The sequence below is a fragment of the Oncorhynchus nerka genome, linkage group LG7 (assembly GCF_034236695.1).
Source record: "Oncorhynchus nerka isolate Pitt River linkage group LG7, Oner_Uvic_2.0, whole genome shotgun sequence".
Taxonomy (NCBI): Eukaryota; Metazoa; Chordata; class Actinopteri; order Salmoniformes; family Salmonidae; genus Oncorhynchus; species Oncorhynchus nerka.
In genome coordinates, this window is record NC_088402.1 from 37,300,320 (window position 1) to 37,413,957 (window position 113,638).

At 42.9% G+C, this 113,638-nt stretch overlaps 6 protein-coding genes across 9 annotated transcripts; 2 read left to right on the forward strand and 4 right to left on the reverse strand.

Annotated features, from left to right (window-relative positions):
• Positions 1-3,113: 3,113 nt before the first annotated feature.
• LOC115131559 (vacuolar protein sorting-associated protein 45-like) lies at positions 3,114-23,592 on the reverse strand. Its single transcript, XM_029663360.2, has 15 exons — positions 23,310-23,592; positions 22,725-22,859; positions 22,111-22,171; positions 19,969-20,048; positions 19,628-19,696; positions 19,250-19,387; positions 19,065-19,175; positions 18,352-18,486; positions 14,363-14,476; positions 13,961-14,128; positions 11,585-11,743; positions 10,688-10,795; positions 10,446-10,567; positions 10,104-10,235; positions 3,114-3,842 (listed from the first exon to the last, which is right to left on the reverse strand). Exons 1-15 carry the CDS (start codon positions 23,400-23,402, stop codon positions 3,758-3,760), a joined length of 1,710 nt encoding a protein of 569 aa, XP_029519220.1. The 5' UTR covers positions 23,403-23,592; the 3' UTR covers positions 3,114-3,757.
• A 329-nt stretch (positions 23,593-23,921) lies between these two features.
• On the reverse strand, positions 23,922-32,087 carry zgc:153441 (retinol-DH_like_SDR_c domain-containing protein). Of its 4 annotated transcripts, XM_029663368.2 has the most exons (8): positions 31,350-31,923; positions 31,028-31,052; positions 30,208-30,342; positions 29,718-29,909; positions 29,156-29,317; positions 28,945-29,064; positions 25,240-25,444; positions 23,922-24,984 (listed from the first exon to the last, which is right to left on the reverse strand). In XM_029663368.2, exons 2-8 carry the CDS (start codon positions 31,038-31,040, stop codon positions 24,879-24,881), a joined length of 933 nt encoding a protein of 310 aa, XP_029519228.1. In that variant the 5' UTR covers positions 31,041-31,052; positions 31,350-31,923; the 3' UTR covers positions 23,922-24,878. The 4 variants fall into 4 exon arrangements, with proteins under 4 accessions (XP_029519228.1, XP_029519229.1, XP_029519226.1 ...); XM_029663369.2 differs by lacking the exons at positions 31,028-31,052; positions 31,350-31,923 and adding an exon at positions 31,966-32,087; XM_029663366.2 differs by lacking the exon at positions 31,028-31,052 and having other exon boundaries at positions 30,208-30,363; positions 31,350-31,925.
• Positions 32,088-57,588: 25,501 nt separating this feature from the next.
• LOC115131562 (proteasome subunit beta type-4-like) lies at positions 57,589-65,161 on the reverse strand. Its single transcript, XM_029663370.2, has 8 exons — positions 65,138-65,161; positions 62,065-62,225; positions 61,366-61,572; positions 59,026-59,172; positions 58,668-58,749; positions 58,180-58,296; positions 57,961-58,049; positions 57,589-57,739 (listed from the first exon to the last, which is right to left on the reverse strand). The coding sequence occupies exons 1-8, from the start codon at positions 65,144-65,146 to the stop codon at positions 57,727-57,729; spliced, it is 825 nt and encodes a 274-aa protein (XP_029519230.1). The 5' UTR covers positions 65,147-65,161; the 3' UTR covers positions 57,589-57,726.
• LOC115131560 (DNA-binding protein RFX5-like) lies at positions 63,230-75,551 on the forward strand. Its single transcript, XM_029663365.2, is given in 12 exon segments — positions 63,230-63,315; positions 65,008-65,099; positions 66,456-66,464; positions 66,466-66,605; positions 66,793-66,826; positions 66,925-67,007; positions 69,036-69,179; positions 69,363-69,479; positions 69,812-69,890; positions 70,009-70,207; positions 70,327-70,421; positions 70,550-75,551. Coding segments are annotated over 11 exon segments (1,896 nt in total). The 5' UTR covers positions 63,230-63,315; positions 65,008-65,024; the 3' UTR covers positions 71,471-75,551.
• A 1,214-nt stretch (positions 75,552-76,765) lies between these two features.
• LOC115131563 (phosphatidylinositol 4-kinase beta-like) lies at positions 76,766-102,368 on the forward strand. Its single transcript, XM_029663371.2, has 12 exons — positions 76,766-77,259; positions 87,709-88,979; positions 96,618-96,845; positions 97,104-97,337; positions 97,449-97,558; positions 97,656-97,760; positions 98,033-98,156; positions 98,264-98,377; positions 98,642-98,793; positions 99,066-99,198; positions 99,435-99,555; positions 99,693-102,368. The coding sequence occupies exons 2-12, from the start codon at positions 87,723-87,725 to the stop codon at positions 99,872-99,874; spliced, it is 2,760 nt and encodes a 919-aa protein (XP_029519231.1). The 5' UTR covers positions 76,766-77,259; positions 87,709-87,722; the 3' UTR covers positions 99,875-102,368.
• Positions 102,369-103,383: 1,015 nt separating this feature from the next.
• On the reverse strand, positions 103,384-112,272 carry LOC115131565 (ubiquitin carboxyl-terminal hydrolase MINDY-1-like). Its single transcript, XM_029663372.2, has 10 exons — positions 112,049-112,272; positions 110,133-111,749; positions 109,072-109,129; positions 108,645-108,709; positions 107,200-107,358; positions 106,992-107,094; positions 106,564-106,706; positions 106,187-106,384; positions 105,719-105,871; positions 103,384-105,017 (listed from the first exon to the last, which is right to left on the reverse strand). The coding sequence occupies exons 2-10, from the start codon at positions 110,847-110,849 to the stop codon at positions 104,937-104,939; spliced, it is 1,677 nt and encodes a 558-aa protein (XP_029519232.2). The 5' UTR covers positions 110,850-111,749; positions 112,049-112,272; the 3' UTR covers positions 103,384-104,936.
• Positions 112,273-113,638: the final 1,366 nt, after the last annotated feature.

The window sequence follows — 113,638 nt, forward strand, 5'->3', positions numbered from 1 at the left end:
TTTCGACAGCCAAGCTGTCTTCATCAGGGTATGATGAAGACAGCTTGGCTGTCGAAAAGTTGGATATTACATTTTTGCATCTGAGTTCCTAGAGTGTGCTGCTCTCCTTTATTTCCTAGAGTGTGCTGCTCTCCTTTATATTCAAGTTTTCTACTCCGCTAGCAAGAACCTCGCCTAAATAGGTGTGCGTTTCTTTTTCTTCTAGAGTATTTGGGGACCATCATAGAAATATAATCTATTCTTTCTATTCTATTTCTATGGTGAGTATTTGGGGACCAACATAGAAATATAATCTATTCTTTCTATTATATTTCTAGGAGACCACAAAGTTTTTATCTCATGTTGGAGATGTTTAAATGACTGTTACATGCACTCCAGACAGTAGGCTAGTGCAGTCGTGGCCAAAAGTTTTGAGAATGACACAAATATACATTTTATCAAAGCCTGTTGCCTCAGTTTGTATGATGGCAATTTTCATATACTCCAGAATGTTATGACGAGTGATCAGATGAATTGCAATTAATTGCAAAGTCCCTCTTTGCCATGCAAATGAACTGAATCCAAAAAAAAAACATTTCCACTCCATTTCAGCTGCCACAAAAGGACCAGCTGACATTATGTCAGTGATTCTCTCGTTAACACAGGTGTGAGTGTTGATGAGGACAAGGCTGGAGATCACTCTGTCATGCTGATTGAGTTCGAATAACAGACTGGAAGCTTCAAAAGGAGGATGGTGCTTGGAATCATTGTTCTTCCTCTGTCAATCATGGTTACCTGCAAGGAAACACGTGCCGTCATCATTGCTTTGCACAAAAAGGGCTTCACAGGCAAGGATATTGCTGCCAGTAAGATTGCACCTAAATCAACCATTTATCGGATCATCAAAAACTTCAAGGAGAGCGGTTTGATTGTTGTGAAGAAGGCTTCAGGGTGCCCAAGAAAGTCCAGCAAGCGCCAGGACCGTCTCCTAAAGTTGTTTCAGCTGTGGGATCGGGGCACCACCAGTACAGAGCTTGCTCAGGAATGGCAGCAGGCAGGTGTGAGTGCATCTGCATGCACAGTGAGGTGAAGACTTTTGGAGGATGGCCTGGTGTCAAGAAGGGCAGCAAAGAAGCCACTTCTCTCCAGGAATAACGTCAGGGACAGACTGATATTCTGCAAAAGGTACAGGGATTGGACTGCTGGGGACTGGGGTAAAGTCATTTTCTCTGATGAATCCCCTTTCCGATTGTTTGGGGCATCCGGAAAAAAGCTTGTCCAGAGAAGACAAGGGGAACACTACCATCAGTCCTGTGTCATGCCAACAGTAAAGCATCCTGAGACCATGTGTGGGGTTGCTTCTCAGCCAAGGGAGTGGGCTCACTCACAATTTTGCCTAAGAACACAGCAATGAATAAAGAATGGTACCAACACACCCTCAGAGAGCAACTTCTCCCAACCATCCAGGAACAGTTTGGTGACAAACAATGCCATTTCCAGCATGTTGGAACACCATGCCATAAGGCAAAAGTGATAACTAAGTGGCTCGGGGAACAAAATATCGATATTTTGAGTCCATGGCCAGGAAACTCCCCAGACCTTAATCCCATTGAGAACTTGTGTTCAATCCTCAAGAGGCGGGTGGACAAAACAAAAACCCACATATTCTGACTAAATCCAAACATTGACTATGCAAGAATGGGCTGCCATCAGTCCCAGAAGTTAATTGACAGCATGCCAGGGCGGATTGCTGAGGTCTTGAAAAAGAAGGGTCAACACTGCAAATATTGACTCTTAACATCAACTTCATGTAATTGTCAATAAAAGCCTTTGACACTTATGAAATGCTTGTAATTATACTTCAGTATTCCATAGTAACATCTGACAAAAAATATCTAGACACTGAAGCAGCAAACTTTGTGAAAATTGTGTCATTCTCAAAACTTTTGGCCACGACTGTAGTTGTCGTCTATTTCTTGACTATTTTCAGCTGTGCCTGTTCCCTCTCCCCTCCTCAATATACAGATACACAAATGAGAAGAGACAAATGCTGTACATATCCGAGTCAAACTGACTCCATCACATTCACCTTAGTCATTACAAACACAAATTGGGCAAATTATCCTGTCGTACGACTCATGTCTATTGGGTTCAGATGGAAGTTGTTAGCAAATTAGAGACGTCCTGGGGCGACTTTCCTAGTAGTCATATTCCCATCTACTTAGCCTCTAAATAAACTGAAACTGAACACTTTTTTTTAAACCTCAAATAAGAAAAAGCAGTGTTGTGTAAGTATTCTGAATTAAGCTGCTCAGAGCACACCCTCTGAGCCTTTTCCTGATCCCCAGATCTCTCCGAATACACAGTCAGAATCTCCAGGGGATGCACCCGGACTGTGCAGTTGCTACTGTGTTATGGTGAACAGGCTCTGGTTTATTTGGTATTAAAATGAATGAATGGATTCAAACAGGGAGAGTACAATAAGAAATGCACATTTCCGTTCCCCGTTGAAAACGCTCTCTGCTGTATTACTTATGAACATAACCCAAGCAATGCTGGTTGTTGTTGTGAAGGATTAGAGGATCTGATTTGGGGATGGTGATGGGGGGGGTTTGGAGAGGTTTTATAGTGAGGCAGGCTGAATATATGTGGCCCATGTGGCTGGCAGTGGAGGTAGGCACTTGGCAAAGAAACAACTGCCAAACATGTTTGGGTTGTTTGTTGTGTGGGGGGGGGGGGGGGGGGGGGTGTTGAACCAGAGCAATCATACTAACCCACAATCAAAGACCAAACACAGCCAACAGTAGATACAGTTTACAATCTGTACTTTCATGTCATAGCGGAAACACGGTGCAGGAAATACTGTAAAAATGAAAAGTACAACGAAAAAGTACAACAGAGGGGCATTTCTCATAAGATGTTCACAGAGCGTGGCTTAGCATAATGGAATTGGATGGGGGAACAGGATTATGTTATCATTATTGATCTAAGGGAGAAAGTTGTGCACAATAACACTACATATGAATGAAATCAAAACAGTCAGGGCTATTTCCATCAACTGCCACAAGAAATGGGTGATGGAAAGGAAAATCAATTACACCATTACAGGAAATTTGTACAATCCCAAAGATAAATGAGGGACACAACATTTCACTCTTTATTGGTATTTTCTTTAAAATATTCACACTCATTTCAAAATCAGTATATTTGAACAACATGTACATAGCATGTGGAAATGTACATAGGCAAAGAAGAAAAACATACACGGTACATATTGTAATCTTAGAGAGAAATGTTTGACATTTTTGGGCCCATATATATTCACTTTTAAGATAAAGACTCAAAGGTCGTGTTTTCAGTACTTAAATAAGGGTCTAATATAAGACTGGAGTTTTCTACTTCAATTTAAGATGGAAATGTGACATTGCAATAGGTTCAAATGTTAGACACTAACATTGAGAGTGTTCCGTTCAGTCACAAGTCAGCCACTCGGTAACCTAGTTAAGTGGGGGAACAGATCGTTTTAGTTCCCAGGGTTAGGTAACCTGACTGTCTAATTGAGTTACATGTTCATTTGGTTGGAGTTAATTGCCCCAGTTACAACAAGTTTTTAAGGGGTTGATAAAGAGTCCAGCAGTGTGGTGGTGACAGCTGAACACACTGGAATGTTTTTAGTGGGACACCTTCATGAACTAAAGCATGGGCTAGTGATACCAATAAGGAACGGACACAAGATATCGTGAGAGTGTGTGTGTGTGGGGGGGGTGACGACAAACATTCAGCGTCTGTTTGGATGACCACCCGCCCTCTGCAGCCTCTCGGCCTGGCCTGCACCCGCCGTCAATGTCACCTCCTCCAGGAAGCTGTGCGAGAGGGCAGAAAAGGAACATATCATTCCGTTAGTTCCTCACGAGCTGAGAGAAGCATGAGCAGTACATCAACATCTCTGTGACTCTCAAAATACATTTTCATCTAAAAACAGAAGCCAATATGACAGACACGATTACCTCAGTCCCAGCCCTGTGACACTGACAGATACACACACAGTGTCAGTGTGTGTCACTAGTGTTCCGGTCTGTAAAGAAAGGATATGGCTGAGACATGCCCCCCCCCCTCCAAAAAAAAAAAAAAAAAGACCCACTAGAAAAATGTCAAAATACCTATTTCTGTTAGCTGATCAAGCCAAGACATTTTAAGGTGTGATTGCAAACGACACAAGAGACATTTAGGCTTCTTCTCACCCTGAAAGGCAAGGCTCTAAAGAGCAGCCGTCTTGTCTCTCTTACAGTCCTCTGCCAATGAAAGACCGTCATTTTGACTTTTGACAGAGCAGTAATTTCAAAGTATTGCAGTGATATATCAGGGATACCAGCGTGACATTTGCCAATATTCATCTGTTCTCAGTGAGTTTCCATTAACACAGCCTGCTCTGGGCAACTAGCCTATATCAACGAGTGACTAAACACATGGTCTAGGTCTAGGACCTAGGTCAGAACCTACTATCCACCCATCTACACATTTAAGAAACATTTTTATCCTGAGGTTAAAGTTCAAATGGCACAAGAGTGCAACGTGGTATCATTCAATCAGCCATATTATAAGTCAATACCAGTCCTGGTTTCAAAAGGGAGATACTGACCCCTGCAGTGACGATGGTACTGGTCCTTTATTGGTAGGCATATATCTCCAGCTTTTGGCCCAGTGGGGCAGCACACAGCAGTACAGGGTGGCCTGGACAAATCCCCCAAATGTGTTTATTGTGTCTTTGTGTGGCTGGTTGCAGGGAGCATTATCATGAAACAGCTCGTGAGTACCTATGGGCAGCGAGTGACTCATGCAGTACAAAAGGGGGGAAGAAGCTTAAAAGATGCATTTAAGAGCCCCATTCATATTGGCTTACAGTGCCTCTGGGTGAAGGGGTAGATCATGGTTCAAATGTACCACACACTGCGGCTATGAGCTAAAAAAAGCATGGGACGTGCCATCACAGCCAACATTAAAGGGTTATTAAATAACGTGTATGTAGATGTCAGAAGAAGATTACTTGTGGCGCAGCGGTCAAAGGTACAGTATCTCAGTGCTTGAGGTGTCACTACAGACACCCTGGTTCGAATCCAGGCTGTATCACAGCCGGCCGTGATTGGGAGTCCCATAGGGCGGTGCACAAATTGGCCAAGCGTCGCCCGGGTTTGGCCGTCATTATACAGAATTTGTTCTTAACCGACTTGCCTAGTTAAATAAAAAATGAATAAAAGAAAAATGAATGTGCATTGCTATTTTCAGATCATGGACTTCAGATCATAGACTTTTTTTTTCTTTGCTTGAATCAAACCTCCCAAGCAACACACACAAACACACAGAAGAGTTAGAAGCCAGGGCCAGCCAGGCATGAGGGCAACAACTTGCCTTGACCCCCTCTGCAACCTATGGGTTAAGTGCCTTACTCAATGTCACATCGGCAGGAGACGGTATCTAGATGGCATCTATCTTGCATACCTAGAATCTGCCCTCAGAGCTAAACTATAAGACTGGCATAATTTTTTTAATCTCTAAAACGTAATGAAAATACAGCTAGCAGCATAGATGTGAAATATGAACACGTGACACTATGTCAACATCCGCTTATATAAACAAGCCTGCTTGTGACAGGCAAAACAGAGAATGTCACAACACTAAAATGTAAACAACTCATATACAGCGAGAATCAGCATTTCACTAGAATGGGACAGCAACGGCACGCTAAAAAAGAAACCTCACAACACAGGTGCACCCATGACCTTAACAGCACAACAGTGACTGCTGCAGTACAACACGAAACGCCTCAGGACCAGAGAAAGACAGTTGGAAGTTGAACTCCCAGAAGTGGAAAGTTTAAGACGGTGTTACATAAACCGGTGTGGGAGACACTTCACCTGAGGGGCATCAGCAAGCGCTCTGCGATAAAATGTGAAAAACGGGGCCAAGGAGCATCATCACTCAGCACATACAGTAGGTGCTGCTTAGCAACCCGGGTGATGTAATAGCACTGCAAACAGGGAGCGTTGGTCTCTCTTGGCTAAATCACTTCTCAGGTAACACCTGGTCAATCTCACCCTGCTCGAGTTGGAATTTCATCAACAGTTGACGAGGACCACTAAGTTGTCATATAACCGGGAGAAAAATGTATGGTTTGACATCTGTGTGTGTGTGTCTCCAGACCCCGTGATGAAAGAGAAGAGGGGCGATCCCACACAGGAGTGTCAGAAGGGGCATCACAAAAAGAGCACGGACGCATCTCCCGAGCACCACCGTGTTACGTAATCACACAATGTTCTATTCAGCTCAGCCTGAGAGAGAAAGATATATAGATGTATACAATTATTTATTCAGCCAACACAGCCAGTCAGACAGAGAGATAAAAAGAGAAAGATAGAGGGAGAGAGAATGGTTGCAGGAGAGGTGAAGGGAGAGGGGGAGAGGCTGAGAGAGGCTGTGTGTAGAGAAAACCTTCATTCAGCAAAAACAGTCAGAGAGAAATAGAGAGAGAGAGTCAAGAAAGAACTGCTTTTCAGAGAAAGGGCCTTGATTCTTCGCACAACACAAAGAACAACGAATGCAAGTTGAATTACTCTTCAGGCGACTCCATTGCAACCAAGGGATAACATGGACATAGTAAACCATACAGAACACAACTAATATCCTTAGTCGTCATCTAAAAAGTTTACCCCCATTTTTATTTTACCTTTATTTAACTAGGCAAGTCAGTTAAGAACAAATTCTTACAGATTTTTACCTTGTCAGCTCGGGGATTTGATCTTGCAATCTTTCGGTTACTAGTCCAACGCTCTAACCACTAGGCTACCTGCCGCCCCCATAAGTAGAAAAGTTTCAGAAAGGGACATTTTACTCAAAAAACAAAATTTTAATGAGTGAAATGGTTATCGAGTAAAATTCCCCTTTAACATTGAAGTTATTTCTGTAAATTTAACAAAAACCGAAATGCCGAAACTTTAACATTAGTGAAGTCATTACAAAAAATTACATTCAAATGTGGCCTACACTGTACGTACAGAACAGAACACTGACTACCAGAACACTGACTCCCAGGTGACCCCGAGTCGATATTCACGTCATAAGAAGGAATTCCCCTCAATCACAAATTGGGGAAAGCAAACATTATTTTCCAACTTCTTGTCGATTTTTTGTTATACAGAAATAAAAAAATATGTAAAAGAAAAAGATGCTGTGTTGTTCAATGTACATGTAACCAAGTCGGAAAATCCCGACCTACGGTTCGCAATGCTCCCACGTAGGGAAATAGCGCAAAAAATACGGTGAAAAACACTGTGGCTTCAAGCTATTCGGTGTGGGAGAGTAGGAAATGTGGGGACCTGGTGTCCAAGTAGGTTACATGTACAGTACCAGTCAAAAGTTTGGACAAACCTACTCATTCAAGGGTTTTTCTTTATTTTTACTATTTTCAACTATGTAGAATAATAGTGAAGACATCAAAACTCAAAACCAAAAAAGTGTTTAACAACTCAAAATATATTTTATATTTGAGATTCTTCAAAGTAGCCACCCTTTGCCTTGATGACAGCTTTGCACACTCTTGGTATTCTCTCAACCAGCTTCATGAAGGTAGTCATCTGGAATGCATTTCAATTAACAGGTGTGGCTTGTTAAAAGTTCATTTGTGGAATTTGCTTCCTTCTAAATGCATTTTAGCCAATCAGTTGTGTTGTGACAAGGTCGGGGTGGTATACAGATGACAGCTCTATTTGGTAAAAGACCAAGTCCATATTATGGCAAGAACAGCTCAAATAAGCAAAGAGAAACGACAGTCCATCACTCCTTTAAGACATGAAGGACTGTCTATCTGAAAAATTTCAAGAACTTTTAAAGTTTCTTCAAGTGCAGTCGCAAAAACCATCAAGTGCTATGATGAAACTGGCTCTCATGAGGACCGCCACAGAAAAGGAAGACCCAGAGTTACCTCTGCTGCAGAGGATAAGTTCATTAGGGTTACCAGCTTCAGAAATTTCAGCCCAAGTAAATGCCTCACAGTTCAAGAAACAGATATATCTCAACATCAACTGTTCAGAAGAGACTGAGAATCAAGCCTTCATGGTCGAATTGCTGCAAAGAAACCACTACTAAAGGACACCAATAATAAGAAGAGACTTGCTTGGGCCAAGAAACACAAGCAATGGACATTAGACCGGTGGAAATATGTCCGTTGGTCTGATGAGTCCAAATTTGAGACAATCATTTGTTTTTCAACATGACAATGGCCCAACACAACTCCAGGCTGTGTAATGGCCATTTGACCAAGAAGGAGAGTGATGGAACACTACATCAGAGTGAAGGAAAAGCAGCCAACAAGTGCTCAGTATATGTGGGAACTCCTTCAAGACTGTTGGAAAAGCATTCCTCATGAAGCTGGTTGAGAGAATGCCAAGAGTGTGCAAAGCTGTCATCAAAGCAAAGGGTGGCTACTTTGAAGAACCTAAATATATATTTTGATTTCTTCAACACCTTTTTGGTTACTACATGATTCTATATGGGTTATTTCATAGTTTTGATGTCTTAACTACTATTCTACAATGTAGAAAATAGTCCAACCCCCCCCCCCCCAAAAAAACTGGAATGAGTAGGTGTGTCCAAACATTTGACTGGCACTGTATATATATCTGATGAAACACTGAATTTGGCCTTAATGCCATTAGCCCACAGAAATGCATTGAATAACAGATTCATACATGGGAAAAATAAATATAGTAAAAAAATGTAATAAAAAGGAAGTTAATTTTAAATTCTCTGTCCTATATCTGAGTGCTGTTAGTAAGATCAGGGAATTATTATATATATTTTTACCCATATTTAACAAAAAAATTGGCACTAAACTACTTCCATATACACTGAGTGTACAAAACATTATGCACATACTTATTTAACCTGTTTCCTCCCCTTCATCTACACTGATTGAAGTGGATTTAAGTGACAATAAGGGATCGTCCATGACAGACTGACCAGGTGAAAGCTATGATCCCTTATTGATGTCACTTATTAAATCCACTTCAATCAGTGTAGATGAAGGGGAGGAAACAGGTTAAAATAACTATTTTGAAGTCCTGAGACAATTGAGAAATGTATTCTGTGTGTGTGCCATTCAGAGGGTGAATGGGCAAGACAAAATATTGAAGTGCCTTTGAATAGGGTATGGCAGTAGGTGCCAGGCGCACCGGTTTGTGTCAAGAACTGCAACGCTGCTGGGTTTTTCACGCTGAACAGATTCCCGTGTGTATCAAGAATGGTCCACCACCCAAAAAACATCCAGCAAACTTGACATTGTAGGAAGCACTGGAGTCAACACGGGCCAGCATCCCAGCGGAACACTTGACACCTTGAAGAGTCCATGCACTGATGAATTGAGGCTGTTCTGAGGGCAAAGAGGTGGTGCAACTCAATATTTTCTGTACACTCAGTTTATACTTCCATTAATATTTATCTGGTACCGGGCTACCTTCAGATTTGTCTTGTCGACGTCCTAGAACAAAGCAAAACCAAATGGACATTTATGAGAGTCTCCCCGTTCCATAGAGGGGTCATATTTGTGTGTAGCCCAAACTGTTCGGATGCTACAGACGTTAGCAGATTGGAGGTACCGACTTCAGACGAGTCCCGTGACGCTTGTGGGGACGTAGAGCAAAACGGAGAACACCATCGTATTCGGGAGAGTCTCATCTGTCCATAGAGTGGTCATATTAGTTAGGCCAAACCGTTCAGACGCTACAGAAGTATTCGTGAGAAGACGGATTTTCAGGATGTCTCATGGTCTGACAAACACCTCTGTAGCTCAGCCACCTTCCACCGCAGATGCGGAAGGCCACCATTGGCGGATGCAGTGGATTGCAACGCATCCATGCAAAATACAGATATCTCCATCTTACAAAGACATATTTTAACAGGGATGTTTTTATTATGCTAATTAGATTTCCGCAGGGCAGGAACATTGACTAAGGGGTTAAGCCATTTTTATCATATGTGTTGACCTGGTATCAAATAATGGATGCCTAATGGCTATGTCTAGATGTAATGTGACTGAGGCGAAACGGTCACGAGGTGTGGTTGATGATTCTGACCTCTTGGTGTTGTGGATGGTGGTGCCGCCCAGTACGATCCGAACCCCAGGCACGGTGCGGTTCAGGTTATAGATCGCCAGTGCCTCCTCATAGGTGGCCCCTCCGATGACAAAGACTATGATATCCTGTGGCCTGAAGAGGAAATACATGGTTACCCCTGATAGGCTATCATCTGGTTGGAGTAATCCAATAATGGTGATGAACCGTAAGCCTATCCGTGCTCATACACACAGAATATGTGTTTTTACATATCAGTAACACACGCATCAGTAACGGTGTGTGTGTTTGGCTATACAGGTGTAGGGTCTGAGGTTGTGTCTAAGTGTGTGTGTGTCACTCTACCTGTCTCTAAGGGAGCTGGGTCCTAAGTAGGGGAAATGACAGTCCTTCAGCCGCCCCTTAATCAGCTGGTCCAAGGTCTCCTGCAGTAACGGTGCATGCTGCGTGTACACATTCTCAACTCCCTGGAGACACGCAGGCACACACACAAAACAAAGGTGTTTTATTAGAAACTGGTTGAGGATGGATAGATGGACACACAACTCTAGCTAGTATCTGTCTAAATTGTGGAGAGAACGGTGTACTTTCAGCCCCTTGAAGAACTGTTTGGTGATGGCGACTGCATCTTGGGGGTTGACGAGGTCACTTCCTCTCACCCTCTTCCCTCCATACTCCACCATGGACGTTACCATCTGAGGTAAAAGATTAAACAGGATAAACAGGCATACATTGATTCTTCTAACCTGGTTTTCACCTAGATTGGTGAGACAGATACATTAAACATACTGTATTGTACATTGTTGAGTTGAACGTATATTTATTTATCCTCAGAGGCATTGACAAACCCAAAATAATAACATCCTCCACATAATATATAGACAGGTACAATAACAGTATACAGTCCTCATATTGCCAAGGGCCAGGTAGTATACAGTCCTCATATTGCCAAGGGCCAGATAGTATATAGTCCTCATATTGCCAAGGGCCAGGTAGTATACAGTCCTCATATTGACAAGGGCCAGGTAGTATACAGTCCTCATATTGACAAGGGCCAGGTAGTATACAGTCCTCATATTGCCAAGGGCCAGGTAGTATACAGTCCTCATATTGCCAAGGGCCAGGTAGTATACAGTCCTCATATTGCCAAGGGCCAGGTAGTATACAGTCCTCATATTGCCAAGGGCCAGGTAGTATACAGTCCTCATATTGCCAAGGGCCAGGTAGTATACAGTCCTCATATTGACAAGGACCAGGTAGTATACAGTCCTCATATTGCCAAGGGCCAGGTAGTATACAGTCCTCATATTGCCAAGGGCCAGGTAGTATACAGTCCTCATATTGCCAAGGGCCAGGTAGTATACAGTCCTCATATTGACAAGGGCCAGGTAGTATACAGTCCTCATATTGACAAGGGCCAGGTAGTATACAGTCCTCATATTGACAAGGGCCAGGTAGTGGTCCAGTATAGAATGTTCCCTTACCCTGCAATGCTTCTCTGACACGCCCTTCCTGTTGAGCTCCTCCATGAGACCCGGCAGGATGCTGCTACTGTGTCTCTCGTAGCGCAGTGCGTACAGCATCACCAGGCGAACCGCGTCCATCTCGCTCACCCGCGGGTTCTGCAGCAGCCGACGCACGTTCTGCAGAACAACAGGGACTATAATTTCCATAGCCTTTAATACAGACTTAAATGATTTATTTTCAATGACACTTCACTATGATTTCTATGTGCAGTGTTTTATTGGTTTCTGAAAGTCACTTATTATTACAAGTGGCCAAGTCAATATACAATACAGCAGTAGGCTGTATTCTTCTTCAACAAACAGGGAAAATGGTGTATTTTTTAATGCTTTTATGTGAACTGTGTGTGTTATGGTATAATAAAGCATTGAGCTGTAAGCCCCCTCCAGAAAAAAAACATGTGATGTCACATGTTCATTGTTGACAGTGATAGGACCCCTACATTTACATACTGGGCAGTTCGGTCTGGTGCCTGCTCTTTGTCTACCGGTCTACCACATGTCATGTCTATTTCAGGCCTGTGTCTGGTCAGTGTCTAGTCTCTGCCTGGTTCATATTTGACATGCGTTTCATCTACATACAGAATCTAGTAGTGTGATTCTAGTCAGTCTCTGGCACCAAGTCAGTGCAGAGCAGGGTTGTAGTGTTGATTCATTTTAACAGCCAATTCAGGAAACTCAATTGGTAATAACAGAAATGTTTCCTACAGGTAAATTGAAAAATAAAATACAGTGCATTCGGAAAGTATTCAGACCCCTTGACTTTTTCCACATTTTGTTACGTTATAGCCTTATTCTAAAATTGTTTAAATTATTGTTTTTCCTCATCTACACACAATACCCCATAATGACAAAGCAAAAACAGGTTTTTAGAAATGTTAGCAAATTTATTAAAAATGAAAAACAGAAATACCTTATTTACATAGGTATTCAGACCCATTGCTACGAGACTCGAAATTGAGCTCAGGTGCATCCTGTTTCCATTTATCATCCTTGAGATATTTCTACAACTTCATTGGAGTCCACCTGTGGTAAATTCAATTGATTGGACATGATTTGGAAAGGAACACACCTGTCTATATTAGGTCCCACAGTTGACAGTGCATGTCAGAGCAAAAACCCAGCCATGAGGTCGAAGGAATTGTCAATAAAGCTCCGAGACAGGATTGTGTCGATGCATAGATCTGGGGAAGGGTACCAAAACATTTCTACAACATTGAAGGTCCCCAAGAATACAGCTGCCTCATTCATTCTTAAATTGAATAAGTTTGGAATCACCAAGAATCTTCATTGAGCTGGCCGCCCAGCCAAACTGAACAATCGGGTGAGAAGGGCCTTGGTCAAGGAGGTCACTCTGACAGAGCTCACATGATAGCCCGCTTGGAGTTTGCCAAAAGGCACCTAAAGACTCTCAGACCAAGATTTAACTCTTTGGCCGGTCTGGAGGAAACCAGGCACAGGTTGGGGTGAAGGTTCACCTTACAAAAGGACATCAGCCGAGACAACGCGGGAGTGACTTTGGGATAAGTCTCTGAATGTCCTTGAGTGGCCCAGCCAGAGCCCGGACATGAATCCGATCTAACATCTCTGGAGACCTGAAAATAGCTGTGCAGTGACGCTCCCCATCCAACCTGACAGAGCTTGAGAGGATCTGCAGAGAAGAATGGAAAAAAACTCCCCAAATACAGGTGTGCCAAGCTTGTAGTGTCATACCCAAGAAGACTGTAATCGCTGCCAAAGGTGCTTCAACAAAGTCTGAATACATATGGAAATGTCATATCAATGTCATATCAATGTTGAATTTTTAATACATTTCTAAAAACCTGGTGTTGCTTTGTCATTACTGGGTATTGTGTGTAGATTGATGAGTAAAAAAAAACAATTTCATCCATTTTAAAATAAGGCTGTAACGTAACAAAGTCAAGGGATCTGAAAACTTTCCGAATGCACTGTCATTTGAAATAAAAAGCAAATGAACAATTCCTAAATGGTGATTAAAGTCAATACCTGAATCAAATGTAATTTTACTGTATGAATTGTGGAAATTGGGATACTTCAGGATTTTGTCAATGAGGCCCTTTATCCACTCAGAGTCAGATAAACTTGTGGATACCATTTTTGTCTCTGTGTCCATTATGAAGGAAGTTAGAGGTAGTTTCTCAAGCCAACGCTAACTAGCATTAGTGCAATGACTGGAAGTCTATGGGTATCTGCTAGCATGCAAACCTAACTCTAACTTCCTTCATACTGGACACAGAGAAATAACTGAGGAAGTAAATGAAGGACCTCATTGCCAAAATCCCAAAGTATCCTTTTAACTCCAGAGCAGAGTCTTACCTGTGATGCGCTTGAGTGGTCATTCTGGCAGGCCAGCTCCTGCTCCAGCTCTGACACCTCCATCAGGTGCCTCTCGCTCACCAGGCGAGACAGCTCGCCCACCACAGTCACGTGCTTCGACACTGTACCCGACATCTTTTTGAACTGGGGGTAGTTGTCTACAAACGCCTGCATAGAAAAACAGAGGGAATGATTAAAAAGAAGAAAACAGAAAGATTTCTTAAACTTGCAGCAATTATTATTTGTGGTTTGTATCATTATTGGAATTAAGACATAAATGATCTAATTCCGAGTGGTTATTAACCAATGTGGCTGAGACGTATTAGTGGTTCTAAATGAGCAACTGCTACAGGACATGCTGGGAAATTGAGTTCTTGTGGGACAACAGTGTCCAGGTCTCACCTTCATATCAGAGATGGACTCCAGCTTCTGTTGCTCCTTGGGCTTCTTCTTCTGAAAGTCCTCCATCAGGTTCTTGATGTTTGTGCCAATCTCTCCAAAGTTCAGGTACAGATTCTGAATAAGAGCATGTGAGAGTGAATTGGAAGTTGTTAGCCAACATCTGGCCCTGTCGGAATTCTTTAACCTTCCCCATTGACCGGCCGCTACACATTCTGCCTTTTTTTTCATTCAGAGTCTTCTTAAAGAGGTTTGCTGGCTAGCGTTCCTAACCTTTAGGCAAGGGATCATCAGCTAGATTAAGCCGGAGCAGACACTACTAACTTTAAACGCCGTGTCGCTAGCGTAGTGGGGCTCCCCTGTTCCATCTACTTCTGCCCCCTGGACACTATGATCACTTGGCTACATAGCTGATGCCTCCTGGACTGTCCATTAATCACGGTACTCCATTCTGTTTATTTATTTTTTATCTGTCGGCCCCAGCCGCGAACTCAGGCTCTGTGTGTAGTTAATCTGACCCTCTTTGCCTAGTCATCGCCATTTTACCTGCTGTTGTTGTGTTAGCTGATTAGCTGTTGTTGTCTCACCTGTTGTTTTAGCTAGCTCTCTCAATCAACACCTGTGATTACTTTATGCCTCGCTGTATGTCTCTCTCAAATGTCAATATGCCTTGTATACTGTTGTTCAGGTTAGTTATCATTGTTTTAGTTTACAATGGACCCCCTAGTTCCACTCTTCATACCTCTGATACCTCCTTTGTCCCATCTCCCACACATGCGGTGACCTCACCCATTACTACAACCAGCATGTCCAGAGATACAATCTCTCTTATCATCACCCAGTGCCTGGGCTTACCTCCGCTGTACCCGCACCCCACCATACCCCTGTCTGCGCATTATGCCCTGAATATATTCTACCACGCCCAGAAATCTGCTCCTTTTATTCTTTGTCCCCAACGCTCTAGGCGACCAGTTTTGATAGACTTTAGCCGCACCCCCACCCCCATTCTACTCCTCCTCTGTTCCGCAGGTGATGTAGAGGTAAACCCAGGCCCTGCATGTCCCCAGGCACCCTCATTTGTTGACTTCTGTGATCGAAAAAGCCTTGGTTTCATGCATGTCACCATCAGAAACCTCCTCCCTAAGTTTGTTTTACTCACTGCTTTAGCACACTCTGCCAACCCTGATGTCCTTGCTGTGTCTGAATCCTGGCTTAGGAAGGCCACCAAAAATTCTGAGATTTCCATACCCAACTATAACATTTTCTGTCAAGATAGAACTGCCAAAGGGGGAGGAGTTGCAGAGTAACATCTGCAAAGTAACATCATACTTTCCAGGTCCATACCCAAACAGTTCGAACTTCTCATTTTAAAATTGAATCTCTCCAGAAATAAGTCTCTCACTGTTGCCGCCTGCTACCGACCCCCCTCAGCTCCCAGCTGTGCCCTGGACACCATTTGTGATTTGATCGCCCCCCCATCTAGCTTCAGAGTTTGTTCTGTTAGGTGACTTAAACTGGGATATGTTTAACACCCCGGCAGTCCTACAATCTAAGCTAGATGCCCTCAAACTCACACAAATCATCAAGGAACCCACCAGGTACAACCCTAAATCTGTAAACAAGGGCACCCTCATAGACGTTATCCTGACCAACTGGCCCTCCAAATACACCTCCGCTGTCTTCAATCAGGATCTCAGCGATCACTGCCTCATTGCCTGTATCCGCTACGGGTCCGCAGTCAAACGACCACCCCTAATCACTGTCAAATGCTCCCTAAAACACTTCTGTGAGCAGGCCTTTCTATTCGACCTGGCCCGGGTATCCTGGAAGGATATTGACCTCATCCGGTCAGTTGAGGATGTCTGGTCATTCTTTAAAAGTAACTTCCTCACCATCTTAGATAAGCATGCTTCGTTCAAAAAATGCAGAACTAAGAACAGATATAGCCCCTGGTTCACTCTAGACCTGACTGACCTCGACCAGCGCAAAAACATTCTGTGGCGGACTGCAATAGCATCGAATAGTCCCCGCAATATGCAACTGTTCAGGGAAGTCAGGAACCAATACACGCAGTCAGTCGGGAAAGCAAAGGCCAGCTTTTTCAAGCAGAAATTTGCATCCTGTAGCTCTAACTCCTAAAAGTTCTGGGACACTGTAAAGTCCATGGAGAACAAGAGCACCTCCTCCCAGCTGCCCACTGCACCGAGGCTAGGTAACACGGTCAACACCGATAAATCCATGATAATCGAAAACTTCAACAAGCATTTCTCAACGGCTGGCCATGTCTTCCTCCTGGCTACTCCAACCTTGGCCAACAGCAACGACACTTTTCTCTGTATATATCAATGATGTTGCTCTTGCTGCGGGCGATTCCCTGATCCACCTCTACGCAGATGACACCATTCTGTATACTTCTGGCCCTTTCTTGGACACTGTGCTATCTAACCTCCAAACGAGCTTCAATGCCATACAACACTCCTTCTGTGGCCTCCAACTGCTCTTAAACGCTAGTAAAACCAAATGTATGCTTTTCAACCGTTCCCTGCCTGCACCCGCACGCCCGACTAGCATCACCACCCTGGATGGTTCCGACCTAGAATATGTGGACATCTATAAGTACCTATGTGTCTGGCTAGACTGTAAACTCTCCTTCCAGACTCATATCAAACATCTCCAATCCAAAATCAAATCTAGAATCGGCTTTCTATTTCGCAATAAAGCCTCCTTCACTCATGCCGCCAAACTTACCCTAGTAAAACTGACTATCTTACCAATCCTCGACTTCGGGGATGTCATCTACAAAATGGCTTCCAATACTCTACTCAGCAAACCGGATGCAGTTTATCACAGTGCCATCCGTTTTGTTACTAAAGCACCTTATACCACCCACCACTGCGACCTGTATGCTCTAGTCGGCTGGTCCTCGCTACATATTCGTCGCCAGACCCACTGGCTCCAGGTCATCTACAAGTTCATGCTAGGTAAAGCTCCGCCTTATCTCAGTTCACTGGTCACGATAGCAACACCCACCCGTAGCACGCGCTCCAACAGGTGTATCTCACTGATCATCCCTAAAGCCAACACCTCATTTGGCCGCCTTTCCTTCCAGTTCTCTGCTGCCTGTGACTGGAATGAATTGCAAAAATCGTTGAAGTTGGAGACTTTTATCTCCCTCACCAACTTTAAACATCTGCTATCTGAGCAGCTAACCGATCGCTGCAGCTGTACATAGTCCATCGGTAAATAGCCCACCCAATTTACCTACCTCATCCCCATACTGTTTTTATTTATTTACTTTTCTGCTCTTTTGCACGCCAGTATCTCAACCTGCACATCTGATCATTTATCACTCCAGTGTTAATCTGCTAAATTGTAATTATTCGCCTACCTCCTCATGCCTTTTGCACACAATGTATATAGACTTTTTTTTTTTATATTAAAAAATATATATATATATACTGTGTTATTGACTTGTTTATTGTTTACTCCATTTGTAACTGTGTTGCTGTCTGTTCACACTGCTATGCTTTATCTTGGCCAGGTCGCAGTTGTAAATGAGAACTTGTTCTCAACTAGCCTACCTGGTTAAATAAAGGTTAAATAAAAAATAAAAAGCCACAGACGATTTCTTCTTGAGTGGATGGTCAGGGGGCCGGAACATAATTACAAAAAATGTGTGGACTGCAAATTGACCTGCAAGAAGCCCAAATAGATATAACATTTGACGGAAACATAATAATTTCAAATCTTGCTAACATTTGTATATGATCACATATCTATCTAATATGCATGGGAATAGTTTGGAACAGATTTCAAAAATTAAAATTGCTTGGTGCTATAATACTGGTGTTTTTACAATAATTTATGTCCAACATTAACAAAATAAAATGTGTATAACCCTGCTCTAGGCTACCAGCCAGCCGGCCCAATGGGACCATTTCAATTCCAAAGGGCACATTTGTGCAGAATTGGAACCAGGCCTAGAGACTCACATTGGCATAGAACTCATCATTCTCTGCAGACAGCACCACCTCCTTCAGGTCCTTGCTGATCCCTGGGACTCTGGACAGGTCAATGCGGTTGTTGTTGAGGCCAAGCAGCTCGTGCACCATGGCCTGGTACGTCCACTAGATGGAGCAGGGAAACAAACAATGAAACCAAAACAATGAAACCTACAATTAAATAAAGTTAATGTCATCTCTAAATTCCTTCAGCGATGAAGAGTATATGTAGTTTCACCAATTGATTAGCTTGTCTAATGAGCTAAAGATTGGTTCATTAGCTGTGACACAAAGGGCCTTGAGTACATGACCTGTGACACAAAGGGCCTTGAGTACATGACCTAGTTTACAGTGCAGGTTGCAGGCTTGGTAAATGTAAGTACAAGACTCTGCTGCCCCCAAGTGATCAGAGGCTGCAGTACACATCAGAATGAATATACTGTCTGTACATAGTATGAATATAATGACGTGGTCATTGCCTATCTTTTGTAATAATGTAGCCTGGGTTCCCGACTGATAAAACGCTCAGTCTGGTCCCTGGCTAGAAAACATGTATACCAAACATATATTATCTAAGTAGATTATATTAGAAATGATTTTCTATTAGTTCCCCAAAAAATTCAGATAACACTTAGTTTCACTTAGTTTTGGAGCATTTACTTTTGTTGTGCATATTGAATACAACCCTGATTCTTAATTTTGACCTGGTTGAGTAGTGGGGTGATGGCGTCATCGCTGCGGTCCAAGATGAGCAGGAGAGGAGGCACCTCTGTCTTCCTGAAGTCAAACAGCTCATACTCCTTGGTGATTATTTGCTGGGGGAGGAGATGGGTAGTGAGATTGCGTGTGTGTATGTGCGTGTGATAGGTGTGCATGTGATATTAGTCACCTTCACGCTCTCTCCCAGTCGCTTGGCCATGTCTGAGGACAGCTGGTAGCGGATCATGGGACATTTTTTCAGGGCCAGCAGCACCGAGGTCAGACCCTGGGTGGTACGTGGCAGGAGAGTTGGCTCCCAGCTACGACCCTGCAACACACACACACACACACACACACACACACACACACACACACACACACACACACACACACACACACACACAATGAGATATGAATGCACTCTGTAAATAGATCAAAAATACAGAGGGAATATGACATACGCAGAGACAAATAGAAAACATTAATCTAAAATCAATGCAGATGAATAATGGTTCACTTTATAAACTGTCACATATCTAAAGCGTCATGGCCTATTTGCATGTCTTACCCTTGCCACACCACTGAGGTTGAGGGAGAAAAGGTGTGGGTTCACAGCAATGAAGTCACCATAGAACTCCTGCAGTCATATGAGAGAACTTATTAATTTCCAGTTTAAAAATGTCAAAGGATATCTCATACTCATTTCTACTATTACAAGACTATATGTATCGTAAAGGGGTTCTAACTAGAAATGATACAACATTTAGATTTAGGACAAGTAGGATAAACCTATGGAGCATCATTCTACCAAAAAAAAATACAAATAAAAGTCCAGAATAGTAAAAAAGAAAAGTTGGGTACCTAAAGCATGGTTCCTGTCCTACAGTACTGCCCTTAGTGTTAACTTACCTGCACTTCTGCGACCACCTCCTGTTCATCCGCCTCGGCCAGGGCTTTTATCTCACTCTTACTGATGACGTTGCTGAAGTCTAAAAAGGATTATGAGGAGGATGTCACCCATACGGAAAAAAAATATTAGAATATATTTCAATATATTTGGGAAATGTATTGATCAAATATATAAATAAATAAAATATATGTACATATATTTGAAAAAAATACACATTCACACCTCACAACCTTCTCTACCTCTTTTGCATGCAAAAGTTGGATCATTGAGTTGTAGTTGAAAATAAATTCTGAGGTATTTGAGTTATAGCCTACCTGCCACTTATGAAACATAGTAAAAAAGAATTGAGGTGTTTCGAAATGACACTTGAATGTTGAATGTATGTAAATCTATTTTCCCGAGCTGTCATTCACAATTTTTGTCAAAATTGCTCAGGCTCAGTAAATTTGGTTGGGGATCATTTATGGACATCTTCATGCATGGACATCTTCAAACGTATTAAATATAAAGAACATAAATACCTTATTTACATAAGTATTCAGACCCTTTGCTATGAGACTCGAAATTGAGCTCAGGTGCATCCTGTTTCCATTGATCATCCTTGAGATGTTTTGGATTTGGAAAGGCACACACACCTGTCTATATAAGGTCCCACAGTTGACAGTGCACGTCACAGCAAAAACCAAGCCTTGAGGTAGAAGGAATTGTCCGTAGAGCCTCGAGAGAGGATTGTATCGAGGCACAGATCTGGGGAAGGGTACCAAAAATGTCTGCAGCATTGAAGGTCCCCAAGAACACAGTGGCCCATTCCTAAGTGGAAGTTTGGAACCACCAAGACTTTTCCCAGAGCTGGCCGCCCAGCCAAACTGAGCAGTCGGAGGGGGAGAAGGGCCTTGGTCAGGAAGGTGACCAAGAACCCACATAACTCTAGAGTTCCTCAGTGGGGATGGAAGAACCTTACAGAAGGACAAGCATCTCTGCAGCACTCCACCAATCAGGCCTTTATGTTAGAGTGACCAGACAGAAGCCACTCCTCAGTAAAACGCACATGACAGCCCACTTGGAGTTTGTCAGAAGGCACCTAAAAGACTCTCAGACCATGAGAAACAAGATACTCTGATCTAATGAAACCAAGATTGAACTCTTTAGCCCCAATGCCAAGCGTCACGTCTGGAGGAAACCTAGCACCATACCTACGGTCAAGCATGGTGCTGGCAGCATCATACTGTGGGGATGGTTTTCAGCGGCAGGGATTGGGAAACTAGTCAGGATCAAAGCAAAAATGAACTGAGCAAAGTACAGAGAGATCCTTGATGAAAACCTGCTCCAGAGCTCTCAAGACCTCAGACTGGGGCGAAGGTTCACCTTCCAACAGGACAACAACCCTAAGCACACAGCCAAGGCAACGCAGGAGTGGCTTCAGAACAGATCTCTGAATGTCCTTGAGTGACCCAGCCAGAGCCCGGACTTGAAGCCAACCGAACATCTCTGGAGAGACCTGAAAATAGCTTTGCAGCAACGATCCCCATTCAACCTGACAGAGCTTGAGAGGATCTGCAGAGAAGAATGGGATAAAGTCCCCAAATACAGGTGTGCCGCGCTTGTAGCGTCATACCCAAGAAGACTAAAGGCTGTAATTGCTGCCAAAGGTGCTTCAAAGTACTGAGTAAAGAATCTGAATACTTATGTAAATGGTATATTTATTTTTTACCTTTTAAATTGTTTTTTTTTTTTTTTTTACAAATTTGCAAAAATGTATAAAGCCTGTATTTGTTTTGTCATTATGGTGTATTGTTTGTAGATTGATGAGGGGGGGAAATAAGGCTGTAACCTAACAAAATGTGGAAAAGGTCAAGGGGTCTGAATACTTTCCAAAACGGCACTGTACATGTGGTTAAAACACGTGTCAATATATTATTTTTTCTGTATGGGCAATTGCCGTCACCATGAAATTACTGAGTTGTCATAATTCGCTGTTGATGCATGGGCAATCAATGTTGAGTCTATAGTTCTAAACCATAGAAATGATCCTGAGACATAAGATCTTAGATCAAATACAGATAACAAGGACTATCTAAAAACATTCACAAGAATCAGAACATTGAACCATATGATTTGAACAACAGTGCAGAAATCCTTACAGATGAAGTAGACACTGTACTTGGGTCGCCGGAGCTCCTGTATCAGATTTTCCACATTCTCCTGTAAAAGAGGGCAGAGAGAAAGTCAGGGGTGTCATACAAATCCAAAATTGAGCACGACTAAAGTATTTTGCCTCCAAATAGTGCACAGTGTATGGATGCAATGCAATATGGAGTGTACATTCGGTATAGGTACAATGAAGCAGTTGAAATATGCATTCATACAGTTATGGATGGACACAATCCAGTAGATACAGAATGTGTAAGCTAAAGTCTTAAAGGCCTGGTGCAGTCAAAAACATGATTTTTCCCCCTGTGTTTAATATATATTTCCACACTATGAGGTTGGAATAATACTGTGAATTTGTGAAAAAGATTATCCCTTTTAGTGTAAGAGCTGTTTGAAAAGACCGCCCGAGTCTGTTTTGGCCTTCCATGGTGAAATTGCCAAGAAGCTATTTGTTTATTTTGTATTATTTTTTAAATGAAAACAATCATAGAATGTTACTTAGTTGTTTCTCAGATATGATTTGATATGGAGATAAAAACAGATTAATTGGACCTTTAATGCAGAGCAAAGGCTGGCTACAATGTGTATACAGTGACTGGGGCACCTTGGTTGGCCTGAGGAAGCAGATGGCTTTGAGGTGCTTCATGTTGTCTCGATTCTGTGAGTCGATTCTTTCGAACAGGTAGACCTCCTTCTGTAGTATCTCAGATTGAGTGTAGACCACACTGACGATGCTGGTCTGATGAGACAAACACAAACAAATAGGCATGTGGTGCAGTACATTCCTTTTTACCTGAGCCAGAGATTTTGCTGAGAGATTAATGAGATTCATTATTTTCCTTCTATCACTGGTTGTGACAGCTGAAATGTTACAGTCCTGAATATGGTCTTGAGTCCAAATGATGCAGGCCTATCCACATTTGTGTATCTACCTCTCTGATCTTTTTCCTAAGCAACTTCCAATGGGAATAGCTGCAGACATTATGACATTATCAAAAATCTTGGTTCTCCTATCTATATTATTAACATTTCCCAGGAATTGTTGAATAACTCAAGGTTCTGTCCCTTCAACGTGTCTGTCTCTGATAGACAATGGATATCAACAAAAGTAACCTGATACATTGTAACCACTGTAACGTTACATCGTTAGAACTACTACATTGTAACCATTCTAGCTACAATTACTTACCGTCTCTTTATCCATGAGCAGAACCTTCATCCCTGGTCCGCTGTTTTCTATCATTTTGGAGATATACTGCTTGACAGCAAGTGTCACATTCATTTTGACAATGTTCTAAAATGCTAATGATGGCAGCTTGAAAAATACACAAAGGCCGAATTATATTCGGTAAAGGTCATTTATACCAGCTAACGCTTCAATTCCTTTGGTCAAATTAAACTATTGTTGACAAATGTTCAGCTCAGCTGAGGTTGGTTACAGCTGTCTGCTTCGAAATGAACCTCGAGATACATTTCCGGGTGAAGAATTGGTTAACTGATCCAGGACCAGTTTGTAGAGCAAACGCACAGGCAAAAGCATTAACTGAGCATGCATTTCACTGATCCGAAGTCAGCATATGTTTGTTATATCCCACAATGCACCGCCAATTGTTTAAGACGAGGACGCCTTTTTGGTAAGGGCAAACCATTCAAATGAAAGAGATTTTGTTATTACTTCTGACAACATTGATAAATATGGAGATGTACAAATAGCATATAATTTATTACAGTCTTTAAAGTATGTAACCATTTTTAAAGGTAGTTTAACTAAACAAAATAACTGTGGTGTAAAAATTTAAAACATGAAAAATACTGAATTTTATTACATTCGTCAGTCTATTCAACAGCATGAAGACCATTGTAACAATAATAAACTGCAATGCAATTCAATACAGTAAAAAAATGTGATCAAAACATACAGTATTATAATAAAACATGATACAAGCATTGATGCATTTGTATTTTCCCACAATATAAACTCAGCAAAAAAAGAAAGTCCCTTTTTCAGGACCCAGTCTTTGAAAAATAATTCTGAAAAACCAAATAACTTATAAGACATCCTCATCCTGACATGACCCTCCAGCATGACAATGCCACCAGCTATACTGCTCGTTTTGTGCGTGATTTCCTGCAAGACAGGAATGTCAGTGTTCTGCCATGGCCAGCGAAGAGCCTGGATCTCAACCCCATTGAGCACACCTGGGACCTGTTAGATTGGAGGGTGAGGGCTAGGTCCATTCCCCCCAGAGATGTCCGGGAACTTGCAGGTGCCTTGGTGGAAGAGTGGGGTAACATCTCACAGCAAGAACTGGCAAATCTGGTGCAGTCCATGAGGAGGAGATGCACTGCAGTACTTAATGCAGCTGGTGGCCATACCAGATACTGACTGTTACTTTTGATTTTGACCCCCCCATTGTTCAGGGACACATTATTCAATTTCTGTTAGTCACATGTCTGGGGAACTTGTTCAGTTTATGTCTCAGTTGTTGAATCTTGTTATGTTCATACAAATATTTACACATGTTAAGTTTGCTGAAAATAAACGCAGTTGACAGTAATAGGATGTTTCTTTTTTTGCTGAGGTTATAGTACAGAAAATGTGTATTTTCCCACAATATATATAGATATAGAATACAGGATATCTTACAATTACCCTTCTGATATGAAAGTTAAGAGCCAACATGGAAAAAATATGGCAGTATCCGGGGGGGCCTGGCAGGTGGGGTTGGGAGTGTCACCTTGTTGCAAGGCGAGTTGTTCAGTTGTTCTTAATGAGTCCTACTAGCCCGGCGCTAACACCCCATAGTCTCAGTGCTGCAAGATCATCTCTTCCCTCAGGAGCTGGTTCCTTTACCTGACAGTCACTGAGAAACAAACACATGTTAACTTAAAGCTCACCTAAACGCCTAGTTATTTATATTGTCTACACTCAGAATATACACCACATTGTACAAACATACTCTTGATGGGATACTTAACCATCACATACACACACAAAATACACTCCTCTTGTAAATGTAAATCATCCAACTCCAATTAACACCCAAACACACAGACACAGAGAGACTGATTCAGGTTAATCCACTATACATACAGGGATGCTAAAGTCAAAGTGGTACCTGAAGTAGCAGCCACTCTTCTCCTCCAGCCCTTCATTGACGGCGCAGTAGATGGTGGTCTGGGCACCCTCCCTGGGGGTCTTCATCAGGAGCCAGGCGGGGGCTGACAGCATGGCACTCAACGTGGGGTACTTTGACTGCGAGTGGCGCCACAGCTCTGTCCGGATAACTCCGGGGTGCAGGGAATACGACGTCACTCCCGTACCTGATGGGGTGAGTGTAGGGATAGGGCCACTAACCTTAGAATGTTGACATTCAGAGACATCATGTGGCAGGGTAGCACTGCACTGTACACCAGTTATAACCTGATTTTGAAGCAACATTATTTGTTTGTATAATTTTTGTTGTGCATACTAAGACGGCTACTGACAGGGGGGAGGTTACCTTATCTTTAGCCATGCATTGCTAAACCATAATAGTATACAGTAAAATCCATCCATAACTATGGTAAAATACAACTAAATGTAGACCTGTGTGTTGGAGCATCTATTTTCTGACCCCGCACAAAATTATGGCCCATTGGTAATGTATTTCCATGTAAAGAGCTGGGGTCCACAACCCCTCTTTTACGCTGCTGCTACTCTCTCTTTATCATACATGCATAGTCACTTTAACTATACATGCATGTACAGTTGAAGTCAGACATTTACATACATTTAGGTTGGAGTCATTAAAACTCATTTTTCAACCACTCCACAGATTTCTTGTTAACAAACTATAGTTTTGGCAGGTCGGTTAGGACATCTACTGTGTGCATGACACAAGTAATTTTTCCAACAATTGTTTACAGACAGATTATTTCCCTTATAATTCACTGTATCACAATTCCAGTGGGTCAGAAGTTAACATACACTAGTTTGACTGTGTCTTTAAACAGTGTGGTGGATGAATCAGAATTAGTTGGGTAACATAAGTAATTAAGATGTCTTATCTGCATAATATGCTTATGTGATATACTTGTCTATTAGAATGTATTTCTTTGGACTCTAGTGTTGGCAGTTGCACTTCTTCCCTCAGCTGGGGCTCAGGCTTGTCTTTCACATATCCCTGGTGCTATGCAGAATATCAGAAAGGGAAGAGGACAGGATGGAACATTGTCTTCATATGTGAATGTGTCTTTACCTATTCTTAAACCATGTGAAGGGATGGCGTGATTAATGTGGAACCAATTACTTGTCTCCACAATGTCTGTGCACTAGTCACTCCCTCCTTTGTCATTGGGGGGAGGTGAATGGCAGTGTCTGGAACCATTGTATGTCCTCTCTGATGTTGCATTTATCCTGGGATAGTGTATGACCTAGAGGCTCACTCCCCTCAGTGAGCTTGTCCAGGAGTGGGGTCGAGAAGGGGCTTTACTTGAGTTAGGAGTATCAAGAGTTGACAATTGAGTTATGCCATTAGATGAGTTGGTGTTTTTGTGTTATACCGTACCAGGGTGAGATGGTTCCAGTTTGGAATAGGAGGACCAGACACTGGTCTATACAATGAAAACTGTTGACACAGCAGTGACTGTCTGCTATGTATTATAGATACCTTTCATACCAATCTTAACCTTGTGACCATTCTATGTATCTGTTGTTTGTCATGTAGGTTGAGAGGGGTGTATCATGGCTATAAAAGATATTTGTATTTTTGTGTTGTCACTTTCAATGGTTCATTAGAGATGGTGCATCATTGAAAGTCAGTGCTATTGGAAAGCTCTTATTATTAAAGATGTAGTTTAAGTATAACTCTGACTGGTGTGTGAAGTTTGTCTCTCCTCATTTAGTAATACAGAAATTAACCACCACAACAGCTTGGAAAATTCCAGAAAATTATGTCATGGCTTTAGAAGCTTCTTGACATCAATTGAGTCCATTGGAGGTGTACCTGTGGATGTATTTCAAGGCCTACCTTCAAACTCAGTGCCCATTTGCTTGAAATCATGAGAAAATCAAAAGAAATCAGCCAAGACCTCAGAGAAAAATTGGAGACTTCCACAAGTCTGGTTCATCCTTGGGAGCAATTTCCAAACACCTGAAGGTACCACGTTCATCTGTACAAACAATAGTACGCAAGTATAAACACCATGGGACAACATAGCTGGCATACCGCTCAGGAAGGAGACGCGTTCTGTCTCCTAGAGATGAACGTACTTTGGTGTTAAAAGTGCAAATCAATCCCAGAACAACAGCAAAGGACCTTGTGAAGATGCTGGAGGAAACAGGTACAAAAGTATCTTAATCCACTGTATAACGAGTCCTATATCAACATAACCTGAAAGGCCGCTCAGCAAGGAAGAGGCCACTGCTCTAAAACTGCCATAAAAAAGCCAGACTACGGTTTGCAACTGCACATGGGGACAAAGATCGTACTTTTAGGAGAAATATCATCTGGTCTGATAAAACAAAAATATAACTATTTGGCCATAATGACCATTGTTATGTTTGGAGGAAAAAGGGGGAGGCTTGCAAGCCAAAGAACGCCACCCCGCAGCATCATCTTGTGGGGGTGCTTTGCTGCAGGAGGGACTGGTGCTCTTCACAAAATAGAGGCTGGAAAATTATGTGGCTATATTGAAGCAACATCTCAAGACATCAGTCAGGAAGTTAAAGCTTGGTCACAAATGGGTCTTCCAAATGGACAATGACCCCAAGCATACTTCCAAAGTTGTGGCAAAATGGCTTAAGGACAACAAAGTGAAGGTATTGGAGTGGCCATCACAAAGCCCTGGCCTCAAGCAGAACTGAAAAATCGGTGTGAGCAAGGAGGCCTACAAACCTGCCTCAGTTACACCAGCTCTGTCAGGAGGAATGGGCCAAAATTCATCCAAATTATTGTGGGAAGCTTGTGGAAGGCTACCTGAAACATTTGATCCAAGTTAAACAATCTAAAGGCAATGCTACCAAATACTAATTGAGTGTATGTAAACTTCTGACCCACTGGGAATGTGATGAAAGAAATAAAAGCTGAATTAAATCATTCTCTCTACTATTTTTCTGACATTTCACATTCTTAAAATAATGTGGTTCCTAATCCTAACTGACCTAAAACAGGGAATTTTTACTAGGATTAAATGTCAGGAATTGTGAAAACTGAGTTTAAATGTATTTGGCTAAGGTGTATGTAAACTTCCAACTTCAACTGTACATACTACCTCAATTAGCCTGACTAACCTGTGCCCCCGCACATTGGCTACCCGGACTATCTGCATTGTGTCCCACCACCCGCCAACCCCTCTTTTACACTAGTGCTACTCTGTTTATCATATATGCATCGTCACTTTAACCATACCTACATGTTCATACTACCTCAATTAGCCCGACTAACCGGTGCCTGTATATAGCCTCGCTACTGCATATAGTCTCGCTACTGTTATTTTTCACTGGCTTTTTACTGTTGTTTTTAAAACTTTACTTATCTATTGTTCACCTAATACCTATTTTTTACTTAGAAGTTGTACTGTTGGTTAGGGCCTGTAAGTAAGCATTTCACTGTAAGGTCTACACACCTGTTGTATTTGGCGCACGTGACAAATAAACTTTGATTTGATTTGATTACTGTACATTTAGCCATTGAACATGATATGCAGTGGAAATGTAAAAATCCCCTAGATACATTAATACATTTCCTACACATAACTAGGTTAATTCATTTTTGAATTTGTCTAATTTCTAACTACATGTATATGAGTAGTAATAGAGCTGTAATAAGGCAACCCCTCACCTTTGGTCCTTCGTGCCAGCTCCCTAGAGAAGAGGAGGTTGGCCAGTTTACTCTGCTTATAGGCGATTACTGAGTTGTAACCTTTCTTATCAAAATTAAGGTCTTCAAAGTGGATTTTCCCTGAAAGAAGATGAGGTAGAGCCAGATAAAAATATAACTCAATTGATTATATTTATTTTATTACAAAAATATCTGAACAGGATGGGCTTACCGCCTTGATGAGCGATGCTAGACACATTGATGACGCGGCTGGGGGTGGAGGCTTTCAGCATGTCCAGGAGCAGATTGGTCAATAGGAAGTGACCTAGGTGATTGACGGCAAATTGACTCTCAAAACCTTCCACTGTGAGGCTTTTGGGACACAGCATTATACCTGTGAGGAGTAGAGGGAGAGTATTTAAAGGATGGTTCAAAAAGCTCAAGCCCACAACTTTGACAATAAAAAACATGCTCTATTTCAAAGCAAATCCAGAGTAAGAAGGATATTCAATGACAACACCAACACAATTCAGGCTCTCAAAGCATGTTGGGTAAAATCATTGTTTTTTTATATATATATTTTTAACCTTTATTTAACTAGGCAAATCAGTTAAGAACAAATTCTTATTTTCAATGACGGCCTAGGAACAGTGGGTTAACTGCCTTGTTCAGGAGCAGAACGACAGATTTATACCTTGTTAGCTCGGGGATTCAGTCTTGAAACCTTTCGGTTACTAGTCCAACGCTCTAACCACTAGGCAACCTGTCACCCCAGTCTGCTGCATCAGTCTCACCTGCGTTGTTGATAAGTATGTCCAGACGGGTCTCTGTGGCAATGAATTCCTGAGCAAACTGACGTACTGAACCGAGGGAGGCCAGGTCTAGTTGTTGCACCACCACGTTAGTATTTCCTGTGGAACTGCGGATCTCTGCTGCAGCTGCTTCTCCCCTGGTGAGATCTCGGCAAGCCATGATCACCCGAGCTCCTGAGAACATGCAGTACCGTCAGTCTGAGAACACCCTCATCACATTCCCCTCCAATAGAATATATAGGATCAGCCCTATCATCAGCTGAACAACATCCACAATCTATCACACCCCGTCACTAAGCCTCCTACACTCAGGCCTTCCATTGAAAAGCCCCCACAGTTGCCCTTAAATTCACATTTTCCTCAGATTGCATTGGAACTTGTTTGTGTACAAAAGGGACCCCATGAAAGGTAATGTAAATCACAACACAGTTAGAGTACAGTCCAATAGAGAAGTGCCATAGGCCTTCTGTACCTCTCATGGCCATATCCCAGGCTGTCTCCTTGCCGATGCCAGTGTTGGCACCAGTGATCACCACAGTCCTTCCATGCAGTTTGGCACGGCTGCGGCATATCCCACCGGCGATCCACTTTCGCAGTAAAACATAGCCTGGTTTGGAGACAAACGGCACTGAGCCAAAATATCACTCTTACTTCTTCTTATGTTGACCTATGAACCTTCCACTAGAGGCACCCTATCTGTTGATTGTGTAAGTACTGACAGGTTGGCCACCTCTCTCATGGGAATAGAAAGCATGTTCATTGGTCACATTGGCCCACAATACTTTTGTTACTCATCGCTTTTAATCCTGGGACTATATGTGTAACATGTGGAAGAGTAAACATCCTTATTTTGGAGCACCGATGTGATCAATCCATGGACAGGGAAAGACAGAGCAACTGAGGGCACAACCTTTATTACTGGTATTGTGTAAACGTCTATGGTTGATACAGGTACAGTGAACAGTTACAGTCCAATAGAGAAGTGCTGTTAAGACAACAGTTCAAAAGTCACTGGACTGGTTCCATATGGGAGGAATTTCACAAGCCCTAATCTACCACAATTAAAATCTCTCAACCAAACAAGATTTAATCCTGGCTTAACATTTTTCAAGTCTGCGTAAAAGATCCTTTCTTGTGGAAATAGTAATTGGTAACATAGCATATACTGTATGTGCAATTGTAAAGCCTTTACACACATAACAGTATATGTCGGGATCTTGGAGCTACAGGGAGTGAACACGTTACAAATCACAAACCTTAAATAGACACTACAATCAAGCATTACCACATACCACGGTCAGTCATGCTTCAGTGATTCTGTGGATTGTCATGTAAGTCAAGAAAAATTTACAATCTGAAGACTTTTACATCCTGTATGTTACAACACGGCACAACATACTTCATGCAGTCAGTTTTGATATACAATACACTTTGTTGGTGGTTTAGTAGTGTTAACTTTTGTTGAAATTAGGCTACTATTCCCCTAGCATATATTTCCATGTAGAAATGTTAGAACAATATTACCATTATAGAAAACTGTAAAAGTAATTGAAAGGAGATCTGAGACCCACAATACATCAAGATAACTTGCATAGCAGTAGAGCTGTGACTTACTGATGGTTGTCACTGTGGTCACAGCGCCGTACTTGACTAGCTGGTTTTTCTTCAACTCTTTCCACATCTTATCAACAGTTTGACTACCCCAAACCAGACAACTTAGCCTAGTAAATCCCGAGCTTAGCGAGTCTGGCTATTCTTCTTGAACTGTGTTGCTTTGAATGTTGTTACAGCACGAGCAGTGATACAGATCGAGTGGCTATGAATAGGTCTAAGTATCTTACATAGGAGGTTTAGTCTTATAGCCAGATTAAACCAGAACTACTTCCTTAAACAGTCAATGGTGCACCACAAGTATGGCACACTAGTATGGTTCTCCTCCTTGAAAATTCCTTAAAGTGGGATTGTGTGGTGTCTTTAAACACGGACTATACCAAACATTAGGAACACATTCCTAATTTTGAGTTGCACGTTAAAAATCCTTCTTTAACCTGTCTCCTCCCCTTCATCTACACTGATTGAAGTGGATTTAACAAGTGACATCAGTAAGGTATCATAGCTTTCACCTGGATTCACCTAGTCAGTCTATGTCATGAAAAAAGCAGGTGTTCTTAAGGTTTTGTATACTCAGTGTATTTGTCAAGAGAACACCTTAAAGACAGATCTTGTCTACCTCTGGTCCAGTGAGATTGTCCAAGCCCTGGTCCAGCTGCTCCCCCTCAATTTCGACATTGGTAGCAGTAGTGGCATAGTCCCTGTCTCTCAGGGGAACAGCATGCTCTCTGTGTATTTGAGTGTACTAATACTTCAACTTTTGTTATGATGACACATGAAAGGACCTAGTCTATGGGTAGGACCCACTGAGGTATGGGTAGGACCTAAAGTGCCACCTACTGGCCTATTGTAGGGCTACCATTTTAAAATAGTAATAGTGCAGTAAAATAGGACAAAAAGATGTAGCTAGATTTTGCATTGGCTAATTATTCATAATGAATGGAAGTTATTTTACTACAAAAAAATCTGGTAATCATATTGTTGATGTTGTCAAACACTTTGATTAGCAGGCTACCAGTGGTTATATTAGCATGTAAATCTAGGTGGGGCAAACTCCAGCAAAGCCAATACACAACCCAACAGAACACTAAACAATACATTAATTGGACTATAACGGTGACAAACTGTGCTGACAAACTTATGGGCCTACATAAAACTGTCCCAACAGCAGAGTCCCAACAGCAGTCCCAACACCTTACCACTACTGCACCTGGCTATCAGCGGAGCCTTGTCTGGCAGCGAAACAGTTCATTCAGCCTAATTTACTGCCTTTAAAAAAACATAGCTGATATGGCTAACTTGTGTAAACAAATGTGGTTTCTACTGACAATTGAGATGTACAAACTGTGGCATAAGGGGATGACGAGCGGATAAGAGGCAATTCGAAATTGCGATTAAGACATTAATGAGTGAGCTAGGATGGACATAATCAATATAACTATTTGTTCAGCACTTTTGAAATGTACAGCGACAGAATTCAGAGCATAGGCCGTTCTTACAGTATTCTCCCTGTACACCAAGTCAGAACCGTAGGATAAATAAAAGGGGGAATATAAACACACAATGAAAGCTCTTACAATATTCGATGATGACATTTCTTAAAAACAGACTTTGGACTACATGAAGGGAAAAGGAACCACATTTTTAGAAGGGCTAAACTACACAACATACACTTAGTATTGAACCATATTTTATCAGGTTTTTTGGACTCATCATGCACTCATGAACATGAAGGTGGCTAAATGTTTTCATCAAAGTCTGGCATTCTCTGCTTAAGAGAACTACACAAATCATCTTCAGGTCACTTAGTAAAATTGTTTTCCCAGTTTATTCCAAGTTGAATGTTTTGATCCTGGCCAATTTTGAAGCATTGTTGAAATCCTTTTAGAGACCCTTAAACCCAGACTTGGACCACACATCCACTCCAATGAATAGCAGGCTAGTGATTGCTTTGCAATTCTTGCAGTTAGCCACTTATTCCTTCCAAACCACTCATTGTTGAATTTGCGATTTCCAACTTGTTCTGTAATGTTTATGTCCAACACTGATACATTTTATCTATCATTTCTCTTCATATGACAAGGATTTGCCAGTAGATTGTCGACTTGATGAATGATGATGACCATTTTGAAAGTATGATGTTGACATGATCAGTCCAATCAAAGCTACTGTAGATATAACGTGATTTGACGTCCTTTTATCTGTGGCCAATGACCTTGAGCCGCCTTGGATGGGCACTTCTAATGTAACTCAAAAGCAGCATTCAAGGTCTTGAATTTTCGAGCTCTCCCCGTAGAATTTGTTCCGAGAACATTTTCCGCTGGCTGCCCCACCACTATAGAAAGTACTGAGCTAGGCTGAAACACCTGAATTTTGGAACTGCCTTACTCCAGAAAGCAAAAAAAGAGACCATCTTTGTATGCATCTTTATTAATTCAATGATTTTTTATTTTATTTATTTATTTACATTGTTTGCAAACTGATACGTGACAAGTATTAATGCCAAAATAACATGCTATAAACACCCCCCCTGCCCTGAATGACGGGTCGCCACTACAGGCTGAACTCGAATCAATATTGAGTTAGTAACTAGTGAATTTGGAAAAAATCAAATAAAAAATATATGCGCATGTGAATTTTGTCATTTAGCTAGCTGAGCTAGACCCATCATCTACCAGTGGGGACGCTCCTTTATGTATATGTATACGGCGCCGCCGGTTACAGCGAAATACTCTAATACTCTGCTTACCGGTACCTAGCTACTAGCTAGCTAACGTTCGTTAATTGTTACAGTAACGTTAGGTAGCTAGCCGTTTTTTAACCAGCTTTGTCAGTTTGTTAGCCACTGCTAATACCCCCAGTTGTCACATGACGCTGGCCTCCTCTGGTAGCTGGACTGGTGCGCAAGGATACATACCGATTATTAGGTAGTTAAATTAGTTAACACCAGCTACCTAACGTTAGCTAGATAGCAAGAGATTCCGATCGGAAACGGGAGGGGCAACGGTCGGATGATAGGATAGGTAGCTAGTAGCTATTTAGCCAACACCTGTCCCACGCACGAGCTAGTTACTTTTTGTTTAATGGTTTGGCCTAGGTCAAATCAAATGTTATTGGTTGCTTACATTATATACATTTTGCAGATGTTATCGCAGGCGTAGTGAAATGCTTATGTTTCTAGCTCCAACAGTGAAGTAATACCTAACAATACGAAACAATACACACAAATCCCCCAAAATTAAGAAAAATTCTGAAATATCAACTAGCTATGTAGTTCGGTTGTGGGCCTTAAATAGCGGGTTGGCGTTTGAGATCAACGTCGGTATTACTTGCACATGATCGTGCAGTTTACAGACACTTCTTCAAAACATGTAGAAATGGCAGATTGACAAAATGAATGTTAGCTATATGGTATATTAGCATTCTACTATTGCTTCTGGTAATCGCAGTTAGGTAAATAGAGCTACAGATAAAACGACTATTTGAAAGCAAAAGTGGTGAGTGAGCCATTTACATTGGATTATTAAGACATTCAACATGCATGGCTGCAACATTATAACAAAATGCCTGACAACTTGTACCATGGAGAAACGCATCGAATTTGAATATGCATGATGTGGAGATAGTCATACAACATCCACAAATTTATCAAAATATATCTGCGCGTGTATTAGGAGTTGAACAAAGTACATTTTTGGAAAATGGAAACATAAAAAGTTGTAATCGTGTGCTTTTCATGATGGAGATGGTCACCCCGCCCTTGTTTTAAGATCGTAGCCAATCAGAGCGTCTACATCAAAACTGGAAGTGACGTAGAGATTTTCTTGCGCCTTCCTACGCGAGCCAAAAAGGGAAAAACGATAGCAGTCACCATTCTACATATCTTTGTTTTCCACTTCACTTCTCCGCGGTTTGTTGTACTTTTTATTTAACTTCGGCAAAAGAGTGAACAAGGTAAGTAATTTGCATGCTTCGTGAATAGATGTAGATGTTGCCAGTTGTTGAACTCAGTTAGCTTGCTAGCTAGTTAGCAGTGGTGCTAGCTCAAGTCTTGCTGTTTGCATGGAGTCGTTGCAGAGTGGGCTGCAGGAAGCCATGCACACTGCACTATCCGAATGTCACTACTGATCCAGGACAAGTTCGTTTGTATTGCTAGTTGTAGGGAATGTGAAGATTAGAAGACTGGAAACTGATTTTGGACCAGTGTTCATGAACATCATTTTCTCTTCACACCTTTTTGGGCGACCAGACCAAATTGACATAGAAATGTTTTTTATAGATCTGTCATTCGCTTTGAAAGCATGTCTATGTTTCCGTTCTTAAGTTTCGTTTTTGCATCTTTTACTTTCAGTTTTGTACACCAGCTGAAAATAAAATATTGTTGGTTATGGAAAATATATTTCATAGCGGTTTAGATGGTACAATGATTCTCTACACTATACTTGTTTTGTCACATAAAACTGAAATTAAGCAAACTATTAGAATTTTAGCATCCAGGAAATGGAAGAGTGATTTCTGTATAGTGCATCTTTAATGGGATTTATACACACAGTTCATGCACAAAATTTGGTAAAGACAATAAAAATAACATTTTCTCTTCCTAACTACAACCACACCAGCTTCCCCCTTAACTGGACAACACATATGCAGCGAATAAAATACACAAGGAGCAAGAGCTGATGCTCCACTTTCTGACTTTGCATGATTGCCACACTGCCTTGTCCAGGTCATGTGCCAATATTCTAAAACATGATCATAGATATTATCATAACATCCATATTATATAAACTAATCTACAGTTATGAGCATGGCGGACTCAGACGTCAATATGACAGACTCTGAGGTCAACGCCACAGACTCGGAGCTCCACATGGAGTGTGTGGAGGAGGATCTGACGCCGTGGCAACAGCAACCAGATGAGGAAATGGAAGACACAAGCAAGGGACCCAGTAAAGGTGAGCGTGCTGTGTGCAGACTCAGTGTAACCTGCTTCCCTCGGTCATGTCATTCTGTATGTTTTGGGACTCAATTCTCAATAGCAACAGTTTCAGCATGATAAATTTACAGGTGCACCTTGTGCTGGAGACAATAAAAGGCTACTCTAAAATATGCAGTTTTGTCACACAATACCATAGATGTCTCAAGTTGAGGGAGTGTGCAATTAGCATGCTGACTGCAGGAATGTTAATTTCTCTACCATAAGCCGCCTCCAATGTTTTTTTTTGTTGAGAATATGGCAGTATGTCCAACCAGTCTCAAAACAGCAGACTGTGTGGAATCACGCCAGCTCAGGACCTCCACATCAAACTTCTTCATCTGTGGGATTGTCTGAGGGGGTGCTGAGGAATATTTCTGTCTGTAATAAAGCCCTTTTGTTGGGAAAAACTCAATCTGATTGGCTGGTTTTTGTCTTCCAGTAGATGGGCCTGGCCCCCCCATGGCTGCGCCCTTGCCTAGTCATGTGAAATCCATAGATTAGGGCCTAATGAATTTATTTCAATCAACTAATTTCCTTATATAAACTGTAACTCAGTAAAATCTTTGAAATTTTGCATGTTGCGTTTTATATTTTTTAACAGTATACTCTGTATCCCTCAGTTACTCAAGTGTTTCCATTATTTTGGCAGTTACACATATACGCTTGGCAAATGTTTTGACTTAATTTATTTTTTGACTTACTGACCTGTAGCATAAAACATGTTTCAATGGACACATGCAACCAACATGTTTAAGCCTCATAGGGAGTATATTGACTTTTGCCCATCTCTGCAGCACCATTACTACCCAAACCAGTGGCCCTGACTCAAGTGCTGCAGCCTCTTCCGACCTCCATGCCTCAGGTGCTGCAGATGCCGGCCACTATGCTGCCTAGCACCAGCAGCACCACTGGGAAGAACATCATATTCACCACACAGGTACACAGACATGATTCTGAATGTCAGAGAAGCATGTTTGTTCTACATCAAAAATGTATATATGAACTAGTGATGGGGTGATTGTTCTTAGTAGATTGCTGATGAGCAGTAGCACGTTTCTGGTTGACAACAGTGGACGTTGCAGTGCTTCATGGACTTGTGTTTTTCTATAGGAAGATTGAGCCTCAGTGAGTACAGTTACATCCACACAATAATATGATTATGGATAGTCAAATGAATATAGTTAAATTTAAATGTTTACATGCTTTGTAAGAACAATTTCCCTAATAATCCTGTTTACATGGACACATCTGAAATCAGGGTTCGGGATAGGACTTTGATAAATGCAGAAAATGTCAGATTTTGCCCATTCATCCTCAATGGCACACATACACAATCCATTTCTCAATTGTCTCACAGCTAAAAAATCCTTTAATTAACTGTCTTCGCCCCTTCATCTACACCAGGTATTCCCAAACTGGGGTAAGGGTAAGCGCAATGCTGTCGCGGTACGCCAAATTAAAATGTTTCTTCACATTTTCAAACAGTCCATTTGTTTTCCAACGGGGGCTATACATTTGGGCGAATAAAAAAAAAAAAATATAATATTTTATTTTTGGAGGGGGGCTCATTTCACTGCCTAAAATGAAACCATCTAGTGTTCAGCGAAATAACAACACAAGGTCAAATACAGGTAGCCTATTCAAATAATTACCATCCAATCACATTAACCGTTACCCTCTCACAGGAATTCCACTAATGGTCCGTATGTAACCAAACGTAGCTGCTGCTCATGTTGGTATCTGTACTGATGGCGCAAAAGCCATGACAGGGAGACATAGTGGAGTGGTAATGTGCATGAAAGCAGTTGCTCCCGACGCCACTTGGGTACACTACAGCATCCATGAGAGGCTCTTGCTGCCAAGGGAATGCCTGACAGCTTGAAAGACGTTTTGGACAGTACAGTGAAAATGGTTCAATTTGTTAAAGCAAGGCCCCTGAACTCTTGTGTATTTTCTCCACTATGCAATGATATGGGCAGCGACCATGTAACACTTCTACAACATACAGAAGTGTGCTGGTTATCAAGGGGCCAAATATTGACACGTTTTTTAAAATTGAGAGATGAGCTTAGTTCTTTACTGACTGTCATTTTCACTTGTCAGACTGCGTGCATGATAAGTTTCTCACACGACTGGCCTATCTGGGTGATGTTTTTTCTCGCCTGAATGATCTGAATCTAGGATTACAGGGACTCTCCGCAACTATATTCAACGTGTGGGACAACTGAGGCTATGATTAAGAATTTGGAGCTCTTCTCTGTCTGCATTAACAAGGACAACACACAGGTCTTTCCATCATTGTATGATTGTTTTGTTTGTTGTGCAAATGAACTCAAGCTTACGGACGATGTCAAATGTTATATAGCGAAGCACCTGAGTCAGTTTGGTGCGTAATTACGCAGGTACATTCCTGAAACGGATGACACAAACAACTGGATTCGTTATCCCTTTCATGCCTTGCCTCCAGTCCACTTACCAATATCTGAACAAGATAGCCTCATTGAAATTGCAACAAGCTGTTTTGTGAAAATTTAATCAGAAGCCACAGACAGATTTCTGGATTGGGCTGCGCTCTGAGCATCCTGCCTTGGCAAATCGCTCTGTTAAGACTCTAATGCCCTTTTCAGCCACGTACCTAAGTGAGAGTGGATTCTCGGCCCTCACTAGCATGAAAACTAAATACAGGCACAGACTGTGTGGAAAATGATTAAAGACTGAGACTCTCCAATACAACCCAACACTGCAGAGTTATGTGTATTCTTTCAAGCACACACTTGTCATTAACATGTGGTGAGTTATCATTTTTTTGATGAACAAATAAGGTTTTATATGTAAGATGGCTAAATAAAGAGCAACATTATTATTTGTGCCCTGGTCCTATAAGAGCTCTTTGTCACTTCCCACGAGCCGGGTTGTGACGACAACTCACACTCATTCTTATGTTTAATAAATGTATCATATAGTGTGTGTGTCAGGCTTACAATGATGGCAAAAAACAACATTTGAGAGTGCGCTGACCCTGGTGCCGGAGGGAGTACGCAGCTGGAGGTTGAATGTTTGAAGGGGTACAGGACTATTAAAAAGTTTGGGAACCACTGATTGAAGTGAATTTAACAGGTGACATCAATAAGGGATCACAGCTTTCACCTGGATACACCTGGTCAGTCTGTCGTGTTTCTAATGTTTTGTACAGTCAGTGTATTTCAAAGATACACATTTAGTTTTTCTGAACTAACTTCACTCGCGCAAAAGAAGGAAGCTCATTGTCACGATCATTATAATGAGTGGACCAAAGCACAGCGTGATCTGGGTTCCACATATATTACTAGGTGAAACTAACAACAAAACAATCATTCTCAAAACTAAACCTGAAGCTAACAATAGTGCTAACAGGCAACTATACATAGTCAAGATCCCACAAAGGGGAAATGGCTGCCTAAATATGACCCCCCCCCCCCCCCCAATCAAAGACAACGATAAACAGCTGCCTCTGATTGGGAACCATACCAGACCAACATAGAAATATAATCACCTAGATGACCCACCCTAGTCACACCCCGACCTAACCAACATAGAGAATAAAAAGCTCTCTATGGTCAGGGCGTGACACTCATGCAAGCCTATGTGCAGATCAAATACAAATCTAGAATGCTGATTAAGGCGTTTGCTTGTCCTAAAATTTCAAAAGATTGCTCAGTAAACCTGTTGTTTTAATCAGTGTATGCTTACTTTGATTATGACCGTACGCCAATTTAAGATATGCAGAGTAGAGGTCGACTGATTTCAAGTTTTCATAACGATTGGTAATCGGCATTTTTGGACACCGATTACATTGCACTCCACGAGGAGACTGCGTGGCAGGCTGACTGACCACTTGTTACGCGAGTGCAGCAAGGAGCCAAGTTAGCTAGCATTAAACTTATCTTATAAAAACCAATCAATCTTAATAACATAATCACTAGTTAAACTAGTAATATCATCAACCATGTGTAGTTACCTTGATTGTCCTGCGGTGCATGTTAATTTAACATTGAATCACCGCCTACCTCGTCAAACGGGTGATGATTTAATAAGCGCATTCGCGAAAAAAGCACTGTCGTTGCACCAATGTACCTAACCATAAACATCAATACCTTTCTTCAATACACAAGTATATATTTTTAAACCTGCATATTTAGTTAATATCGCCTGCAAACATGAATTTATTTTAACTAGGGAAATTCTGTCACTTCTTTTACGTTCTGTGCAAGCAGAGTCAGGGTATATGCAGCAGTTTGGGCTGCCTGGCTCGTTGCGAACTGTGTGAAGACCATTTCTTCCTAACAAAGACCGTAATTAATTTGCCAGAATTTTACATAATTATGACATAACATTGAAGGTTGTGCAATGTAACAGCAATATTTAGACTTAGAGATGCCACTCGTTAGATAAAATACGGAGCGGTTCTGTATATCACTGAAAGAATAAACGTTTTGTTTTCTAAATGAGTTTCTGGATTTGACCATATTAATGACCTAAGGCTCGTACTTCTGTGTGTTTATTATATTATAATTAAGTATATGATTTGATAGAGCAGTCTGACTGAGCGGTAGTAGGTAGCAGCAGGCTCGTAAGCATTCATTCAAACAGCACTTTCCTGCATTTGCCAGCAGCTCTTCGCTGTGCTTCAAGCATTGTGCTGTTTATGACTTCAAGCCTATAAACTCCCAAGATTAGGCTGGCAATACTATTATGCCTATAAGAACATCCAATAGTCAAAGGTATATGAAATACAAATGGTATAGAGAGAAATAGTCCTATAATTCCTACAATCTAAATCTTCTTAACTGGGAATATTGATGTTCATGTTAAAAGGAACCACCAGCTTTCATATGTTCTGAGCAAGGAACTTAAACGTTAGCTTTTTTACATGGCACATATTGCACTTCTTCTCCAACACTTTGTTTTTGCATTATTTAAACCAAATTGAACAAGTTTGATTCTATATTTGAGACTAAATATATTTTATTTATGTATTATATTAAGTTAAAAAGTGTTCATTGTCATTATTACAAATATATATATTATTTGTAATAATGACAATTTTATATAAAAAATATATATATAAAAATCAGCTTTTTTTTGGTCCTCCAATAATCGGTATCGGCGTTGCAAAATCATAATCGATCGACCTCTAATGCAGAGTAAGGTGTTTACATGACTAATGTCATATTCGGCCTATTTCCATAATCAGTTTAATATTGAATTATTAGTGTGCATGTAAACGTACTGATTGCGGTGTCATTTCTGTGGCGTAGAACAGTCAAGTGGCCACACGGACCATAAGTGTCAAACCAGCGGGGTATATCCTGAATCGAGCAGACGTGATTGCTTCTTCTGAATTTCAGAGAGAGACGTGTTTGTTCTATATCATATATTTCTAACTGAAGCCTGCCCTGATTGTTCTCAATTAGATTACTGCTGAGCAGCGAACGCTTAGGTTGATGACAGTGGGCCAGGCTGCGCTTCACGGACTTGTTTTTCTATAGGAATAATGAGGTTAAGTCATTGCTAGGATCTTTTGTCTTTCTGTGGTGCAGGACATTCAAGGGGGGACACAGACCATAAGTGCCGAACCGGTAGGATATATCCTGAATGGCCAGCCCATCACCGTGCTGCCTGGTGGTAAGTAGCTAACCATTAGACATGTCTGTTCTTGTTATCTTATCAATGTCCTGATAGATAACCCAAGTATTTCACTGCCCACCGGAAACCTAGAAGTAACCACCTTTTTAGTGGGATCCAGAGAAATGTGACAGGGAGTGTTTTGTGTTCTGTAATTGTGTCATGCAAACTTTGGGTCATAAAAGAAAGGATATATTTCTTCCAGTGGGAAGTGATTTGTAAAGTGCAAATAGACAATAGCTATGTTTCCATTATTATTCCAGTGATTAAATGTTTTTGTCTACATTTAGAAAGTTTGCATAGAAATAGATGCAACAATTGCCTGCTACAGTGCATTTCCATTAAACTGTCTTGTGTCGATTTAAAAACGGAAATGTAAGTGGTTCATAAAATGGCAACCGGCTGCATGCCCTCCCACCCGCCCGTTTCATGTCTTAGGTAGGCTGCAAAAGCCAGCATGGGTAGAATTTCAAGAATTGACTAATATTTGCCATATTCTAATAATTGTTATATGCCAACATATCCTAACGGTCCGCGCCATGGTGAGACTTGCACTCCTGTAGATCTGACATCATTTGATGGTGAAACTTGCATCCAGCCAAGCAGAAAAACAAAGCGTAGCAATTTTAGGCATTCTTGAAAGTCAGGACAATCCTTGTCCTGCAAACAGTCAGCATTTCAAATTAAATGTGGAGTAGAGCTTTATAGATAACATCACATTCCCCGCATGCCATCAAAATGATTTGGCAATAATAATTTATTCAGTTTGACAAAAGTAAAAATCCACCTCTGTCGCACAGATAAAAATGTTGTCGACCATTTAGAACATTTCTCCTGTAGCTTCCGTCGCAATGTTATGTTTTTATGCGACGTTGCTTTTGTGGAATAAACCTTCCTATTGTGAGCGAATCACTACTGTTTTTCCTCCAGGCCAAGAAACCCAGCTGCAGCTAGTGCCCCAGCAGGTCCCGTCTCAGCCCAGGGACAGACCGTCCGCCAGCGGCTTCACCACAGTGCGGATCCCCGTCACCCTCACCATCCGCACCACTAACGGAGTCCAGACCATCAGCACTGTGGCCTCCTGCGGGGTCACCCTCTCATCCTCCCCCACGACCCTCTACACCACCGCTCCATCTGTCACGGGTAAGGAAGGCTCTACTCCTTGTGGGCCATCAGTCTCTCCACAAGTTGAACACAGGGATTTTAAGTTAAATTACAGTCTTAGCAAACCAATTATTGTCCGTATGAATTTAAGTCTAATCTCAAAGGGTTGACTTTATTGTTAAAAAAAATCCACCTTCTGATTTCTGTTATGGATCATTGTCTTGGACACTAATCCTGGTGTGTGTGTGTGTGTGTAATTGTTTCAGCCAGTTTTTCAGGTGCAGCAGGAAGCCATGCTGTGAGACCCCTCACAATCTCACCCAGAGCACAACAGCATCCGACCCCGCAACCAGCTCCCAGCACTAACTGGTCCCCTGCTACCAGTGGTCCGAGCACGGCTCCCTCGCCTAGTGCACCCCTCAGAGGTTAGTAGTCTCCAGGAACACACAGCTTTCCTGTAACAGCTAACAGAAATAGGATGGTGTACTGCATACATCGTTCAGATATTACTACTGTGTAGCCTGTTGCTGTTTCACCACTCCAAACAAGAAATTGTCTATACTAATAGAATATCCTATTGAAGTCAAAGGTAATTTACTACTGACCAAGACCCCCGTTGTGTACTGTGATTTGGCACATTAAATAGTTTTCATACCCAGTGTACTGGTGTTTGTTTTGCAGTGAGTGCACCAGCCCCCGCCAGCCCCAAGATGTGCAAGCGCTGTGGATCAGAGTACAAATTGGTCAACGCCCTCCGGGGGTTCATGTGTGTAAGTGTGCCTTAGGTAGACTTTGTACTCTCTTTGGGAAATGGATATAACTTTTTAGTGGATGTTGACGTTCATATAGATATTATTAGCCCAGGCCCGACCGTGAAGGACTGTTGTGGAAAGCTCGTCCTTATGTGGCAAAGTCCTCTGCTATTATGTCATCTTCTCTAGAAGCGTCCTGTGAAGTGTTAAACACTGATAATGGTAATGGATAGAGATGTATGAATATTGATATTTACCATACTGGTCCCTCTTCTAGCTCTGCAGCAAGCAGATCGCCCTGAGCCTGGATGCTATCAATGCCACGCTTTCCTCCAAATCTTCCAAGTCCTCCCAATCTACCGCCTCCTCTCCCTCCTCCTCCTCTTTGTCCTTCTCCAAGACCTCCAAGGAGCTAATCACCACACCGGTGCGACCGGTGTGTGTGCCCGAGGGTGGCAGCTCCGTCGTGGAGACCGACCAGCAGGGCAAGCTCATCATGCTGGTGGAAGACTTCTACTACGGCGTGGACAAGGGCCGCAACCTGAGTGGTGCACCAGTGGAGGAGCCGCCGGGCATCTTCAAGTGCGTCCACTGCAAAAAGACCCTGAAGACTAACATCAAGTGAGTGGATGTAGTGTGGGGAAACTGGAATTCATGTTCACGTTTTACTGAATTGACTGAAATCTTACCCTCTCACCCGCTTTGTCCTCCATCTTCCACTCCTCACTCTCTTCCAGGCTGATGAACCACATGCGTCACCACGTGGAGATGACGGCGCAGCAGAACGGCGAGGTGGACACGCACACCGCCTGCCAGCACTGCTTCCGCAACTTGGCCACGCCCTTCCGCTTGCAGTGCCACGTGGAGAGCGTCCACAGCCAGTTGGAGTCCACCAGTAAGGACTAGCTAGCTCCCCACTCGCACTAGATGCTGATATATTGCCTTTTTGGGAATTGAGTGAATTTAACCCTTTGCCTATGATGGTAACGCCCACCGCGGAAATCAAAGGAACATAATCCCCATCAAAATCCGTCTGTTTAAACTCGAAATATCCAGTTTCTGATATATCTGCGGTGAATGTCAGACCATGAGACATCCCGATAATCTGTCTTGTTACGAAATCGTATGTAGCATCCGAATGATTTTGGCTACACACTAATATGACCCCTCTGTTGAAAGCTGAGACTCTCGTGAACATGCTCCAGGTCGCTCACAAGACTTGCCTGAAGGTTCCCGGTTAAATGAATGGAAGTGTATTTGGAGATAGTTTAGTGCCTAAAATACATGTAAAAAAAGAAACAATTGTTTCCTGATCTTTCTTATCTCTCAGATATTAGGACAGTCACTTCAGAACAAACTTCCTTTAGATTTTTTGTTGGACTATCTGTTCTTCCATGTAGTGAATCTGTTATTCAATACGTTTCTATTGGTTAATAGCAGTAATGCAAATGACATGTTTCATGTTCTTTTTTGATACCTTAAGGGGTCTTAAAATTCAAAACCAAATAGTTAAATGATCCTTGGCATGACCATCTTAAAACAAGTTCATGTAATAGTTTAGAATTTCATTGCCACTCTAGTAAGCAGTCACTCTTATTCAGTGACTTTCAATACGTGCATACAACAAGAGGACTGAGCACTTACTCTCTGGCCTTTTTTCTGTTTATCACAGCTAAGTGTAAGATCTGCGAGTGGGCATACGAGAGCGAGCTTGCCTTCCTGCAGCACATGAAGAACACCCACAAACCGGGAGAGATGCCCTACATTTGCCAGGTAAACAGTGCCCACTTGGGGCCCGATTCAGACGTAGGAAATCTGTTCCTTTTTTGCGCATTTTGACTTACCATATGCAGGTGTGTAACGGGCTTTTTTGGTTGTGGCTTAAATTTGATTAAACTGCTAAAAACACTCCCACTTGCTTGCCAACCATTTTTCATTCAATAGGGATTTCAGTACATTTATCGAAAGCCATCCCTTTAAATAACATTAGAATTCTCTGCAGACTCAATATAATATATATCATGCGAAATGCAGCAAAATGCGTTATAGATGTGCAATGTGATTGCTTAGAGAAAACCCTTAGAAAAGTGCATAAAGGAATTGCGTTCCATTTAAGCGCACTTAACTCGGATCGGAATCGGCCCCTTGTTCATTATTTATACTGTCTCTAAGTCCATATACACTCTCCGACCAGTTCATTAGGTCGGACCCCCATTTGCCTCCAGAACAGCCTGAACTTTTTGGATAATTATGCAAGGTGTCGGAAATGTTCCACAGGGATGTTGGTCCATGCTGACGAGATGGCATCACTGCAGATTGGACGGCGGTATATTCATGCTGCGAGCAGCCCATTCCATCCATCTCACCCCAAAGATGCTCTTTTGGGTTGAGGTCCAAGGACTGACCAGTCCACTCAAGTAAACTAAACTTGCTGTCTTAGCATAGTTACAAATCGAAATCAAACTGGATGGACATCAGAAATAGAGGAAGGACTAAGAACAAACGAGAGAACTATTGTAAAGTAGACTGTGTCTGTAGAATGTGTATAAGATGTATGGATTGAAGGTAGAAGCAGAAGTGTTTATTAGTTTACTTCAATTGGGGGATTGGCGGTAGGGTTTGCGGGGAATAATAATAAAGGTATATTCTTTAAAAAAGTATGTATGTCTATATAGGTATGTGTATGTACAGTGGGGTAAAAAAGTATTTAGTCAGCCACCAATTGTGCATGTTCTCCCACTTAAAAGATGAGAGAGGCCTGTAATTTTCATCATAGGTACACTTCAACTATGACAGACAAAATGAGAAGAAAAAAAATCCAGAAAATCACATTGTAGAATTTTTAATTAATTAATTTGCCAATTATGGTGGAAAATGAGTATTTGGTCACCTACAAACAAGCAAGAATATAGGCTCTCACAGACCTGTAACTTCTTCTTTAAGAGGCTTCTCTGTCCTCCACTCGTTACCTGTATTAATGGCACCTGTTTGAACTTGTTATCAGTATAAAAGACACCTGTCCACAACCTCAAACAGTCACACTCCAAACTCCACTATGGCCAAGACCAAAGAGCTGTCAAAGGACACCAGAAACAAAATTGTAGACCTGCACCAGGCTGGGAAGACTGAATCTGCAATAGGTAAGCAGCTTGGTTTGAAGAAATCAACTGTGGGAGCAATTATTAGGAAATGGAAGACATACAAAACCACTGATAATCTCCCTCGATCTGGGGCTCCACGCAAGATCTCACCCCGTGGAATCAAAATGATCACAAGAACAGTGAGCAAAAATCCCAGAACCACACGGGGGGACCCAGTGAATGACCTGCAGAGAGCTGGGACCAAAGTAACAAAGCCTACCATCAGTAACACACTACGCCGCCAGGGACTCAAATCTTGCAGTGCCAGACGTGTCCCCCTGCTTAAGCCAGTACATGTCCAGGCCCGTCTGAAGTTTGCTAGAGAGCATTTGGATGATCCAGAAGAAGATTGGGAGAATGTCATGTGGTCAGATGAAACCAAAATATAACTTTTTGGTAAAAACTCAACTCGTTGTGTTTGGAGGGCAAAGAATGCTGAGTTGCATCCAAAGAACACCATACCTACTGTGAAGCATGGGGGTGGAAACATCATGCTTTGGGGCTGTTTTTCTGCAAAGGGACCAGGACGACTGATCCGTGTAAAGGAAAGAATGAATGGGGCCATGTATCGTGAGATTTTGAGTGAAAACCTCCTTCCATCAGCAAGGGCATTGAAGATGGAAACGTGGCTGGGTCTTTCAGCATGACAATGATTCCAAACACACCGCCCGGGCAACGAAGGAGTGGCTTCGTAAGAAGCATTTCAAGGTCCTAGAGTGGCCTAGCCAGTCTCCAGATCTCAACCCCATAGAAAATCTTTGGAGGGAGTTGAAAGACCGTGTTTCCCAGAAACAGACCCAAAACATCACTGCTCTAGAGAAGATCTGCATGGAGGAATGGGCCAAAATACCAGCAACAGTGTAATGTAATGTCTCCTAATGCAATTCACCCCTCCCTCTTCTCTCTCCTTTGTGAAGGTGTGCGACTACCGCTCGTCCCTGTATGTGGACGTTTTTGCCCACTTCCGTGAGTTCCACAACGGCACGGCCAATCTGCTGTGCCCCTACTGCCTCAGGGTGTTCCGCTCCAGCAACAACTACCAGAACCACTACAGCCGACACCAGGTAAACCCAATGAGGCTATATGCCACATCAGATACATGTGGTACATCTATGGCCATTGGCAGCCAGTCTATTCCACTCCACCCATTTTCCTGTGTGTTTGTGTGCAGAAAAAAAAAGTGTTTAAATGCGACCGGTGCCGGCTTCAATTCCTCTTCGCCAAGGACCGGGCAGAGCACAAGGTGCAGTACCACAAGACCCACCTCAAGCCACGGCAGCTGGAGGGCCTGAAGCCTGGTACCAAGGTTTGTCTGTGTGTGTGTGCGATATTTTGAATTTGTGTGTGTGTTTTATTTATATATATATTACTGCTCAAAAGAATTAAGGGAACACGTAAACAACACAATGTAACTCCATGTCAATCACACTTCTGTGAAATCAAACTGTCCACTTAGGAAGCAACACTGATTGACAATAAATTTCACATGCTGTTGTGCAACTGGAATAGACAACAGGTGGAAATTATAGGCAATTAGCAAGACACCCCCAATAAAGGAGTGGTTCTGCAGGTGGGGACCGCAGACCACTTCTCAGTTCCTATGCTTCCTGGCTGATGTTTTGGTCACTTTTGAATGCAGGCGGTGCTTTCACTCTAGTGGTAGCATGAGATGGAGTGTACAACCCACACAAGTGGCTCAGGTAGTGCAGCTCATCTAGGATGGGAGATCAATGCGAGCTGTGGCAAGAAGGTTTGCTGTGTCTGTCAGCGTAGTGTCCAGAGCATGGAGGCGCTACCAGGAGACAGGCCAGTACATCAGGAGACGTGGAGGAGGCCGTAGGAGGGCAACAACCTAGCAGCAGGACCACTACCTCCTCCTTTGTGCAAGGAGGAGCAGGAGGAGCACTGCCAGAGCCCTGCAAAATGACCTCCAGCAGGCCACAAATGTGCATGTGTCTGCTCAAATGGTCAGAAACAGACTCCACGAGGGTGGTATGAGGGCCTGACGTCCACAGGTGGGGGTTGTGCTTACAGCCCAACACCGTGCAGGACGTTTGGCATTTGCCAGAGAACACTAAGATTGGCAAATTCGCCACTGGCGCCCTGTGCTCTTCACAGATGACAGCAGGTTCACACTGAGCACATGTGACAGTCTGGAGACGCAGTGGAGAACATTCTGCTGCCTGCAACATCCTCCAGCATGACCGGTTTGGCGGTGGGTCAGTCATGGTGTGGGGTGGCATTTCTTTGGGGGTCGCACAGCCCTCCATGTGCTCGCCAGAGGTAGCCTGACTGCCATTAGGTACCGAGATGAGATCCTCAGACCCCTTGTGAGACCATATGCTGGTGCGGTTGGCCCTGGGTTCCTCCTAATGCAAGACAATGTAGACCTCATGTGGCTGGAGTGTGTCAGCAGTTCCTGCAAGAGGAAGGCATTGATGCTATGGACTGGCCCGCCCGCTCCCCAGACCTGAATCCAATTGAGCACATCTGGGACATCATGTCTCGCTCCATCCACCAACAGTTGCACCACAGACTGTCCAGGAGTTGGCGGATGCTTTAGTCCAGGTCTGGGAGGAGATCCCTCAGGAGACCATCCCCCACCTCATCAGGAGCATGCTCAGGCGTTGTAGGGAGGTCATACAGGCACGTGGAGGCCACACACACTACTGAGCCTCATTTAGATTTTTTTTTTAGGACATTACATCAAAGTTGGATTAGCCTGTAGTGTGGTTTTCCACTTTAAGTTTGAGTGTGACTCCAAATCCAGACCTTCATGGGTTGATAAATTTGATTTCCATTGATCATTTTTGTGTGATTTTGTTGTCAGCACATTCAACTATGTAAAGAAAAAAGTATTTAATAAAAATATTTCATTACTTCAGATCTAGGATGTTATTTTAGTGTTCCCTTTGTTTTTTTTTAGCAGTGTATATAGATATAGATATGTGTATGTATGTATGTATGTATGTGTGACAAGAAACCTGGATTTCTGCATAAATTGGTCATAAAATGTAATCTGATCTTCATCTAGGTCACAACAATAGACAAACACAGTCTGCTTAAACTAATAACACACAAACAATTATACGCTTTGATGTCTTTATTGAACACACCATGTAAACATTCACAGTGCAGGGTGGGAAAAGTATGTGAACCCTTGGATTTAATAAATGGTTGACCCTGCTTTGGCAGCAATAACCTCAACCAAATATTTTCTGTAGTTACGGATCAGACCTGCACAACGGTCAGGAGGAATTTTGGACCATTCCTCTTTACAAAACTGTTTCAGTTCAGCAACATTCTTGGGATGTCTGGTGTGAACTGCTCTCTCGGGCTCATGCCACATAATCTCAATCGGGTTTAGGTTAGGTCTCTGACTGGGCCACTCCAGAAGGTGTATTTTCTTCTGTTGAAGCCAGTCTGTTGTTGATTTGCTTCTGGGTCCTTGTACTGTTTCATCACCCAACTTCTGTTGAGCTTCAATTGGTGGACAGAGCCTAACATTCTCCTGCAGAATGTCTTGATAAACTTGGGAATTAATTTTTCAGTCGATGATAGCAAGCTGTCCAGACCCTGAGGCAGCAAAGCAGCCCCAAACCATAATGCTCCCTCCACCATACTTTACAGTTGGGATGAGGTTTTGATGTTGGTGTGCTGTGCCTTTTTGTCTCCACACATAGTGTTGTGTGTTCCTTCCAAACAACTCAACTGTAGTTTCATCTGTCCACAGAATATTTTGCCAGTAGTGCTGTGGAACATCCAGGTGCACTTTTGCAAACTTCAGATGTGCAGCAATGTTTTTTTTGGACAGCAGTGGCTTCTTCTGTGGTGTCCTCCCATTAACACCATTCTTGTTTAGTGTTTTACGTATCGTAGACAACCGAGATGTTAGCTGACACTATAGGATTCTTCTTAACCTCATTGAGAATTCTGCACTGTGCTCTTGCAGTCATCTTTGCAGGACGGCTACTCCTAGGGAGAGTTGCAACATTGCTGAACTTTCTTAATTTATAGACGATTTGTCTTTCCGTGGACTGATGCATATCAGTGGAATGATGCATAAGCTGAAAACTAGTGTTTATTAAAGAAGCAATACAACTGGCCTTCTTTAGACTAGTTGAGTATCTGGAGCATCAGCATTTATGGGTTCAATTACAGGCTCAAAATGTCCAGAAACAAAGCTCTTTCTTCTGAAACTTGTCAGGCTATTCCATGCGAGAAATTGCCAAGAAACTGAAGATCTCGTACAACCCTGTGTATTACTCCCTTCACAGAACAGCGCAAACTGGCTCTAACCAGAGTATAAAGAGTGGGAGGCCCTGGTGCACAACTGAGCAAGAGGACAAGTACATTAGCATCTAGTTTGAGAAACAGACGCCTCACAAGTCCTCAACTGGCAGCTTTATTAAATAGTACCCCCCAAAACACCAGTCTCAATGTCAACCTTGAAGTGGCGACTCTTCTAGGCAGAGTTCTTCTGTCTGGTGTCTGTTATTTTGCCCATCTAATTATTTTCTTTTTATTGGCCAGTCTGAGATATGGCTTGGATGGGCAAAATAACACACAGATGACTTGTGAGGCGTCTGTTTCTCAAACTAGACACTGTAATGTACTTGTCCTCTTGCTCAGCTGTGCACTGGGACCTCCCACTCCACTTTCTCTTCTGGTTAGGGCCTGTTTGCGCGGATCTGTGAAGGGAGTAGTACACAGCGTGGAATAGCCTTCATTTCTCAGAACAAGAATAGACTGATGAGTTTCAGAAGAAAGTGCTTTGTTTCTGGACATTTTGAGCCTGTAATCAAACCCACAAATTCTGATGCTCCAGATACTCAACTAGTCTAAAGAAGGCCAGTTGTATCGCTTCTTTAATCAAGAGAACAGGTTTCAGCTGTGCTAACATAATTGCAAAAGGGTTTTCTAATGATCAATTAGCCTTTTAAAATTATACATTTGGATTAGCTAACACAACATGCCATTGGAACACAGGAGTGATGGTTGCTGATAATGGACCTCTGTACGCCTATGTAGATATTCCATAAAGAATCTGCCGTTTCCAGCTACAATAGTCAATTACAACATTAACACTGTATTTCTGATCAGTTTGATGTTGTTTTAATGGACAAAACAGGGACATTTCTAAGTGACCCCAAACCTTTGAATGGGGGGGGTAACACACACACATGCATGAGTGATTGCTAGGGTGTGATATTCTGAATTTTTGTGTGTGATAGACCAAAAAATACATATTTTTGTCTCTTCTCCGCGATTCGAAAGTATATACCGTAATTTCCGGACTATAAGCCGCTACTTTATTCCCACGCTTTTTTTTATTCCCACGTCATTTATACAATGACGCGGCTAATTTATGGATTTTTCCCGCTTTCACAAGATTCATGCCGCCAAAAAACTGAGCACCGTCACATTATGTGACATAAAATCGAGCGCACTCAAACTTCCCATCATTCTGATTACGGTAGTAATTTTGTCACCCTCATCATGGCAAAGACACAGAGAAATGCATATGATGCAGCTTTCAAGTTGAAGGCGAATGATCTGGCTGTTGGAAAAGGAAAGAGAGCTGCTGCACAGGAGCTTGGCCTTAATGAGTCGATGATAAGACGTTGGAAACAGCAGCGTGAGGAACTGACTCAGTGCAAAAAGACAACAAAGGCTTTCAGAGGGAAGAAAAGCAGATGGCCCAAAGTATTTGCAGCCACTCGACATCAGTGTAAATCGTGCATTTAAGGTGGCGCTCCTTGTTCAGTGGGAGTCTTGGATGACAAGTGGGGAGAAATCCTTCACTAAAACGGGCTGCATGCGAAGAGCAACTTATGGTCAAGTCTGCCAGTGGGTCCTGACAGCGTGGAGCATTGTCAAAAGATCCACTATCATCAACGGGTTTCGAAAGGCTGGACTGCTGCGTGTTGAAGGGGCAGCATGAGCTCAGCGGGGTATTTGCCTCCGGATGAAAGTGACGAGAGCGACAATGAAAACGATCCAACATCGGATGAAGCAATTCTGAGGCTATTCAACTCCGACACCGAAGGAGATGACTTCAGTGGTTTCAGTGCACAGGAGGAGGAAGATAGTGACCAAGTTCATTTGTTTCAATGTACCGGTAGGCACCTGCGGCTTATAGACATGTGCGGCGTATTTATGTACAAAATACATATTTTTTTAATAATTCAGTGGGTGCGGTTTATATTCAGGTGCGCTTAATAGTCCAGCAATTACGGTAGTGGTGTGAATGTTATGCATTTTCCCCGTGCATTATGGGAATATTAGTCATGTATATTAAGTGGTCTAAGAATATTTATGTGTTCCAGGTGACTATCCGGGCCTACGCGCTGCAGGGCAAGCAGTACTACTATCAGGAGTCTTCGGGCCGAGGAGACCCCCGACCCTCCAAAGTGATTGATGTTCCGTCTGCTCCCCAAAAACCAAAGCCCAAGAAGAAGCCTGTTGAGAGCCTGATGAAGCTGCTCACTAAGTTCCAGATGAGGTAAAGGGTTGATGTTTTTCCCCCTGATTGTATTGGCACGAAATGGAATTGACGCCAAGCTTTATTCAGACTCGATTGAGTTTAGCGTTTAGCTTTGCCGTATAGCAAAATTGTTGACCATTTTATCATTTGGAGCAGTTGTCTAGGATGATGCGGCTAGAAATTGAATATCAAAAATGGATAAGCTTGACATTCCATCGCTGTGCACCATGGGTAATCTGTCTCTGCCTTCCTTTCCCACAGTGCATCGCTGGCCCAACAGAACTGCATGGAGTGCACCTTTAAGATTCCCGACTTTGCCAACCACTTCCCCAGCTACGTCCACTGCTCCTTGTGTCGCTACTGCACCTGCTGCTCCCGAGCTTACGCCAACCACATGATCAAGTGAGTGACATTGTTCAACTGAAGATTCCCGAAATGTTGGTTTGGAGAAAGGTGTATGACACATGTTTTCTGTCTCTCTTCGCAGTAACCACGTGACTCACAAGAGCACCACCCAATATCTGGCCATGTACGAGTCATACTCAAGGTAACAATCATTTCCTCAATTTTTGGGGGGCAGTGTTTAATTTAATGTAGTGTTTTTTAAAATCCTGATTGCTCAAAACCCTCTTGGTCCCATTTCAGAATGGATGAGATGAGGTGCACGTCATGTAACTACAGAACCAAGGTGGGTGATATGATGGCCAACCACCTGGTGGATCACCCAGACCATGATGCTGCAAGCTTCAGCAAGCTGGAGGTGGAAGGTTATTACGTGTTGAGTTCCACCTTCTGATATTTAACTATCTTTGTAAAAGGTCAATCCTTTCAATATGGCAACCTTTTTGTTGATTTTTTTCTCTCATTCAGATGTGTCTGAGAAGGCTTCTCAAAGGTATTTAATATCCTCTTTATATAATGAGTGAAATAACTTAGTAGGGCAGAATTGAGCTGGCTCTCAAGTTGAAGCCTAGTTACACTGTGACACTCCATTGCTTCTTCATCAAATGTGTGTGTCATTGACTGAGCTTCCTGAAAACTAACATGTTTTTCTTTTCCCCCTGTAGCATTGTTGTTCCAGAAATCAACCCAGGTCAAGGGGGGTATTTTGTGCCTATCCATCTGCTACCAGCTGGCAATAGTTCCACCCTGCTCTCTATCAAACCGCTCCTATCCTCCAAATCCAGCATGACCATCACGGTCCTTGGTCCCAATAAAACCATGCTCTCCACTGCCCCTGCTGCATCCAATGGTGTCTGGACAACCCCCAAGGTTGGTGGCTTGGGCCAAGGGATGGAGCCCCAGGCAGTGGGGTCCGAGGGGCTGAGCCACAGAGAGCCTTTCCACGGAGGAGAGGCCAGGATGGACAAATCCAGGAAAGAAGGATCAACCAAAATAACGGTGCACCATCTGAAGGTGATGCTCTATGCCCTGTGCAATGGCTTCTCCCAGGCATCCCTGCACTTTGGCACCAAGCCAGAGCTCATCCAGGCCTGGATGCTGCAGCAGGAGATCCGGCTCCTCCAGAAGGACTGGATCTGGAGCACGGACCGCATCGCAGAGTGGGTGATGTGCCAGCGGGAGCAGCAGCTGCCAGTCACAGAGGAAAACCTGCTCCAGACAGCCATGCAGGCCTTGGAGGAGTCGCGCGAGATCGGTGAGTTCTATGAGTGGGCTGTGGACTTCATGCTCCGCCACAACCTCAGCCTGCAGGCCACCTGCTCGGCCAAGCTCCCGCTGCCACGCAACGTCTACGAGAGCGTCCGCATCTTCACTCGCTTTATCTGCAAGCAAGTCAAAGATGTCGGTTTCCGGCCACCCTCCATCGGATGCATTGACGAGCTCTCTGTGTTCGTGGACCTGGATATGCTCAAGACAGACCCCGAGGCGTTTCAGTTGATCGGCACCGGGGAGCCCCTGATAGAGGTGGTCCTAGCAGGGCTGGCCGACGGCACCATGCTGCCCACCATGGTGTTCCTCAAAGGCAACCCTCCACACCTCCCGAAGGCCATCCCGGACTCTGTCTTCCTGGAGGCGCGCCCGCAAGGCTTTACGGACAACGAGCGGCTCCAGCTGTGGCTCTCTAAGGTGTGGCAGAAGCATGTGAACCCCCAGGCAGGGGGAAAAGGTCTGCTGATCATGGACACCCACCACGGCCACCTGGCTGACGACTTCCTGGCTGCCCTCAACAGCAGCAACACCCTGCCGGCGGTGATCCCCATCGGCTGCTCATGCCGCCTGCAGCCCCTGGAGCTGTGCGTGGTGCCTGTTATGAAGGAGTTTCTACAGGCCCGCTGGTGTGCCATGCACACCCAGAATGAAGGAGCTGTGACTCTGGGGCCAGGTGACCTGGCCCTACTGCTGGTGGAATGTCTAGGTGACGTGGTCTCGTGCTTGGCAACGCAGCCCCAGATCTTCCAGCAGTCCTTCATGATGGTTAGCACACCGCATGAGGAAGGAGAGAAAGGTCTGGCAGAACTAGTGCAGAGCCTGACCGAGGCTCTTGTCATGTTTTCTCCAGCAAGGTCGAAGAGCGCTGAAGTGCTAATGAAGGACAATGGGGTGAGCTCGGACATTATGTCGGCGTACACCTTGCCCTCGCCGTCACCCAACCCGCAAGCACGTGTTTGAGAAGGACAACGATCTGGAGTCTTTTCATGGTTTTGAGGAAACTGATTGTTGATCATTGGCGGACCAACACCTCAGACTACAGACTTGGTTTGAAAGTGTCAAAAGATCCAAGGGAATTGTGACATTTGAAGCAGAGATGGGATAGCTCTGGAGAATGTACCGGACCCGTTAAACTGTGCACATGCTTGTTCCTTTCACTTGGGAAGGTGATGCAACTTTCAAATGTTTTTGTACATTTTCTATGACAAGCTGCTATGTCTCACGTGTAACCCTATAAGGTTCAACAATGACTGATACAACCTGTCTGTTATAGGAATTAAATTCCTCTGTTCATTAACCAATTCACTTGTGACAAAGCAAAATACTTTGTCCACTTAAGAAAATTTGTAAGGTTCTTATTTTTTATAAAATTTGTTTATATACCACACATGTCATGTCTTACAAAAATGTTCCTCCTGGATCATGACAAAGCTGCTTTTCAATTCAATTCCAACACATACGCAATGTGTATCTTCTGCTACCATGTTACAGAATCTACTGCACGCCCAACAGTTTCTCCCCTCCCTGGTTGGAGACCAGACATCTTTACTGTTAGTTTCACTGTGATCGAGTTGTCTGTTGACCCTTCCTCTTGGCCTATGTACCAACATATTCTTTAACAGACCACTCTGTGAATTATAACTTGACGCCAAATGTATACATTATTTAGTCATTATTGATAAAAATCCTTCAACACTGTCTTATGCAATTAAAGTCTCTTCCTGTCAACACTAGACTACACGCTTTGTAAATAACTTGTACTCTTAATTTCTTATCAGTGAGATCATAATGTCACTTCTAGTAGGGAATGTTTGATATTCTATTAACTCAAATGTATGACTATGTAGAAATGGTGCCAAAGCTCTGACACATCTTCCGATCTACTTTATTTATAAAGCTGTGATGGATTTAGCTAAGACAAACAGCCCATCCCTTATCAATTGGCCATCGTTTCTATTTATTGAAAGCAATGTAGCCATGTCTAATGAGAAATGACCTCAGACCAGCCACGCCGTTCACAGGAAATCTCAGATCATGCCTTAGGATGGAATCCAAGAGATGGCAGTCTACCTCTCAGGTTTCTCTTTTATTTTCTTCACCTGAACGATTAAATATTTTTTAAGTATGAAATAAAGTGTTGGGTCTGTTTTAATAGTGGGTTTCCCTTTGTGGTATTAACAGCATATAGTCTGGTGCAGTTCTGTATGGTTGAACCAAAAATGTGTTTAACATGGAAACAGACTAGATTTGTTCTTGACACAGGGTCCTTACCCCTGATGTGGATAAATCTGGGTATTACAGAAGTCCAAAGATGTAATTTCTTCCCATGAATGTTTGCCCGCAGCTCTACTTGTGGACCTTTCCAATTACAGTATATTAATATAATCTCAATTTCACCAGATTTAATTTAAGCCTGACTGTCATTCAAGTTTAAATAACACACCCATTCAGAAGTTCACAACATTTATTTTTCATATTACAAAAGGGGGGGGGGTAAATTTGTTACATAGCAGTCCTATCAAAGCGGTAACATTGTAGAATGGACAGACCAATAGTGTGGCTTAACGTACAGTCCTTATCGTCATCATTCAAACCCACTGCAAAAGAAAATGTACATTATTACATTGTCATTGTCAGGCACATGCTGTGAAATATTCCACAAGCTCTACGTAGTTGTTCAAATAAAATGCTATGATCAATTTAGGACAAAGAAATTACAACTTTAAACAATTTTCCTGAAGTGATAATACAATGCCAACTCTATGGACCTGACACTTCTGACTGGGCAGTCGAAACAAGTTATGTGGCTATAACTTACCTGACCATGTGGGCAATTTCCCAGTTGGTCTCACAGGACATGGGGCCAACAATCTCCACGCCTTCTTTTGTCACAATGGCAATTTCATGCTATAAATAGACAAACTAACGTCACAAATAGCTACGAGACTGGTAGCTTCAAAAGAGAAACATTGACATTCCCAATGTGCTGTAGAAAATAACATTAAATTCTGGACAGTTCCCGAGACTAACGACTCACCCTGTTGTAGGAGCGAGCGTCGCGATAGTATAGCACCTTGAGGCAGCGCTCAATCAGAGCCCGGGCCTCATCCTTTGTGATCTCTACCTTGTTCTCTACCACCTCCCTCATCAGGGGCTGCATGGACACAAAGAATAACCGTACACTAAACAAACCCAGACATACTGCAAGGTTCTGTGTAGAACTTCCAACTGTGGAACATCCATTTTTACATACAGTATCAACATGAGGTAACATCTTAATTTTATGCAGAAGCATCATGCAGTATAGATTACTTCCAATTATATTCATACAATTTCTTGTCCCAGAAAGGGTTGCCACTATTTCAATATGAACTAGTGTAGCTCAGCTCTACAACTTGGAAAAGGAATTACAACTTTAGCCAATCTTTCAATTGCTAAAGATAAGTTATAAACTATGAAACGTATAGAAGTTAATACTGCCACACAGCAGTCCCCTTGTGTTCATTAGCTCATTTGTCCTCTCACCTGGGCCAGGTAAGCGCCAAACCCTGTAGCCACTGTAGGTGCCTCATAGGCCACACCCAGCTTGTCCACGTAGCCCAGGAAGCTAGAGAAAAATACAAGTTATTAATATATTTTGTTGTAGCTAGCTACTATAATTATTTATAGCTGCAGATCCCCAGTCAGTTTGATGTTAACTTCGAGACCAGGGTAGGAGGTTTGTTAAAGGCAAAAACTAACCAGGATCATGGTTAAAATAGTTTAACATGACAACGGGCACTCCCACATTTCTACGCAATTTTAAGAGCTCCACCTCTTGGCATGAACTCTGATAAGGACAACAAAAAAATGACTAGTTGAAGATGCTGAAAACTCAAGCCACCTCTCGTCATTGTAGAATCCACCGATGACCACAGTGTTCCACAGTGGGTTCATCTTACTGCGGCGGTTGTACATTACCCGCGTCAACCAGGAGTGGATGGCTTTTGGGCTGTAGCTGTGGCCGTCACCTAGGAGCTCCTCATCGATCCTGGGACACAACCAGAGAGATCTGATCACTGGTGGTACTCAGGAAGATAACCAAGCAAAGGAAACAATGCCAGAAATCATTCAAACAAAGCAGCCCCTCCAGAATATTTCTCAGTCTCTTCCCCACCTTTAAGATATCTTTAATGCTTCTAGACAAATTGCAGGACACAAGATCAATTGGTGGAAGTCTGCATTACTACCACTGAACAATAACCCAGTTGTCTCTTCCTATATATCCCCCAGTAGTCCAATTTTTTATACATTGTCTGAATGTATCCTTCCTTGCTAAATATTGTACTGACATTTTAATAAAAATAATTTAGAAGATGTAGAAACAGATGGACTACATCTTACAATCACATTTCAGTGGTTGAACATTTAATATACATTTTTTTCCCCCAGTTTCAACACCACTTGGAGATTGAAATAAAATGTACTCCTTAAACTCCATGTATCTGGAGGAACAAAAAAAAAAAAATCCATATTACAGAGACAAAAGACCTCAGGTGGAATAAGCCTCCCAAACTTCCAGGGGTACCATTGGTCATTTGCTCTGCATTCACTTGCTACTTGGCTAAATACAGAAGCTTCCTTGTCATGGCATGCAATTGTCAAGTTGATCTGCACAGATTACAAGTGTTCCTCTGAAACAATCTAAAATTCAGATTTGGCCCTATTATTTCTCTCTCCATTTGCAGAATCACACCCAACTCCAACCGGTACCTCCAATTGCACCATCCCTACGGTGAAGTGTGGTGGCAACGTCATGCTGTGGGGATGTTTTTCGGTGGCAGGGACTGGGAGACTAGTCAGGATCAAGGGAAAGATGAACGGAACAAAGTACAGAGAGATCCTTGATAAAAAATACCTGCTCCAGAACACTCAGGACCTCAGACTGGGACAAAGTTTCACCTTCCAACAGGACAACGACCCTACGCACACAGCCAAGACAATGCAGTAGTGGCTTCGGGACAAGTCTCTGAATATCCTTGAGTGGCCCGGACTTGAACCCGGGGTGGCAGCGTAGCCTAGTGGTTAGAGCATTGTACTAGTAACCGAAAGGTTGCAAGTTCAAATCCCTGAGCTGACAAGGTACAAATAGTTCAGCCCCTGAACAAGGCAGTTAACCCACTGTTCCTAGGCCGTCATTGAAAATAAGAATTTGTTCTTAACTGACTTGCCTAGTTAAATAAAGGTAAAATAAAAAATTAAAAATTAAACCCATTCGAACATCTCTGGAGAGATCTGCAGAGAAGTATTTGGGGAGTTTTTCCCATTCAATGTGCCAAGTTTGTAGCGTCATACCCAAGAAGACCCAAGGCTGTAATCACTGCCAAAGGTGCATCAACATAGTATTGAGTAAAGGGTCTGAATACTTATGTAGATGAGATATTTCAGGGGGTTTTTCCAGTCTAAAAACCTGTTTTTGCCTAGTTACATATTTATTTAGGACAAGGCTGTAATGTAAAAAAAAAAAGTGGAATGTCAAGGGGTCTGAATAGTTTCCGAATGCACTGTAGGTAGCACAGGTGACCAGGAAGGATTAGCACAGGTGACCAGGAAGGATTAGCACAGGTGACCAGGAAGGATTAGCACAGGCGAGTGAACAAGGAATACAGTTCTTACGGTATCACAGATACAGCTTATAGAATGCATCTCTCTGCACCTTCTGTATAGGAATGTGTATTGGAGCTATTTATATTTCAGATGTGCAATAAAATGGGAACTTCACCCGAAAAGGTTAACGTTTGTAAAGCTGATTCTTGTGGACGTGTTATGGACGGCTCTCTCCTGTGCCAGTAACTTTTCATAGGGAATCGCCACTACATATACTATGAACTACTCTATTTGCTGTGTATGTGCCTGCTTGTGTATTTGCTATACATGTGCCTTGGTCCATGATTGTGAATGGAAATATTCACCATGTATTGGGCTCCCGAGTGGCACAGCGGTCTAAGGTACTACATCTCAGTGCTTGAGGCAGCACTACAGACAATCTGGTTCGAATCCAGGCTGTATCACAATCGGCCGTGATTGGGAGTCCCATAGGGTGGTGCACAACTGGCCCCAATGTCGTCTGGGTTTGTCCAGTGTTGGCCGTCATTGTAAATACAAATTTGTTCTTAACTGATTTGTCTAGTTAAATAAAGGAATAATAAAAAAAAAAGTTTTCTGAAAGAAACCTTAAACTTACACCATCTGTTCGATGATTTGCTTCATGTACTGGTAGTCTGCGTAGTCGCCGGAGGCACCCAGGATGGTGCTGTCGTTCACTTTCATGAGTCGAGAGATGTTACGGAACCGTGCTAGAGAACCATAGGAGCCCAGCATATCAGCTGCGATTATGACGCCACCTGTAAACTTCACTCCCAGTACTGATGTTCCCGTCACCATGGGGTTTCTTGAGTTCAGGGTGGGAAAAATGTGAAAGTTTGTCATGAGTAAGTCTTATTAGCGAACGTTACACTACAATGCAATACAAAGCGATGCATGCTGAACTGATGGACGTTTATTTAGACTCGTGCATATATAATGAAACCATGCCGGGAGTAGAACTAGTTAAATAATATGCTTCAATAGTATCCTTTATTGTGGTGAGTTTTGTTAGCTAGCATTAACTACCATAAGTGCACTATGATTAGGTAGCCAACTAGTGAGGCATAGATGGGCAATTTATCATCAGCCAATTTGTTGGAAATAGAATAAGAAATCCCGAGAGCATATCAAGTTTAGTTAGAGAACGTTACCTAGCTAGCGTTAGTAGCCCAACATAACTAGCTAGAGTAGCTCCATCGGCTTGCTCCACCATGATGATGCAGCTTACCGAGGAAATCGAAAGCGTGAGGACATTATTAGGGATCTCTACTCAAATTACTCAAAATGATTCGCTTACAGCGTGTGTTTGATAGGTCCGCATCCTGGGGTTAGACTACTGCCTGGAAATGAATAAAATTGTCCGGGTTTTGGTCCATTCTCCCAGAAATTGAGTTTCAACCCGCTTGGATCCATGTTGCAAATTTGCGGATGTGACGACAAACCTTGTTTTGTGTTCTTCTGCAAGGAATATGGAATTGTGGGAAACAGGAGGCAGACAATTTTAACTGAAGCACAAAATTACATCTCTTATTTCTAACCACATGTAAACGTTTACCAGTAGCATAATCAATACAACAAGAAACTCAACAATAGCTGTATTGGTTTTATTATAAATGTTCGATGATTTAGTCCAAATGAAAGGAGTAGAAACAGAGTGGAGTTAAATTGTACTGAATGCTGGTAGAAGGTCAAGTTTACATATGGTGCGTTCGTAAATTCACTCTGGAGTGCCAGATTGCACTGAAAGTGGTCTGGGCGTTCGTAAATTCTGAGCATTCAGCTCTCGGAGCATTCAGAGCGCACATTGGACGGGGAGTAGAGTTGATCCGAGTGTTTTGACCTCACAACAGCTGTCAAGCACCCAAGCTAAAGTTAGCTAGCTTGCTATCTACTTCCAGACATAAATGAGAGAACACCTCACTCTGACCATTTTCCTCGACCTAGCAGAGCTGGTTAGGCAGTGTTCATGTTATCCTGAGCGTTGGTGACTGTAACTGTGCAACAATTTCATTACGCTTTTTCCCGACGTTTACTGACACTGGCCATTTTCAACGGGTGTTGGGTGTTCGTAAATTAATCAGTGCGCTCTGGCAAAAATAATAATTTGTTCTTAACTGACTTGCCTAGTTAAATAAAGGTTAAATAAAATAAATAAACACTCAGTCGAGAGTGCTTTTAAAACGGATAACCAGAGCGAATTTACGAACGCACCCGTAGTAAACTGATTCTGAAAATCCGCCCCAATAGGAAATAACATATTCACATACGTGTAAACCAATCAAGTTTCTGTCACTAGGCAGAAAATTGCCAGACGAGCCATCAGCTCAGTTACTGGGCAGACCAGTCATAACGCCTCCTATCAGAATAATCTTTAGCAAGAAAATAAAGCAATTGAACCAATATAATTTAAGTTGCACTTGGTATCTGAGTAGAATTAGAACAATCCACCAATTGGAATTGACGTTTGCTTTGTAGTCAGGCAGACATAACATAGTTGTCCAATCACAAAAAATTCAGAAAGGGGATTTTTGCTGTAGCTTTGGCTCAGGTACTTACTTTTTCTTTTATAAAATAAATACTTAAATAGGTTTTTATCATATATATCACAGAATAGTATGTGCAATTTAAAGATTACTTTGATATATTGTTGAAAAAGTTTGAATTCTGTTACAATTCATGTTTCAAAAGATGTTTCAATGCTTGCTAATGTTAGCATTTAAAGCTAGCCCAGCTAGCTAGCTATTAAGCTTAGCTAACGTTAGTCACTTGCTAAGATTAAATAACAGTATTCAGTGAATCTACAAGTGTTAAATGCCTGTCGAATTTGTTTTGTTATCTTTGTTATATGTGTATTTAAATCCCCAGAAAACTGACAACCAGTGTGTTGCTAGCTAGCCACAGTGAATTGAAACATGTTGTGTCGATAAACCCAAAAAGCGGGAAGTATGCAAATTGTGGAATTGCATATGCCGAGACATGAAAAATACATTGTTAACGGTCTCAAATAATTAAAGTTGGTAGCTAGCTAAGAAGGCGAAGCGAATAGCTTCCAACGCTAGTGAGATAAAGACCCGTCATGGCTGGTAGTGTTACTCCAAAACCATGCCTCTTATAGTATTTCGGCACCGTGCTACTGTAGTGACAGCCTGGTGAGCCAGCTTCACAGCGGCTGCACTCTGTCATTGCTCAATGCGCCATTGCATTATGCCTGTCAAGCTTTATAATACTGAACACTTCTGTTTTAATTCTCCTACTTAATCGCCCTATTGTCATGTTTTGGAAACGCAGACAGCATCGTGCATGTTTTACTCCCATTTGTTATTATTATTCCAGACACTGATAGTGCCGTAGTGGGAGTGTCCCTGGCTGTTCAATTGACTGATGTGTTTTCTATTTTGGTGAAAGCCTTGTAGCTGTTGCGCGCTTCATTGTACTAGATCTTGGCTATACAGTACACACCAGACTTGATCATTTAAAAAAAAAAAAATGCAAATATTGATAGTACATTGAATATATTGACAGGAAAAAAATATTCTATTTCACTTTTGCAGTACAATCCATTATAAATAATCCTGAATTAATCGTGAATAACGATGAGAGAGAAAGTTCCTGAGGGTCAAAGATCATACCCCCAGCCAAGACATGCTAACCTTTCCCCATTACCAATAACAGGAGAGGAGTACGATCTTTGGCCCTTTGTAACTTTCTCACTCATCGTTATTCACTATTAATTCGAGATTATCCGTAATCATGGTAGAATCCACATTAGGTTAATGTAGAAGTGTTTAGAAACATATTATATTCCAATTTACAATAAAGTGACTCCAAAATGACACTACATTATTTACCATTAATTGATATTGGGCACAAAAGTATCTGAAACACAACCAAAACGAAGTAGAAATACATCCAACAAGTCTGTGGTCACAAGCTTGATGTAGTCATTGCGTGATATGAATATGGGACAAAATTCTAATCTTTTGACTACTTTATTTATAAGAATCTTTAGAAGTGTCAGTAATTTTGACCCCTATCTTTTTGAGAGAAAAAAGTATTACTTGTTAAACAAAATCAAATCATATCAAATCAAATTGTATTAGTCACATATCTCTCTATTATGCTTGGGAATACTTTGGAACAGATTATTTGATCCATTGGTCAGAATATGCGGTTTTGATTGAACACCCTACTTCATTGCATTCCATTAAATCTTATAATTGAACCTGGCTGACAACTCCAGGGTGAAGAAAGTTTCTGATGAACTCCACCAACGGAGCGGAGCAGAGAACAGGCTTTGTGGAATTCAGCTCCAACTACATCGATTCGCCCAAGGTCAATACTTCAAAACATTTCAATTATGAAATGCTTACCTTGTACATATGTTTGTCCTCTGTAATTGCGTGTCTTTCTTTGTTTGCTGAAATCCATACTTTTTCAATATATACGTTCATCAAAAACCGCCGACTTGTTCCTTGTTGAGATTCAATTGGCACATGCACACTTGCTCTGAGTTGCCATCTTAGTGCAACAGCGATGAGCAAACAGTCTGTGGTTGTATTTGACTAACATTTATTGAAAAAGTATGGATTTAAGCTGTTGGGTTCTAACTTGAAATATCCTTATTCATGTTACCATATTAGAACTGAGTGTATGGAAATCTACTGAGTGAGAAATGGGAGTGCAAAAAGTTTACATTCTATCAGAACATGTTATTGTTAAATCTCATGTATCCTTTGGAGAGGAGAAGGGCAACAGCCTGGTTTCAGTCACTGATAAGGTAGGACAGCCATGAGTTAGGGAGGAGTGAAGAATGTGGGCCGAGATGTATTGGCTATCCAGATGTGCAAGGAGGAGCCTCCACCTAGAAGGAGGGTATAAATATATGGGCCTGTGTAAACATGTCTTTTCAGCTGTTTGACCCAATGGGTGAATAAACTTGGTTTGAGCTTTGACTGGTTGTCTGTTAGTTTTTCACTCTGTTTGTCAGAACCTAACAAAGCAAACAACTCCAGAGGATAAACATAGGTAAATGGAAGCGTTGCATAATATTTTTACTTTTTCTATTGACTGTGGGCATGTTGTCTGAGCTGAATTCCACAAAGCATTGTCTCTGCTCCACACCGTTGGTGGAATTTATCAGAAACTTCCTTCACCATGGAGTTGAGTTTAGTCAGCTACATTGAACCCTGCCAACTCATATCAGTACTACCATCATAGTCAGGTATGATCCTCAAATTTTACTTGCTATTGTCAGTTTGCATTTAGATTTAAATTGAAGGCTTCTTCTTTTAAACCTGTATTTAACTAGGCAAGTCAGTTAAGAACAAATTATTATTTTCAATGACAGCCTAGGAACAGTGGGTTGTCTGCCTTGTTCAGGGGTAGAACAACAGATGTTTACGTTGTCAGCTCGGGGATTTGATCTTGCAACCTTTCGGTTACTAGTCCAACGCTCTAACCACTAGGCTACCTGCTGCCCTAGGCAGCATTGCTGTTCTTGTGCAGCTTATCAGATGAAAAATCACTAACATTGTGCATGTCCAATAACCAGCATTGTTGGATGTGGAGGGATATATTTTCCATCCTAAAACTAAAATGTACATTTAAAATGTAAAATGACAGCCCCCAGCCAAATGCCATAGTGCTTTGAACAGTATTATCACATTTACCCTCCTCTCCTAATTTCAGAGGCCTCAGGGTGCGTTTGCCACCGCTGTGTGAGCAAACAATGACGGAGGACAGGTTGAAGGCAGACCCCTCCAAGCGGGAGGGTCTGGACTCAGGAGAGGGAGACACAGAGCCTAGCCTGCTGCTGCAGAAACTAAAGAGCAACATCTCGTAAGTCCCACCCCTCTGTCCACACAGCCACCGCTTTAAATGATCAAAATTGACAATAAAGTATTGTGTCATATCAGCACCCTCTCCAACATTACCTGCTATTTATCTCATACAGCTAATCCATCAGTGTCAGAACGTCTTCAGAATTGTGTTTGTGTATAACTGTAATTGTTGTTTCTTTTCGTAGTAAGAATATACAGGGGAAAGTGGATGTTATCCTGGTGAGTGCCGAAACATCTTTGGTATTGTATTGTGTATGAATGGCCTTGTCTATGAATGGTTTAAGACCCAGATTGTCCTATGTCTCTCCTACCCACAGCAAGATGTGCAGCGCTTCTCTGACAACGACAAACTCTACCTTTACCTCCAGCTGCCTTCTGGCCCCAGTCCAGGGGAGAAAAGGTGAGCATCATTATCATCAGCAATCACTCTGGGTCTAGCACTCTATGATTGTCTTCCTGGTGGGACATATTTGTGTCTCTTCAGATGACTGATGAGGCTGATGTATGACCCACAAATCCCACTAAAGAGGCCAGTGTATGTGGCGGTAGTGGTTGATAGTGGTTGATGTTTAGCCTCTCCTTTTGTTGTTGCCGCTTGTCCTCAGTGGCATGGTTGAGGTCTTTTTTTCATGTTGTGCAGCCCCACTGTGGATGGCCTTCCCCCATTTGTTTTATTTCCGTTCAGTCTGTTAGAGATGCAATAGGTGTCATGCAATCAAGCATTGAAGCAGTGCTCCATCCAGAGGGGGTGTACTGTACCTACCTACTGGTGGTTTAAGGTTTGTAGAGAGGGAGTTTTGATCTGGATGTTATTGTGTGCTTTTGAGATGCAAAGATTCTGCACAGATCAACAGATTTCAACAGACCATGCAGATCTATGTATCTCAAACATGCACACATCTCCAAATTCCACAAACTCTTTTTCTCAGTCTGGCAATGGCCCCGCTGGCACAACTTAGGTGGTGGTGTATTTCTGCATCGATGTCAGCTTTGGAGGACAGAACACTGCCAAGCTAAGGGAAGAGGTCCACGTTTTCAAGGGTGTTATTGTCAACATGTACACACAGAAACTCACGGAGCATACAAAGCTCAATAAAGGTCAGAGATGTACTACATCTGTTTGATAACCAGTGACCCAGTCACATAGACTTTTTCCCCAGTAACACTTAAAAATATTTATAAATGCTGTTATAAGTAGTTTATAAACTCTTAATTATTTAGTTAATAGTTTATCAATCGGTTAAAAATAGTTATGACACAATGATTGAAATTGTGTGTTTGTTATTTTGGTGCATGTCAAAATGTGAGTGCACATTGATTATTATTATTGCCAGTTCCACAGTGCATGTTTGAGCTGGAATAAAACAGCAGCAACATGAACCGTGTGCTGGCTTTTCATCTTATTATTTGTTAACATGTTCTGGGGCTCTGAGAAGTTTGGGATGTGCATATATTCTTACATTTAAAAAAATGTTCACCACCTTATCTATACTGAACAAAAATATAAAGGCAACATGTAAAGTCTTGGTCCCATGCTTCATGAGCTGAAATAAAAGATCCAAGAAATGTTCCCACGTGCAAATGCCACCAAGTTTTAGGCGGAGAGTGCAATGGGTATGCTGACTGCAGGAATGTCCACCAGAGCTGTTGCCAGATAATTGAATGTTCATTTTATAAGCTGCCTCCAACGTCATTTTAGAAAATTTGGAAGTACGTCCAACCGGCCTCACAACCGCAGACCAGGTGTAACCACGCCAGCCCAGGACCTCGTCTGAGATCAGCAACCCTGACGGCTGATAAAACTGTAGGGTTTGCACAACCGAAGAATATCTGAACAAACTGTCAGAAACCATCTCAGGGAAGCTCATCTGCGTGTTCGTCGTCTTCACCAGGTTCTTGACCTGACAGAAGTTCGGTGTCGTATCCGACTTCAGTGGACAAATGCTCACTTTCAATGGTCATTGGAACGCTGGAGAAGTGTGCTCTTCACGGAAGAATCCCGGTTTCGACAATATTCCACAAGCCACAATCAACAGCCTGATTAACTCTATGTGAAGGAGATGTGTCACGCAGCATCAGACAAATGGTGGTCACACCAGATACTGACTGGTTTTCTAATCCATGCCCCTACCTTTTTTAAAAAGGTATCTGTGACCAACAGATGCACGTATGTATTCCCAGTCATGTGAAATTCATAAATTAGGGCCTAATGAATTTATTTAAATTGACTGATTTCCTTATATGAACTGTAACTCAGTAAAATCTCTGAAATTGTTGCATGTTGCGTTTTATATTTTTGTTCAGTGTAGTTTCAAAATGTCGACATTGAACTGTCACTTTTTTCCTCCACAAGAAAAATATATTGTTTTATCAGCAAAAGATGGCTGCTGAGATATACTGATAGCTTGGTTATGTTTGTCCTGAGCAGCAGCAGCAGCAGCAGCAGCAGCAGCAGTGACCCCAGTTCCTTCAACACAGCTGACCAGCTGCACACCTGCAACTGGATCCGCAGCCACCTGGAGGAGCACGTAGACACCTGCCTGCCCAAGCAAGACGTCTACGAGACATACAAGTAAGATATTGTAATGAGGCACAGCTGTGACTGTGAATTAGAAATGTACTTGTGAACCCGGACTATCTGGACATCAATAAGAAATACTAGTTTTTTGGTTTCCATTGTAAATGCTTTGCTACGGTGTGCCGTAATGAAATCGACACAGCTAATGTTATGATCTATTGCCCCGTAATAACCCAGGAGATACTGTGAAAACCTGCATCACCGGCCTCTGAGTGCTGCCAACTTTGGGAAGATCATCCGTGACATCTTCCCCAACATCAAAGCCCGGAGGCTCGGTGGCAGGGGACAGTCCAAATATCCTTTTAGTCTGTCAGGAGGTTGTTTTGGGAGGCCCTTTAAGTATTTTAACACAATTTTACTTTTGCTTGCCACAACTGCATTGACACTTGCAAATTAAGTATTCAAGCGTCTCCCTGAATGCTAGATGGAATTCAGGGATTCACCTATACTTCAATGCATCCTATTTGCATCCTATTTTTATATTGTTGCACAATGTGGGAAATGTGGATAGAATGATGCCACCGAGTACGAAGGATCAAACAAGTATTACCATACCCTCTCCACTTATCAATAGGTTGCGGTTCCCCTTTCTGTTTACAGTTCATCCTTAACTCCTCCGCTGACACGTATTGTTATAGTGGAATCCGTAGGAAGACAGTGCTAAACATGCCACTGTTGCCAAACCTGGACCTGAAAAATGACCCCGTACGTATGACTAGTCAACTGCACTTCCTGTTTATATGATAGGACACAACCATTGCTTTTGCTATAGTTGTGTGCAAAAATGACAGTCAATGGTGATTAAGACTATTCTTCCATATAGTCGGAGCTGACGGAGCTGGTGCAGATCTACAAGCAAGAGGTGACGGAGGCGGCTTGTGAGCTCATCTGTGATTGGGCCCAGAAGATCCTCAAACGTTCCTTTGACACAGTGGTCGAGATCGCCCGTTTTCTTGTGCAGGAGCACATCGTCAACCCACGCTGCAGCCAGGCTGAACTCGTCACTTCTGCCGCGATGGCAGGTGAGTCTCAGTTTCCTCATCTCCATTACACTGTGTTCAGTCATCTCCAATACCATCCGCAACCATCTCATGATTGGAATTTCTTGTAACCATCAGTCATTTTTCTTTGTGTCTCACAGGAGGACCTGCAAAGCCCCACAAGGTGATCAAGAAGAACCCAGTACCGTCAAAAGGAGGTGGGCCGGAGACAGAAGGGAGCAGCTCTGATGCTAAGGTAGAGCATCAACAATACCCTTTCAAAGACTAAATGCTAAGTACAGAAACATACTTCTCGAAGTTGTAATAATGAGCCATATCTACTCATATCGACTTTATGTAACACAATGATGTTGTTTCTCTCAGAGGGATAAAGAAGTTGGGGATCAGTCGTCGCCGGGGACACTGCAGTCCAGTGACAAGCCAACCAAAGGGGCGGAGTCAGTACGCCCGGGGGGTCGTGACCTGCAGGTGGAGGCTCTGATGAAGCACCTGCCCCGAATCCTGCCTCGCAGCTCCGTCCCGGATAAGTCCCAAGGCGGCGCCCTCCCCGTCATGATCCTCCCCCACACCGTCAGCCTATCCTACCCCGAAAAAGCCCCGCCGGTTACCATGGTGCCCATGGCACCGACGACGGTGGTGCAGAGGGCCCGTGCCGTGACCAAACGGGCCCTCGAGGCTCCGACTGCAACCAGCGGAGGCCCCGAGCCGGGAGGGACGCCGGCCAAACGGAAACGAGGACGACCCAGGAAGCCACGGCCAGAGGACACCACCTCTCCGCAACCGCCCCCTCCGTCCCTACCTTTGGTCAACCAAGCCCACATCATGAAGTCCCTCACTGGAGGGGTGATCCAGAAAGCCTGCTCGTCCTCCTCCTCTTCCCAGGTGGTGGAGGTCGTGTTCCAGGACCAGCATGCCGTGGTGCTCGGCCAGCTACATTCGGTAGCGGACTCTGGCAACCCAGAGCACCGGGGTGTGGTGCTCGAGACTGACCCACGGCCCCTGCTGCTGCTGCCAGGGACCAGCCACGCAAACTGGGACATGGGCAGGGCCATGGTAGAGGTCATCCAGAGGGCACCGAGACCCCCCACCACCAAGAACAACAACAACTCCCAGTCTATCCCCCAGCAACGCCTGCCCCTGCCCACTTTGCTGGAGGATCGAGGTGAGGTGGAGATCACCCTCACCCCCATGGAGCCTTCGGAAGATCTGCCGACCCCCACCACCCAGGCTAGCTCGGAGGGCCGCCCTGCGCCTGATGACAGCACTAAGGTTGAAAGACCCTAGCACTGGCCCTCCCAGTCCCGAACCTCACCCTCCTTGTCCCAGAGACTAGGGAGCACTAAGGGACTTTATACTACCCTCAGCATGAAGATAACCACCTCCAATCGCCCAATCATCTTCTCCCAGGTAGCAAGCTTCAACTGGCTCCACACAGTCCCTCTCCCATCTTACCGATTGGTGGAAATCCAAGATTGGCGGCACAGAGATCCAAGAAGGGTTGATGAAGCCAAACCGCTACATACCCATGTTGACCTTCCATTAGCCCTTGCATTTGACAATGTAAAAAGGGCCGTTTATAACTCTTTGCTGTGACTCTAACTGCATGTTTTTCTTTGTAATTGTGAGCGAAGATATAGACAAATGCGGCTCCATACTCCTGAGATTGGATTTCTTGTAGTTCTGATGACGAGGAGGGGCTATTTACGGGTTCGGACCATTCAAGGTTCTAAGTGCTACTCTCCCCGAGAGGAACTCCCCTCAAAGCGTTATTTTTTTTATATCTTTGGTTGTGTTATGTTGATGTTTGTAGTTGTGCTTTCAAATAGACTTCCAGAGTAAAGGCGTCCGCATGCTTCCCAGACTAAACAGTTCGGAAGAGTTTGGGCATATATTATAATGACATTTTGTGACGTTTCTGTTCATTTTGGACTTCGGTAAGGATTTTTCGGCTGTTCAGGAACACCCCAAAAAATTCTAGAGGCAAGCCGAAGTCTGTAGCCGAAGTCGGTAGCCGAAGTCTACGCCCCTTCGTCAGTAATTGGTCAACAGTCGGGATTCTTCAATAAAGTCTTTGTTGTCATTTAACGAGAGACGACTCATTTTCATGCACATTACTTCATTGAGAAATACTGCAACAAACATCTTAGTTAGATGTAAAATTGCGCAACTAAGATCTTTGTAAAAACGTCTAAATTAATGACAGATTTCTTGAGTTATCTTAGATTAATTCTGTCTATTTAGAGGAAGTGTATACTGGCTACGGCATCTCAAAATGGACAAACAGTACTATTGCTGCACACTCGTTGGGTTTGCCAAGCCAAGTGTGGCTAGTCGCCAACCAAAATGAAGCATGCTGACGCCTTAAGAAAGGATGACACTGCTGGTGGAACTACATTTAAATGATGCCCCTGTCATGCATTGGAACTGGATCTGCGACTGTATTCTAAAACATTGTGTGACAAGATTGTGAGTTTGCCCCCCTTCCCCAAAATCCCTAAGCTGGAGTATGACGGAAAAGCAAGCACTTACCTGGGCGTAATTCCAATATTACAGCACTTCCTGTTAGCGACTTAGTGTAAATGACAAAACATTATAGACACCATATAGGCAAGACTATGACAAACAGTCGTTTAGGTTTGCCTTTGCATTTTGAATTTACAGCACCTCGGACGAAAGCATTAAAGCACAAACCTGCGAGCCTAGTGTAAAACCTTGAGTGTGGCAAAGAGACTTAATGGAATATTAGAGCTGATTTAGTAAATAATTTAGCCTGATGCTAATATAGGTTGCCAAACCCTTTTTTATAAGTACCTGTATACACTCTAGTACTATAATATAATTTTCACAAATTCAAACTGTCTGACAGAGACAACTGTTGTTTAGCCACCATTGCCAAACGTTCAAACTCTGGCTTTGCCTAGGGGTGCATACATCTTATATGCATTACGTAGCAGTACATGATAATGTAAAATACTGATACCCTTCTCTCCAAATCTAGCATATCATCCAAAGTATGATCAACCTTAAATAGGCTGGTTATGTGTTTTTTTTACACCTTCCATCCTTTGACAAGGGAAGATTTACATTTGTAATCTCCAGCCTTAGCCCTTTTGGAATTAAATTGAAACAGATGTCAAGAATATTTGCACTGATATGAAGAAAGCAAAAAGGGAAGAGCCTGTTAGTTAATAATAGTAATGATTACTAGAAATTATAAACTGGGTGGTTCGTGCACTGAATGCTGATTGGCTGAAAGCTGTGGTATATCAGACTGTATACCACAGGAATGACAAACCATTACGTTGGTAACCAGTTTATAATTTCAATCAGGCACATCGGGGGTTTATGTTTAAAGGCTGTGTTTAGACCCTCCCCGTTGCGTTGTGACTAAGAACGGCCCTTAGCCGTTTTGGCCATACACCACATCCCCTCGGGCATTATTTCTTAATTAAACTATGATTAACTATGATTGTTATGCTTGAGGTAGTTTTGGAACAAGCAATGTTAGCTTTATTTTTCAATGGAGTTGATGGTCAAATTTGACTGAATAGAGAATAAGCACAACAGAATTATACTTTCTTATTATTTTTAATTTATTTTTTAATTTTACCTTTATTTAACCAGGCAAGTCAGTTAAGAATACATTTTTATTTTCAATGACGGCCTAGGAACAGTGGGTTAACTGCCTGTTCAGGGGTAGAATGACAGATTTGTACCTTGTCAGCTCGGGGATTTGAACTCGCAACCTTCCAGTTACTAGTCCAACGCTCTAACCACTAGGCTACCCTGCCGCCCCTTCCTTCTATAAACTATGGGCTTATGAAGAGACAAACTGGATGTAAATTCATGGTGCATGCATTTGGTGCTGTAATGGTGATGACTCAAGATTGTCTACACACTACGCTATTTTCCCGGGAAAACAGGGATTCCCTATGTCTGTCTTCAAACCCTGTCGATTTTCTTCCCTGCCTGTATGTAGTACAGGGGTGACCAACCATAGACATACATGTGGCCAACCTTCTTGTAGGCAGGCTTTTGTCCCTGCTCTGTTCTTACATACCTGATTCTATTCTACTAATCAACTGCTCATTATTAGCTAAATCAGTTGTGTTAAAGTAGAGCTAGAACGAAATCCTGCACACTTTGTAGCTCCCCGGTGAGGACGGTGTGCCGCCCCTGATCTAGTATATTCTATTGGTCTGTTAATTGTGTAATTACATGTACATGGTTATAGTAACTCACCTTATCCTCATTCATGACATTGGACTATGAGCTAGCAATGATCTCCTGAGTTGTATTAGTCAATCGACAGATCAAGTTAATATCAGTAAAAGAGGTAGGTTTGAATGACGACTACAGATTAACTGCAGGCCCAGGGGACTTACATGGGGAACCTCTTCCATAAATAAGTACATGTCCTTTAGTGTGCATTTAAATGAGTATTGCAGTAAGTGATTGAGTGAGTGGGAGAACTTTCACTGTGGAGCCACGGTGCTCAAAAGAAACGGGTCAGAGAATCAAAGATAAGGATCGGGATACGGGTAGCAGTGCCTTGACCTTAACTGCCGGTTAAACCACATCGTGACCGACCACGGTCAAGCTTTGCAGATGCTCTGTTGATGGTGGTAACACTCTAAACTAGCCCGGCTTGCTATGTAGGGGTTAAGTAGCTTCATAGCTTTGCTTTGCGGTTTGTTTGAGTTCATGCAAATAAAAAGATAGCAAATTAGTAATTTTGTTAATATTGTTGTTTTATCAAATCTACGAAAACATTTTATCATATGTACTTTTGTTGATATACGTCTGTGAAGTTTCATGTATTGTACAGGTCACTTGATGTGCAGTTTTAACATGAATGTCTTTGAATTTCAAAGACACTTACAGTTCAAAGAAACCTATCCATGCATGGTTTTATGTGACAGTGATTCTATTACTCTAAAATAAAAAATAAAAACACTGTTACTCCTAGCTTAGAAACATGTCAAAACATAAAATGTATTGACTAAGGGGTTTATTAAAAATGGGATGTATTATCTGTTTTAGTTTACATGTATAATCCCCCAGGTTGTGTTTTGCACTTTATTCATACCGGAAGATTAAGTCATTTATAATTGGTGTACACATAAAAAACAGAATCCTGATTTGATTTATACATGCGACTCTGAATGCCCTTGTTTGAAATTGTTTCCAATTTGTTTTTTTGTAAATCATCGTCTCAGAGATTTTGTGACATTTACATCTAATGCTTCCTTTAAAAAAACACAACTAAACAAAATGATGCCAACGACTAATGTGAATATATTTTCCTATGCTGACTGTAATAAATGTTGTTAAAGGTAACTGGAGAGATGTTACAGTAGGTGTTGATCGTTTCTGTGTCATTTTTTAACTCTTCTCTTGAAGTGGCAATAAGCAGTTGAAACAATAAGAAAGTGTCCTCTGTTTTGCTAAAAAAAAGCTGAGGGATGGGGCTAGAGAAATGTAACCACTTCATAGACAGAGCTATGGATGCAAGGACTGACAATCCATGATATCACAATTATAGTTTTAGTCATGTTTTGAGGCTATACAGTGTATTTACTTTGGGAGTAAAACAAGCTTATATTTTGGGTTCTGGGGGGGTATGCGAGTTGAACTAAGCTCATGAGGCATTTATAACCCACTGGGCACAAATTGGTTGAATCAATGCTGTTTCCACTTCATTTAAATTACTTTGAACCAACGTGGAATAGACGTTGATTTGACGTCTGTGCCCAGTGGGAAGCTATATTCTTCCAAGAATGAATGGGTACGTATAATTCATGTTCAAGAGGCCTTTGCTTTGAGCTCTTCCTAATCTCAGAACCCATATTAAGCTCTTCCAGACCAGATGCTATCACTGGAGAGTAAGGAGATTCTACAGTCATATGAATCAAATTCAGTCAATGATTGCCAAGAGGTAAATCAATGATTGAATTGAAGTTTGCTCTGCCTGGTCACAGTGGCTAAGGGTCCCAAAATGTTGGGTTTTTTCCTGCCAAAGTATTTTCAGAATTGCAGCCCTGAATTATGAAAGGTATGTCATGTATTGTCTATTAATTTCCTTGTAGTTTGGGTACCACAATGCCCTTTCTGGTCCCAATGATCAACCAATTTACAGAAATTCGCCCGTTTTACTGGTACCAGTGATTTTACTGTACCACAGTGGAGTAAAAGGGAAATGAGGGTTCAGGCCAAGGACTGGTGTCTCTTCCCACATTGGCCACCGGGTGGCATACTATGCAGAGACCAGTGGAGGCTGGTGGGAAGAGGTATAGGAGGACAGGCTTTTTGTAATGGCTGGAATTGAATTAGTGGAACTGAATCAAAAATGTGGTTTCCATATCTTTGATGTGTTTGATACGGTTCCATTTATTCCAATCCAGCCATTACAATGAGCACATCCTCCTATAGCTCCCCCCACCAGCCTCCACTGCCACATACATAAAATTAGTTAATACAAATATGAGCACATCCTCCTATAGCTCCTCCCACCAGACTTCACTGCCACGGACATATGCAAATGAACGCAGTGAGTGCACAAGACAAATATCAAATCTTCCTGATACGCAGAGAGAAGTCACACAACTCAGTTGGGAAGATTCCAAAGACTCGTGATTTTATTCTAGGTTGAGTCTTGGAGAAAGTTGTGACATAGCAAGTTGATATTCGAATGTTATTTATTTCCAACATTGGTTATTCTGAGCTTTTCTTTTCAAATCACACAATGTAAAGTAGAGACCATAAACCATCATTTGGGTTTATGTATGTATGACTTTGGTACTGAACTGATAGGACCAATGACGCATCAAACGTTGGTTTCATGCCAAGGGATGTGTTCGCTCAGATTCTCTGCCCATTGATGTGATAACGCTGGCGTCAACAGTTCTTTTAAATATTTTGAGGCGGATCCGTCAGCTGGAGGAAGGCATTTCTTTCGGAATTTGCGCAGCATTAGAATGAGATTCGAGCTGGGGAGCTAGAGTCGTTCCAAATGGAATTACAAATCAAATGGATTGATTGAGACCCTAAAATCGACATTGTTTGTCAAAAAGGTAAGTTTGTTTTAATGTATTTAATTAATTGACTTACCCAACGTTAGTGTTTCAACAACTAATATTTGTTGCTCCAGCTGGTCTGTTTAGCAAGGAATGTTTTCTCTTCCTGGGCGACGCAGTAACGTTAGCGAGCAAATCAGTCAGAGAAGCAAGCCTTTATTTGCTCTTTTTGAGTTTAGCAATATGAATGGATTTGTCTCTTTTTTTTAAATATTTTTTTTTTTACGACGGGAGGTTGAAGCCAGTGATTTTGAAGAATCTAGCCTACTATTTATAGCATTCAGGATATTTTTTAAGTGGTAGCTAGTTAGCAGAAGTGCTGGGCTATGGGGGCGGCTAGCCTGGTTCTCTCACGCAGCTAGCTAACGTTAGTGCCAAAAAATCCGGATATTGTTGAACTGGCCTTCTGTGAACATTAGCCGAACAATGTATGTACGACGGAGACGGGGCATTGAATACAGATAGGGCGCTAATCATGCTCAGGTGTGCATTGGGCAGTGACGTGGATTTTGATTGTTTGATAGGTAACGTTAGCTACTTAGCTGCTGTGACTAATGACGATGGCGTTGTGGCACGCCTTGATAGCTAGTAAACCAGATTCTTGCCTAAGTTAAATCTCCATAGTAAATATATTATAGTTGATTGGTTTCGCCTATTCCTCTCTGGCTATAGCCAACAACTGACTTTAAAGCGTAACCAGTTAGCTATCGTCTATGTACTTAAAAATATATATATATAATGACGGATGGTTACCTTGGTGCACTGTTTTGAACTGCACGTGCCTCTTGACACTTTGCCCAGGACGAGACGTCACACCAGTCCATCATTAACGCTCGAGAATTGACCCCTCTATCAGTTTCATGGAGATGTCATCATTCCTCCTAGTTAGGTAAATTGATTATTTGCCTGGTCATTTGTAACTGAAGAATATAGAATAATGCACTTTGTTCCCTTGGTTATGTCCAAGCAAACTGATTCACTTTCAGGTTTATCTTAGTGCACCAAGCATTTGCAAATGCAACCAGAGTATGTGAACGGAGCGTGCCCCAATCGACTGGAGCGCTGGGCAAGATTTCCAAAGCCTGGAGCGACGGCTCTCGCCCACTCCGATTTCGTTCCAGTAGCGCTCACTTCAGGGCATGCCCGGGTAGCATGCATTTGTAGTCTGCTTGTATACTGCTATAGCCCCTTGCTTATGCTACTCGTCATGGAGTTCACTAAATATTTTCATAAAGAAACTGATGAAACACACAGGTCCAAAATCAAGGTGACTTACAAAGATAAGGACCAAGATGGAGAGCAGTGATGTGGTGTCCACAACGAAACAATCATTGTGGGATCAGAAAATGCACATATCCCGAAAGCATGATGGTGTACTTGCTACTTGCACATGCTAAAATAAATAAATTAGGTGGGTAGATGCCTAAGTGTGTCATTGTATCAAAGTATTTATAAACAAAAAATCAGACCTCTTAAAAGTTTACTTCATTTTTGTTATATTATCTATACATTTATTTTGGCCCAATAGCCATGGCATATTCCCGCTTTCTGTTTTGATTAGGTTATTTTGCCTAAACAAAACGTGTATGTATAGCTCTCTCTTTCTCTGCTCACCTGGCAAGAATGTGGACAGGATATTCTCCGCTGCTGGCCTGCTGGCACCATCGCATGAGCCTGGCCTAACTTGTGTTTCAAAATAATTAATGCAACGACACTGAAGAAAATAGCATAAATAATCATTCATTTTCGTTCCTTCTTAGGCTTCCTGGCTCCTAACCAATTTAGTGTTTATATGCTTTTTAATACGACATGTAGCCTATTTGAAATGACTGCTTCTTACATTCACCCTTTCATATTTATTAAAATAATTTTCATTCAAATCATATAGTTTGGTTTCATTATTTAAAAACCAAATGATATGTCCAGGTAGTCACACAACTAGATGGGTGTTGGTTAAATGGTGATTTCTTTTTTTAATGAATGGAGCGGCAGTTATTTTTTCTCCATTTGCTCTAGGAACGTTTTTTTTTGCGGAGTGGTGGAACGCTGGAGCGGTGTGTAAGTACTGCTCCATGAGCGATGAACGTGATTTCCGACCACTCAACTCACTTACTCTGATACCAACCCATGTCCCCTAAAAGAAACACCAAAATGGTGTATAATCAGGATTGTGTTTTATCCAGACAAGATAGACCAAGTTCACTGCAAACATTACTTGTAATTAGCTGGTGACAATGTGACATTTAGTTCAGGCATTGTATACCTACCTACCCATCTGTGTTCAATCGAACACTGAATTTCAAGAGCACAAGTTTTAATGTCACATGCACAAGTAGAGTGAAATACCGTTATTGTAAACTCTAAACCGAACAATGCAGTGATCAATAACAATGTAATAGAACAAAACCACAAGAGAAATACAAAAAAGGACAGTTAGTATCAGGAAGTGCTGTCTACCGCATATGGACATGGAAGAGTAATTTAAAAGAATAAGCCAGCCAGTTCTCTTCCTGTTTGGTTGCTCGCTTCTATTGAATAAAATCTTACTAGGCTAGACCTATATGGACAAGCTGCCTACTGGAGATGTATGTTGGAGGGTTTTTGTTGATTTATTGATGACACAACCACACATTCCCACTCTAAAATGGCATGTAATATCATTGAGTTTATTCAATGTAGGTCTTCTAATAGCCAGGGGATTTTCTTGGTGAAGTCCTAATGTGTGAGAGATCATGATTTGAACCGGTGCCAGATTACTCACTCCCCTGCTATAGCAGAGGAACTTTACCATCTGTGCTGTGATGGAAAGACTGAAGTAACTGATCCTCCTGGTCACGGTTTCGGAGCGCAAGCGAGACCCCAATCAGTGTTTTCTGCCTGGGTGTGCCAGTGTGCCACTACCTCATTAAATAATAAACAGGGACATGAGAGATGTAGGGCTTTGTGCGCTTGATATAACTGCCCTTCCTGTTATTTTGACTGTCCAGTGTCCACACTATATACATGAAAACAAATTGAAGATAGTAAATACAGGCTGAAATTCTATTTCTTCTACATTTGAGTAATTTAGCAGATCCTCTTATCCATAGTAGTGAGTGCATATGTTTTCATACGGGTCCCACACGGGAATCGAGCCCACGACCCCGACATTGCAAGCACCATGCTCTACCAACTGAGCTACACAGGACCACCTGTCACACTCATTTTCACCTTCTCTAAATGCCTTAATTTGTGGCAGTGAAAATGCTATATACATACAAGCTTTTGTATGTTACGGGGTCAGTGGAATGGTCGTTTTCCAACAAGTTTTTACATGCTGTTTAAGGGGTGATGAAATTCTGTCTTCAGCCAGTGTACAACTGTAGATTCCCGATAACTGAGGTTGGCATTCAGGAGGGAAGGACAGCATCGCTGGTTGGTCAGATGTTGTTTGTGTTTGGAGTGAGATTGGTAACAGTGAACACCCTGCATTTCACTCCAGCCTTTACCACCCAACCACAATAAAGGCCATTCAGGCTGGCACACTGACTATTTGTGCATAACACATTAAGGGGCTACATTATAGACTTGAAGGCCAAGTGTTCTACTGCCATGGTTTGGCCTACATTTACCTGCAAATATCTCCAGCCCAGTTGGCAAATGTAATACTTTCCTTAAATGAGAAACAGAGGTGCCAGCATGAGTCCTCATAATTATCAAGTGCAAATCTGCCTCAAACCTCTGGTCTGGTAAATAACTTTCTCACTGCCTCTGACATGCTCACACCCACACTTGTTGATGCTCTCTTCTTGTTGGAGGCTCTCTTGCCTGTACTGTATTTGACTTGCTCTGTGGCGCAGCAGACCAATTTCCTGCAGAGTTCAGCAGCTGTGTGGAGGAAGAAAGGAGGCAGACGCCCACTCTTACATCCTCCAAACCCCACATCTGGAAGCCATCGTCCCATACACTGCCTGGAGGAGCCGGCACGGGCTCCATTATTTCATAATGCTTGTTTAATCATGACCGTGTCGCATCTGTGCTGTATTATACAGTTGGCCGAGTGTGCAACCATTACAACCACAGAGCCTCGCATGGCCTTCACTTGTCGAAGTGCACTTTTTAAAAATATATATTTTTTAATTGCTGTAAATATTTACTTCCAGAAATTCAGCATAAAGAATTTCTGATGGTGTCAACTGGCACATCACTCATGAAATCGGAACATCAAGCACGTCCCACAAGAATGAGTCGTGTCCTAGGTTACAGCTTGTAAAGTCGGTTAAACATTTATCTGAATAACTATTAGGCAGGTCTATCCATATCTCTGAGCAATAATTTTTTTTAAAGAGCTTTCTGTGCTGTAGTAACATTTGTGGGAATGTCATTGGAGGTCAATGTGTAATCTTATCAGTACCAAATCAGAGCTTTGGGCACGTGTCACTGTTAATTGATACTCTAGGCCTATAGGCATGGGAAAGTCAATCTCCATTGTGTGCTAATCTCAGATCGGCTTCTAAAACAACATTGGTTGGCTGAATTAATTAGGCTTGGCCTATCTTATACCTTTTGACTCTAAAGCTGTAGTAATAAGAACAGGCTTAGGCTAATAGCACAATGTGTTCTTGGGACCTGAAATAAGTGTCAGAATATTGTATTGTGGTCTGTGCTTAACATGTAGGCTAAGTGTTAAAACGCAGGCATTGAGAGGGAAGTAGATTACTTGTGTTCTTTCAAAGTTGAGGCTGGAATGGCAATGTGTATGCCATAAACTGTTCAGTTTAGCTGTGGCGTATCCGTGCCCTCTGATTCTCTGAAACTGCAGGGACGGACGGGACCTTTGGACAGACATCGCTGGAGAGAACAACCTCTACACAACATTGTGTGTGTGGACACTCCTTCAAATGAGTAGATTTGGCTATTTCATCCACACCCGTTGCTGACTGACGTAAACAATTGAGTACACAGCCATGCAATCTCCCTAGACAAACATTTGCAATAGAATGGCCTTACTGAAGAGCTCAGTGACATTCAACTTGGCACTGTCATAGGATGCCACCTTTCCAACAAAAGGTTTGTCAAATTTCTGCCCTGCTAGAGATGCCCCGGTCAACTGTAAGTGCTGTTATTGTGACATGGAAACGTCTAGGAGAAACAACGGCTCAGCCGCAAAGTGGTAGGCCACTTAAGCTCACGGAACGGGACCACTGAGTGCTGAAGTGCGTAGTGCATAACAATTTATCTGTCCTCAGTTGCAACACTCACTATCGAGTTTCAAACTGCCTCTGGGAGCAACGTCAGCACAAGAACTGCTCGGCTGGAGCTTCATGAAATGGTTTTCCATGGCCGAGCAGGCACACACAAGCCTAAGATCAGCCTATACAATGCCAAGCGTGGTGTAAAGCTCACTGCCATTGGACTCTGGAGCAGTGTCGACGTGTTCTCTGAAGTGATGAATTTACACGTCACCATCTGGCAGTCGGACGGACTAATCTGGGTTTGGCGGATGCTTTGAGAACGCTACCTCCCCAACTGCATAGTGCCAACTGTAAACTTTGGTGGAGGAATAATGGTCTGGGTCTGTTTTTCATGATTTGGGCTAGGCCCCTTAGTTCCAGTGAAGGGAAATCTTAACGCTACAGCATACAATGACATTCTAGTCAATTCTGTACTTCCAACTTTGTGGCAACAGTTTGGGGAAGGCCCTTTTCTTGTTTCAGCATAACAATGCCCCTGTATACAAAGGGAGGTCCATACAATGCTCCTGTGGCTGAATGCTGCGGGGACTTGCTTCCAATGTTCCAACATGTAGTGGAAAGTTTTCCCAGAAGACTGGAAGCTGTAATGGCAGCAAATGGGGATGATGTGGAAGCCATAGGTCCACTTTCAGTCGGTTATAAGTGTCAAACTTTGAAGGTACAGATAAAAGAAGTGATTTATCGTCTTTTTCACTGTTATTTATACCACAGGTCTGACCAATAGGTGACATTTGCGCACAGTTTCCAGCCCTCTACCTGACTGCATGCTGAAACTTGTTGAATGACACGCATGTGGGTGATTCTCATTAAACCAGTTTTAACAATGGCAGTAGCAAATTCCGTTAGAATACCATTATGTATTTGCAACAAACCACTGTAATTCTGAAGACTGATGCCTAGTTTATGGCAGTGTCTTATTTTGAATACATTTGACATTTTTGCCAGAATTGAGTACATTTCACCCCAAATTCTCATTATGGAAATCTAGCCATCCAAAATGGCCTGGTTTTAGCCTCCATCGTTTAGCCCCCCCCCTTGAATTCCTATTAAATACTACATAATTTTAAGGCAAAACCCTAGCTTTAGCAGAGATTTTATGAAAAGTGCCAATCTCCCTGTTTGCTGAAAATGACTAGCATTTTGTTCTCCTGACATTTCTATTTATGAATGATGGACACACAATGGATGTGAAATCTTGAGCTTACTTTCCCAGACATTTTGACTGGAAATGCTGTCATGGACACTGTCACATAAGTACCATCCTCTCCCCTTCAAGAAATGAGGTGAATCTGCCTGGTTGTGTAATGCTCTAATCCTTTCCGTTCCCCTGGGAATTGGAAAGGGCCTCAAGCACATCTGTGAGGCTTTTGATTCGTTGGCTCAGACCCATTCTGGGAAACCTTGGCCGTGCAGCTGTGTAGAGTGCTGTTTGTCATGGATTTGGACTTGGTTATAGCATGAGTGTGATCACAGATGTCTGGAAGACTCTGACCTTGTGACCCAGTAGATCTTATGCTGATTGGAACTGCATGCTTTGTGAATTGATTTTGGTAAATGTACTGAACTAGATTGTATCAACAATGAACAAAAATATAAATGCAACAATTTCAAAGATTTTACTGAGTTACAAATACATTCATTAGGCCCTGATCTATGGATGTCACATGACTGGGAATACAGATATGCATCTGTTGGTCACAGATACAGTGGGGCAAAAAAGTATTTAGTCAGCCACCAATTGTGCAAGTTCTCCCACTTACAAAGATGAGTGGCCTTTAATTTTCATCATAGGTACACTTCAACTATGACAGACAAAATGAGAAGGAAAAAAATCCAGAAAATCACATTGTAGGATTTTTTAAAATGAATTAATTTGCAAATTATAAGTATTTGGTCACCTACAAACAAGCAAGATTTCTGGCTCTCACAGACCTGTAACTTCTTCTTTAAGAGGCTCCTCTGTCCTCCACTCGTTACCTGTATTAATGGCACCTGTTTGAACTTGATATCAGTATAAAAGACACCTGTCCACAACCTCAAACAGTCACACTCCAAACTCCACTATGGCCAAGACCAAAGAGCTGTCAAAGGACACCAGAAACAAAATTGTAGACCTGCACCAGGCTGGGAAGACTGAATCTGTAATAGGTAAGCAGCTTGGTTTGAAGAAATCAACTGTGGGAGCAATTATTAGGAAATGGAAGACATACAAGACCACTGATAATCTCCCTCGATTTGGGGCTCCACGCAAGATCTCACCCCGTGGGGTCAAAATGATCACAAGAACGGTGAGCAAAAATCCCAGAACCACACGAGGGGACCTAGTGAATGACCTGCAGAGAGCTGGGACCAAAGTAACAAAGCCTACCATCAGTAACACACTACGCCTCCAGGGACAAAAATCCTGCAGTGCCAGACGTGTCCCCCCTGCTTAAGCCAGTACATGTCCAGGACCGTCTGAAGTTTGCTAGAGAGCATTTGGATGATCCAGAAGAAGATTGGGAGAATGTCATATGGTCAGATTAAACCAAAATATAACTTTTTGGTAAAAACTCAACTCGTCGTGTTTGGCGGAGAAAGAATGCTGAGTTTCATCCAAAGAACACCATACCTACTGTGAAGCATGGGGGTGGAAACATCATGCTTTGGGGCTGTTTTTCTGCAAAGGGATCAGGATGACTGAAAAAATGGGGCCATGTATCGTGAGATTTTGAGTGAACCTCCTTCCATCAGCAAGGGCATTGAAGATGAAACGTGGCTGGGTCTTTCAGCATGACTGATTCCAAACACACCGCCCGTGCAACGAAGGAGTGGCTTTGTAAGAAGCATTTCAAGGTCCTGGAGTGGCCTAGCCAGTCTCCAGATCTCAACCCCATAGAAAATCTTTGGAGGGAGTTGAAAGTCCGTGTTGCCCAGCAACAGCCCCAAAACATCACTGCTCAAGAGATCTGCATGGAGGAATGTGCCAAAATACCAGCAACAGTGTGTGAGAACCTTGTGAAGACTTACAGAAAATGTTTGACCTCTGTCATTGCCAACAAAGGGTATATAACAAAGTATTGAGAAACTTTTGTTATTGACCGAATACTTATTTTCCACCATAATTTGCAAATAAATTCATTAAAAATCATTTTTCTGATCCTGATTTAAAAAAATTATAGATTTTTTTTCTCATTTTGTCTGTCATAGTTGAAGTGAACCTATGATGAAAATTACAAGCCTCTCCTCTTTTTAAGTGGGAGAACTTGCACATTTGGTGGCTGACTAAATACTTTTTTGCCCCACTGTACCTTAAAAGGTAGGGGAGTGGATCAGAACCAGTCAGTGCTTTGTATGCCCACCATTTGCCTCATGCGGCGCAACATCTCATTCGCATAGTTGATCAGGGTTTTGATTGTAGCTTGTGGAGTGTTGTCCCACTTCTCAATGGCTGTCTAAAGTTGCTTGATATTGGCGGGAACGGAACACTGTTGTACACGTCGATCCAGAGCATCCAAAACATGCTCAATGGGTGACGTGTCTGAGTATTTAGGCCATGGAAGAATTGGGACATTTTCAGCTTACAGGAATTGTGTACTGATCCTTGCAACATGGTGCCATGCGTTATCATGCTGAAACATAAGGTGATGGCGGCGGATGAATGGCACGACAATGGGCCTCAGGATCTTAAAATGCAGTTGTGTTCGTGTAACCGATGTGAAATGGCTAGCGGTGGTGCACGCTAATAGCGTTTCAATCGGGTGACGTCACTCGCTCTGAGACCTGAAGTAGTTGTTCCCCTTGCTCTGCAAGGGCCGTGGCTTTTGTGGAGCGATGGGTAACGATGCTTCGTGGGTGTCAGTTGTTGACGTGTGCAGAGGGTCCCTGGTTTGGGGACGGACGAAAGTTATACTGTTACATTCGTTATCCGTAGCTTATGCCTTCCCATACCATAACCCCACCGCCACCATGGGGCACTCAGTTCACAATGTTGACATCGGCAAACCGCTCGCCAACACAACGCCATACACGCTGTTTGCCATCTGCCTGGTACAGTTCGTCTGAGAGGCTCCAGAGTGGCACAGGTGTCTAAGGAACTGCATCTCCGTGCAAGAGGTGTAACTACAGTACCTGGTTCGAATCCAGGCTGTATCACATCCGGCCGTGATTGGTAGTCACATAGGGTGGCGTACAATTGGCCCAGCATCGTTCAGGTTTGACCGGTGTAGGCCTTTATTGTAAATATGAATTTGTTCTTACTTGACTTGCCTAGTTAAATATAACAAACAGTTGAAACCAGGATTCATCCGTGAAGAGCGCACTTCTCCAGCGTGCCAGTGGCTGTTGAAGAGGAGCGTTTGCCCACTGAAGTCGGTTATGATGACAAACTGCAGTCAGGTCAAGACCCTGGTGAGGATGACAAGTTTGCAGATGAGTTTCCCTGATATTGTTTCTGACAGTTGGTTCAGGAATTCTTTGGTTGTGCAAACCCACGGGTTCATCACCTGTCTGGGTGGTTGGTCTCAGACAATCCCGCAGGTGAAGAAGCCGGATGTGGAGGTCCTGGGCTGGGGTGGTTACATGTGGTCTGCGGTTGTGAGGCCGGTTGGACATTCTGCCAAATTCTCAAACTATGTTGGAGGCGGCTTAAGGTAGAGAAAGGAACATTAAATTATCTGGCATGCTGGTGGCATGCTGACTGCCAGAATATCCAATTGCATGCTCCCTCAACCTGAGACATCTGTGGTGTTGTGTGACAAAATTGCAAAGAAAAATTGGTGGCCTATTTATTGTCCCCAGTAAAAGGTGCCCCCGTGTAATAATTGTGCTGTTAATCAGCTTCTTGATATGCCACGCCTGTTAGGTGGCTGGATTACCTTGGCATAGGAGAAATGCTCACTAACAGAAATGTGAGAAATAAGCTTTTGTGCGTAGTGAACATTTCTGGGATCTTTTTGTTTCAGCTCGTAAAGTGTTGGTCCTTTGTATCACATGTTGCATTTTTTAAATATTTTTGTTCAGTATACTTGGTCATGGAGAAAGGCACCCATCTTATATTCCAGATAATTAACATTTTTAAAATGGCGAAAAACTGACTCGTTCAGTAAAATTATCAAATGTATGTATGACTTCAAGAGCAAGCATAACTTAACAAATCTATGTGATGTCATTTTTTCCCCCCCTGTTTGTACACTGGTCTCTTGGTTCACTGACTCATCTCTCCTTCTTCCAGATTTGACTGCCGCCATGGCTGACATGGAAGTGTCTCTCTCCCCTGCCCAGATCGAGGCACTTTACCTCAGCCCCTCGCTGTCCTCCACCTCCACATTTTCCTGCCCTTCCTCACCTGGATCCTCTTCTTCCTCGTTCTCCTGCTCAGACTGCTCCTCGGACTGCCCCAACCAGCACCAGTCGTCTTCCAGTCCCAGAAGCTCCAGCCCCAGTGGCTGCAGCAGCAGCGACAGCGATGGCATGCGGGGCTGCAGCCCTCCTCTGGACATCATATCTGAGGACGCTGTGGTGCTGGACCTGGTCATCAATCCCGAAGTGGCCTTGAAGGCTTGCCAGGAGGTCCTGCAGAAGGTCAAACTCCTGAAGGTTGAGGAAGAACCGGAGTTGTTGCAAAAGTGCAGCCCACAATGGCGGCTGCCCAAAGAGACCGTATACGTGGAGCCTTGCAACACGGGTTCCACTAAAGAGGAAGAACGATGTTATTCTCCTCAACAAATAACGCAGAAATGCCCTCCGTCACAACAGCCTTGTGACACAGGTTCGATTAAAGAGGAGGAGGAAGAAGAAAAGCGTGACCCTCCCCGACAAATTACGCAGACATGCCCTCAGTCGCAACAACAGAATGGCGACCAGTCCTCTGCGGCGGCCAAGCAGTCCTTGCTTTTGCGGCTCTTTGAATCGAAGCTCTTCGACGTCTCCATGGCCATGTCCTACCTGTACAAGTCCAAAGAGCCCGGTGTCCAGGCCTACATTGGCAACCGCCTCTTCAGCTTCTCAGACGAAGACGTGGACTTCCACCTGCCCCAGCTGCTCAACATGTACGTCCACATGGACGAGGATATGGGCGACGCCATCCGGCCCTATGTGGTGCACCGCTGCCGCCAGAGCATTGCCTTCTCCCTGCAGACGGCATGGCTGCTCGGCGCCTACTCCTCCGACATGCACATCTCTACCCAGCGCCACTCTCGCGGCACCAAGCTGCGCAAGCTAATCCTCTCAGATGAATTAAAGCCCCATGCAGCTTCTAAAGGTGTGGGTGCTGCGGATGCCAGGCCTGGCCTGCGGGTCGGTGCCCGCATTCACCACCACCAGCGGCACACCATGAAGCCGTCCCTGGCCCCCGACAGCCAAATCAACCCCGCCCATGCCTACCTCTCGCCTTCCAAGCGGACACACCAGCGATCCAAGTCAGACGCCACGCATTGCACGAGCCTGGTGACTAGCCTGAAGAGAACAGCCAGCAACCCCAAGGTGGAAAGCGGCTACGATGAGGTGAGTGCCTTAACATATTTTGCCATGCTGAGAGGGACGGGAGAGCGGTGTCAGTTGTTGAGTATAGAATGTCTTTATGTTTTGTTTTTTAATCATGTCTTTTAATAGTATGCCTGTTGCATACATGTTCTCTCTTTTTATAGTCCCTATGTATGATAAAGCACAGTAAACCCTGTGTGGATTTTAGTTGAGGAATTTGAACCCCTACCCTGAATCCCAAGTTTTTCTCCATCTGTGTCAGTAGGAAGTAGTTGTCCTACATAACACTGTGGGAAACTTGGTTCAACCATTCTGGATTGTGCTGTGCCAGCAATACTTTTATTATTCACAGGTGCGGCCTCTTCCATATGGAAAAGCTGTTCTGTCAAAATTGAACATTCTCTGGCAGCCCGGGATTACAAGTGTTGGACCTTGAGGAGCTCTATTCCAGCTCTTTCGTATGGTCTAGCCAGACTACCCTCAGCCTAACTAATAAAGGGGTTGGGGTTAGGTAGCATCTGTCCCACATCTCCAGAGTTCCCTCCCTATTGTTTTGGGCGTGCAGTCTCCTCCCTCTCCATTTTGGCTGGACTTCTCAGCCAGATTGCTCTGCAGCTGGTGTCAGAGTGAAGTTGAGGGTGGGTCCCTCTTGAATGGAGAGATGGTGAAAAAATGGGTCACTTTCTATCATTGCAGACATTGAATTGTTTTAGCAGATGCTTTTGTGAGCATGTTTGTGTGTTGGCAGGATTTGTCAGTGTTGACGAGTGATAGTCCTTGTGGTAAATCGTATAAAAGCCATGCCTCTTGGTTGGAAGAGACACTTTCAGACTAGTTTCCCTATGATTGCTTTGAGTGCACAGGGAAAGAATGATGGAGAGTTTGTGTGCTTCCCCTTGTCTGGCCTTTCTCTCAGTCTCACTGTTTCTCTGGCTTGCAGCCTTCTGCCAGTCCTCTCTCTCTCATCAGGGATCAGTTATTTTATAAGAAATAAAATGGGGTAGTTTTAGATGGGACAATGTCCTGAACCAGAGCAGAGTGATGGTCCCTCTCCCCTCCTTGATATATTTTACTGTCCTCACAGTTACATGCCTTAAAAAAAACAAAAAAAACAATGATAGACTTTCTGGGCAAGTGGACTCCAAGACATTTTGCTGCGTTATGCATTATATCGCTACTACCAATGTTTCCCCTCCCACATCTCTGTTTTTGTCATCCTTTTTAATATCCTCTACCAATCCCTCTCTCAGCTAATATCCTCTTTCACTCTCCCTCTCTCTTTTCCTCCCCTCCCTTCCCCACTTCTGCCTGCATCAAACCTCCCTGCTGACGTTGTGGCCAGTGATCCCTGTTTAATCTGTGTTGGTGCTGTGAAGAATCCTGTAGGCCACAATAACAATCCACAGAAGGCAACCAACAGCCCAAAGGAGTTCAAGGGCGCTTCATTTAATTGACTTTGCTCTTTAGGATTTATTAGCAAAGATGGGTAGAAACTGCTTCTCCAATAGAAATACCCGATCACCCTAGTAGGTGATGTCATGGCAACGTTAGCTAGCGAAGACCCAATGTGTTTCTGCACAGGACCTAACGGTCGTGCAAGCTGTCAAATCAAAGGCACTCCTTTTTTGATATAAAGTTGGTTTTGTTGGAAATAAAAACGTGTCACTTTCGAGGTAATTACAGTTTCTGCTACTTAAGCTCGGCTCGAATCTGTCTGGTCTGCTTCGCAAGCGTTACGGGAAGTCTCGCTGTTTGCGCCTCTGTTTAGAAACTAGTGATCACTAGTTGGATGGCAAGCAGTCCATTTAGCTTTGTAATAATAGTGTACTGGTAGTCCTTATTGCTAAGGCTTCACTCGCCATCTTGTTAGTCCTGGTTATTTGCCTCAGAACTGACTAATTTTGTTTTGATCTTTTTACTTGGCCTCTGGCTGGATTGCAATAGTGAGGAAAAAACAAGAGGCACCAATCACAGTGAAGAAGAATGCTGTGAAATATGTCCACCATTTTGAGCCGCACTGTAATGTGAGTGGGACCGCCCCCACAGTGCAGGTTGGGTTGTGTGTTGCATAACGGCCCTTTTGTTTACAGTCTGGGCTCAGCTGTCAGTGCCCAGCATGCCTTCTCTGCCTCACTACTTCCCTCTTCCTGCCCCCTCGTGTTGTCTTGGCAACAACCACTGGGCTGGGGCACTGGTGGATTCAGATGGCTCCCTTTTTCCCCAGAGTGGGTTTCGATGTAAACATACACTGCCGGTCAAAAGTTTTAGAACACCTACTCATTCAAGGGTTTTCTTTATTTTTACTATTTTCTATATTGTAGAAATAATAGTGAAGACATCAACTATGAAATAACACATATGGAATCATGTAGTAACCAAAAAAGTGTTAAACAAATCAAAATGTATCTTATATTTGAAATTCTTCAAATAGCCACCCTTTGCCTTGATTGCAGCTTTGCACACTTGGTATTCTCTCAACCAGCTTCACCTGAAATGCTTTTCCAACAGTCTTGAAGGAGTTCCCACATGCTTAGCCCTTGTTGGCTGCTTTTCTTTCACTCTACGGTCTGACTCATCCCAAACCATCTCAATTTGGTTGGGGGATTGTGGAGGACAGGTCATCTGATGCAGCACTCCATCACTCTCCTTCTTGGACAAATAGCCCTTACACTGCCTGGAGGTGTGTTGGGTCATTGTCCTGTTCAAAAACAAATGATAGTCCCACTAAGACCAAACTAGATGGGATGGCGTATCGCTGCAGAATGCTATGGTAGACATTCTGGTTAAGTGTGCTTTGAATTCTAAATAAATCCGTGTCACCAGCAAAGCACCATCACACCACCTCCTCCATGCTTCACTGTGGAAATACACATGCGGAGATCATCCGTTCACCCACACCACGTCTCACAAAGACACAGCGTTTGGAACCAAAAATAAAAAACATTTGGTTTCTTGGCCCAAGCAAGTTTCTTTTCCTTCTTGCTGTCCTTTTAGTAGTGGTTTCTTTGCAGCAATTTGACCATGAAGGCCTGCTTCACGCAGTCTCCTCTGAATTCTTGATGTGTCTGTTACTTGAACTCTGAAGCATTTATTTGGGCTGCAATTTCTTAGGCTGGTAAATCTAATGAACTTATCCTCTGCAGCAGAGGTAACTCTGGGTCTTCCTTTCCTGTGGCGGCCCTCATAAGAGCCAGTTTCATTATAGAGCTTGATGGTTTTTGTGACTGCACTTTAAGAAACTTTCAAAGTTCTTGATCTGTATTGACTGACCTTCATTTCTTACAGTAATGATGGACTCGTTTCTCTTTGCTTATTTGAGCGGTTCTTGCCATAATATGAACTTGGTATTTTACCAAATAGGGCAATCTTCTGTGTAATTAACTTTTAGGGCTATCTTCCACAAATTTAACTTTTAACGAGGCACACCTGTTGATTGAAATGCATTCCAGGTGACATCCTCATGCAGCTGGTTGAGAGAATGGCAAGAGTGTGCAAAGCCGTCATCAGTGCAAAGGGTGGCTATTTGAAGAATCTCAAATATAAAATATATTTTAATTGGTTTAACACTTTTTTCCCCTTTTAGTTACTACATGATTCCATGTGTTAATTCCTAGTTTTGTCTTCGCTATTATTCTACAATGTAGAAAATGGTACAAATAAAAACCCTTGAATGAGTAGGTGTAGGCGCCACAAGCTCACAGAACAGAAGTGGCGGGTGCTGAAGTACGTAGCAAATCGTATGTCCTCTCTTGCAGCACCCTCTACCGAGTTCCAAACTGTATCTGGAAGCAACGTCAGCACAATAACTTTATCGGGCGCTTCATAAAATGGGATTCCATGGCAGAGCAGCCGCAAACAAGCCTAAGATCACCATGCGCGATGCCAAGCGTCGGCTGGAGTGGTGTAAAGCTCATCGCCATTGGAAACGCGTTCGCTGGAGTGATGAATTACACTTCACCTTTTTTTATTTAACTAGGCAAGTCAGTTAACATATTCTTATTTAGAATGAAGGCCTACCGGAGGACAGTGGGTTAACTGCCTTGTTCAGGGGCAACACAACAGATTGGGATTTGATCCAGCAACCTTTCGTTTACTGGCCCAACGCTCTAACCACTAGGCTACCTGCCGCACCATCTAGCAGTCGGACGGACAAATCTGGGTTTGGCGGATGCCAGGTGAACACTACCTGCCCAAATGCATAGTGCCGACTGTAAAGTTTGGTGGAGGTGGAATAATGGTCTGGGGCTGTTTTTCATGATTCAGGCTAGGCCCCTTAGTTCTGGTGAAGGGAAATATTAACGCTACAGGATACAATGACATTCTGTGCTTCCAACTTTGTGGCAACAGTTTGGGGAAGGCTCTTTTCCTGTTTCATCATGTCAATGCTCCCATGCACAAAGTGAGGTTCATACAAAATTGTCAATCGGTGTGGAAGAACTTGACTGGCCTGCACAGAGCCCTGACCTCAACCTCATCAAACACCTTTGGGATGAATTAGAACGCTGACTGCGAGCCAGGCCTAATCTCAACTCTATGATAGAGCAGGTATCCACTCAACCTTTTCAAATCTATGAATTTAATTTAGGGAAGTATTACCCAGCCACTTTATTTGTTTGGAAAACAAATTATTTTTGCCTCATTAAGCACTGGTCCAGAATCAGTTTAGTTATTTTTCTGTTTAGAACAGTTGATTGGTTTGAATCGGGTCCCAGGAACACTCAGGGACCCTTCCTCAACAGGACATCCTGTCCACTGGAAATAATGCTCAGGCAGTCTGCCGTTTGGTCATGATCCAGAAAAATACACATCTTCACAGGAAAGGCATTTTGACATTTGACTACAAAAGTAGAACACAAAGGAAGCTGCTTGGTTTGCCTGTCAACACAAAAAGACCAAGGAAATCTTATGAAATATGGGTTCCTCATTCTGGAAAACCAGTGCTTATGAATATGCCTAACTAGGGCTGTGGCGGTCATGAAATTGTCAGGCGGTAATAGTCATGCAAATGCCTGCCTTTCTCACAGTAATTGACCTTTTTAACATAAACATGTTTAGTGTTCCTTTTTGGGACATCTAGATTTTAGAGTCTAATACAGTTTATATAGCCATCACAATAAAATCCATTATTTAGTTGTGATAGGCCTATAAACCTGGGAATGTCTTAAAATTCAAAATTGGCTGCATGATGCAGCTCTGTATCTTGATGATTTGTAAGAGGGGGAGATCTAATCTATGGAATTAAAAGGGAAATGAGAGAAGGGTTACAACGACCAAAAGCCAACCGGTATGCTGCTATTTACGCTATAATCGGAGTGGAGTTATATGTAGGCTAACTGTAGGACGGTGAAAAGCGTGTTTAACTTTATGGCTAGCCTCAATTAGCCTAGTTAGCTTGCTTCTCTGTCTTGACTGCATCAAACCCAGGTACTGTGTAATCGGATGGGAGGATGAATAACTAGCAAGAAGTTAAGGGGTTGCGGTCTCTACCTCCTGTGCCTCCAGGCTCATAGTGCTCCGAGCCTCTCGTGTCTTACTCACATGTTCACACACACCGAACGTTCTCCACTCACTAACAGCCTACAGCTTCTGTCTCTATGGCTCCGGTTGAATAAAGTAGCAAAACAATTGGCTTTTCTGCTGCTTCCCTCACTCTGCTCGAACCAGTTGTCTTTTCAGGAAGATGTTTTAAAAATATGCATATTGGGTCTGGTCCATTTTGGGAACGGGAACTTTAACTCCAGTCACTATTTGTCCTCATCATTTAGATTATTGCATATTCAATCATGATGTGATTAGAGGGACAATAGAGTGCTGAGTTCCGGGCTATTAGCAAGTTTGGTAGGCAATCCATCGGTGCCATTCATTTGTGCAGTTTTGGATTGGGATTACCATTCCCAACGGTCATGGAATTTAACTGCGGTCATGAACCGTGACTGCCGGTGTGGCGGTAATACAGCCCAAGGCCTAACCCATGTATGTCAACGCCACCTTTTTAAGGCTCTGTTTCAATGTCCACACCAACTAAAAAAATGTATGCATTGGGCATGATTTCTCTGTAGGATACTAATATGGACATTGGCATGTAGTTCAATGGTCTCTAACCCCTTGCGTTTTCGCTCTGTAATCGGATAACATGCGTCATGTTTTTTTTAAATACTCCTGGGATTTTTGGAATCGGGAGACTCTGAAATGTAAAGACACCTGGAGTAACCTGTACTAAATGAAAGGTTAGTATGGGAACATGTTTGAATGGAAAGCTCCAAATTGAAATCCAATTTTATTGGTCACATGCAGATGTTAATGCAAGTGTAGCGAAATGCTTATGCGTCTAGTTCCAACAGTGCAGTAATATCTAACAAATTCACAATGACTACCTTCTATACACACACAAATCTACAGGGATGGAATAAGAATATGTACATATATGGATGAGCAATGGCCGTAGGCAAGATGCAGTAGAGGGTATAGAATACAGTATATACATATGAGATGAGTAATGTAGGGTATGTAAACATTTATTGAAGTGGTGTTGTTTAAAGTGACTAGTGATACCACTTTAAGATGACTTAATTTTAAAAAAGGTAAGAGATTTGAGTCTGTATGTTGGCAGCAGCCACTCTGACCTCGCCATCTGGTGGATAGCGTGGTGAACAGGCAGTGGCTCGTGTGGTTGTTGTCCTTGATCCTGTGTCACATGCAATGTTGACACACAATGTTTACACATTTTACATGGTAGTCCTAAGCCACAATCATGCCACTGGCAGTAGTTCATGTTGCAAAAATGGTCCTACCTGGTATTAAAGGTAGACTCAGCGGTATGATGTAGATGCAGAAAGTAAACTGCATTGTGGGTGAATTTCCGCAACAACGGTGAGTATTGAAGCGCGAGGCTCAACATCTTCGTTGTTTTGGTCACCTGGCTACCGTGCTGTAGCAGTGCGACTGTGTGAGCGCAAAGTCTTGTATCTCGCTCATCTCAATATCTGCAGTGCTGCCCGTGGCAACAAATTTCATTGAGTCTACCTTTTTTTTCTTAAGTATTTTAACAATGTTAACTGTCCCATATGTTAGCCTACTTGGCGCTTGTTTCATTGTTTCCATTAAAAGAAACTAAATTTTAAGTATGTTTTTAAATGGTAACATCTCAATCATAAGGTTATCTAATTTCAAAGTAGCCATAATGGTGGACTGTAGAAGAAATAACTTCCTCGGTGTCGTTTGACCTATTATAATGGTATTGAATATTGCTCATACTTTAGATAGGAATATTGGACACCATAAGTTGACTAAATATCTCCCAAGGCCCAAGGTATCTGGGTGTCGCTCAACTCTATCATTTTAACTATTGTGGTACTGCAATGGTTTGACAATTGATTTGCTTCCTTCTCCCTGTGCCCATGCATTCTTAGTCTTATACCTCCCTTGGTTCTCTTATGATTCCGCTCCTAAAACATCCTCCATTCAATTCCCATCATACCCATCTTCCTCCCTCCTTTCTCAGCCTTTTAATTTGTTTTTGTAGTCATTCAAGAAAGGACCTGAAAGTTGTGCCACTTGTTATTTGCTGTTACTCATTGTAAATTTCTTCAGAACACAAAAAGACATTGGTCTTGATCGAGATTCTAACTCTCCTCCTTACCTCTCTCCTCCTCTCTGTAGCCGCTGCGCCTGACGCCGCAGAGGGAGTTCATCAAGTCTCTGATAAGCATCGGAAAGCAGCTGGCCACACTGCCCACCAAGGAGCAGAAGACCTGGCAGCTCATCTCAGAGCTGTCACAGCTCAACCACAAGCTGCCCGCCCGCGTCTGGCTGCCCACTGCAGCCTTCGACCACCACGTGGTGCGCATGCCCCACACACAGGCCGTGGTGCTCAACTCCAAAGACAAGGTGAGGCGACTTGTTGTAATATATATGAGGTACACACACACACACACACTACAGGCTCCAAAAACAAGTTGACCAGAAGACCTAATAGTTAGTTTTTTGTTATTATTAATTTCCTGAGGAGCCTTGAGTGTAACTGGAGTGGACCCCAATGCTCTTTGTCAATGGACCTTCCTGCTTAAATGTGTCTTAGAAAAATAGGTCTAGAACTCCAGTCCCTAAGTATCCCTTCTGACCTCTTCTTTCTCCCCTTCCTCTCAGGCCCCATACATCATCTACGTGGAGGTGCTGGAGTGCGAGAGGTTCGAGACATCCGGCATTCCCCTGCGCATCCCAGAGACGCGCATCCGCAGTGCCCGCTCTGCGGACAACCTCCTCCCGGAGTGCATTGGCATCACAGCCGAGCAGCGCGCCGTCAGCTTCTCCACTGTGCCCAACTACGACAACGACGACGAGGCCTGGTCCGTGGATGACATTGGCGAGCTGGAAGTGGAGGTACCGTGTGGCACAATGTGACTTCTTCAAGTAACATTTTGATGACTGTAAGGGAAGGAGGGAGTGAATCAGATTTGAATGTACTTTAACCCTGGGGTCCTATGGTTCCAGCTCCCAGAAGGCCACACCAGTAGCAGTGACAACATTTCCCAGTTCTCTGTGGACAGCATCACCAGCACGGAGAGCAAGGAGCCTGTCTTCATCGCCGCCGGCGACATCAGGTATAGTGTCACTGTCAGCCAGAATTTCTCTGCTAGCTTGTTTCTCTTTAAGACATTCTTGTTATAGTTTTACAACCACATGTTTCTTTTGTCTTAGGCGACGTCTGTCAGAGAACCTGGCCCACACCCCCACAACGTTCCGGAAAGATCCAGAGGACCCGTCCGCTGTGGCGCTCAAGGAGCCCTGGAAGGAGAAAGTCAGGTGGGTGATTGGTACATAGAAATGGAATTACTAGAAGATACAGAAAATTGGTGGGCATACACAATCCCCCACTGAAGATGCATGTCTATCCCACTTTTTTATTTAACCTTAATTTAACTAGGCAAGTCAGTTAAAACATTCTTATTTACAATGACGGCCTACCCTAGACGACACTGGGCCAATTGTGCACCTCCCTTAGTTCAGCGAAGAACAATGCATTGTCAAGTAATTTGCTGTGTCCTTACTATTTCCTTCCTCTCTCCATCCCTCAGGCGGATAAGGGAGGGCTCCCCTTACGGTCACCTGCCAAACTGGCGGCTGCTGTCAGTCATCGTGAAGTGTGGGGACGACCTGAGGCAAGAGCTACTGGCCTTCCAGGTGCTCAGCCAGCTACAGGTACTTGACTCTCCACAGTAGAGTCCCATTCCACAGAAAAGTCCTCTGTGGTAGTATTATTAGTGTTCACTCACTAATTCGCTCCACTTCTCCTCTATCCTCTCCAGTCCATCTGGGAGCAGGAGCGCGTCCCCCTGTGGATCAAGCCCTATAAGATCCTGGTGATGTCATCAGACAGCGGGATGATTGAGCCTGTGCTGAACGCTGTGTCTCTGCACCAGGTGAGCAGAGAAAATGAAATGGACCCAATTGGACACTTGATCTCATGACAAAGTTGCCTAACAATAACTTCAGGCCGAGTTGTTTAGCTTTGTAGTCCAGTTCCTCTTGGGATGACAGATTTTGGTAATATTAGTAATGGTTTGATCACACACTGGAATTTCGTGTCGGTTGCTAATTCTAATGGAATGCCGTGTCGGTAGCTTTTTCTAATGGACTACGGTGTCTGTTGCTATTTTATGCCAAATGCTATCTCTGTGCTCCAGGTGAGGAAGCAGAGCCAGCTGTCTCTGCTGGATTACTTCCTGCAGGAGCATGGCAGTTATACCAACGAGGCCTTCCTCACCGCCCGGCGCAACTTTGTGGAGAGCTGCGCCGGCTACAGTCTCATCTGCTACCTGCTGCAGGTTAAAGACAGGTGGGCAGCCCTCCCTTCTCACCCCTCTTCAGTTTCACTAGTTCTATTACTCATGTTCAATTTCCCCTCTTCCTTTGTCTTTGAGCCTGTTTGGCTGTGTTTACACAGGCTGCACAATTCTGATCTTTTTCCAATAATTAGGCAGAAGTGTCAGAATTGGGCTGCCTGTGTAAACTGTTTTTGTGGTCTGATCTCAACTACCACATCCCACCAACTCCTGTATTCCTAAACTGTTTATTCACTCCCCCTATCCCTTATCTCCATTTTTCCAGACACAATGGAAACATCCTCCTAGACTCGGAGGGCCACATCATCCACATTGACTTTGGCTTCATCCTGTCCAGCTCTCCCAGGAACCTGGGCTTTGAGACCTCTGCTTTTAAGCTCACCAGCGAATTTGTGGATGTGAGTCAAATAAATCCTACTGCATGCAAAATTGCATTGTCATATAAAAGTGTAAAGCGGAAAACACTGTGGAATTGATCATACAACTAGCTCCCTAACAATCTGCGTAAATACATCTGTCAGTGTTCGAAGACGCTATTGGCGACAATGAGTTTGCTGGTTAGCTGCAGTAGCCTGCATAACCTGTTGGTTTTGTATGTGTAAAGACTAACCTCTTGTCTATGGTTCTCTCTCAGGTGATGGGAGGCCTGGATGAAGACATGTTCAACTACTACAAGGTGCTGATGCTCCAGGGCCTGATAGCTGCTCGCAAACACATGGAGAAAGTGGTCCAAATAGTGGAGATCATGCAGCAAGGTACTGTTAGCTAAAACCGTATATTAGCATGAGCAGTGTGTTGTGTTGGTTTTCCATAAACATGATCTATCTTTTTCTGTGGTCTTGGTATTGCAACTCCTCTGACTCCCTCTCCCTGGGTCCCCCCACCCCACCAGGCTCTCACCTGCCCTGCTTCCATGGCTCCAGCACCATCCGCCACCTGAAGGAGCGTTTCCACATGAGCCTGACGGAGGAGCAGCTACAGGTGCTGGTGGAGCAGATGGTGGATGGCTCCATGCGCTCCATCACCACCAAGCTTTACGACGGCTTCCAGTACTTCACCAACGGCATCATGTGAACAGTTCCACACCGAACTCTACCACATGGGACAACCACATGTGCGAGCAAGCGAACATGCATATAAAGATGGTGGTAACCTGTGCATATGGACTCACGCATGTGTGCTTGCTATAGCAGCACATTTAGGAAAATGGACTCTTGTATAGACAAGTGCAACAAGGTCCTGTTTGCGAACTATGTATGTTCTTTGTCTTAGACGGACCTCTGTTTTCCCCCTCCTTGTTTTGGCCTTGTGGAGGGGGGAGTCCGCACCTTCTCTCCCTCTTGTCCTCCTATCCATAGGACTTTTAGCGCATTGACTGTTCTAAAACGAGGCATAACGCACATTTCAAATCACACACGAAAAGGATTAAGTATCAATATCGGAGGAGGTACTTCATTGAAAAGGGGGAGGGGCAACACTGGAGAGGGAGTGGTCTATATTCAGAGGAGCCAAGAAGACTTTTATCAGAATGGATGGAAGACGAATAACTGTGGACCAATTGTGCAAGAGCGTCACAAAGCAGTGCATATTGAATATATTGACTTATTTTTGTTCTTAGAGAGCAAAATGGACTTTGAGAAGCCACTGTGTAACGACAAAGAAAGCACAAGACATATCATTTGCGGAGGTTTTCTAATGGACATTTTCTTTGTTCTCTGAAAATTCCTATGGTTATCAAGAATGAGCCAGCCCGAAGAGAGGGGGGAAAAAGGACTATTAAAAACCATTGGTGTATGAGTGTTATCTGTCAGGGAAAACAACTCCTTAATCCAAGGTTTAATGCATTTTGAACAATGTTTAAACTGGAAAGTTGTGAACTAGGACCAACTCATCTCTTATTAGGGGTCCAAGCATATGCAGCAAAGCTGCTGGTTGTATGTGTTTTTGTTCCCATCCTTGATAACAGGTGCAGTTTCATTTCAATCTGGGTTTTGGACAACTGGGGCTCGTTCAGTAGAGCACATCTGTAACACATTTAGTGTTATAGATAGAAATACCATAAAATAGAAAGTTCTTTATCTCAGTTCTCCATGGACTCTTGTCCGTACTGAATAAGCATCACAGACTATCAGGAAAGGGCAGAATGTTTTACCATTTAATATGCCGACTGTGTTATACCAACATGCATCATGTAGAACTTTACTTTGCTTGTTTCACTCTTTAAACCACCATACTTGAAGGAACGCTAGCATAGTGATGAGCCTCATGCACTTATGTTGAACCAAAATGGCTACCTGTGGTTAAATTTATGCAAACACTCAACATTGATGTTCCACTAATTTCTAACGAAATGTGATTATTAATGCATTATTGTTGTATGGTTTGTTAACTTAGGTTGCATATTTAAAGAATGCTCAACACTTTCCTCTCTGGTTGGCTCAGATGCATTCCTGTGAATAACTCTGGCAGATCTAGAGCGAGGGTTGTCCTTGAGCAGATTATGTAAATAATGGGAGTGATTTCTCATTCCTGTCCGTTTGTCTTGGTCTGTTTTATTTCTCCTTTTGTTTTGAACAGTATGAGCTCACTATCACAAGTCAACTTCCTTCATGTGAATTTTTTTATTATACTCTACTAAACTTTTTTTTTTCTTTTTTTCCTTGCGGTCTCAAACACACATGTATTGAAGAGAGTGGTTTCAAGAGCTACATGCTTGGATAGCCTATAACTTATATTACCTGCTCATGTTTGAAAGCTGAGTCGTTGGTGGGGGGGCTTTTGTGTGTAGCAAAAGTGACAACTTTTCTCTCATGCAGTCATTCCTGTGAGAGAACCGATGCCTTGACGTATGAGCGGTACAACTTTTATCAATGCAACAGTTGGGACAAGGGCATGCAGGTCATGTACCCAGGAAGTGCTTTTATCAGAAGTTTAACACTCCCGCTTACTCTTCTCTAAACACTACTACTGCATTGCTTTTTCCTTCATTAATTCCAACCCTAACCTTATTCTATAAAGTGCATTTTATCTTTGCTGGAGCGGGTGCTGTCCGTCAAACCTTTTGTGTTGATTTTGATGCCTCCCCATTGAGAAGCAGAATTTTGTCCTTGTCCAGTGTCACACCAGGTACATGCTTGTCCAGTGTCACACCAGGTACATGCTTGTCCATTCAGATGACACTGAGGCCAAGGGCTAAATTCAGTGCAGAACGATGTTCAGACTGCTCCAGATAGAAATGTATTGTATAGATCACTTGTTTTCAAATAGAAAGTGATGTCTGCTCTATATGAATGTTTGCCTTCTAAGTTCTGAACATTGTGCCCTCCTGAAAGAGACATGGGTTTTATACAGAATTGGTCCACACCAAGCAAAGCATTTTTTCCAGGAATTAACTATGGTTGATATGGAGTGCCTTTGTTCTTGATACTAAAGACATTTAGAATGTACAGGGGAAGCAATTGTCCACTTTACATTGTATCAAAACACTTAAGCTTCCTGATTGTTTAACTTTTCATTTGTGGTTGAGACTAAATGCATGACTCATTCAATAAATCAAATTGTTTTTTAACGTGTGATAATTACATATTCAGACTAGTAATTTGTGTTGCAGTAGGTTTCTAGTTTCCCAATTAAATGACATTCCACTCTGCACATTTATCCAAAATTCATCAAATGAGAGAAGCACTGAGTATACTAAACATTAGGAACACCTTTAATATTGCGTTGCCCTCACAACAGCCTCAATTTGTCAGGGCATGAACCCTACAAGGTGTCGAAAGCGTTCCACAGGGATGCTGGCTCCAATGCTTCCCACGGTTATATCAAGTTGGCTGGGTGTCCTTGGACCATTCTTGATCCACACGGGGACTGTTGGTGAGAACCCCAGCAGCATTGCAGTTGACACTCAAACCGGTGCGTCTGTCCCCTACCATAACCCGTTCAAAGGTACTTTTCTTGCCCAATCACACACAATCCATGTCTTAAAGCTTAATACTTCTTTAACCTGTCTTCTCCCCTTCGTCTACTGATTGAAGTGGATGTGACTGCAAAGGGATGATAGGATTCATCTGGTCATGAAAAGAGGTGTTAATGCCTTTCTTGGACTCTCATCCAAAGATGGAAACGAAAGAGGGGCAGAGAAGAAGTTGAGAGGTTTTTCAATTAAACATTTTTTATAAAAGGGTCAAGGAGTCGAAGTAGCTGGCTGCTTTTGAGAGAACGAGTGGGACAAACTTACACAAACGGGTTCAAGTGGACAACAAACAGGAGGACCTCAAAAGGAAGAAACCAAAAACAAAGCCAGAAGAGGCTGCAAGAGCAGAAGCTAAAATAAGAAAAACCTATGATTGATTTTCAAAAAAATGCAATGGTCCTGCAACAAGTTGAAGTGTTTGTATGCGTGTGATTAACTTCCACTTTAGTGTCCAGTTCCACTGTACCCCTTTAACATTAAACTATTCCACAAGTATTAGAAAATGAAGCTTTGCAGGTGAAAACAGCAGGTAATGATACTGAGCTGGTTTTATGAGTCGATGTGAAATAATGATATTCACCAGACAAATGAGTCATTGGACACCATGACAGTTTGTTTAGATTTTCCTTTACTGACATGAAAAATTAAATACAAATGAAGAAGTGGCAAAGATTAAGACTTGGCGTCAAGGTGTGGTCTAGTACTGTAGCGTTGCTAAAAGCCCCTCCACCCTAAAGCTACTTCAAAAGGGCTTGTATATCTGACCTTTGCAAAACTGCAGCAACCGCCTGAACTGGCCTTCGTTCCTAAGTACTGTAAATCAAATGCAGACTTCTTATAGTTGGTTCAAGGGCCAGGTTTGCTTAATCTAGTGCAGTCAACGTGCTTTTCCTGTGTTATATATTTCCACACTGGAGGTTGGAATAATATTGTGAAATTCTGAAAGATTACAACGCCGTTTTAGTAATAAGGGCTATTTGAAAAGACCGCCTGAAATGTCATTCTGTGATGAGAAAGTTTTGGCTTGCCTGGTGACATCAAACCTCCAAACCGCTCTCAATAACAGCTAGTTTTCCCCTCCCCACTCAAGACAGTCCTATTAAAATTATTGCTTGAGAAATGGCTCTTTGCTAAGAAGCTGTGTTTCTTTTTGACCATTTTAATTGAAAACAAATCACAGTAAGGTACTTAAATTGTTACCCAGAAACATTTTTAAATGGAGATTTAAAAAACAGCTGCATTGGACCTTTAATGGGACTTCTCTTACTCCCATATAGTTATCTTTAACACCGCCCCCTACTGGTCTTAAGTCGTCCGTAACAGATGCTCCAGAAGAACACCTTCACTGTCCTTTTGCATAATTCCTCCCTGCTACTTACTACAGCACAGTACACTATCGGACAGGGAAAGTAAGGCCAATGCTTAGTCTAGCAGATAGGACCTTAGGGAACTCAGCCCTCAAAGTCATATCTTTGTTTGGGCTCGCAGAATCCTCGTCTCGGGCCCTCGAGCCAGGCATAACTGTGCACCGTTCTGTATAGGACAGGAATGTACTCGAGTTTCCATCATGGCGTAAATGCAGATGGCGACTTCCCCAGAGTTCGCTTAAAAACCGGGCTTTCTAAGGCTGTGAGGATGGCAAAAGAGTGTAGAAGAGGGGAGGGGGGTCGTCTTTGTGCTCTAATTTTAACCAAACTTTTTTGCATCTATACACAATTTAAAAAGCTGCATTATCCATTTTAAGATACATCATCTGGTCTGAGCTGTAGTGACTGCCCTTTAATTTAGATCTTAGCTTTCTTTACACATTTGTTACAGATGTGTTTCATGACTCTACCTGGGTTGTAATGGGTCTTGGACAACTCAGCTGCTGCAACCCACCAACTGCAAAGGATTTCCTGTCTGGTGCCTCAATTGACATTTATATTCTATTCTATGGTTTTGCGAAGCGTGACTAGTACTGCCACCTTCTGGCCTGGATGTTCAAAGGAAACAGTGTGAGGGGTGGGTTTGGCATTGAGGTGGCAGGGGCACAATCCCCTAACTCTGTGTGTGTGTTATATATGTATGTGTGTGTGTGTGTGTTAGGGGTTGGCTTAATGCAAAGAAGGGCAGGCTAAAATCATAGGGAGATCATGGAGACTAGAGTAAGGTTAGATGCCGCTATAATATGACACAGTCCGAATCATCCTTTTTCTCCCGTCTCCTTGAACCTCCCGGCTGGGCCGCCGCTTGACCTCTCACCTTGAAGCAAAACAAACCGTCATAGAGTAAGGAAGTGGAGAAGCTTCTATGTAGGTAGTTTGTGATGATCAATGGGACTTTTTCAGCAGATGTGAATCAAAGATAACAGAAACCCAGTACCAGAAAAGTACAATAATGCTCTGTGGTGAGAGAATGTGTTTTCTGCTCAAATAAATTGTAGTGTAATTGAAAAAGCACCAGTGGGCACTGTTTCTTTACCAATCGCCTATACCAGTGGTCAAACTTTTTACAGCAGGGACCCCACTTTTTCCACCAGAATTTCTGGGGACCCCATTTTTTACCACAATAATTTCTCGCGACTCTACCCCAAATCTAATGACAAATCTTCAAAATCTGAACATGTAGATTTTTACATCAAGAAATAACCTTCAATTCATTACATTTTCATTGCTTATCCAAATTAAAACAAATAAATACATTTACTCAGTTACATTTTTCAAATCTTTCTCAAAAACATTTGTATATTATGCCATACAATAATCTTTACTTTTACATTTTAGTTCTTAAAGTTTGTACAAAAATAAATATGGCGACCCCACTGCAGTTCCCCCTCAACTTTGAATACCACTGGTCTATACTGGTGTATTGTATTTATCTTTCATACTGTTGAAGTATTGAATTAAAGCCTAAAGAGGAGTCTCTTTCCTTCCAGTATATGCCCAGACAGTGTGGTTGGTTACCTGCTGTGCTGGGGCCTGGGAGGGACCTCCTTGTTGTTGTTGTTGCTGCTGCTGGTACTCCTCCTCCTGCAGCTGTCTGGCCAGGTCCAGGTCACTGAGGGGCCCCGGGGCCACCCCCTGCTGCTGCTGCAGAGACATGGCCACAAGGTAGTCCTGGCAACCAAGCATACACCACAGGGTGAGTGAACGTGTAGTCATGGAAATATGCAGAGAGGCTTAAATCCTTAATATCAATGCATGATTCCCTGTACATAGAGATCTCAAGTTAGGATCAGGTTAGACACAGACAGCGTGGCAGTTCTACCCATAAAAAAACATAAATAAGTATCTAGATACAGCTTAAGATACGGAGATTGTCTCAGTAGTGCATTAGATACTGCATCTGGGTGCTTCTCAAATAACAGGTTTCCTCAAACTGAAACCGGTGAGGCTGTGTGGTGGAGTGGGGGGGGGGGGGGGGTCACTGACCTGGTCGATCTGTCTCTGCTGCTGCTGGGGCGTGAGGTCTTCGGGCTGTGTCACGGGGACGCTCCTCTGGGGCGGGTGGCACAGGCGGAAGTCTGAGTCGCAGAAGTTGCCGTCACCCTCCACATTGTGCAGGCTCTCCCACACCAGCCCCCCCTCCTGCAGGAAGCCCTGGTCTGTCACCAGCAGGTACAGGTGGCCCTGTGGGGTCAAAAGTCATTCACTGGAGGGGAGTGAGCAGCGTTTTAGAGAATGTTGTGGAGGGAACGTTACAGAACGTGCTACATGCCTCATGTAGAATAGTCTGTTCTATGTATTACATTTCTATCTGCAAGGTTCTATATGTTACACCCTATAGATTGGTAAACAAACACACGCACCTTGTGCTTTATCATAGTGCTAAAGTGGTTGTTTCTGAAGAACACAGACAGCTCGCCCTCCTTGACTGTAGTGTTGAGTTCACAAAGTCCATGATACGACAGCTGGGTCGCTGTGGACTCCAGAAACTGCTCTGCCACCAAACCTGACAGCACGGAGATGGAGAAGTAGAGGCATAATAAAGCAAGGGGAATGGTTGTATTACAGAGGAAATGGCCAAGTGAACATGTATGCTTGTGAGAAAGAGGGGGGAGAGAGTACAGAATGCAATTGGGATTAAATGATAAACTTCCCATCAAGACCCTTGTAAATAAAAAACAGTTTATTAGAGCTGGGCTTGAATTGAAGTCTGAACCACGTGTAGCTCACCAGGACAAGAGTTAGTGACAACTCAAATGTATGTGAAGTAAGGATTTGGAAAGTCCTGTACCTTCACTGATACGGCTGCTGTTGGCCGAATGCTTGTAGTCAATGATCTTCTCTACCAGCTGGTTGTAGCTTAGCTTTCCCACCGCTGCCACCATCTCAGGGCTCTGGAGAAAGAAAATATTTTGAAACTGATGCCCAAAACAAGGGATTTGGGGCATTAATTGTGAAAGGAGGGCTTTTACCTTCACATGTTCTACAATGTCGCTTACCTGAGGGTCCACCAGCCAGCCATGGTAGAGTGGGATGTCCAGCAGGTCAAAGGCGATACACTCTGGAGTGTACTCAAAGTCTGACACGCCCGTGAAGCGCACGTTGACATCAAGGCCCGTGGACAGCTTCGGCAGGACTGCCATGGCATCGCTCATGTTCTGCGGAATCAAAGATAAAAATACATATCATATAACTATACAGAGGTTGGAAACTGAGTTGGAAACCAGGGTCAGAGGGTTACTTCCGTTTCGATTACAGTCGATTCAGAGATTGAACGAAGGTTAACTTGGTGAATTGAAGATCAGACCATTTTGAATTCATATTTTGAGCTGGAATGGAATCGTACATGCATGAAACGTAGAGTTGGCTGCACAGAAGGCCAGTATCAGCTGTTCCTAGATTGACTTCTCATATGGTTAACACCACGGTTCCAGTGACATGTACGGTATGGAAATTAGATTGATGTGCGATGAGGCAAAGTGGATATGCAGGTTAATCTTGTAGTACAAAATTCACAAGGGCTTGTAAGAGACTGGCACTCAATCATACCTGTCCACTTCGGTTTTGCCTATAGTTTCTTTACCACTGTCGAGCAGCTAACGACCATCCTCTGAGCTCAGCCATGAATAATGAACCAGATTGTGGTTATACACACCCACAGCTCTGATGTCAGAAAACAAAAGCTGTCCAGTCGAAACAGCACATCTAATTGAGCTTCAAGTGTCAGAGCCAGGTGGTTGGATCATGGTGCTTACAACACCAAGGACAATGGGTTTGATTCCTGCAATCCGCCACACATACTGAATAGAATGGGCTGACTGTAAGTCACTTTGTATTAAAAAGCTGCTAATGACCACATCATTAAGTTAATTGGCTGCATCCACACAGGCACCATCTTGACACCTTGGTACAGTATAGTATGTTTTAATCCTTGTTCCCTAAGCTCCTTATTCTTGTACTCTAGTGGCAGCTGGTGAGGCTTAGCATCGATGACACAGCTGATTTTACTGTGAGAACAGTCCCCTGTGTGGCTTCTGCCTCTGCAGTGAACTCCGCTTCCCCTTAAAAATGACTCAGTCTCAACCACAAACGATTTTGTGCCACACAGCTACAAAATAGATAAGACAGCACCTGCAGAAAAACACGCATGCGCACAGCTTCAGAAAAATGTTCTGACAACACACATAAGTGAGTGTCAAGTAAGTGGACAGACACCGGCCTGAGTTTGTGTGTTAAATACAGAGGTGAGTTTACCTGCCGAGTTTGTGTGTTAAATACAGAGGTGAGTTTACCTGCTGTGTTTGTGTGTTAAATACAGAGGTGAGTTTACCTGCTGTGTTTGTGTGTTAAATACAGAGGTGAGTTTACCTGCTGTGTTTGTGTGTTAAATACAGAGGTGAGTTTACCTGCTGTGTTTGTGTGTTAAATACAGAGGTGATTTTACCTGCTGAAAGTTGAGCTCCATTCCCTCAGCCTTCTCCCTGGGTTTGATGGACAATACACACTCTCCTGTGGCAGAAACATCAGAAAGACCAATTGTGGGAGTTTAACGATAATGTGGTTCTCAGACAGTCAGAGACCAAACAGGAATGTGTGTTATAATTTATTTCCCCTATGGTAATGGTCAGATTGATCAAATCTGCTAGATATTTCAATGACTTAAGCCCTTGGCTCCTGGAGCACAGGGCCAGTGATGAGCTTTTGTTTACGGCCTGATAATATGCAACCTCTTTAGTTGCCTGTACTTTCATGCATTGGTTGCATTTTCATGTGCCAGTGACAACCTCAGTGTATAAATGTGTGAAAAATACAATAGCTTCAGTGTTAAAGTCTGTATGGAAGTGCAGATAATACACTCCCATGTTTCTTACCAAGGTGAGCCATCAGGTCCTCTGTGGTGATAACTTCTGTCTGGGCGGGTAGCTTGGCCTGGGGACAAATCACACACACGATTTTCATTCATAAGCCCTTTCCTTGATCCATGTTTGTTTATCAACAGATTCTGTGAAGTTGGATACAGATGTTATTGGAAGTTATAACATTAGAATGAATGGTGCTGGTCAAGGAACAATCGAGGCCTGGACAAATATACTTGACTCTGAAGAACGATCTCAGCTAAAGCCTAACACACATAAAAACAAACTATAAAGCCCAACATGTACACACATATATATATATATACCTATTTGTATATTTTCACTTTCAGGCCCACAGGAATAGGTGGAATGGGGAGGGCTTTTTCTCTTCTGAGTGAAATAAATATATGTGGAAGAAACGTAATATGAAGGGAATATGAAATTATATATGAATTGGAATACTGTACCTCTAACCCCCCCAACAAAATAAATGTAAAAATAAATTGAAATTGTCACAAAAAAATGCATTCTCTGACACAGACATGCGGCCCTTCATAAACTTTAATTCTGCGTTGCTTGATTTTAAAAGCTAAAAGTGACAGACTGCTTTCATGTTGATAGTACAAACAAGATTATAGGATTCAGAAGTCCTCTGTCCTCTCTTAATACAACTCTCCAACATGAACCTGTAATTCCTGCCTCTAGAAACTTCCCTCCCTCTGGTGTCATATCACTAATTCTGGCCTGCCTACACACCTCGCCTGTGTCATCCTCAGAGTGTGTCAATCTCATCCTTATTCTCAGTCACCTTAAGGCGGCCACTGAAGTCCCTCAACAGCAAAAGTGCATCTCAATAGCCTAAAGTGGCTTCCTCTCTTGGCTCATTTCTTTGATCTGCACCGATCTGGACCAGTAAATGCAAAATCCCCCAATAGTCCTCCAATATAGTGCTTTCCCCTATCATATGGTTTGACATCAGTGCAGATGAAGTATGCCTAAAGCCACTTAAGACGATTGAGATGCGTAGTCACGGACCCCATTAGTCCCAGCTAGCTGGTTCTACAGTCCGACTTTACCTTCCAGCGCAGAAACAGGGTGTTCATGATGGCGAGCAGGGGACAGGGCCCGTTCTCACTCTGTGTGATGATGGGGGTCTTCTTCTCTTTCCAGGTGATCCACTTCACAAAGTAGTAGGCCGGCATCATGGGCTCTAGGTCCGCGGCGGTGGCCCCTCCTGTGGCTGCGGCAGCAGCGACACCAGCCAGGACATCATCGGCCAGGCAGGGGACGTCGGCAGACAGGGAGCTGCCCTCGACGCCCAGGGCAGAGTAGGAGGACAATGGCTCGTCGTTCCCGTTGTTGCCCTCGAAGAACTCTAGGCTGGGGATGGAGAAGGAGGCGGAGTCGGTGGTTGCTGACTGGCTATACTCGTCCGACCTTCCAAATGTGGCCTCTGAGCTCTCCCTGTTCCCTTCTGTCAGAGTTTGGCTCTGCAGGGTGGATCGAGCGTCTTCTGTCGTGCCGTTTTCAGACATGGCCGCACACGTGGTGGTTGGTGTGAGTGAGGTTTCCCTGTATCCGTCAAAACCTTCTGCTTCCATAATTGGAGTCTTAACTGATGAGTCTTTGGCGGAGTCTTCATGGTCCAAGGGCTCTGCTTCGTGGATTTCTTTAGCCGCAGACAATCCTGCTGTAAGGCCGCCCTCTTTAGAAATGGCCTCTGTCAGAGGGCAGTCATCTTTGACAACGCTCAGGAGATCTCCTCCAACTATCTCTGTGCCAGAATCCGCCATAGCTGGGCAATGTTCAATGTAGCACTTAATCAACTGAAAATAAGGCCAAGTCGTCGGTAAAGACTACTTCAGGATTAGGTTGTATACGAATAGAAAAACAAACTCAGCCCTTTACATTAAGTATATTCACAGATTTAAAAGTTGGCAGTGACCTTATAGGTGAACCTTGAAGGAAATATTGATGATCAGTTCCCTGGCATTCCTGAGTAACAGTGTCCTTAGTTTGCAAGACGGGGTTGATGGATGGCTACAGCAGAATCCAGTCGCTCTGTCTGTTTTATGTCATACAGACTAAGAGAGAGAGTGGATTTCATACGGCCTTAAATATCTACTTGCACATTTTCTTTCAGTTCAAGTGTGGGATGTCATAACAAATAGGCTATCTTTTCGACATTGCACATGGGCTTCTGGTAAATTTAGTGCAAGTGTAAAACTACAAGCTTTCCTCTAACAAAAAATAAATAATGATCTTTACACAAAATATATATACACATTTAAACTTCAACAACAAATATCTTATAGATCATTTTCAGCACTGCCGCTGTCCATTAACGTTATAGAGTAAGATACCTACAGCTCCCTGTCAAATAGGTTTGGTTTGATAGCTTCTGGCAAGCTACAGCTGCAAACTAGAGCAAAGTTATCTTTGGGGGGAGGCAAAACTTATCTAACTAGTTATAAAAGTTGTTCTTTTCCTGACGATACAAGGGAATATACCAATTGAAGACTGACAGAAAAGCTACAGCGAAAACAAGTGAAGAGCGGGATGGAGCTAGTCAAGCTTGCCCCTTGTCTTGTGACATGAATGACTCGTAGGTTTTTAGGATATTAACGCGGCATGGTTGTCATCTTAACGTCGTCCCAGAATGCGAGTAACCATACTCTTAAATTGTACCAGACCTGCAAGAAAAAGATCAGTGATCAGTCCGTGAAATAATACGCTATTCTCCAACAACACATCTCCTTCCTGACCCTGGGTTTGACAAAATACTGAGAACGGAACTATAAAGCCGTGGTAGAAAATATTGCATATGTCAAGTGACACCAGAACTGGCTACTGACCATAGCTTGCTAACGTTATACCCTCGTGCTGACGCTCAGAAGTTGGTAGCGCCCATCACTACCATGCAACAAATATCTTGATGATGGTGGCAGCTTGTTAGCTTGCTAGCTGACCAGCAGAAAATAAAACAACTTACCATCAAAGCCAGTTGACAGCGTAAATTGGCAAAAACGTCGTGAAATTTAGACAGGTGTTGGTCCAATCAAGAGCAAATTGGGAATTTTACGAAAAGATATTGACCGACTTGTACAACATTAACGAGCTTCGCTGGCTGACAACGGGCATGATATTTACATTCCACGGTCTCTTCGCAATCTTGACTTCGCTTACTCCACTTCCTCTACCACAGTCTGTAAACAATGATGTCACGAGCTGTATTAGCCACAGGGGGGAAACTATTTTTTAGATGTCAAGCACCAAGTTACATACATAAAATACATGTCGTATAATATGCCAACCAAAGATATTTCAGGTAAACTGAAGAAAAAAACAGCAAAAATATGCGAATTAATTTTTAAAAACAGCTACATTAAATTATTTTGAAGTTAATCTTCATGGGGACACAAGTGGGTGGAGTACTGAACTGCAGGTGTTAATATACTGGTAGTGTTCATGAGCATCATGTCTTCTTCTTGCTGCGTCGTGCGCAGTATTGCAGAGACAAAAGTCTAAAATGTGTTTGTATTATGGATTATAAACTGGGTGGTTCGAGCCCTGAATGCTGTTTGGCTGACAGCTGTGATATATCGGCAGCGTAGCCTAGTGGTTAGCTCGTTGGGCCAGTAACCGGAAGGTTGCAAGATCGAGTCCCCGAGCTGACGAGGTACGAATCTGTCGTTCTGCCCCTGAACAAGACAGTTCCTAGGCCGTCATTGAAAATATTAATTTGTTCTTAACTGACTTGCCTAGTTAAATAAAGGTAAAAAAAATATATATCAGACCGTATGACAAAATATCTATTTTTACTGCTCTAATTACGTTGGTAACTAGTTTATAATAGCAATAATGCACCTTGGGGGGTTGTGGTATATGGCTAGTATCCAGGCACTTCGTGCTTAAGAACAGCCCTTATCCGTGGTATGTTGGCATATACCACACCCCCTCGGGCCTTATTGCTTAATTATGTGTCACACACTGTGTGTGTATAAAGACTATAAACACCTGCTCTCACTAATGTAGGAAGTGAATAAAATAGTATAATTGTCAAATTCTCACACAGCTTAATTTTTCCATTTATTGTCTTGACCATCGATGTGATTCTAATAATAGGATTTGTGTTGGCAAAATGTAGAATACATAGCAAAGTTCTGGAAATATTTTCTGATGTTGTCATGAGGCAAAAAGGAAGGGACACATAAATAGCCATAGGAGCTCTGAATAAATATATTATAATTCTTTTTAAGCGTATTTTTGTTTTGTTTTTCGGGCTGCTCTAGAGTTTAATCACTATATCCTACCTTGACGCTCAGAGACGCAGGATCGTGATTAAAAGTATACATTTTGACTTGATAGCTAGCTAGGTAGCTGGCTGTTTGAATTCAAATCATGTGGCATTTTGTTTAATCTGTTTGGAACTATTACACCATGGACAGCATGCTGTGTCCAGAGGTAGCAGGGGAAGTTCAGGGACTTGTCAGGGAATGCTCCTAACCACTTCCAAATTGTGGTATCTTTTCGTGAGTTTTTTAGCAGCCGTGGCATCGCCCAGGTTAGTGCTACATTCCTG

Bases quoted from the DNA above. Each gene is read 5' to 3' on its own strand.
- LOC115131559 (XM_029663360.2), bottom strand. From the start codon at position 23,402: ATGAATGTGACACTTGCTGTCAAGCAGTATATCTCCAAAATGATAGAA. The intron at 19,388-19,627 runs GTAAGACATGCA...TGTGTGTTGCAG, and splicing joins ACCTCAGTGGTGTGGCAAGG to GGTCGTAGCTGGGAGCCAAC. The intron at 11,744-13,960 runs GTAAGACTCTGC...GTTGTTCTGCAG, and splicing joins ACCACTCAAGCGCATCACAG to AACGTGCGTCGGCTGCTGCA.
- zgc:153441 (XM_029663366.2), bottom strand. From the start codon at position 31,416: ATGTGGAAAGAGTTGAAGAAAAACCAGCTAGTCAAGTACGGCGCTGTG. The intron at 29,910-30,207 runs GTACAGAAGGCC...GCATGTTCTCAG, and splicing joins CTGGGATATGGCCATGAGAG to GAGCTCGGGTGATCATGGCT. The intron at 29,318-29,717 runs GTGAGACTGATG...TACTCCTCACAG, and splicing joins CATACTTATCAACAACGCAG to GTATAATGCTGTGTCCCAAA.
- LOC115131562 (XM_029663370.2), bottom strand. The intron at 59,173-61,365 runs GTAAGTTTAAGG...GTTGTGTCCCAG, and splicing joins CAAATCATCGAACAGATGGT to GATCGATGAGGAGCTCCTAG. The intron at 58,750-59,025 runs GTGGCTTGAGTT...ATTTTTCTCTAG, and splicing joins GGATTCTACAATGACGAGAG to CTTCCTGGGCTACGTGGACA.
- LOC115131563 (XM_029663371.2), top strand. From the start codon at position 87,723: ATGGCTGACATGGAAGTGTCTCTCTCCCCTGCCCAGATCGAGGCACTT. The intron at 98,378-98,641 runs GTGAGCAGAGAA...TCTGTGCTCCAG, and splicing joins ACGCTGTGTCTCTGCACCAG to GTGAGGAAGCAGAGCCAGCT. The intron at 99,556-99,692 runs GTACTGTTAGCT...CCACCCCACCAG, and splicing joins AGTGGAGATCATGCAGCAAG to GCTCTCACCTGCCCTGCTTC.
- LOC115131565 (XM_029663372.2), bottom strand. From the start codon at position 110,849: ATGGCGGATTCTGGCACAGAGATAGTTGGAGGAGATCTCCTGAGCGTT. The intron at 108,710-109,071 runs GTAAGAAACATG...TTTCTGCCACAG, and splicing joins GGACCTGATGGCTCACCTTG to GAGAGTGTGTATTGTCCATC. The intron at 105,872-106,186 runs GTCAGTGACCCC...CTTGGTTGCCAG, and splicing joins AGCAGAGACAGATCGACCAG to GACTACCTTGTGGCCATGTC.